Here is a 144,179-nt window from a genome sequence, read left to right as displayed (position 1 = left end):
ACCTCAGCTTATTATATAATTTTTTGACATTTTTTATTTGACATATAATTATTATTTTGACATTACAATTGATATGTGTTTTAATTATCAGGAAAGCGATTAGCTTACGAAAATATTTAAAGTTTAATCGTTTCCCTGTTATGATAATTGTTCGCTGAGTTACTGTTTATTATAGTGTGCGTTACAGTCATAGCAATGGAGCCATTTCGTGATTTTTCTAGAAACATACACATTTCAGAGAAAGGTGGAGGACATTTGTTAGTACATCCTAGCACCACGAACTAGAACACTAATAAACACAAAACAGTTTATTTCCACATGACAAAAATAATTTTTCTAATTTCTACAATTACATTACATAACTACTCTAAAAGGGTAACATCAATCAATTTGACAATAATAGAATTAATTTAAATTTTTAAAAATAATTTTAGACTGTAGTCCAGATAGAAATACATTATTCTTGAGTATTTAATGCATTTAAATTGACGAATTTAATGTAAAGAATGCGTATATTCTACGTAGAAATATATTAAATAACTTTTATTTTATAATATTTAACTTAAAATAAAAGTACTTGACAAAGACAGGAGACAATTGGAATACTTGTCGAATCTAGGTTAGGAAAGTAGTCCCCGGCGTCCGCTGTAACACTAGGAAGAGAGTGAAATGTGATAGTGAGGTCGTCGACCGGCGCCATACAAATGATAATTGTTTCGACACTGCACCTATGTAACATCTCGCGGTGCATCTCTGAAACAAACCGAGTTATGTAACAATGTACATACTAACGAGGGTATTAAGCACAATTACACTCAGTATATCAGATCAAATGCGGGAAGCGGCAAGGCTCTAACGCTAGTTTCGGCGCTATTTACTTACACGTTATGTATTACATCCGTTCAAAACATTGTTTTGGTTTTCGCATTTGAAAGAAGGAGGCATCACGTGTTCCGTAAGTATGGTTGGACGGTCGTAATCTAAACATTATTTGTACGGAACTTGATTTTTTAAACAAAAAAAACATTTTTGAAGTGTAAGTTTTTTTTTCTACATAAATAACCAAAAAAACTAAATTAGAAAAAATAGTAATACATCAAAAAATTTATAAATAAATACATGTGCGACAATGAACCGAGTGAAATAGATCATTCCGCGTACGTGGATATGTGGTATGGCACGATACGCCATAATAATTGTAAGCTGAACGATACTGTTATGCAACCCCATACACAAAATCTATGACAGTAACAAATAGGATTGGAGTAATTTGGTCAGGCTGTGGACTGCGATAGCAGCCTATCAGAGTGAAGTCGTACAAGGTTCAACCAAAAAGAAAAACTTATAAAATAGGTTAATAATGGTAATGATGTAGTCGAATAGTATATAATATAATAGTAAAGAAAAAAAAAGTAGGAAAAAATAATGTTAGTACTCTTCCGCTACACTATTACACTACAAATAAAAAAAATCGGTTTGTGGAAAATTCCACGGATGTATCATAAGTACTCATAAATTCATGCATGGAGAGTCTTAAGCACACACTCAATTTTTTATGCATATTGTTTATTGGTTGTAAAATACGAGTAGGTATATATTTGAGATTTGTGCTTATATATTTGATATATATGTGCTTTAAATGTACTTATTTTTGTTGTGATAAAAGCGCTGTGTAGTTTCCAATTGTTCAAATGTTCATTCATATGTCATCAAATATTTTTGCTACACCCCAGGAGCACAATCGTGGAGTTTTATGATATTATCAAACTTTACGGCAATTTTTCCTGTAACAATAATCAGTCTAAATAATCATTGTAAATTGTCTCAGTCAGTGCGAAATATTATTAAATGATATGTTCTATTTAGAGTGAACTTATTAATACCAACTGTATTCACCTGCAACTGAATTTTTTGTGGCTTTATATCATACACACGTCCACCTTGCCCTAGAAAGAAAACATTGACTGCGCGACGTCGCAAACTTGTAGTTTATAACATAATCAATATTATTTTAAAATTTTAAACAACTTTACTTAAAAAAATTCATTTTGTACAGAGAAGAGATTCATTAATTACACGTTTACGCGCTCTGAAGTGGCCAAATAATATTGTTTTGTCCCTGTAACACACTTGATTTTTTCAGACAGTCTGTAAAGTTCTAAGTTTAACTTTCATCGACACTAAGATAAGAATTATAAAAACATTTCGACCGCAAACCTACAATTTCGTATTGATTCAATTTAACAGTATAACGAACGAAGAATGGTTTCCTTATAAACCTGTGTGAAGCGATCCCACACGCGTTGATGTCTTTTCCTCACACAACGCTACAGCGCCGTTTGAACGACTCTGATAAGATAGGCACACAGTTTGTTGTGCTTATTATAATTAGTGCATATATGTGAGTCAAAAATAAGTAAAATTTTAAAAGAATAGCAAAATGGTAAACTTAAGGAAAAGGTATCACGTGAACAAATCATAAAGTTAGTCTCTGTAAATTTTGATTACAAAATAAATGTCATACAGCATTCACACACGGTCGTCTGTTCCTATGGTAAGTAACTAAATGCTTGTGTTACAGGTAACAGCCGATTGTTATAACTATATATTTTATTTTATAAACATACATAGAAATAATACATATATAAATACAAATATTCTATTACACCCAGACTCAGGTGGGAATCGAACCCGCAACCCGCAGGACAGAAAGCACGGCCACTACAACCTGCGCCAACGGGCTAGTCAAGCACAAAAGAAAGTTTATTTCTGTTTTTTATTACATTTTAATATTATTTCATTCTCCTTTCTCTCTAAATGCCTAATATTTATATTTTAAATTTGCCAATATCACAATGAGCTTCTCCTGCTCATGTAATCCTACTTTGGTTTGTTGGTTTCTTACAGACCGTCCATAAAATATTTTACGAAACTCAACGGTGATTTATTATCTCAGTAAATTTTAATATATTTCTAATGTTGTAACAATTAAATAAAAACCGCGCAGAACAAGCAGCGATTACGTTTATACGTATCTGAAGTAGTCCGAGTGAATTATAAAGTGTGCATACATTATGTTCGACGGCGCGGCTCGAACGAGTGTTAAAAACAATAATTTCCAAGCGTTATTTTGTTCTGAGAATATTGCGCAATTGCACAACCGCGAACCTAATTAGGTACATTATGTTTCGGGTTATAGCGTTTGAATATTCATAGACCGCTTTGGCGCCCTTGTTTTATAATTGTACCTGTTTAGTAAATGATCGTTCATTACTGTGGATTATGGTCGAACGCAGTATTAAAAAATTGTATGGAACATAACAGTGCATTATAAAACTAACCGGAGGTCGCGTTAGAACATAAGCAGCAATCAAAGATATAAATAAGACTGTTAAAAGTAACTTAATTTGCCTTTTCACTCTTCTCATACCTACAATGTGGTAAAAACTTAGCAATTCCTAGACATGCGTTTACTTAAAAAATGTTTGAAATTTTTTGAATCAATTAGATTTTTTTAGTTTCTTCATAACAGTGCGAAATACGCGACCGACGGGTTTTACTGCTTTGTACACATTTTAACTTATTACATAAGTAGCAATAACATTGACCTACTTAGTCCAACCGTACTCGTTTATCTACGATTGAAGCACCGATGTAGGAAGAGTCGAGTAATTAAAATATAGTTGTTTTTACCTATTTTACAAACTTCTAGGCTCGTGTGATGTTGTTTATATATTAATTGTTTATTATTTATTAATTACGGTTTAATATTCGAAAATACTGTTTGATGCTGATAATACAATGGTCGAAAGTATCCGTGAAAGACTTCAGTAACTAGCAGGCACGAGCGTGCGTGCGAGGCGCGAGTGTCAGGCCTTAACCCCTCGTCCTCGACACCGTCAACTGTACAACCAGTGCCAACATTACCTCACACCTGCTTAGCTTATCTATACGTTTACCATTCTTTTTAAAAAATCATTTAAAATACACTGTTACATCCATCTTACGAATGTTATTCGACACGAAATGCGGTTCAAATGAACTTGAGCTACTAATTTGTTAAATATTCAATTACATTTTAGATTCATTTCTTACTCTCCAGTGAACAGAGATATGAGACTCTAAAGACATAGACTCTAGAGACTAAAACTCCGGAGCAACCCGACTGGACAAGTAGCGCAACCTTATAAAAGATTACAGCCAAATAACACTGCTTTTAAGTAATGTCGTGTTCCTTTGGTAAGTAAGGTGGCCAGAATTCCTGAGAACGGTCTGCCGCTTACAATCAGGTGAGATGTAAGCCTGTTTACCATCCCAGTCATTTCAAAAAACTTATTTTCGTTGTTTAGGGTTCCGTACCTCAAAAATAAAAACGGAACCCTTATAGGATCACTTCGCTATCCGTTTGTCTTTGATAGAAATTTCAGCTTAATACCTTCACGCGTTCCTGAGAAAAAGGGTTTTGACAGACAGATGGACCCTTTTTATCAGGAACGCGTGAAGGTATTAAGCTAAAATTTCTATCAAATACTCAGGTATACTCTTCCTTAGAGCTGTGAAAAAATTAAAACTTCTAAGCCAACGCAATCAAAAGATACAGTCGTTTATGCTATAAATTTTCAACACTCGCAAGGGAATCAAAATCTACAGGGTGCTTGCCGTGAACTCAGAATCTTGAAATTTGATTAAAGAAAAAAAGCATAAAGTTTTAGTTACATCATTTAATAAAAATATTTTTTATAATTTTGTTTGTATGGAACCCTCGTTTTTTTTCATTCAACTTACCCAACTATTATGAAATAAAATGACGCCTCAATCACCTAAAACAAAATACAATAACGTAGCAACAATTAACTTAAATATAATAATTATAGAGGAGGCCGTTAGATTTTATTATTATTACTGTTTTCAAATGAAATTAAAAAAATCGTTTCATTTTATTTTGTTGTTCATTATGATATAATTGTTATTTTTATTATAAATCAAATTATTACGCATTCACAAAGGTTGTTGGAGCCATTACTCTTTGTTTTATAATTTAATGTATATTGTAATGTATGCCGGGTTTACCAATGCATGGCGGTGGGTTTTAGTATGTTCATACTTTTCCATGTAACATTTATTTATTTATTTCATACATACCAGCTTACAGAGCTTTGCTCCAGATACAATGATCTCGATGAAATTTAAATGTGACAACATGATAAACATCGGCTTTCGTTTAAATTAAAAATCATCAAAGTCGGTACACTCCATTTCTCTGAGATCCCATCATCATATCCTTGTTTCATTATCATGGTACCACGCTTAGAATATCTCCTTTCCAACAAAAAAAGGTTTATCAAAAGCGGTTCATAAACGACGAAGTTATCTGCAAACATACATTAAAATATATATACATACGGTCGAATTGAGTAACCTCCTCCTTTTTTTAAGTCGGTTAAAAATAATGATAAATGTAGTATTAGAAATATACAATATTATCAAAATACAATAGTTAAAATTTACAATGTCAATAAAAACTCTCAGTGGATAATATTCATAACATAGTTTATTGTTGGGAGTACAGATCAACACGACGGCGTGGTCTCGCAAACGAGAAAGAACCGACTTCAACGACGACAAGTAATACGACGTGGGTTGATAAAATAGTCAATTAGATAGACGTTATTGTCTACTACTAGAACAATCGCTCTAGTAGTAGACAACGATAATTTCTATTAAAAAAAGTATTAGCAAAATCGGTACACCTAGTGAAAAGCTATAAGGCAACACACAAAAAATACAGTCGACTTGAGAACCTCTTCTTTTGTTTCATAAATCCATAATTTAAGTGTCACGAACTAACGAATATAAGTTATACCGGTGCTATCGATATCCATCATATACTGTTGAAATACAAACTTAATTGGTAGGAAAAAAAATTTAATATTAAAATATTATCTAATCTTATATATAAAATTCTCGTGTCACAATGTTAGTTAAAATACTTATCCGAAACGGCTGGACCAATTTTTATAAAATTTTGTGTGCATATTGGGTAGGTCTGAATTAGGGGTCTGGTTAGGTCTATAAGGGGGGAGGGGGTTTAGGGGGTTAATAACATATATGGCAAAACAACGTTTGCGGGGTCAGCTGGTATTAATATAATATTGTTTGAAATAAACATCTTTGACCTGCAATGTGGCTTATCTTGTAAGATATTAGAAGTTCGTGTTAACTCACTCACATTGCTAAATTATGATTTATTAATTGAATCATGTGCTGGTGCGCGTCGTCGCAACGAGAGTTTGCGAGAGGAGGTCATTATGCAAACGCGATCCGAGCTTACTTGCATAACACAACCTTTGGTTAAGACTGTACGTTGAATTCAGCAGCGAGCAGATCTTTATCTATAATTACATAATGAGAGACCTCAGGCTAATGCACGAGCGTTACTGGACCTGCAGCTTACAGTCGAACTAGAAATACAATGTTTTCGTCACACAAAACCTATCATTATATTTATGGTAAGCAATAAGCAATCTATATTTATGTGGTTCAGTGTAAAAGTGTTACAGTAATATTATTATGGCAAACGTCAATATGTGTACTTTAAAAATTTTAACATACACACGCGGTCATCTGTTCCTATTGTAAGCAACTTAATGCTCGTGTTATACGTAACATACATATTTTATTCGATACACATAAACACAAATACTGCATATAGAAATAAATATGTATTCATTCAGGGTCGGGGTGGAAATCGAAACCACAACCCCCTGAGCAGAAAGCACTGCGAATACGCGCTGGTCGACTATCTATTTACAGCTTATCAATAGAATTGTCAAGTGTTTTTCCCATGAGCTAAAATTCTACGCGCGAGTTTATAGTTTATTTAAACATTCTCAACTCAGATCACAATTATCAAAAAATGCCGCATCAGTCTGTAAACAATACACACACTGACTCTATTAAGGCAGAATTGCTAAAGATAGAGAATTTCTTCAGAGGTATACAAGTGTTCTTACATTATTTATCTTTATGTTGAATGAGATAATATATGTCTAAAGAAAGTACTTTAAAGTAAGCGTTATCACCCTCGATTTTAACCTGCATCTTCCTCTATCCTGTGACCATCTCACATACACACACTTCAGCGTTTTGCAATCCAATGCTGGACATAGGCCTCCACAAGTATGCGCCAAAAAAGGCGTGAACTCATGTGTGTTGCCCATAGTCACCACGCTGGGCAGGCGGGTTGGTTACTGCAGGGCTAGCTTTGTTGCACCGAAGACGCTGCTGCCCGTCTTTGACCTGTGTATTTCAAAGCCAGCAGTTGGTTGGTTATCCCACCATCGGTCGGCTTTATAAGTTCCAAGGTGGTAGTGAAACTGTATTATCCCTTAGTCACCTCTTACGACACCCACGAGAAGAGAGGGGGTGGCTATATTCTTTAATGCCGTACCCACCCAGCAGCTCACATAGAAAAGTATACCTATACGAAATTGTAATTAACCGATGTCTTTAGGTGAAAGATATGTATTTAGGATAAACAAATTATTAGAGGCTTTTTGAGAGCAATAGAAGACAAAATAACTATTTTCAGAATTTTTATCTGTTTGTGTATATTTTATATATGTTTAGGCTTTGTTACTGCGTCTCAAAAATGTATTGAACGAAAATAGATAGTTGTACCAAATAGTAAGTTGGTTTCATTTTAATACAGCGTCTATTAGTGGAGTCATCGGCTAACACAGTTACACTACAGTTAGTGAAGTCCTAATGAAGTCGATCTGTCATCTGCGCATACATCAACAAAGAGTACACCAGCGAATCACAGTGTGTAAATAAATAGATATGTGTCGTCACTCCAATGACGTATTTATTATCTAGTTAAATGTAACGCAAACCAGGGCAGGCTGTCATTTCATCCTGTTCTCACTCGCGGGCCGGTGACGCAAAATATAAACAAAGCTCTATTTATATAATATTATTTCAAAACTGGAAGTCCGCTTCCCCGGGCACACGTTGTGATGGACAGCAAATATACTTTTAGAGATTGCGCATCTGAGGTGTCGCAACCACTCACTTGCCAAAAACATACACAAACTGCTTGAGATTGGCTAATCGGTTGACTGAGACAAAGGAAGATCCGCGATCTAAGAATAAAAATAAAAATTTACAAATAATAATTATTCAGTACTGTACATTAATATCGTAAGGTTTATCGCCTCTAACAAAGCAGTAACAAGCTACTGTTTATAATCAAAGATTGACATCGCACAATAAAAACCCCGAAGTTGAACAATACCGATGGACGTGATCACTTGTAATCGATTCGCTTCTTCGCGCGCCTGTGTTCTTGTCATGCTCTAAAAATATTAATTCTAGAAATAATTTTTAAATAAATGTCTATTAGATTTATGTTTCGTATCGTCTAGATAATAATTAGGCGGCTCTGTGGCCTTGCTCGTAGAATGGTCTAAAGTGCTATTCAGGTAATTGCAAGCGAATAAATCTAAGGCCGCCCGCACACCAACGCTAGTCGCAACTTTGTTAAAATTATATTGATTGAAAGTTGTTTTTATTATTGGTATATATATTCGCCATAATATTACTATGGTACAATCATTGCATCATATCATATACCTAGATGTGAAATAGAAAATTTAAATAATTTCGCATACATATCTAATTATAAAAATAAAATTTATGAGAAAAAATTGTTAAATTAATATTATTTGTTGTATTCAGGCTTAGGGTCATCTTTCAATTTTCCATGGTATCAGAACAACTTCGGACAAAACTACAGTTCTCAGCCACTTTCAATTACTAAAACAAAAACGAGTGTGTTTTAGACCACACGACTGAAGTATAACTTTTTTAGTTGCCCGTGCAGTAATATACGAAACGCAACTCTCTCTTTTTCTATCTTCACTAACTTATATCTCCCTCTCAACTTCTCTTCATTTCGCTCGATTACATTTTTCGGAACGCTCTCGTCACGCATTCACCAGTTGACTCCCTAAGTCCAGAGCGCTTGAAGATTTTTTACTTCAAAAATATGCATTACGCATAAAATTACAAAAAAAACGTTAAACGTGTCAAAACATGCAACAAGCCGCGCACAAGAGCACGTGAGTCAGAGCGAGTTATTGTCGGCCGCTTGCAAGTTGAAGTGCGTTTGTTCACGAGTTGCAAATGATCACATAAAGTAACAAGCGTGACCAATGCGGCTGGCTTTTAGATATTATACAATAATAACAATTACATTCACGTTAGATACGATTACTCATGATGATGATATTAATTTTATCAAATAAGAGGCAGAACGTATTTTTTACATCTGGTTACAGAACAAGCAATTACGGATTACATAAAAATGTAGCCTCTCGAGAACACGAAACATATCGAAATATAATAAAACGATGATCATGAACGTTAATAACTTGTAACATTATGTTTTATCGATGTTCTCTGCGAGTTATGTAAAAATTAAGCTTACAACGATTTAACTCGCTGGAAGTGGCACGTAACATAGTATTGAAATTCTTAGATAAGAATATTTGTTAACTTTTTCTTTGTTAAAATGTATGCGCTTAAAGTTTTTTATTTCCTTTTCACTGTCATTACTATTTATTAAAAAGAAATAAAAATAAAATAATAGCTGATATTAATTATTATCATATTCATATAAAATATTTTCTTTATTCTTAGCATTCAGAAATTTAAAAAAAATCGACATAATGCGATATAAATACATACTTTATATGATAAAAGAGACAGTTTATTTGTTGTTAAGTATTTATCGATTTTCGTGGAGTTCTGTATGTAGCTTAGACTTTTGGTTTTGGACTAATTCGTAGTTCCGTAAGAATTACAAAAAAATTTAACATTACGTCAGTTACCCATTTTTTCGAATACAGACTCAAACCTTAATGAAGACCATAAGACAAAGTTTTGTAGCAATAATTATAATTTCTTATTAATTATATAGATGTATAACGAATACGGAAGTATTTCACAAACTCAGACAAATCTGACGCTGACTGAAGTGCGCGGCGCACCTTATTGCGTCAGTAATGAGAATGTTATAAAAAACCCTTTTATTTTGAAGAAAATTAACTTATTATATCTTTAATGTTTAAATAATTGAGTAGTTTTATGTTTTTTTTTTTATATAAAATTAATAATTAAATAATTAAGTGTGTTATTAGCGATCTATGACAGGTTTGCATTGAGCAATACTTGCAACAATGTGTAGATCATATAAGATCAAATTGACGTGATTATTTACTTATTACCATCAAGTAACGTAAGTGATAATATACAATTTGTTACACTTACTTTATGTTTTTTTTTTTCATGATCTGCAATTACCATATAATATTATTTATAACGTTAATGTAAATAATATTGTATGGTAATTGTAGATAACGAAAAAACTTAATGTTTAATTTTTTCAACTAAAACTTAATGCTATGATATTAATTTTCTAAGAAAATATTTTAAAATCTTAATTAAAACTTCAGAAAAGAATAATTTTTTTATTTTTATTTTAATCTTACATCTATACTTTATACAAGAAACAAAATTAGTGTCTGTTTATAATATTAAAATAACCACTTTTAACTAAATTAATATGTATCTATACACGGTATATATATATCTATATAACATTATTTCTAATTTTTGTCTGTCTTTTTGTTCCGGCTAATCTCTGAAACGGCTGGACCGATTTTGACGGGACGTTCACTACTTTTATTTTAGATTTTTTTTTTAAAATTTTATAACTCTGCGAACTTAACAATAATTATTTTGTTAAATTACACGCGGACGATGTCGCGGACACAGCTAGTTTTAACTAGATGACACAAAACATCTAATACTTAACAGATAGTAAATAAATTGTACGAGAATAATAACTGTGTTTACTCGCTAACGAAAACAATCTTGAGTTTACATCAACAAATAATAAAATAAGACGTCAAAGACACTTTATTAGTAACACAAAAACTAAAATGTTAAACGGCACATAAAGCACCAGCCTTGAAATGTAAATACTTAAAAATGTAAAAATAATAATTGAAATGCGCATTATCAGAGTCAACTCACTAACTACCCGTTAGATCTCGTTTACATTGAAATGACGACAAAAGACCGCTGATATACAATGTATTTGTCAGTGAAAATTGAAGATAGTAGAAGACGTCGCGTTGGCGCGACGGTCACAGCACTGGTTTGTGGCTGTTGCGCTGGCGGTTGCGGGTTTGATCCGCGCACATGACAAACATTTGTATTGGCCATATCTAAGCCGTCGGTCCCGTTTGTTATTATGTACACCTGATAGCGATCGTTACTCATACTCGTAGTAGGAAATATATCCACCGACCCGCATTGGAGTAGCGTAGTGAAATAAGCACTGATCCTTCTCCTAGATAAGGAAAGAGTCCTATGCCCAGCAGGATATTGCAGGATATTACAGGCTGAAGCGAAAATAGAAATTGACTGTTATTGTTTGTGAGCAAACACAATTATTTGAAGTCAGTTAAAATAAAATAATCTTTACGTACGTAAGGAGCAATTCCACGCTTGTGTATACAATTACATTCGCTAGCTCTACCTGTTAGCTAACGGCTATCAAGTGTCGCGCAGCCAGCGACTCCACCGCTGAGAAGAAGGAATCTTACTTTTCAACGGACTTCCAAAAAAGGAGGAGGTTCTCAATTCGATTTTATTTTTTAAATGTATGTTATCTCAGAACTTTTGACTGTGAGGACCGATTTCGATGATTTTTTTTTCAATTGAAAGGGGATATCTATCATGTCGTTCCATTTAAATTTAATTGACATTGAACTAGTGCTTTTAGAGTTATATCGAATAATGCGTATTTACTCGAAAATTTTTTCGTCGCCCTACGTTGTATTATAACGCATAACTTTTCACTAGGTGTACCGATTTTGATGGTTCTTATTTTAATCGAAAACTGATGCTTGTAATGCGGTGATATTTAAATTTAATTGAGACCTCATGTCTACTTTTTGAGTAATCTTTGATAGTGCGTATCCACTCGACTATTTTGTCATGTACTTACTTTGTATTACTGTTCGATGTAATTGAAGTCGGTTTATTATTTCATTTACGAGCAAACACAACTATACTATTAGGAGCGCAGCCGCTGTGTCAGTTGAATTAATATTAGGAGATCTCTGAGTTTCATGACACACAGTAGGTCTTGTGATGTGGTATTTGATAATTTCTAAATTTTTCTGATTCCGAAACTGTCAATATGAAAAATATAGAATTTCTTAGCATCAATTTTTAAAGGTCTCTTGATTTAAATACTTCCTTTTTATGTTTTTCGACTAGCCCGTTGGCGCAATTTGTAGTGACCCCGCATTCTACTCCGGAGGTTGTCGGTTCGATTTCCACCCCGAGTCTGGGTGTAATATATATACTTATTTATATATGTATTATTTGTAAGTATGTTTATCGAAAAAAAAGTAGCTATACTAATCGACTTTTACCTATAACACAAGCATTAAGTTGCTTACTTTAGGAACAGACGACCGTGTGTGTATGTTGTAAATATTTATTTATTTTTCGGCGCGCAGCAATGTTTTCGGTGCGACAAAGCCAGCCCTGCGATCACCAACCCTCTTGCCTAGAGTGTTGACTATGGGCAAAATACATGAGTTCACACCATTTTTGGCGCAAACTTAGGGAGGTCTATGTCCAGCAGTGGACTGCGATAGGCTGATATGAGTGATGTTTTGTCGGAATTATCGCGAAAAGCTCATTTTCAATTTTCGACACAACTGTACAACAGTACAGTATCTGCGACGAATATTCTTGTGTTGATACGTGAACCGACACCAACCAGCCACGGGTTAAAACCTAACCCCAGACTGCAACCTATCCCCAGCTGTGGGACGATTACTCATTGATACAGTTAAAGCATCTAAGTGCTCTAAAAACACCGCGATCATCACTGGTACTGATACCACAAATAACAATTTTTACGTATTAAATACATATTTCGCAAAAACTTTTATTAGGAACAATAAAACACGGTTAAATTTAACTTATTTAAATGATCATCATCATCATCATTTCAGCCCATCACAGTCCACTGCTGGACATAGGCCTCCACAAGTTCACCCCAAAAATGGCGTGAACTCATGTGCGTTGCCTATAGTCATCACGCTGGGCAGGCGGGTTGGTGACCGTTGACCATATAAATGTTAAATCGATAAAAATCTCACCGATTCCGGAACGACTCGACGCCCGTGTCTTGTATATGTCTTTAAAACTGCTTGTCTTTTAGAGTTTAGTAGCTCATGGAAATGACGCGAACGGGGATATTCAAAGATCGCGTGTTTGAAATTATAACCAAATTATATTACATACTAAACAAAAAACGTAATGCGGATACAATAAGAATATTTTTTTTTTATAAATAAATCATTAAAATATTTTTTGTTCAATGAACAACTGCGCAAGGTTTATTATTAGCTTTTATATTATTAATTTAAATATATAAAAATATTTAATCTGCATTATGTATATTAGGCGCAGTATTAAACATCTACTAATTTAAGATTCTAACAACAATTCATGAAATAATAAAAGTTAAATTAATGTATTTACCATCTCACAAACTTAAGGCTAATTATGTATGTATATTTAATTAATGCACAAGATTATATTGTTTGACACCTATTATTGTTTAATAAATAAATACTCGAAGGGAATGGTGCTGATAGCCGAAATACAGGCTATGCACAGTTCGGCTTCAGATGCTAAATCACTAAGCTATTGATATTGTTGCCACATTACCATTTTAATATAACTATAATAATGCGCGTGAGGGTAAATTTTTTACGGATGAAACGGGAAATATAAAACTTTAGATTTTTATAAATATAAACGGGACTTAAAAATTAGTTTGCAAAAGAAGTTTCACTTCTGGCATGTGTCACAATTTTTCTACGCACTTCTACAATAATAGTAGGGTGGAGTATTATTTATTTATTTATTTATTTATAAGGGATGGTATACAGCTCAGAAAAAATTATAAAACAAACAAGAATGAAATATAATCAAAAAGGCCAATTACGACCATCCAGTCGCTTAAAATTTAAATTAACAAACGTGAAAAACAAAAAAAAAGGAAAAACAAAACCATTAAACACGGTGAAAAAAAAGGAAAAGAAAAACAAAAAAATATAGGACGTATTACTTCTTGATGTTGAAGTTCGTTAGTAGTTCAGACGTTACAGTTTGTAAAATATATAAAACTAACTGTTATGTAAATTCACATCATTTATTTATATTGCCATAAATACACTACCATTACAGGTTTAATACCTAATGCGATAGTACATACTAAAATATGTTAACCAAAACAATTACTAACCAAAACATATAATAAATAAAGCAACCCTTGTGAATTCATTCAGAGTACAACAGAATATTGTTATTAATTAATATTAAAATTAATAATCATATTGTTAGTAACATTGATTATTTCACGTTATCTTTCGCTATGAGTAACAAGCGTTATAAAGCTTTTCGAGACGAGATGGGGACACACAAGGAATGCATCCACAACGTAGCAGCGTGGAAGTTAAAGTTTTGATCCTATCCTGCATAGCAGAAAGAGGCTTAGTCCCAGCAGAGAGCCGTTACAGATACAGGATGAATCAATTGATAATACGGGTCCATTAATCACATGATGTTTTAGCAACTTTTTAACACCCTACTTGGTGGGGTTTTTAGACTACGGGAACACAGGAATAATCAGATTAAATTTTGGAAAAATTAAGCGTCGTGACACAAATCTGTAGACAAACATTAAGTTTGCAGTGTGCAGGCTGTTTGTTGGTTATTTTTAGTTTAGCAATCGTGTGTTCAACGAAAATTAAATTCAAGCGATGTCTCATACAGCCCACGCGCGTAATGGACGACCCTTAAGCAAGTCTGTCTGTGCGAACAAACAAATTGATTTATTGGTTGAGAAAACTAATCTTTCTAATACTCTATATCACGCTTCAGCCTGTAATATCCCACTACTGGGCATAGGCCTCTTTCCCCATATAGGAGAAGGATCAGAGCTTAATCCACCACGCTGCTCCAATGCGGGTTGGCGGATATATTCCCTACTATAAGTAACGATCGCTATCAGGTGTACATGATAACAACCGGGACCGACGGCTTAACGTGCTCTCCGAGGCACGGTGGGGAGACCCACAAGGACTGCACAAACACCCAGACCACGGCAAACACCTGTATGGCCAATACAAATGTTTGTCATGTGCGGGGATCGAAACCGCAACCGCCAGCGCAACAGGTACAATCAATGGCTGTAACCGTTGCGCCAACGCGGCGTCTCTATATAGTTTAGATTAAATATAAATTATAACAAAACCGCAGAAGCTCGTTTTGATCGTACTTTAAGTTTTTAATAATCGTCCAAGGCACCCTACCTATAGCGTGTTTAGAGTGAATTTTAGTACATCTTAAGTACAGAAAACAATCAGTCGGAGAGCTCTGAAGCGGAGCCCAACGGCCAATATGATTTATCAAGGCAATATAATTATCTTAATGTATAAAATAAATAACGTTTATAATATTATGTGTATATATGTTTATATGTGTATGTATGTTTGAATGTGTATATGTTATATGTACTTATGTGTGTAGTGTATTTATATATTTTTATGTAATACGTTCTGTAATTTTTAGTATAGTTAATATTGTTTGTAGTATGTGTATATATGTATGCGTGTGTGTGTATATTTGATTTTCTTCCTGTTTTCTTTTATTATAAGTCTGTACACTCTTTCCGCTTTTTTCACATTATCTTCTCGAAGCTGGTTGTCTGGAAGAGATCGCTGGTTAGCGATAAGACCGTCTGTTCAACGTTTCTTTTTGTTAATAATTTAATAAATTGTAAAGTTCTTTTTATGTGTACAATAAAGAGTCATTTATTATTATTATTATTAGTATAATGTTTGAGAAAACAGTTTAATAACTAAATTATGTTGCAACAGACATTTATAAAATTAAGATGTAAAAGTTTTAAAATTCAAAACTGTTTACTTAATTTCATAATCTCAGTTAAAGACAACCTCAAACACATAAAATAAAAAAATTTCAAACGATCGAGTAAGTTTTATGGCCGTCTCTTTACTTATTGCAATAAACGTTGACACGTTGAGTAAGAGACATAATTATGACAAAGCCCGCATAAACCTGCAACAGCGTTGAAACCGCGGCCGCTGTAAGCTCTGTAACGAGGCGCTGAATTAACTCTCTTTATAAATGAGCCATGTCGCAATTCGTCCTTAAACGATATTAAAAGAGCGCTCATAATCGACAACCGGACTTATACCACCAACAATTACAAAAACTTTTTCTACGCAACAACTATTAACTGAGGTAGGGCATAACAGGAAATATCCCGCTCAAATGGAGCAGCCCGACTGGGGAAGTACCTCGACCTTACAGAAGACCACGGCTAAATTATACTGCTTTCAAGCAGTGTTGTGTTCCTATGGTGAGTAAGGTGAGCAGAGCTCCTGGGGTGGATCGCGGGTAGGGTCGGCGACAATCTTGCGATGCTTCTGGTGTTTTAGGCGACTATAAGCTAGGGAAGCCATACACTCGTTTGCCGACCTAGTTATACAAAAAAATTCAACAAAGCGTAGTAAATAGTTACAGCGAAGCGGCTTTATTCCGACGCAACTGAAAGTGTGACCGCGCATCGAGCACCGCTAATAGCTATACGGAAAATTACAGAAGCCGTAATTATGTGCAGAAATACACGACATTAATAATAAAATGGTAATTTGTAACCGTCTCCGAGCTTAGAGCCGCTGTAACGTTATGTAAAGCTTGTGCAAGTGAGTGTCGGCGCAATTACCATCATTAAAAGGTTTTATTTCGCCAGCAGATGAAGCTGTTGTGTCCGAATCTGATATTTATCGTAACACGTCCTCTCATCAAATTGTTTCTCTCACAAGTTTCAGAATCACTGACCTCGATCAGATTGTTTTTTATTTTATAGCGATTACCGTAGGCTATAGACGCCTGCAACACCATAAGAATCGCAAGCGCGTTGCGAACCCTATCCCGGATCCTCTTCCAGAGCTCTAGCTACCTTACTCACTAGAACATAACGCTGCTTGATAACAGTGTTATTTAGCTGTGATCTTCTGTAAGACTGAGGTACTTCCCCAGACGGGCTGCTCCAGATTTTGAGCAGGATAATTATATCCTACTATGTGCTAGTTATCATATATATAATATCTCGTATCACAATGTTAGTTACAATACTCCTCCGAAACGGCTGGACCGATTTTTATGAAATTTTGTGTGCACATCTAGTAGGTCTGAGAATAAGCCAACATCTATTTTTCGAGCCCCTAAGTTATAAAGGACATTAAGGGGTTAACAACATATATGGCAAAACAACGTTTGCGGGGTCAGCTAGTGGTAACTATAAAAGTATTAAAATAAATGATTGGTTACGCAATAAATCCTTTCACATAAAAGTCGTCAAGGGCACTTTCATTAACCTCAGCGGCTTAAAATAATAAACTGAACGCGACATTGACACGCTCGCAGCGAACAGGTGCTAAGTGCGTGAGATATGTTGCGGTACCGCGCTTAGCTGACAACGGTACATTAAGATTAATTCATTCGATACACAAATCATATAAATTTCATAAAAAATATCTATTGTACGAGCCGCGCAATTAACGCTGGGTTTTGTCATAAATTTAAATAAAATAACAATCATTCCATCGACAAACTCCATATAACAAGATAAGAATAAAATTTCCACCGTAATGAAAGTCTAAAATATAATAAATAATAATAGCAATCGTAAAATGTATTCATATTTTTTTCCTTATATTTCGAAGATGTTAAGAAATATTAACATTCTCTTAGTGAGATAAACAACGCTAACATAGAACTTATACAAACGATTTCCTGGCGCAGTTACATCAAAACATTGCAACACAGTAATAGTATACATTAATTTCATAGCTGAGCTTTTGACCGACCGTGTCTCATACCTGGAAAACCACCGGTCATGGTCTAGACTCTTACAAAATCTTAACTTTGGTAAAACCAAATCCAAATCCGTGTCGTGAGAAAGCAATTGGGAATTTACAAGTAAATTCGAATTGATACTGTACTAACATATCAAAACAAAACGCAGGGCTTGTTTATATGTTCGTTAACGTAAATATATGTACATTCATATACACATATGCCGATGCTTTGACTTGATTGTCACAAAAACTAATCGCCCGAGCGATTGTATGTTCGATCTTCGTACAGAACAAAAGTTTTTATGGCTTTACAGATGTTTATCGAAGTCTGAGCATTTGTATCTTGGTTTTGTGAATATTTTTGGACCCACGGCACAGATTTCTTATCCTACTAGTAGCTTTTGATTGTAAAGCATACATATCATGTATATGAGATAGATAAAGCGGACTTGAGAAATCATACATTCGTCAACAATTTGTAAGGACGTAACTGGACTGCAAAATATACAACTAATTATAGGCGTGAGTCAAACGACTCTATACCAGGTAGAGACGCGGTGCGTGTTTAGTTCGACACATGAAACTTATACTTAACCTAGAAAAAGTTCATCTTATGCGGGTTTCGAATGTCGGTCATCGCTCGCTTTATTCGCCTCATTGATCGATTATGTAAAATTATTTTCATCAATGCACATTAAGATATTTTCGTAGCTTCGTATTGAGTTACATCATTAAGTTATTCCATAGATCACATAATAAGACTCGTTTAGAGTGTTCTTCTCTCTTTGAGTAGAATTTAGTGCTCATTAAAAATCCAAGATTAAGTCTACTAACAGCTTGTGCTCAGGATATGGAGAGGAAATCTGATCACCAGCCCGGCACTACTTTTTAAACGGTTTTATTTAGCTCACCCCGTTTGTTTTATTTTTTATTCTTGGGTCAAATTTAGTAATTCAAATTTCACCCTCTTCCTGTCAACCGATTAATCTGAAATTTTGTATACACTTTGGATTTTGGTGACAATACAATTATGTTTATTCATTATCATTATAAATTCAAGATGGCCGCCGCTACAAAATGGCGGATAATTTATGTTTTATTAATCCCATCAATATGGGTATCAAATGAAAGGGCTCAACAAGCAGAATACAATATACTATAAAAAATTGAAATACAAGATGGCGGCCGCTACAAAATGGCGGATAACGTAGGTTTTATCGATCCCATCAATATGGGTATCAAATGAAAGTGCTCAACCAGTATAATCAATGTACTATATAAAATTAAAATCCAAGATGGCGGCCTCTACAAAATGGCGGATAACTTAGGTTTTATCAATCCCATCAACATGGGTATCAAATGAAAGGTCTCAACAAGTAGAATACAATTTACTATGCAAAATTGAAATCTAAGCTGGCCGCCGCTACCAAATGTCTGATAACAATTTTTTATCAATCCCACCAATATGGGCATCAAATAAAAGGGCTTGACAAGAAGAATACAGTGCACTATACAACCTCAATATTTAAGATGGGCCTTGCAATAATGAAGCACTAAATGAATTAAACAGAATGCGAAATAAAAACTAAAAACTAGAAAATAAAAATAGGTAAAAAAACTTTTTAAGTTAAACGGTTTTATGTTAAACATACATTGCAATGTTTAAGATAAATGTACTAAAAACCAAAAAATAATAAAATAGATACAGTCGTGGGAATTATAAACATATGCATAGACTAGACTAAAATAAAACCGTGGGGCACGTCAATTGTCTACAAATTATCGACTTAATGTGCGATAGAAGAATCGTTTAATTCGTCGTTAAAATAGGCAGTTGGCCCGCAGACGGTGAGGAAATTACTTACTATTTTCTTGCTCATGGAAATTCCAATAGTTATACACTCCATGTAAATAAAAGAGATGTTTCAACTAGTTTATCGTTGGACATTCACACTGCTGGCTGGCGAGGAATCGTTTCACTGCTCGTAGTTTGTCTTTGATAGACAAAACATATGATAAAAGTACTACTCGCTCACCACTATGAAACCCTAAAACTCGCTTATAATCGAGCTTGCTAGCTTGTTTCCACATTCTAGCCCTACTTATCACACGTCCATCGTTGTCGGTTGAACAACTGCCTAATTATAGTGTAACATTACAAAACAAACATTTTAATCAACGATTGTAGACAATTGACGTGCCCCACGGTTTTATTTTAGTCTAGTCTATGCATATGTTTATAATTCCCACGACTGTATCTATTTTATTATTTTTTGGTTTTTAGTACATTTATCTTAAACATTGCAATGTATGTTTAACATAAAACCGTTTAACTTAAAAAGTTTTTTTACCTATTTTTTTACGAGATTTTTTTTCAATGCGGGTACACATTTTCCCGGGATGGGACGGGGTAACTTTATTAATTTTCTGCTTTAAAAAAAATGTAAAATTGTCCACAGGGCTTTTTTGTTACTTTACCCCTCCCATGGTCTACTAACCATTGTCAGACATACTCGTACCTATCTGAATGTAGCTTTCTGGGACTTACTCGTAGTTATTTTTAAGTAATTTAACAAGTAAGAAGATTAATACCACACTTTCTGGTTAAGAACGTAGCTAGACTGGAGTCAATTTATGATTAACTGTACTAGTACGTGAAAAGTGCAAAAGTGTCTCATCTCAGTGGACGATAATCGGTAATATAAATAAACATCGATCAATACTTGTGTCAACGTATTTTATGCAACAGCAGAGAGGTCGGCGCGCCGCTCGCCGCTCGCGCCTGCGTACTAATTAACGATAAAATAGGTGGCAAAATAAATTTTATTTAATTTCGTCATTGTTTGCTAACGAAGATACTACGTACTTGTCCAAACACTTTTGAGTTATCTTATTGAGCATATAATTCATATTCACAAACAGTAATAATGTCCTGTAATATTTTTTTGTTTATTTGTAGCGGCTCACACCAAATTTGATATTCATTTAAAACTGATATTAACATATGGATCAAGCTCCGCCACTTCTGCTACAAAGAGAAATATGGAGGCTTGCGCCCAGCAGTATCATGTTACAGGCTGAATCAGTTAATTAAATTTAATTTGTTAAAGTAAAACTTCTTTACGCACGCTTGACTTGGGAAGTAACATGGTGAATGTGTAACAAGCGTTACGAAAAGTGTGATTAGGCGTGGCGAACACAGCAAGAGGGGTGCGAGCACATATTTTCTCTCTCTTTTTATCTCATAGTCAGTTACGTTTCGTATACCTAGCATAATAATAATAATAATAATACGCTTTATTGTACACCAAAAACAGAAATGATACATAGCAAAGAAAGAAAAAAATATTAACAATATATTCATTAGGTTTTTGAAATACACAGGCCGAAGACGGGCAGCAGCGTCTTCGGTGCGACAAAGCCAGTACTGCGGTCACCAACCCGCCTGCCCAGCGTGGTGACTATGGGCAAAACACATGAGTTCACGTTATTTTTGGCGTAAACTTGTGGAGGCCTATGTCCAGCAGTGGACTGTTTAGGCTGTAATGATGATTCATTAGGTACAAAGGGCAGTCTTATCGCTAAAAAGCGATCTCTTCCAGGCAACCTTAGGGCAAAGGAAATGGTCTAGCGTCAGCATAGGTGTAGCTAGCATAGTGCAGGCCTATTGCTAAGGAAGTTGTACTTTAGTCGTATCTCAAGCACAGTCGTTTTTTTTTTTTAATTTTACCTGTTTACTATCACAATTCTAATATTAATTACTTTTCTTTCCATTTGTTCGAGTTTTAGCCGTGCTCAACGTCACAAATAAAAACCAACACCCTTTCAATATTTTACTGTATTCGTCTAAAATCGGCAAGACATTTTAATGTGGTTCTATAGAAATAAATAAAAATAAACCCAAAAAAGAAAAATAATAAATATGTTATATGGATTGCAAAATTTGTTTTGATAGTAAAATTAATGTAACAAGAGTCTAGATGACTAAATAACATAACTTGCATTCAAAAACAAAAATATTAGCACACACCATGTAACACGTAACGCGTAACGTTACCCCCGGAACTACTCCGCTGCACATTCAGTCCAGCTGGCGAGCAACGACGAGCTTTCTCATAACCACTGTTACTTGGTACATGACTTATATTGATTATGACTTATATCTATAAATTTGCAAAAGTTATTGATCGCCAAAAGATAGTTTCTTAACCGACTTCCAAAAAAGGAGGAGGTTCTCAATTCGACAGTATTTTTTTTATGTGTGTTACTTCAGAACTTTTGACTGGGTGGAGCGATTTCGACAATTTTTTTTTTAATGGAAAGGTGGTGTGTTTTATTTGCTCCCATATAAATTTATTTGAGATCTAACAATAACTTTTCGAGTTATATCTAATAATGCGTTTTTACTTGACGCTTTTTCGTCGATCTATTTTGTATTATACCACATAACTTTCTACTGGATGTACCGATTTTGATAATTCTTTTCTTGTTGGAGAGGAGATATCCCTAGTTTGGTACCATGATAAGGAAACTAGGATCTGATGATGGGATCCCAGAGAAATCGAGGGAAACTCTCAAAAATCCGCAATAACTTTTTACAGGATGTTTCGATTTTGATAATTTTTAATTTAGTCGAAAGCTGATGTTTATCATGTGGTCACATATAAATTTTGTCGAGATCTGATATCTACTTTTTGAGTAATCTTTGATAACGCGTAGCTACTTGACTATTTTTTCGTCGATCTACGTTGTATTACTCGTCGATGTAATTGAAGTCGGTTTTTTTTTCGTTTGTAAGCAAACACAATTATTTTATTCGGAAAAGAAATCAACGCCCTCGTGGGGACATACATAAAATAATGATTGTCTGTCGTGGTGTGCATCTCGGAAATATGATGCCTTTGCTTAGAAAATTTTGCCTTTTTAAACGGTTTTATTTAGCTCAGCCCGTTTGTTTTATTTATTTTTTATTATTTATTCTTGGGTCAAATTTAGTAATTCAAATTTCACCCTCTTCCTGTCAACCGATTAATCTGAAATTTTGTATACACTTTGGATTTTGGTGACAATACAATTATGTTTATTCATTATCATTATAAATTCAAGATGGCCGCCGCTACAAAATTGCGGATAATTTATGTTTTATTAATCCCATCAATATGGGTATCAAATGAAAAGGCTCAACAAGCAGAATACAATATACTATAAAAAATTGAAATCCAAGATGGCGGCCGCTACAAAATGGCGGATAACGTAGGTTTTATCAATCCCATCAATATGAGTATCAAATGAAAGGGCTCAACAAGCAGAATACAATATACTATAAAAAATTGAAATACAAGATGGCGGCCGCTACAAAATGGCGGATAACGTAGGTTTTATCGATCCCATCAATATGGGTATCAAATGAAAGTGCTCAACCAGTATAATCAATGTACTATATAAAATTAAAATCCAAGATGGCGGCCTCTACAAAATGGCGGATAACTTAGGTTTTATCAATCCCATCAACATGGGTATCAAATGAAAGGTCTCAACAAGTAGAATACAATTTACTATGCAAAATTGAAATCTAAGCTGGCCGCCGCTACCAAATGTCTGATAACAATTTTTTGTCAATCTCACCAATATGGGTATCAAATAAAAGGGCTTGACAAGAAGAATACAGTGCACTATACAACCTCAATATTTAAGATGGGCCTTGCAATAATGAAGCACTAAATGAATTAAACAGAATGCGAAATAAAAACTAAAAACTAGAAAATAAAAATAGGTAAAAAAACTTTTTAAGTTAAACGGTTTTATGTTAAACATACATTGCAATGTTTAAGATAAATGTACTAAAAACCAAAAAATAATAAAATAGATACAGTCGTGGGAATTATAAACATATGCATAGACTAGACTAAAATAAAACCGTGGGGCACGTCAATTGTCTACAAATTATCGACTTAATGTGCGATAGAAGAATCGTTTAATTCGTCGTTAAAATAGGCAGTTGGCCCGCAGACGGTGAGGAAATTACTTACTATTTTCTTGCTCATGGAAATTCCAATAGTTATACACTCCATGTAAATAAAAGAGATGTTTCAACTAGTTTATCGTTGGACATTCACACTGCTGGCTGGCGAGGAATCGTTTCACTGCTCGTAGTTTGTCTTTAATCGACAAAACATATGATAAAAGTACTACTCGCTCACCACTATGAAACCCTAAAACTCGCTTATAATCGAGCTTGCTAGCTTGTTTCTACATTCTAGCCCTACTTATCACACGTCCATCTTTGTCGGTTGAACAACTGCCTAATTATAGTGTAACATTACAAAACAAACATTTTAATCAACGATTGTAGACAATTGACGTGCCCCACGGTTTTATTTTAGTCTAGTCTATGCATATGTTTATAATTCCCACGACTGTATCTATTTTATTATTTTTTGGTTTTTAGTACATTTATCTTAAACATTGCAATGTATGTTTAACATAAAACCGTTTAACTTAAAAAGTTTTTTTACCTATTTTTATTTATATTAAATACTAGCTGACTCCGCTAACCTATTATATATTTGTTTATATTTGCTTTAGAAAAAAGTTTACCCTTTTTGGAAGAAAAACTTCTTTACGCACGATGCTTGATTTGGAGAGTAACCTGCTGAATGCATAATGAGAGCGTTACTAAAAGTGTGATCGGGTGAGGCCAACGGAAGTCGAGAGGGAGATATAAGTTAGTGAAGATAGAAAGAGAAAGATTTACGTTTCGTAAATTTTACTTTAATCGTGTGGTCTAAAGCACACGTGTTATTTATTACAATATATTATATCTTATAACATACACACACGGTCGTCAATAAACACTACAAAGTAAGATTTGATAGGTAAGATTACGACAGATACGCCTTAACTTGCCGTGGGCTGGGATTGCAGATAAAATACATTTCCAAGATAAAAAAGGCAAAGATCCAAAACTAACCATCAATTCGATTCAACGTCCAAATATAGCGATTTGCCTAAAAAAGTTTGTTACAAAATGCATTAGATATTACAAAATTATAAATAACATCTTCGACTGAAACCCGCGCGTCGGTGAGGCGACCGACCGGCGCTTTGTTATATCATATTGTTTGTTGTACCTATATAAAAAAAAAAAAAACAAATATAGGCGCTACGTTACATAGCGCTCAGAATAGTATAAAATGTTTAAATACATCAAAATTAATAGAAAAATAATCCTTTGTATTATGTTAATGTTGGCCGATTCTCAGACCTACCCGATATGCATACAAAATTTCTTAATATTTTATTAACCCTTTTAACCCCCCCCCCCTCATAACTTAGGGGTATGAAAATAGATGTTGTTCGATTCTCAGACCTACCCGATATGCACACAAAATTTCATGAGAATTGGTCCAACCGTTTCGGAGGAGTTTAACTACAAACACCGCGACACGAGAATTTTATATATTAGATTTTTCTAATTTTTAACATTTTTGGTTCGATGTTTAAAATATTAAATATTGTGTAATATTCAGAACCCCTCGAGGGCGAGTGTTGTAAAAATCGTAATGTTTTATTGACAAAATTAAAATACTATATTAGCACTTAAAATTTAATACATGTATTAAGTAAGTGTTAGCACATTAACACGTACGAGTGTAAATTGTAATTCACATCTCAATACAGAAATTCGTAATAGTTACTAGTGGTCAGCGTCTCCCATTTCTACCATTTGTCCCACTACTTACATTAGGCAAAGAAATCAATGGTCACGAGGCTATTGCACTAATGGTCTGGTACTAGACCTCGGACACAGGATTCTCTACTAGACATGCACTATTCTCTACTATTCTACTATTACCGGAGACTATTTATCTTCCATGGTCTTACATCAAACTTCCATCTCTAGTAATCATTACAGCCTATACAGTCCACTGCTGGACATAGGCCTCCACGAGTTTACGCCAAAAATAACGTTAACTCATGTGTTTTGCTCATAGTCACCACGCTGGGCAGGCGGGTTGGTGACCGCAGTACTGGCTTTGTCGCGCCGAAGACGCTGCTGCCCATCTCTAGTAAGCAAAACCAGAAATAATTATTGAAACAGGGCGTTAGTGTGAAGCGTTTAACATTACGGCTCACAACAATGTTTGTAGTAACCAGGGCTTGTGTTGTAATGTTTAGTGTTTCCAAAGACCCGGTGTATCATGCTACAGGGGAGAGTGTACGTAAGAGTCAATGAGAGAGTTTATCGATGGAAATATCGACACAAGCTTGGTCCAGCTGTCGAAGCGCCATGCCGTGTCGCAACCGTCTACATCCTAATTACCCAAGCGCATGTAGCGCGACTATGACCAATCTGATTAATAGTTTTTACGAGTGAGAAAACGAAGCCAAGGCTCGGTGAGAGAAACGCGTAAACAATAATATTGATTGCAATTAGTGTCGGCGTCGGCCTTCACCCTGCGCGACCCCCGGCAACCGACCCCCGCGCGACCCCAAACACACACCCACCCACCCATAGCGCTGACCCCAAACGTAACCATAATTACTTGACAATGACCTAATCTAATATTTGAACAGCACCGTATTTCAAACATCGCTTTTAATTTTACTATTATTTTATCGAAAGATTCAAGTTATAACTTACTAGCTGTCAACGCGAGCTTCGTGCTGTCAACATTATGAAAATCGTGAAACTCGCGATTTTCATACCCTGTCATAACAATAAATAGCACAAAAAAGTATTGTCCATTTCGGTGCAATTGCTTCGAAGTTATGAACGTACATACATATTGGTTCACTTTTAATTTATACTAGCAGACCCCGCAAACGTTGTTTTGTCATATATGTTGTTAACCAACCCTTAATCCCCCCCCCCTTATAATTTAAGCCCCCCTTACTACTTACCCAATGTACACACAATATTTCATAAAAATCAGTCCAGCCGTTTCGGAGGAGTATTGTAATTAACATTGTGACACGAGATATTATATATAAGATTTATCACTGATTTTTTATTCAATCACAATAAAATATAGCCTATGTCGCTTCTGAATAGTGTAGCTTTCTGTTAATGAAAGAATTTTAGTGATCGGATCAGTACTTGCGAAGATTACCCCCTACATACAAACAAAGTTAGAAAGTTTACCTCTTTATAATATTTATATAGATAGACGGGTAGATTATTTAAAATACAAGTACTTAGCAAATGAAATTATATAAGTATTAGGACGATTATTGTATATAATTATCGTATTTGTAATACCTTTTACACAGATATAAACGGCACTCGGTCGCTCCGGGCGCAGGGGTCAACTGCGGGCGCGGCCTCTGACCGCCGCCACACTTGTCTTCTAACTGTGACTCTCATACAACAGAAAATGTTAATTTCACCTCAATTTTCATCCAAATTTCAAATTTATGATAGATAGAAAGGTTTTAAAATATTAAAATGTAAACATTATTGTACTTTCTATATAAAAAGGGATAAGTAGAACTATTATTTATAGAAATGTCTGTAGTTTATCTTGAATGTTTGTTTGCTTCTAAGTTTAATCTAAAATATACATTTCATCGTATTATCAAATTTGTATGAAAACACACTATATATTTTTTAAAATAGTAACAGCGGAGTTTCTTGTCGGTTCTTCTCTGCAGAATGTGCTTCTGAACCGGTGGTAGCTTCACTTTTAAAAATGATCAAAATTTTAATTTGTAAAATGACGATTCGAAAGTGCTTTTAAAGCCTATTTGAATATCTTTATTCAAATAGGCTTTAAAAGCACTTTTTTATTTCATTACTTATTTTTGATTTTGATTTTGACAAAAAGTAAGTAGCATGTACTTCATTTTTTAGTTATTATTTTTCTTGAGTGTGGAAGAGTTGGATTATTACGCATTCGCGCAGCAGTCACAACATTGGCTTTCGCGCTTACGGTTGCGGGTTCGATACCCATTCACGACAGACATTTTTATTGGCCATATAGATGTTTGCTGTGGTCTGGGCGTTTGTGTTTGTGTATTGTGTGTTAGGACCCCCGACACAGGAGAAATTACTGGGGCCGTTGAGTGTGAAGCGTTTATTAAAAAATGTATCTATAGTATAAAAAAATTCAGGTCAATTCACTTCAGCTCACTCAGTGCTTATTTTTTACGAACGTGTTTAACTAAAATACAAGTGACGCCGCGGTCTCAAGTTGTACTTTACTAAGATTACGACAAGTTAGGTATTTTATTTCATTACTTATTTTTTTGACCGCCGGATGACCCGACCTCGTTTGATATTTGCTTTGTCTTTGTAATTCTATTTTACTATTTAAATATGATATTTTTAAGAATTACGTAACACATTGAGAAGATTCCACAATCGTGTAAAGCGGAAAGATTTATTCAATCATAAACGAAAAATTTAATAAACGAAACCCAACAACAACGTTAAGATGACATTAACATTGCACTTGAATCTAATCGTGGCTTTGTATTGTTTATATTCCTTTTCGTGGGTTATATTATTGTTGCTCTCATCTTTATCAAGTATTTATATTACACCCAGAACTTAATTCTATATAACATAAAAAGCACTACAATTTCCAAACATTTTACTTTTATTCACATCCAAATGATATACAATAATTTCAGAAAATCACGATAGGTTTAACAGATTCGAATAATCAGAAACATTAGGTGCACATTTTGACTAGCTCGTTGGCGCAGTTTGTAGTTACCCTGCTTTTTGCTCCGAGGGTTGTGTGTTCGATTCCCACCCCGAGTCTGGGTGTAATATAAATATTTATTTGTGTATTTATATTTGTATTATTTATAAGTAACTTTATCGAAAAAAAATGTAGCTATACCAGTCGGCTGTTACCTATAACAAAAGCATTAAGTTGCTTACTTTAGGAACAGACGACCGTGTTGACCGTACATGACCCATTACGACTTAAGTGAGGTAGGGATAGCAGGAATTTGCTCAAAATCTGGACCAGCCCGACTTGGGTAGTACCTCGACCTTACAGAAGATCACAGCTAGATAATACTGCTTTCAAGCAATGTTGTGTTCCTGTTGATGAATAAGGGGACCAAAGCTCTTAGGGGGAATTGGGGATAGGGTCCGCAACGCGTTTGCGATATTTCTGTAGTTAGTAGTTATATACGACATATCGAAGACTTTTTAAATCCAAATTCAAAAAAATATATATATATATATATAAGATCTCAAGATTCTCCTCCTCTTTTTGAAGTCAGTTAAAAGTCCACAGATTCATAGTACTATCATTCATAGTATTATCTAAACATTTTATATACAACTAGGTCGGCAAACAAGCGTACGGCTCACCTGATGGTAAGCGATTACCGTAGCTTATAAGCTACGATAATATCTATAGACCTGCTTGCAACACCAGACGCAACGCAAGTGCAAGAGCGCTGGCCACCTCACCAACACAGGAACACAACATCATTAAAGCAGTATTATTTAGCCGTGTCTTAGACGTAATTAGGTAAAACTGAATATTAAATATTACTGTTGCGCAAGTCGCTCAACGCTAGCGTGTAAGCATCTGAGCAGCAGGATGTCAGATAAGTCCTGATTAGCGAGAGAGATCTCCTTCCTCTCGCAACCCGGCCACTGAACCAGATAGGCCAATCGAGCGATCGTTGCATGTTCTAAGGCTAATAACTAGTTGCGAAATGTTTCCCGTCGTTACAATACATAACAACTACGCGTTACTCCTAACATCGGTCATGTGCAATTGGATAGTGTTTAATTCTGATGAAATAATTATATTGTAATTTTATATTAAGTAACGTGTTTCGTATGTCATAAGAAAACTAAAAAAGAAATTAAATCAATGAAAACTTTCGTATCCATAGCTGTCGCTTCAGCCTGTAATATCCCACTACTGGGCAAAGGCCTCTTTCCCCATATAGGAGAAGGATCAGAGCTTAATCCACCACACTGCTCCAATGCGGGTTGGCGGATATATTCTCTACTATGAGTAACGATCGCTATATTCCATAGCTTTACATGAATTGAATTGGATAAGTTTCATAGCTGTAGCACAATGTCACAGTCTCTTTACAGATCGAGAAAAGACAGACAGTGGAACAAAAATTGTTTCAGATTAAGTTGCAAAACGGCAAACAATTATAAGCTACGTATGTTTATGTTACAATAATAACGATTGACATTTCTTTTTATAGTTGCAAGAAAATATCTTTGTATAAACTAAGCTTACGCTTCAGTTATATCCCACTGCTGGGCTTAGCCCTCTTTCCCCATGTAGGGGAAGGATCTCAGACCCGCTGCTCTAATGCGGGTTAGCGGATATATCCACTACTGCGAGTAACGATCGCTATCAGGTGTAAATGATAACAACCGGGACCGACGGCTTAACGTGCTCTCCGAGGCACGCTTGGGAGAGCCACACGGACTACACAAAAACCCAGACCACGGCAAACATCTGTATGGCCAATATAAATGTTTGTCATGTGCGGGGATCAAACTCGCAACCGGCAGCGCAACAGAAAGTGCTGTGACCGCTGCGCCAACACGTGTTTGTATACAGCTAGTACAAGTGTAATTGATATTCTTGTCCTAGTAAATACATTTCTAAACTAGTGATTTTAATTGGACTCGGAGACGACGATGTGTCGCCCTGCAGCGAGGTATTATTTAACATTCTTATTAGGAGTCGGGACCAATCTGAAATTTGAACTCGGGCAGTTTTCTTCTTATTAAGAAAATAGCTAAATTAATGTTTTGTAATTGATTGACCTTAAAATTTTTTTTACTAGAAAACATTCATACGGGCCGCATCCGACAGATAATATCAATAAAGATGCGGACGGAAACATAGTTTTAGAAGGCTGTTTTTATGATAAATAACACCTTCATTAATGTGGAAAATTACCAAAGTGTTAGACATACAAGCTACATGATCGAATACAGAAAACGAAATGGTAGAATAAAGAAATCTTATTTCTTTGATAGAAATATTGTACTAGTGAAGGCACGGAAACCATTCGCCTAAACTTCTATGTGGCGGTAAAATGTTCAGAATGAGCAAAACACAGTGTAAGAGAGGTGCAACGATCTTCAGCCATCGATCCGAAAGATCAGAGATCGTAATGAAGCAACTACTAGCGTCCGGCGAGCGAGCGCGGAACTTGGCTCAGTTTTCAGGCAGCGGAAGAGGGTATCGAGAGCGCTACGAGAGGGGCGCGGGTAAAGGGCGCGGAGCGGGGCGGCGGGGAGGGGGTAGTGAGGGTGGTAGGTGTCGGCGGCGCGTACGGCGTCACTCCGCGACTCGCGCCCGACACGCCCGCACGCGCCCGCGCCGCTCCAGCTGCACGCGCACACCCGGTACGTACCCGCGCAGCGCGCTTGCGTAACCGCCGATGCTCTAGAGCCGATCAAAGCCGTTGCTCCACATCACGTTTCGACACGAGTTTCGATATTTTAATTTGCCGGATTTTCAGCGGCCAGAGCCTCGGCGGAATTACGCCAATAATCCATATATTGTGAATTTTATTTGTGATTACGAACTAATTTGGCGATCGGTGCCGGTGAAGTGTTTCCGAGGGAACAAACTGAAGGTCACCCGAACCCTTCACGTGAGCATAACACTGCCTACATGTCTGCCATAGTTGTCGTTTTATCTCGTACCAATATAGAGCCTAACTGCAGATCATTTATTTATTATCATATTAACTGTATTATTATAATAAGTCATAATATCTCCATCATTTTATCTTTCATAAATATTCAGGTATCATGTAAAATTGTAAAATAAGATATTGTAGCCGATTAAAACTATCAATACTGACGGTAAATCTCGTGGTTTTTAAAGAGTCATTGTCATTGTATTGTGGTGTGGCACTGTGTCCACCATGACATACACTTAAAAGTAATGGTGTCATTGCAAGACGTAAAAACCCAATGATCATATGATAGGCAACAATAATCAATTAATTTACACCGTGCTATTTTTTCTAATTATTTTCCGTGGAATTGACGACAACCAAAGGAGTGATACCGGAGCGACTAATTAGAACAATTAAGACGAGCTTGGTCAAGGACGCGACATGAAACTAATGATCTACGAAACATTCGATTATGTGGTTCTGATGGAAGCAGCGCCGGCGCAGGCGAGGCTCGAGCGCTCGGTGTTACGTATCGACTATCGGCACACATTCGCCGTTTACTTTCCACTGCCTCCTGGATTCGAACGTGACGACGAATTGAGAATCGGTTACTTAACCGGCCGCCTGACCGACTGACTGACGTTGCGATGCGCCGGACCAAGCGACCAAAACAAAACAACGTGCATGAACAACTCGAACTCTTAACGACCATAACAAGACCATCGTAGCGAGCTAATGTCCATACGAGGTGATTTATAAAACAAACGAATGACGTCGACTTGAGGAAAACAAGAAGCTACTTATGTGATGGTAAACAGAGTAATTGAGCCCTGAAGTAAAGCAAATATTGTATACATTCGTTAGCCTCGTACAGATTTAGTTCCAACTTATATAACTGCACCTTTCTATGCGAGTTTGATATTCAATTACACTTCTATTAAAGAAACAAACGCGATGCCTCTTACGCAAACAACGAGCGAGCGACTATCAAAGAATGCGTGTTGCAACTTGTGGAACTGTATCACACATTGCAGTCACCAATTCAACAATCCGGGAAGTCAAATTGTTGTATCAGTCCGTCATCTAATTAGAATATTCAAAAAATTGTAAGTCTCAAATTATCTCAAGGTTGTCCTCCTTGTTAATGAGTGCAGGGACTCTAAGTTCATATACAAAAGGTCCCGTTAGTGATTCATGGAAGCTATTTGTAAGCAAGATAGTCGACGGCGGTGAGGCCTCCTCGCGAACGAATTATGTAAAAATACGCGTCGAGCATCGCGAGCGGTTTGCGACATACGCTGTAATTAGGACATTATTAACCTTCTGACGTGACCATATTCTTATGGTAATGTGTCCTAAAGATTCAGATAACGATAGACAAAGATATCATAGAGTCAAGGAAAATTTTTAGAAAACACAAAAGCTGTACGACTTCGCTAGATAAGCTATTACGCTCCGAAATCTAAGTTGAAAATCATTTAATTAAGATGTAAACGCGATTAAAAAGCCATTACAAATGTTTCTTTTCTTTATTTCTATCTCGCAAGAGATCGTCAGTTTTTAGTGCATTAGAGCAGCGTCTGTCGTTTAGTTTAATAGGAAATGGCGATAGTTGTTTCACATTGTTTTTCGTGACATAACAGTTGGAGCGAACTCAGAGCCATCGCCAGTCTTACGTCCCGCAGCTTTTTTTTTATTGTCTACTAGCTGTGCCCGTGACTTCCTTCGCGTGGAATTTAACAAAGAAGTCTCTGGCACAGCTAGTAAAATAAATAAATTTCTAAAATAACATAGCCTAAATTACTCCTTACTGTATCAGCTATCTGCCAGTGAAAGTCCCGTCAAAATCTGTTTCAGAGAGTAACCGGAACAAACAGACAGACAGACTGATAGACAGATACCAAAAATTGTAAAAAATATTATTTTGGTATATGTATCGTGTATACCACACACCGTATATCCATATGCATTTAGTAAAAAGCGGTTATTCTAATATTACAAACAGACACTCCAATTTTATTTATTTGTATAGATATAGCTGGTATAACTCGTCAATATGTAGCGATATTCAGGTATAACATTAACAGTCCTATTTTATCCAGTGCATATCGTTGTGCGTCGGACTCCATTATTTTCTTTTAGCGAAAACAAAAATATTACATAGGCATAGGCCTCATTCTCCATGTACTTCATTACTTCACATTGGTGTTTCATTTAAATGAAGCAGTAATTTTGAGCTAATGAAAGTTAAATTTTCAAGTGCTAGATTTGTCTTGAAATTTTATTTTTTTGACTTTAACCAACAGTAAAACAGTGGAGTGTAGAGAATTGTTCTTTGGAGAGGTTTTTCCTTTACCGGAGTAGAGTCCTGGGCCCACCAATGCGACGTGGACAGACTGTTATTGTTAAATTATGTTTATACGTTTAATGTTCAATACTTAAAATCTGAGATGGAATATCAACCAAGTAAAAAGTTACCGGGTAGGGCACGTAAGTGGCGGCCAAAAGATCGCTAAAATAAATCATTACAAAAATTACTGAGTTTTGATACAGTGAATTTACTTAAAATATAATTTCATACGATGATAATACCCAGCGAAGCAGCCTGATAGTTTTACTTGAACACTCTGCATTTCACTAGAACATTCTTCGTAATAGCTAAACCATTTCCATCCACTTATCGTTCAAATTGTTGTTTTGCCTCTTACTGATCTCCAAATTATAATTTAAAGTCCACAGTTTTGTCTCTGAATGCAAACGCATGAACTGCGCTCAGAACGCACGCTGTACGCGACCGATGTGCTAACGAGACTCCCACAACAAATGGGGCACAGTTACGTAACAATCGATACCATCAATTAGTTGAGAACATTGTACTGATCAGGATATAATCTTATCTCTTAGCATCTTAATCGACAGATTAACGCATATTAGGTAAATTGTTGATGGTAAACTCTATTCTTATGTCGTCTTTGTGTCACTTAACAGTGATTACACTCACATACAAAATGTAACAGAAACTAAAGAATTAATCAAAGTTATTTTCTTCCACATATTTCGTTTTATCAATATTAGGTAATATTTAAAAACTTGCCTTTTGTAATGACTATGACACTTACACAGGTATATTTAACAGACTTTTTTGTTCTCATAATTTTTTACTGGGTTTAATGATTCCTTTTTTATTCATAAGGACGTTCGTGTTGTCTTCTGTTTGAATGTGATCGAGGTCTAGTAAGTAGTTATTATTAATAATAATGATAATAATAACTTAATTGTAAAAATAAAGTTGAGCCATACCTAAAAATGTGTTTTAAGCCCGGTAGTTGTGAGTTGTAGTAGATGTTCATAAGTATGTGTAAAGTTCAATTAAATATCAGTAAAAGCACGTTTGAAACGATTACGTGAGTTCCACGGTTCGCACTGAGATATGTTACTAAACGTGCGAACAAGGGAATAAATAATTGTGAAATGTTGATATAAACAATCCATCTAAACTGTTAAGCTTATTATGATACTGAATAAGAATAAAATTCAAATCAATATTTTGATTTAAGCCTCTGTCGAGTAGGTGACATCGATAAATGTTTAAATCCCGATTCGATACAGTTTTTCGCGATCGATGTTTATTTCGCAAGCGAGGACGCGCTCTTGACCCCGCCCGTACTGCGCCCTGAAGCCTTCAGCGGCGGGGCCTTATGCTAAATATCTTGAACTAGACTACCGGCGCGGTGTCACCCGCATTCACACCTACTACACAGCTCCTATACACTGTAGAGTCATTTTTTATCCTAATTACGGTAAAGTTTTAATTGTTTTTAATAAAAATAATTATTAGTAGAGCGAATGTATTTTTTTAAATTATAATATTTAATGTTAAAAGACCACCAGATATTTCAGGCTTTCGAAAGAATTACAGTGTTTTAAGTAAGACCGTGACTATTTACAGAAATTCACAAAACCTGACCCGCCTGAACTTTAGCGTCCATTTTTTATGCTCGACGGAATTAAAAAAAAAAACTTCAAGAGATTTTGTAAATTATAATCAACTATTACAGTTTGTGTTGCAAAATAAGACGTGGAATATTTGAATTAACAAAATAACAGTAATTAAGTTAAACATAACAACCTGATATATGTATGTACTTTTACTTTTAATAATTTTAACCTTCGCAATAAAAGATAGGATTAATCGTTACGAAAAACAGTGCTTAGTAGCAAAGTGTTTTTGATTTATAAACACAGATCAGACAGACCCATCTACTCGTCGCGTCGTTCTCATCTCGCGGTGAGACAAGGCGCGAACGCAGTGAACAGTGGGAAAATTTATTTATTTATTGACTAGCCGTGACCCGCGATTCCACGCGTGTTAATTTGAGGAAAAAATGGTCTATAGCCTTCCTCGGTAAATGGGCTATCAAACAAAAAATAATATTTTTGCAACCGAACGAGTAGTTCCTGAGATTAGCGCGCTTATACAAACAAACTCTTCAGCTTTATAATGATTATAGGTTCACAAGTTGCGTCAAGTATGTCCCAACAGCCGGCAGCGCGTCGTCAGTGTTGTGTCGCGTGTCGCGCCGACCTCTGACCCCCGCTCCGAACTTACCCAACGCAACGTTTCGAGCTGACGAGATTTCACGTACTCACTAAATGTACATTGTTATTTTTGTTTTCGCTAAACGACACGTGACTAGATAAAGAACAAAAGCTTAGTCAGAAATACTTCATCGCAGACGCAGGAATATTTCTTCCTATAACACTAACATAATTGCGATGTCTTTTATAATTTTTAATTTACTTTTAAATCATAATAATCTTTAGAGAACTATCCTATATAGCCACTAAAGTAATGTACTATATATATATTGGTTTCATTTAGGATTATATATATATAATCCTAAATTAAACCAATTATTAATTAAACAAACAGTTCTGTGACCCCCGAAAATAAAACAATGACGTTGTTACGCACATACAATATTATTATTTCAATTGATCCAGTTAAGCTCCGTTACACTTGAACTTGCGAGACAATGGCCGAAGATACGAACAAACGAACAGCATAAGTCGCGAGAGATGAACAAGCACGTGGCGCGGTCGCGACCTTGCCCCGCGATCATCTCTCATCTGAGGCGCGCTGCAAACAGACAGCACTCTGATTTGCAAATATAATTACTATAACAAACTATGACATCAATTCACGGCTGTGAAACGTATGGTGTGGACCTTTCTTGTGTATGTTTTAAATCACAATCGCAAACAGATTAGAATCGCATAAATATTCTTTAGGAATTGTAAATTCTTATCGCTGTGTTCTGATTTATCTTTTTTTATCTGCGTTGTTATCTCAATCTACATTTATTATTTTGTGAAAATAAACTGTTATAATAGTTACAAATTATAGTTATCTGTGTAATGTTTTTGTAACTTTTAGAGTCGTTTTTAATATTTACAATTGGGTAATAACTCGCTTACAAATAATGTATTGAATAGCCAAGTACCGCAATTACTTTCTCTCATTCAATGCGAACATACAACCTCATTCGAAATATAAATAGCTATATTCACGTTCACATTATGACATAATATTTAAAATATAAAACTTATAAAGGACGATGACTCGACGTGAGCAATTTCGTCTTTTTTACTTGTCGAGTAAAGTTGACGTAACATTTGTTTCCGTGTTCGAGTTACGGTGATATCTAATAGTATGCCATTCCGTTGTTGCACGTAATGCTAACATTAATATCGTCAATTATGTATTACTGAAGTCGGTCACATCTAAACGTTTAACCATTATAAAATGGTCCTGAGTTCGGTGGTAATACTATCGAGGAGGAGATCGCGCCTCGACTCAGTGAGATCAGCTGATTGTGACGCAACGCGTCTGATCTGTTGCATAAAGTACTGACACACGAGTATCGAAGAGCCTTCGATACGAACCGGGAATTACACGTTGCATGTACTTACAACTTTGTCGTGAACATATATTTATAAGTTTGACGGACGTGGAGACCTGTTGCGCAAACATGTGACGGAATAGCTAGAGTAGTGGCCAATGAATCTAGCTTCAAATTGTGACAATAAATCAGTTTGCAAAGACGTGTTAAATAACATTTCTTTAGTATTTCATTTCATTAATATTGCAACTTCAGCCGAGTTGATTTCTGTGATTTTTTTTTCACGGGGAATTTCGCGAGACTATTCGTACAGCACAAAAGTAATAAATTAGGTTTTTATACATTTTTAACTACCTCATATCGTAGCTAATTAACTTTATAATTTTTTTTATTTCAAATAAATAATATATAATTAATTATTGTTGCTTAATATTTTTTGCAAATAAATTCTTAGAAGTGATGTTACTTCTAAGTTACTTAAGTTTATGCTGATTATAATTAAGATAACGACGCGAATAATAAATGACCGAATCCACCGACCGCTGGGTGAGGAATTATCACATTATAGAACACTTTATGTTGTCGGCTTGGATTAATTAAAATAGTTTTCATATAATCTCGGTATTCTCGTCCTTCTTGTAATTAATAGGAAGACTGATAGTTTAAATTATTTTTAAGAAAAAAATAAAAAATAGATTACAATTGTATTCGAATTTGAAAAATATCACATTCAGGTAGAATAAATAGTAATTAGATCAATTTTTTTTTATTTCGTTTATAAATAATAGAGCTAATAATAAATAATAGAACCTTTTTGCGATAAAAAGCCAATTATAAAACACCTAAGGTTTTTAATTTTTATTTTTAAATTATTTTAAACATTGTAAAAAAATGCAGCAAAACTATTTTAACTTTTAAAAGTCTGATATGACTTTGTATTGCATATTTTTAAATAATAATTAAATTTTTTTTTGCAAATTATATCGATAACGTACCAAAAACAAAATCAGTGCAGGGTCGCCGCTCCAAACAAGTACAGAATGACGTACATTTTGTTCACTTTTACTCGTTCTAAAAGCTATTATAACATAAGCCCGCAAATTTACATTTCTTAATTATAACTGGTTTTCACAACCGCGCCGTTACAAAACAAATCGAGCCGTTAAGCGTTTCATAAAGATTTTATCGTTTATATGAAAAATACATATTTCCGGTGGCGAAATAAATATTGAACTTAATAGTTATTTATGTATTGCACGCTTTAAAAAGTAATTAATTGAATCAAGAATAACTATCGTAAATACTCACTTAGACACTGAAAACAATGAAATCAAATTAGAGTAATAATCTAATGGATGACCTGTCTGGTGATTGATGGTCGGTCAATGGTCGGTCGGTGGTCGTACGGTGGTCGATGGGTGGTCGGTCGGTTACGTCAGGCCCGTTGCGTCACAGCGACCACTTTCCCGCACGCACACAGTCGCCCGCCGCTAGCACACTGACACACAAACACCGATGCATTAATGAATCTAATATTATAATAGGAAAATATATATATACATATCCTTATTAAATAATATTACTTAACTAATGTTTTTATTATTGATTGGCATTTACATAGACAAAAGGAAAAATATTAAAAACAAAACTAAAATTTTGTTAATTTTTATCGATAAAGTAAGGTTTACAAAATATAAAAATTCTATAGCCGACAAATATTATAATATCAGTAAGTGCGATAAGTATATTAAAAAACTAGTTCTGCGTGTATTGGTCGATAATTTCATGTACTCATATGCATCCGACACGTCAATATAAATGCAAACACATTATACATTACACATATTCTGACGTCACTTGACATCCTCGTATGTCCCAGACTGTTAACCAAATATGAGCTGCTCATTCTTAAAGTTTATTCAACATTTGTCTTCCGCGTAAAATACATCTTAAAATATTCACAGTAAAAAATCTGACTGACTGATATATAAAAAGTAGTTCATGTAATAATGTAGGAACAACCTCAGCTGGGAACTGGTTGCGGCTCTTAGATCGAGTCTCTCACCGGAGCCTTGCGACATGCAGTTTAAACTCGTCAATAACTCTTAAAATGCGTACCTGTAAAAATATATTAAACTAGCCGTGCCCCGCGGCTTCACCCGCGTTATATTGAGGAAAAAATGTACTAAATATTATATACCCTATAGCCTTTCTTGGTAAATGAACTGACACAATAATAATTTTTCAATTTGAACCAGAAGTCTTTACAATAATAGTGTAGACTAGCTTTTGCTCGCGACTCGGTCTACGTGGATTAGTTACTTTGGGCTAGCTGAGGAAGTTTTCAAAAGGAAAAAAATCCCGATTTTGAAATATTCTTCATTAGTGCTCCTCTCCTAGTAGTCTTAGCGTGATGATATATAGCCTAGAGCCTTCCTGGATAAATGTTATGTTAGATAACAAACTCTTCAGATTTATAATATTAGTACAGTAACACTGCGCTGTGACTATTGCTAAGGCTTGTATGGAAGTTATTGACATAATAAATAAATACTTTGTTGCTATGCGACTTACCTCCATCGTCTTAGTGAAGCTTGTAAAATAAAATATCATATAATTATATACAAACAAAAATAGATACATTTTAATGTATACACATACGGTCGTATTTGATACACATAGCGAAGGAATTCATTTCATTTTTGAAATGTCTGGTCGACCTTGGTGTGTCAGAAAAATAATTGAAATAAGTATTACGATATTATATTTAATGAAATAGTAATCATGGGTAATTTAATTACGTAATTGAAGCTCATTGAATATAATTTAAAGAAATATAGTTCACTGGTGGTTAATATCGGTGAAATAAAGTCACCTAGTTGCGAGTTATAGAGGTCAAAGACTTTGAGTTGACCTCTCATTTCACTCTCAAAGTTCACTCCGATAATGACGTCACTGCCTCTCACCGTACTCTTAAGACATTTCGCATAACCCTTAAAATGTCTCTACATCAAGGTCGGACCACCATTAGCACGAAATTAATTTACTTTCAATAACGAAATATAATTTGAATTCAAATGAAGCCTGAAGCGCTTGCTTTCTATCAGAATTAGCCTCGAGTACAACACGAAACAAGAACTAATAAAAATATCGTTGCACAATCACACTCGCCGCTGCTTAGAACACCAATGAAAAATACATTTAAACGTTCAGAACACAATAATTGTGTTTGCTCGCAAACAAAAATAGACGACTTCAATTTACTTCCACAAGTAATACAACGTAGTGGTCGAAAATATAATCAATTGATATGCATTATTCAGGTTTGCTGAAAAGTAACTGGCAGATCTCAATTAAATTTAAATGAACCAAGAATAATCAAAATAAAAAAAAAACAGCGAAAAGTTATGAGGTCAAACGTGTAAAAAATTAAACCTCTCCCTTTTTTGAAGTTGGCAAAAAAATACAAAAGTGTTCCACGTGAGAAAAATTTATTACGACTAAATGTTGCCATTTAATTAAAATGTCACACGGTCGTATGAATGAACCTTCACCTTCCAGTGCGAGGCGTTTAAGAAATAACTCACGAAACTGTAGTACAATAACTTGGGCAGTGTAGTTACGTGTAATTAATTACAATAATGCGGTGCATGTGAATGAGTTTAATATCAATATAAATGAGCTCTCTCCTATTAATATTGCAGTCGTTTGCGGTGACAGTCGACGTGTCAATCTAGTTTCTAAACCATGAATCTAAATCCGATATAACGAGGTTGTTAATACTTCCGTCCTGAAACTAAAGGGCCATCGTGTTTAAAAATTTGTATTACTACTAAACTATTATACCAATATCTATGACAGTAGAATATAATATTTAATATATTTTATGGCGTACCTAACATGTGTATATTTTAAGCGACAAAATCAGAAATAAACCATTAACTAGCCGTAGTCAAACAATCAGCAACTAGCGGCTGATTAGTTGTTGAGTCAGTGGAAGCAGAACGCTCGAAGCGCCGTGCACACGCTCCTTTAATAGTCGTGAGAATTTCTCTTGAAGTGCACGCCTCATTGATATTCATAATGCGCGGTGTATTATAATAGTGTGATGCAATGGAGGTATTCTCTAGTGGTGACGAGGATGTCCGCAAAAAGTCTTCTTATAGATCCCGCGCTACTGATAGCTAAACAAACACGCCTATTCTTATTGACACGCTGACTCTACCTATTCTTGTTTTTCCATCATTATTCTTTGTTTAATATAAAAATACACTTTTAACACATGTTATATTGAATCAATGACTGCTTACAATACATGACATCTTTTAGTCGTTATTTTGTATGCATACATTATGAAAGGGCTCTATATCGATCGATTTCATTTATCGAAATATCAACAATAAAGTTACAGACATTTTGAAAATATTCCATCATTAGAGATACTTATAACTTACCGTATAATAAGTATTTACCTTATTTATCTCCCAAATCTGTTACATTTTTCAGTTTGACGGTACTTTATTACAAATAAATTGTAACCCGAAAAGAGTCTATCACACATCGTTACTTAATATCATTAAACAACCGGTTTATAAGTGGTCATTCTAAGAGTTTAATTATTTAAATTTATTCGAACATAATTGTGTCAGTTTTTCTCTAATATTTTGTTCTCACGACCTCAACCCATATAACCTTAATGCGTCACAACAGCTGACATAACGGCGCTCGTCCACAATGCTCCCGCGAGTAAACCTTTAAGACCCCAACAACTGACCGAGCTGGCATTGACGGTTTTGCGAAACCAGTGCAGTGTTAAATTGTCAATAATATTGTAATATAAAATTAAAGTCGGTAATAAGCGTGAAACAATAATTTGAAAAAGTTCAATTATTCAAGGCGAGCGAACGCCGCGGTCTCGTTTTCAATGCCCTTTTGTGCGCTATTTTGATTATTACGAAATACTATCGTCAAATAATAATTATTGTTTAACGAATGTAAATAACGCGTTTATAAATAATCATTCTTCCTCGTTGTTTTGCGATTTTGAAACTGACGTAAGACAGAACCCACACTCTATTCTATTTTAAAGTAATTTGTAAATCTTATCAAACTAAAGTGCATAATAATAGTAAAAGATTTGAAGATAACTGTCAACGCGGTGACGTCGCCGCGCGAGAGGGAAAGGAGTTACTCGTAAGGAACTGAGACGGCCAACTGTCGCCGGTCGCCGCTGTCTGGTCGCCGGTCGCCACGCGCGTGTGATGTGATCGAGAACACTTTTCATTTCGTTTGCCACACTTCGTACTTCGAGCGTCGTTCAAAGTGGAGCGGTCGGTTTCGGTCGAACCTTATTTGGAATTCATATAACTGTTTCTGTTGCGCAATCTTTATAATTTTACATATAAATAAATGTTACCAGATACTTTAGTTACAAATTAAAAATTATTACATTAATAGTGTTTTAAATGATAGACGTATTTATAGAACTAACTAGCTGACCCCGCAAACGTTGTTTTGCCATATATGTTATTAACCCCTCAATCACCCCCCCCCTCTTATAACTTAGGGATATGAAAAATAGATGTTGGCCGATTCTCAGAGCGACCCGATATGCACACAAAATTTCTTAAAAATCGGTCCAGCCGTTTCAGAGGAGTATTTTAACTAACATTGTGACACGAGAATTTTAGATATGAAATTTCAAGTCGAGAGATAAAAGCGAGAGGAAATAAAAGTAATCCTAATCAGATAATAAAAGAAATTTAGTATTAATTTTAGCCCTATGTTTTTTTATACAACTAGGTCAATAAACAAGCGTACGGCTCCCTCATGGTAAGCGATTACCAACAGAAACATCGCAAGCGCGTTGCTGACGCTACCCCTAATTCCCCCTAGGAGCTCTGCAGGCCTAGCATGCGCGCCACGACAAAATTTTGTCTACCCCTTTTCTCGTATTATCTCTCTATGTCTACAGTAGCTAACATGCGTGCACGCGATACTCTTCTCGTTACGTCAATAGAAGAGATAATCATTAAATTTTAGTGATCTGTGATATTTATCTCTACGGAAGCTAACATGACATCGTAATTTTGTCGAATTTTGTCGTTTTAGGAAGAGAAACTTCTCGTTTTCAATATTATCGACGAGAAAGACGATAAATAAAAAATAAATAAAACCGGGTGCCTATTTTTTGTATACCATGGCGTTTCCTTATTATAATTATATAATTTCGGTATACGAAGAGCGGGAAATGCGAAAAGTCGAGTGAAGTGTGCCATATAATGACACAAAAAACGTATTTGCGCCCTGTTGCTTCTTATTCTAAATAATAATAATAATAATACTTTATTTCAGACCAAAGTATAAGTCCATATTGGGTTAGTACAACAAGACAAGACAACATTCAGAATAAAAAACAAAACAAAATTATATTAAAAAAATCAATAAGTAAAAATAAAATTAAATAGAATAAAAGTAAAATCAATAATCAAAAAAAAAATTTCAATAATTCAAAAAATTTTAAAAATTAAAAAAAATAAATAAATAAAACAATGCGTGATAGAATTACAATTATCTAATGTGCGACAAGATATAAAGCACAACACGAGCATATTGTTTTGCATATATAATTAAATTCATTTACTTACGCCGTTTTATTATCCATATTAGATTTTTTAAATTAGATATACACTTTTTATCTTAACCAAAAGGCCGAGAACATTGTTAAATAAAACACTCGTTTGAAATTATACAAACGTTGGCTCATCCCGGTTTGGCACGATTGGTCAATAACCTTGTAAATTCAACTTTACGACATAAGAAATAAGAATGATATTCAGTTGTGATTATGGTTGATAATGTTTCTCTACTCGACAAGGCGAAGTCTTCGGAAGAGAATTTTGTCTCTCGTAGTGCGCATGTTAGGGTAATCGAGAAAATACTCGATGTAGACATTATCTCTCTCTCTCGTCAAGAGATATCTCGTTGTATGCATGCTAGGCCGACTGGTCACCTTACTCACCACAGGAACACAACACTGGTGGAAAGCAATATTATGTAGCTGTGATCTTCTGTAAGGTCGAGGCACTTCCCCAGTCGGGCTGCTCCAGGGTTTGAGCAGGAAATATCCTGCTGTGCCCAAACTCAAATACACTTCATAACTTTATCCTACTGTTTAAAGACAATAGTATACTAATTAAATCTGCATTACTTTGATTTTCACTATTCACCTTAATATTTACAACGAATCACGAGAAGCGCAAGAACTTTAACTACAACATATTGTAATTAATTGATCACTCAGCTCACGTGATCCGTCGAGGCCGACGGGACGCAATCATTGTATTAAATTGAGTGCAAATGTTAAATTTAAAAGTCAAAGTCAAATTAAAACCCAATTTATATTTATTAATATACTTACACATAATATGTTTAAAATTGATATTCTTATATAACTGCGCCTCGCGTTTTTATTTGTTTTTTTGTTGTTAATCTTCCGATAATTCTTTTCCAAATCGAGTTTTGGGTGAAAGATTTACAGATATATATTCAAACGTTTGCATTTATTTTTATGGGGATATAATTATATTTAAACAACAATAGTTTTATAAACATTAAACTGATGTTATATGCAGAGCGCTCGCGCACTCCGCGAGAGAGTGCATTCACCCTGCTTGTGCGTTTCTGTGTGTGTGCGTAATTATTATGTATGTATGTTACCAACTGGAGCCTGACGGCAGTGGTTTTACAAGAGGTCTATTTAAATATTTCGAAGTGTCTCGAATAAAACTACACTATCACTAGACGCCTTATAATTATAGCAATCATAATAAAATTAATGATTTTATAACTATTTAAATGACAAATAATTAAAACCGTGTTAAAAAAATTATTGATTAATTTATATAATTAATTTTGTTAAAAATAAATATGGCCCACATTTTATTTTAGTTTATCAAAGAAGCCCACAGACGAATTATGTCATAATAGATAAATTAACATAAATATGCAATAAAAAGTGCGACACTCGTTCATTTTCGAAGCCGTCAACAATTGAAGACAGTAAATACTACATCCATCGATGCATCGCACATAGATCACTGTGACATCATCACTCATCTCTGTGATATGACAGCCGTGATGATGACGTCACTCGTCAGAGGTGGTCGGTCCTCAGACTAATTAAGTTTTTATGTCGCTCGAATTGAAACTAAATTTACTTTGTCGGTTAAAAAGACACAATGTTTCGAAAGTAATGTCATTGTACCGGATTGGGGAAAACCACTTTTTACTTTATTCGTCTTATCCGGTGCGTTGTGCAAGCCTGATCTGCCTGAGTGTGTGATTCCCGATCGGAATGTCACACTACTCGGTCAAGGTAAATATCCAAATTAAAACATTTAAAAAGTTGCTTAATCTCAAAAAAGCGTAATAAATTAATTAAATTACTTAATAAATGCCGTTATATCTAGAAATAAATAAATAATTATGTTAATTTTGTACATTTTATAAAACGTATTTTAAAGTCGTAGCGAAGCGCTACAAGTGATGTGTTAGCATCATTTGATGCTACGCGTTGATGTCTAATGTATGGAGCGTTCGATACGGAAATAATTTCGAAACGCTTAGTCGAAGTTTTAATTATAGCAATTAATTTTTCAATATTCACCTATTTTCAGTTATTTTTTTTTCTTTTTTATGTCACTATGTCGGCAAACAAGCGTACGGCTCACCTGATGGTAAGCGATTACCGTAGCTTATAGACGCCTGCAACACCAGAAGCATCGCAAGCGCGTTGCCGACCCAATCCCCAATCCCCCCCAGGAGCTCTGGTTACCTTACTCACCAACAGGAACACAATACTGTTTGAAAACAGTATTATTTATCTGTGATCTTCTGTAAGGTCGAGATACTACCCCAGTCAGGCTGCTCCATATTTTGAGCAGGGAATTCCTGCTGTGCCCTACCTCATGTAAAAAATGTTTTAATATGTGACGTAAAAACAATATTTATGGAACATAAAATAAAACTACCATTTAATTTTAATAAAACTATCTACTACCGCACCACTGCTGATGCCGTGAATCATATGAAATATAGAACTGGAGTATGTCTGGAGTGTGCCAACGCCAAGCGGAGTTCCCAGGCGGTCACCCATCTAAGTACTGACTGCGCCCGACGTTGCTTAACTTCGGTGATCGGACGAGAACCAGTGTATTCAACGTGGTATGGACGTTTAAAATTCGTGACTTCGTGACGCCGTGACGCGCTGATCCGTAACAAATGTTACCCCTCATACGCCTAAAGAAGTTGGACTTCAATAAGTAAAATTAATAAAAGTTTAAAGTATTATTTACGAAACTCGACCTCAATCTTGCTCGATTTGTGTTCAATTAATTATTGTACTGCATTACAATATTGTGATCGCTAACCCTACATACGTGAACGACCCGATCTGAACATCTCAAACGCCTCAACTGGAGCGAGGCTGGTCGAGGCGAGGCCGTGGCAACACTATCCGGTCTGCGCCCTAAATCACATTTAATATAACTACGTAAACTATATGAACATAAAAATAATCATAAACCAATTTTTAATATTGTTGAATTTCCATGTGTTTTTTTTTATTCTTTATCAAAATTTTATCAGTTTCTTAACCACGATAGACATTTTTTTACATTGAAATAGTTCGAGTAAATTTAATTAACGCCTTTATTAGAATCTGATTGAACTGTTCGAATACTTGTACGCTTTGATGAAAGTCACCGTAAATTAAAACGAATCAATACTAACACCACCTGGAGGTTTACCCGCGTAGTTTACGATCTCGTGGAAACGTCGTGGTAAAATGTAGCCTCTAAGCCGGGTTGGATCCCCAGCTATCTAAAGGTTTTATGACAATTACTTCAGTAGTTGTGATTTAAAGAGTGATAAACATACATACATTCATCCATCCTCATAAATTTTTGCATTTAAAATGTTAATAGAACTTTTCAATACTTAAATCAAGTAAGCAATTTAGTTAGTCAATAATATTATGACATTACGGTTACCGTGAAACGAAAGCTTAATCTTAATAGGCCACAGCGCTGCATTCAACGCGGGCGTGGTCCTTGCAAACAAGTTCCCGGTCCGCTCACCGCTCGAACGTTTCACACTCCGGCGTAAACGAAACTCACTCAATATCATAATATCGGTGACAGTTAGGTAATTGTTGATGTATTTTTAAATTAAAATTGACAATAAATACATAATTCTGCACATTACGCTAATACGAATTATCATAAATTAAGTGTTTGACTTCTTTACATAGAAATAAAAATTTCGTGAGCTACTCGAACACAGTCTGAGCCCCTCAGAACACACCCAGCGTTACATCAACACTTCCCGCTGTCCGTTACATCAGGTCTCGCCGCGACACACATACATTGACCTAGAGTCATCGGTAAACAAACGCCGCACTATCCAAGGCATCCGTGGTATTCGTGTGTTCGAACGGCTGTCGTGCGTCGTTGTGTTTCTGTAATTCGGGAAGCGAGCTCTCGTTTATTACTCCACTGAGCAATGGTTAGGTTTCTAACTACAATTTTACTGAAAGTATTATGACATATTGATTCATCTTCATAAATAATAATTAATCGCAAATTGTGCTGCTAAGCGCAGAACTCGAGAACGGCGGGATCTATTGTAGCTGATATTTTTCTATGGTTTTTGCTTAAGGTTCTTATGGATGGAAAAATTAATAAAAGTGTAAAAAAAAACTCATGTTTGACAATTCGCAAACAGGACAGCGTCTATCAGTCAGTCAGTCAGTAATAATATTAAAATTGACATGTCAATATAACCGTCATACATTCATACATATGTTTACGAAGTAAAATCGAATGTCTTACATGTTAGTTCACTCACGTGAAAGGTAACTCGTGTATTTTTCCGTATACGTTAATGTAATAACATTCTAATAAGTTTTGTTTTATTTTCGTTTCAACAAAATAAATTGAAACATGACCCTGACTCACCGATCCGTTTTATTTGGTGTTGTTAAGTGCACGAGCTGTGTTATTATCATTTCAATCGCAGCTATTTTATAATGAAAATTTTATGTCAATATTTATTTGACCTTCACTGAGATTTATATTCAAATTACTTAAGGATTTGTGATTGGCCGAATTTTAACATTTAGATTTTTTTTATACCACTAGGTCGACAAACAAGTGTACGGCTCACCTGATGGTAAGAGATTACTGTAGCTTATAGACGCCTGCAACACCAGAAGCATCGCAAGTGCGTTGCCGACCCAATCCTCAATCCCTCCAGGCGCTCTGGTCACCTTACTTACCAACAGGAACACAATACTGCTTGAAAACAGTATTATTTTGCTGTGATCTTCTGTAAGGTCGAGGTACTACCCCAGTCGGGCTGCTCCATATTTTGAGCATGAAATTCCTGCTGTGCCCTACCTCAGTTAATAGATATAGTAAAATTACTGCATCGGCAAGAAGTACGACCGCAACTCCATTATGGTATTAAGACTAGATATTCTGTACGTTTACACTTGCATTGATAGCAATGGTCACTTGACGTGATGTTTATAAATAAAAAATTATGTGTAAACTTATGTAGGCACATAAGAAGTTATACTTCGTTGGCTAGCTAACTTCACGCTGCTAACTTCTTCGTTGACTAGCTAACTTCAGGGCGTCGGTTCCTTTTCGTGACGGTGTGCGCGCGCATCGTATAAATTTCCTCTCACAATTTTCCCTAACGTGCTAAAAGAAGTATAACTTCAATAATTGTGTTTGCTCGCAAACGAAAAAAAAACCGACTTCAATTACATCAACAAGTAATACAACGTAGATCGACAAAAATAGTCAAGTAACTACGCGTTATCAAAGATTACTCAAAAAGTAGTTATCAGATCTCAATAAAATTTATATGTGACCACATGACAATAATCAGCTATCGATTAAATTAAAAATTATTAAAATCGGTACACCCAGTAAAAAGTTATTGCGGATTTTTAAGAAGTTCCCTCGGTTTCTCTGGGATTCCATCATCAAATCCTGGTTTCCTTATCATGGTACTAAATTTGGGATATCTCCTTTCCAACAAAAAAAGAATTATCAAAATCGATACATCCAGTAGAAAATTATGCGGTATAATACAACGTAGGTCGACGAAAAAAGCGTCAAGTAAAAACGCATTATTAGATATAACTCGAAAAGTGGTAGATAGATCTCAAATAAATTTAAATGGGACCAATTGGCACACACCTACACACAGGCCGAAGACGGGCAGCAGCGTCTTCGGTGCGACAAAGCCAGTACTGCGGTCACCAACCCGCCTGCCCAGCGTGGTGACTATGGGCAAAACACATGAGTTTACGCTATTTTTGGCACGGACTTGTGGAGGCCTATGTCCAGCAGTGGACTGTATAGGCTGTAATGATGGCACACACCATCTTTCGATTAAAATAAAATTTGTCGAAATCGGTCCACACGGTCAAAAGTTCTGATGTAACATACATAAAAAAAAACATACAGTCGAATTGAGAACCTCCTCCTTTTTTGGAAGTCGGTTAAAAATTAAAAAATTCTTCTTAACAAATAAACATAATCTAATCTGTGTTCATATTATAAGTTACTTAACCGCGTGTTATGATCGCGGTCAAATCGCTAGCCCTAGTCTTGTCTCTCTATTGATATTAACCAACAGACCACAGAGAATCAAATAAAGCAATCTATTATAACCAATATTTCATAGATAATATATAAAATAATATTTAAGACCTGTCTCACTAGCTGTGGATAACGCTATTTGACGGATGACAGCGTATCCGACACTAAAAAAGTCTTTGATTTATTATTTTTTTACCTTCGAATTCTACGATATTTATGAGATATTTCTAATTACATATCATCACATCAGCCTATCGTAGTCCACTACTGAACCTATGTCTAGACCTAAAGATAAAGTAAGAATTTCTTCAGAGGTATACAAGTGTTCTTACATTATTTATCTTTATGTTGATGTGCTGTGTGGCTACGGCACTAAAGAATTTAGCCACCCCCTCTCTTCCCGTGGGTGTCGTAAGAGGCGACTAAGGGATAACAAGGTTCCACAACCACCTTGGAACTTAAGAAGCCGACCGATGGCGGGATAACCATCCAACTGCTGGCTTTGAAATACACAGGCCGAAGACGGGCAGCAGCGTCTTCGGTGCGACAAAGCCAGTACTGCGGTCACCAACCCGCCTGCCCAGCGTGGTGACTATGGGCAAAACACATGAGTTTACGCTATTTTTGGCACGAACTTGTGGAGGCCTGTGTCCAGCAGTGTACCTCGACCTTACAGAAGGTCACAGCAAAATAATACTGTTTTCAAGTAGTATTGTGATCCTGTTGGTGAATAAGGTGACCAGAGCTCCTGGGGGGATTGGGGATTGGGTCGGCAACGCGCTTGCGATGCTACTGGTGTTGCAGGTGTCTATAAGCTACGGTAATCGCTTACCATCAGGTGAGCCGTACGCTTGTTTGTCGACCTAGTGACATAAAAAAAAAGATTACTAATTGAGGTGAAACAGGTCCTGCAGGGTTATTTACTTCCCGCTGTCAAAGTCTATTTGTATCGTCAACCTTCAAATAGCGGTATCTTATACTGCTGAAACTTGACCTTAAAGTAATGCAAACTCCGTTTACTGCGGATCACTAACTCACTTATTTAGTATTACTATGATAACTTTTTTGTATGATAAATACTCGTACGAGTATATATAAAATTTCAGTAACAGTGAACTCGACTTTAATTGAAAATTTTGACAAATCGTTGTTCACTAAAATTTTATTATCTGTTTCTTTTGTGAATAACTTGAAAATAGAATATTTCCCTAGCCCTAGCCCTGCGGTCACCAACCCGCCGGCCCAGCGTGGTGACTATGGGCAAAACACATGAGTTCACGCCATTTTTGGCTCGAACTTGTGGTGACCTTTGTCCAGTAGTGGACTGCAATAGGCTGATGTGATGATGTGATGATGATAATGGTGATGAGAATATTTCAAGTATAACAAGGGTTCGGTTCCTAATGATCTCCATCTGTTGTTATTACACATGTATCATTCTTATATGGTTATCTCTCTGTCACATATAAGTTTCAAATGAACCCAACCAGTATTACAGTAGTGCGTTGTCTGTGTTTCCTAAAGTTTGGAAATAAATAAATATATTTAGTATACACACACGATCATCATTCCCAAGATAAGGGAATCGACCTCACAACCTATACATCAAAAATCAGGGTCACTTGAAACCGCGCCAATGGGCTAGTAGACTGTAGAATAGTAGAATAGTTGCTTCATTTGGTCCATCCGTTGCTCATAGTAGTTGCCCCTAGGTGTGAGAATTCCAATTTCATCTCATTTCATGTTGAACGAATTTCCCGATAGTCGCAGACCGGGCGAGCAGTCGTCGCAAAGCGCCGCTCACTCGCGGCCTTGTCGCTAATCAAATAGCTTTCAATTAGTTCTTACTACACACATCAATAATCGTTTAACGTGTTAAAATCGTGTTCGCCAGTGATTGATACTCACTGACTTGATTTATAAATCATATAATTATGTGTAATATCTTTTGTATGCCGAATAAAGTTAATTCATCATTACAGCCTATACAGTCCACTGCCTGACATAGGCCTCCACAAGTTTACGCCAAAAATAACGTGAACTCACGTGTTTTGCCCATAGTCACCACGCTGGGCAGGCGGGTCGGTGACCGCAGTACTGGCTTTGTCGCACCGAAGACGCTGCTGCCCCTCTGCGGTCTGTGTATTTCAAAGCCAGCAGTTGGATGGTTATCCCGCCATCGATCGGCTTCTTAAGTTCCAAGGTGGTTGTGGAACCTTGTTATCCCTTAGTCGCCTCTTACGACACCCACGGGAAGAGAGGGGGTGGCTAAATTCTTTAGTGCCGTAGCCACACAGCACGATAAAGTTAATTATTATATCAAAATATTTTTTTTTAACTTTTTATATTTGAATAATATAGTTTAGTAACAAATGAATTATTACTAAAAAATACTAATATTATAAAGCCGAAAAGTTTGTTTGTTTAAGCGCGCTAATCTCAGGGACTACTCGTTCGTATTTAAAAATTATTTTTTATAAATATTATATATTTTTGGCACAGCTAGCTAAAAAATAAATTTATACGGTTATGTGACATATTTAAGTTTTGTTTAATATACGATCAATAAATATTAAATCACTTTTCGGGCATAAAGTAAGCAGCATGATTACGTAAAGACATGTCCGTTATATAAATACATAGGAGTTCAAATGTGATAGTTCGCTGGTGTCGTAAGTGCGAGTTGTTTCGGAGACATTACGTTACTTCTAATAGACGTGTTGTAACAAGATTGATAAAATATAATTTACTTCGATAATATTGCATGGGTGTTAAAAACTTTCATTTCGTTCACGTTGAAAAACTTAGCAATATTCTTTAAGATGAAGTAAAAACAAAGTTACATGAAATGTATTAACGAGGTCGGTCTATCGGCTGATACAAGTAATGATATTGATATTATTATATTTCAATCTTACATACTAATTCAATAACAAAAAAGTGTTTCCAAATGCCGCCTCAGTGAAATTATGTCTATACAATGTCTAAAACCTTATTTCGTTTGTCGGAAATTTCGATTTTAGCTTGAACTGACGCCGACTTGACAATGTTGATAACTAGGTGCCGCTGTCGATACCGCCGCCGCCGGTTACATTCACTAACATTGTAAACAAATTTATTGACGTTGTGTAAAATATGTTAGAATTAAACTCAAGAAGATAAATTTTAATAGAGCTTTTCAAAACAGCGTAATACTTACGATTTTTTTGAACGATTCACTCTCAACGGCCCCGTAGGATCTTCTCCTGTGTCGGGGTCCGGAACACACACAATACACAAACACAAACGCCCAGTTCAAGACAAAAATCTATATGGCCTATACAAATGTTTGTTATGTGCGAAAATCAAAGCCAGTGCTGAGACCGCTGCGCCAAGGAGTCGTCAAATTTAGATTAATTAACCTATGAAATGACATGTTTATAATTCATAGCCCTAAAAATGTACAACGTAAAATCATTACCTATTTTCCTGTGCGCACCGTCAGTTAAACGTGTTTGCTAATAAATATACAAGTGATTTATATCTAAGACTAGCGCAATTTTCATGTAGTATTCTTAGTAGCAGTAAAAATACACATCTACGTTTGTAACGTCCAAGATATATCCTCCTCGCAAACCGTAAATTTATAAACAATTATAACCCGTCCATAATTATATGTTAACAATAATAACCACTTTAATGAAATAATTGTGGTATGATTGTAAATTATTCTTAAATTATATATAATTGTTACGGTACGTAATGCGTGTGTCCCCAATGCTGGGCGATTGATTCCTTATTATTTTTGACGCGAAAAATAACTTAATTATTAACATAATAAATTAAATTCAACAAAAATTAATGTTTGCGAGTTCAGCGGTTACTCCGTGTTTGATATTTATTATAAACAAGAACACTAGCTTATTTCGTTTGTCTGGCTGTTTGTCCCTGACGAAGACTGTCACCTCAAGTATAAATATACTTATTAATAGTAGTCGACTTGACCTCCTGATCTCTACGCATTTCAAAATTAGAACATACCATGAAAGAAAAAACTAAAATAATTCTTTGAATGAGGTTTTATATCTATTTAATCGAAGATGATTTAGACACAAACATTTGTACTTGCAATAAGGTAAAGCGATCGCGAGAGGATGCGGTTCGGAGATCCGATTGTGGTCACATTTGTATGGCAGTTGTTTTCGACATTGCATCAGTTTTACGATCAGCTTTATTGCTGAACTACACCGAGACATAACCGAGAGCTTACAGTATACTGCTTAATAATATCTAAACTGCAATTAGCTTATTATGCAACGAAAAGACTGTATTACACATTTAACGTAATAATAGTTTAGGCGAGTTTATAAATATCTACAAAGTATGCAATTAAAATTAAAATAAAAGTAAACCTCAAAATAAAATTACAACATATTAAAAACCAGGTAAAACTGCGACCCAAACCAATAGATTGCAAATTAAATACTCGATAATTATGATATAGTGTCATACTTCTACGAAAAGCACATTATGGAATACAGATAAAGCGATATGCCAAGCGGGTCGAGCTAGATACCTCGGGAGCGCAAGGCTGAACAACTTACAAAATACGCCTTACTTGTTACAAGACAAACAGGATACACGGGCTAGTGAGTCAGAGGTACGCGCTGGGCTTTACCGATTAGTATTACCGAGCAGTTAAACCCAGTTGGGACTGAATTAATAATTAAAAAATCGTCAGATATCTAATTATGATAATATTCGTCCGATAACTAATTACGCCTACTACGTTACGTGAACTCTCTCATGACCATTGGTTGACTGGAAGAGATCTTCTAGGTTCACCTTTGCCATCAACCATACATATATAATAAATAATAATGAATTTATAATTAAAAAAAAAAACATTAAAAAAGCAATTTATCACGTCTTAAAATATTTAAAAAAATTCTTTAAATAGATATTTGAGGTCATATTAAAAATATATTTTTTAAATTTTATATAGATTTAATTATGTTTAACCTTTATTGTAATAAGTCTTTTGCAGAAATATACATTTGCTACCTGTGATCAATCATCCTGAATGAGTGATCTTTTTTGAAATCTATGTAATTAACAGAAGAAGGTTATTATTAATGATACTATGATAGAACAAAAAACATTAAAGGCATGTTATAAATATTTAATGATTATAATTTACAAGGTGAAATAAAAAAAAAAAATAATTTATGTCGTAAAGATAAAATATTAGAGTTATTTATTAATTTATTCAAACGAAAAACGTGTTTATTATTTCATTTAAATGAATAACGTCTTAACACTTTTAATGTATGCACAGCACGTCAATCACACAACAACAAATACAACTTGACATTAGGTTCCAAACAAAAAATTTAGACATGTCAATGAAAAATATAAAGTTTTTTTATTTGAAAGTACGTTTCAAATTATTTATTCAAAATTTTATTATAAAAATATATATCATGCTTCGAATATGAAAAATATACTTTTATATATTTAAATAATATTGCAAATAAAACCAAAAGTACACTTCTCCAATAAAGTTAAACGAGAAAGTGAAATTCATGTATTTCGTAACTGCACGTAACACAGCAACGTCCTTCAATTCGTCCGAAATCTTGTTCTGTCAATCAGGAAACTTTAGTTCGGAAAAATTTGTTACGAGACGAGATGAATAATTTCGTGTATAATGATGACAAGACGAACAATTTCGCGAAATAATCCCAAACACGCGGACAGTGTAATTCGTTGCTTCAGTGTAATATAATTTGACAAGTCGAGATAACCAGCTATCGTCCTTCGTTACGCGCTGCACACAAGGCGACAGGTTTAATTGTACAGAGGCAGTAAGGTATATGTTTTATTTGACGGCACATGCACCGGTAACTTAATAAATAACGTTATTAGTGTCGCCAAGTGTAGTCAGGGCGCCCCCTCAGAACAATGGCGGTATAATTCGCGACGTAATGGACGGCGTCTGCGCGTCGCTTCCGGCGGGCGGAACCGCGGGCCGGGCGTAAAGTCGCAACTATTACCGTGACTCTAAGGGTCGTTGCTAAACATCATCTTTGTTCACATAATTATGGAAATATTTTTAAAATTCTATATGAAACGTAATTGCGCATCGAGGTTGAACTGTGACGAGTACTTCACAATTATTTTGACGTAAATCGAAATAATCTCGTAATCCTCATTCTTTACATGCGATGCTCAACTTTACATTTATCAAACAACACACGATGTCGTATATCTTTATTGCGTAATTTTCTATTATTAATAATTAGAAACAAATCATTCGTCAGATAATCTTATCCAATTAAATCCTCGTTACTCCCGTTTATTATCACTACTAATTATAAGGAATACTATATTAATTGTAAACACTTGTCTGCTTGAGTTACATCTTGAGTACACGTTATATCAATAAAGCAATAATGAAAAATAATGAAAGTAATATATATATATATATATATATATATATATATAGTATCGTATAGTGTGTAATATAAAGTGGTCGAGATGAGTACTTTATCAGCGTGCGCTGACTAAACGGTTTAGTATAATAAAATAAAACTAAATAAATTTCTAAACAATGGACCTTATGAACTGATAAAACTTAGTACTAAAAAGTACACAACATAATTGCATCACAAAAATAATGAACGCAAAACGAAGTGAGCACGGGTCGGCTAGTTCATAATAAGCCATAATACGAGACTACAATATATGAGAACCGCGGTAAATTTATATCTTCCGTAAAACCACGCGCATCTTAATGTGGATATATTCTCTTTAAAGTCATGCTGCTGAAGAAGTAAAACAGAAGCTAAATCTCGAGAGCCACTTATTGGTGCTGGAACTGCTGGAGAAGTTCAAATACGAAGCAGGAAAGACTTGCAGAAGATTGTTTAACCAGCGTAAACACCATCATGGTCAAAATTTAGAATTCCTTGAACCAGCACCACTTCGAAACATACTTGAGTACAGGTCGCGGAAACGTAATAAAAATAATAAAAACATTATTTCCAACGCACGGCATTCCAACTTACATATTGTTACAATAATTGTATTGAATAATTAACATATATGTATATGTGTTTGGCAAATTGGCATAATTTATAGTAACACTATTTCTGTTGTAAAATATGCTTTATATGATAACAAAATTGCATTCGTTACTTAAAAAGTAATGTTATTATGCAATATTTTATTTTATTTACTTCATCAACATACAATTATAATATCGTTACAGCTTACATTAATGCAATTCTACAAGGAATTATATTTTTTTAGCTTGAGTTGAAATATTAATTTATTAAAATTGAAATTAATATTCAAACTCAGGATTGTGTACATATTGCGATAATGAGACTAGTCAAATAATCCTGAAGTGAAGCTATGAAATTATTATCGAGATTTTCGAGTTTCAAGCATTGAATGATAATGTTAACGTTGTCGTTATCCTCTTGTTATATTACTTTGTTGGATATAAATATAGCTATGACATTACTTATTGAAACTATTAAAGGAGACAGTACGAAGAAAAACAATCCAACAAGAAATATACGCTTCAGCCTGTAACATTCCACTGTTGGGCATAGGCCTCTTTCCCCATGTAGGAGAAGGATCCGAGCTTTATCCATCACGCTGCTCCAATGCGGGTTGGCAGATATATTCCCTACTATGAGTAATGATAGCTATCAGGTGTACATGATAATGGAAAGATAAGAAGAAGTAGAAAGAATTAGTGCCATAAAAACATTGTATATAGGATTAAATTAACTCATTTCGTGAACTACTTAAATACATCTGTAGATGAATCATCATCATCATCATCGTCATCATTTCAGCCTAATAGAGTCCACTGCTGGACATAGGTCTCCATAAGTTCGCGCCAAAAATGGCGTGACTCATGTGTTTTGCTCATAGTCACCACGCTGGGCAGGCGCGTTGGCAGTAGATGAATGATTAATATTAAAATAATATTGAACACGCTTTCAAGTGTTAGGGGTTATTTGTTTATCGAGGCCGAGGTTAGCGCCGCGTTTCGACAACCTGCCCGCGTTTTGATCGACGTACTTTTGAAACTTTTAATTGCTGTTTAAATTACCAAACTTATTTATCATAACACAGTGAGCTGCAGTGGAAAAATATAGAGTTGGTAATATATCGTACTGGTATTTTGTTACATAAAGTTATAAACGTATATTTTTATTTTATTTTTATTGGGAAAAAAACAAAATCATTAGTACATTCATACAAAACATAACACTAACACATTTTTTAATAAATTTCCACTGATAATTACAACAATAATACAGCTTGCAAAACAATTTAGAGATAAATAACAAAAAATTTAAGGACAATACAAAATATATATTATTATTAATATTAAAATATAAAAAATATAAATTTTGTTGTATATGACAACATAATATTAATAATTTCTTTTAACTCGACCAAAATTTAAAAAAAGGCTAGTATGTAAATATAAGAGACAAAAAAAATTATAGTATCTTCATCAACTTCTGTCGTACACTACTCTTATAGACACTTATTGAGCAGCTGAAAGGGTGATTTTAAAAATGGCGCGATCTATGTATGAAAGTGTGTTTTTTGTAATTTCGTTTAACAACAAGAGAATAAAAAGAGTATATACACCATTTGTATTTCTTGCTCATAAATATTATTTAAATAATTGTGTTTGCTCGCAAACGAAAAAAAAACCGACTTCAATTACATCGACGAGTAATACAACGTAGATCGACGAAAAATGGGACCAATTGGCACACACCACCTTTCGATTAAAACAAAATTCGTCGAAATCGGTCTACCCGGTCAAAAGTTCTGATGAACATACATAAAAAAAAAAAAAAAAAAAAAATACAGTCGAATTGAGAACCTCCTCCTTTTTTGGAAGTCGGTTAAAAAATAGTCAAGTAACTACGCGTTATCAAAGATTACTCAAAAAGTAGTTATCAGATCTCGATAAAATTTATATGTGACCACATGATAAACATCAGCTTTCGATTAAATTAAAAATTATCAAAATCGGTACAACCAGTAAAAAGTTATTACGGATTTTCGAGAGTTTCCCTCGATTTCTCTGGGATTCCATCATCAGATCCTGGTTTCCTTATCACGGTACCAAACTAGGGATATCCCCTTTCCAACAAAAAAAGAATTATCAAAATCGGTACCTCGAGTAAAAAGTTATGCGGTATAATACAACGTAGGTCGACGAAAAAAGCGTCAAGTAAAAACGCATTATTAGATATAACTCGAAAAGTAGTTGTTAGATCTCAAATAAATTTAAATGGGACCAATTGGCACACACCACCTTTCGATTAAAATAAAATTCGTCGAAATCGGTCTACCCGGTCAAAAGTTCTGATGTAACATACATAAAAAAAAAAAAAAAAAAAAAAAAATACAGTCGAATTGAGAACCTCCTCCTTTTTTGGAAGTCGGTTAAAAATGTCTTGTTTCATAATTTTTTTGTTCTGTGATGGTGTTTCGTACCACTACAAATGTGTCATTATAGCAAGTATAACAATTAAAAAGCTTTCATTATATAATTATATTGTAAAATAAATGTACTGATAAATGTTATTACTTCATGAATTTGAGGTAAATTGACTGCGGTTGTCGGTCAGTTAAAAAAGACAATTGAACTAAAGTGATTTAAATAGATTTTACGAGGTATGTCAGTCAGTCAGAACTCTTTTATTTCAACTCAATTTAACTAATCTATGTTTGACTAACTGTGATTGTGAAAAGTTTTATTATTAAAAAATCATCTGAATTGACTAACAACAACTTAAAAGCCGCTCTGCGTAAAAGCTCCACGTACCCCTACACCTAAAACTCAAAAGCAACATTCAAATTCATATTTCAACTGAATATCATTTCATGGTAATTGTCACATAATTATGAGCGATAATTTTACAGCACTGCGCTTAACACAGCGCTTTAAAACATAACATAAAACGATACTAAAAAAGCAGTTGTTAAAATATGAACACAAGCACATCTTACGAAAGTAAAGTCATTTAGAGTCTGCAGTTAAATAAGCAATAGGTCATTTTGTTAAACGGCTATTAACCGCCGCCGTGTTCGTTTAAACAATAATTACAGATGCTTTTAAGGAAAAATTGAAGTGGTTGTGTACACGGAAAGCATCGTTATTCCTTAAATGTCGAAATCAGTAAATGCTGTGATAAATCGTGCAGATAGTACTGAGGCAGCGGTGAGGCAACTCCGTGTGTAACGTCCATCTGCCTGCTTATTTATTGTTGTTTTATTGTTGCTTAATTGTTAATAATAAACACAAAACAAACACATTAAAGTTAATTCCTGCGAGCGATTTATATGTTTTAAGATTTGCAAGAGAGCTTTCTAACCTTCGTTGATTATAACATGTTTTGCTTAGGTACCTAAGTGCAAGCTTTGCCCGGAAACTTCGTGGAATTTCCTTTAATAATATTTTATAACTATTTTTTATGGAATAATAAATTAAATTTTCTAAGGATTTTTATGATCCTGGGATCATAACAAAGTGCATTAAATTGTATTCGTACAGCAGATTTAAGCAAACAGATACAGACAAATACTATTAAAATAATCATTTTGGAATTTATTAGCTTTCATAGAGACCAATACTCGTTCTTCCAAAACATCCCTCACAAGCACAAATCGATTGGCAACAATTTAATTATATGTAAGTTACGACCAGTAAATCCGTGACAATTAAGTGTTTCAAACACATCTCTAAACCTCAACCTATAAATATAAAATCTATTATATTTATTCGTATCGCAAATTCTATTGTCATCAATTACCTGGAACCTGAAACATGATGGCCACCATTTTCCTCGAGCGCCGCGTCGACGTCACTGATGCAAATGTCATTATTCATAACCGTATCACATAACACGCGGTTTTGTAACTCGAAAATAATCCTTCGCTAGGCGATGTAGAAACTGACACACGATTTTGTCCGTGTCGTTTGTACTAGGTTTTAACAGCTCGTATGGAAATATACCTAATGAAGTTAAGTATAGAGCTCAAAATGGCTTGCACTTGTAAGATTAAAACATTGCAATTTTGTCGCATTTCCACATAATGGATCGCATGGTTCATAAGTCGTTACAATTATTGCTTGGAGTAGGTATCGTAAACGAACCACTGTCAGAATAACTTTATAGACATATCATACACACGATTTTAATTCGTTTGTAATTTTCGAACAGTATAATTTTTTATCTGATTTTAAAATAATAATTTTTTTCCACATGTATTTTTCCTCAATGTTATATATCATTTTTCATTATTAATCATTACAATTGTTAAATTTTAAAAATTAGTCATTTCTTATAAAAATATGTCATTCAAATTAGCTAGTTAAAAAGTTTTTTTTTACACTACAATTTCTATTTAATAATCATTACTTGTTGTATTTACATCATGTTCTCAAAATTTCTTCTATTATCGTGTCTCACATGTAGTAGAATCAATACATCTTGTATATCTTTATTAGTTACTATTAAATTACACCCTCTAATTAGTTTTAAATTTTATCTTTTGTTAACGGCCGAAAACACGTCACTCTACACGGATGTCAAAACTCCGTGGAGTTTTGACATCAAAAAAATTAAAATAGGAAGAAAGAAATTATAAATAAAAAAAATATATGTAAAGATGCAGTTCAATAGTCAAGTTCTGAGAATTTGATGCCTTGAAATTGTACAAACCAAAAAAACTTAATAACTTAAAATTGTGCATATTGTTACCTATTTAAATTTAAATGTTTTAGTATAAATTTTCTAAATTCATATAATAAAGCTTTAAACGTAACTTAAAAATAATATATAATGCATTTAGATTTGGAATCTTACAAAATGAAAGAACTTTAATGAAGAGATGTCAATTGACTGCTACATGTAAAGATGCCTAATGATGGCCCAATAAAGGATCGAAACGTCGCATGAATTTGCAATTAGTGGTTTGATTGGCACCTTATGTCCACTTTCCTGCGAACCGTCATAGAATACTTATAACAAATGGACACAACGATAAATAATATCATAATAATTTTTTGAAAGAAAATTAATAAGTTTTAGTTGTGTGAATATAATATTCTCCACTGCGTGGTATTTTAAAGAGTTCAAATTTAAAAAGTGGCAACACTAATTGATTATAGCTACTTATGAAATACTAATTTTAAATATATAAACCCTCCATTTTTCGGACATACATTTTATCAACAAAACCAACGAGTTATTCAAGTTCATTCCTACAGATAGTTCAATAATTGAACACAAGAAATAAAACCAAAATGGCAAGGTTCCGCGCCGGCTCCCGGAAGCATTAAGTTTACAATATTTGCCCAACATTCAAGGCAAGGTTGCGTTATTATTTTAATTTCACTTCACGTTCTGAGAGAACCTCAATGTTTCTCTATCATTTGTACTGCTAACGCCATCTGTTGGAATTTTCACCAAACTGATGGGTAATGATTTAGGAGGCAAGTAGTAAGTTACTATTGAAAAGAATCAGTTGTTACTAAGGAAAAAATACTATTTTTTTGCACAATAAAGCTCAAAAACAAATATGAATTATCTTATTTTATATGACAAAGAAAACAAGTTTTTTTTAATGTTATTATTTTGTTTTGCACGTCGCTAATATAAATGTACTGTCACTTTTTTAGTTGTCTGCCTAACTAGTGAATCTTGCTATCTAGGTACATCGTATACCATACGACGAACAACAAATATTAAATTTCCTAGTTCTAGTACCTACTTTGTGATTTTTTTATGTACTAGGTCGGCAAACAATCATACGGCTCACTTGATGGTAAGCGATTACCGTAGCTTATAGGCCCGCAACACCAAGAGCATCGCAAGCGTGTTGCCGACCCTAGTCCCATTCGCCCAGGAGCTCTGGTCACCTTACTCACCAAAAGAACACAACACTGCTTAAAAGCAGTATTATTTAGCTGTGTATCATCTCTAAGGTCGAGGTACATAATATAAAGATTTATATAAATGTATCTATTGTAAGCCTTAAACGATGTACTATTATTACATTCAAATGTAATTCGCATCCAATGCTTAATGCACTGCAAGTTGCAAGTACTTCGGCCGACAATAACATCGATTGCAAAAATAGTTGTAATAAAAACCCGTCGCTAACAATGGATCGTACTCCACATTCACAATTGTTAATTATTAATTACCCTACAAATCACACCGAACACTATTATTAGTTCTGATTATAGAAACTATGTTATTTAAAAATATCACAATGTTAGAGCTTAAGTACAGAAGCATTGAAACAAACTTATTGAAATCAATTTAAAGTTTGGCATGATTTTTCAAAAATAAGTAAACCACTGAGGCTACCATAAATAATAAAATACATTTGTGATTTTATTTTAGATTATGAGATCACAAGGTAAAATTTTAAGTCTACTGTAAACGTGCCGGTAATAAATTATATAATTAAAAATGTAATATAAAAGAACAAAAATATATATATCTAGTTTGAGGGTCTAAGTTTAAATAGACTTGATAACTAATCTTTGATATGAATCATTAATCACCGCGCAGCTTATCTCGCGGTGTAAGGTCGGAGGAGGTCGGAGCGATGGTAATCAGTGACATTAGCATGCTTATTAACTAAATTTGAGCAATTCTGTGTCGAAATTTATCAACTCGGTATGACACGAGCCAATGAAATTTAAGGAGTTCTAAAGTTATAAACAAATAAACAGTGTTACGAATAACGACTTCTTAGAACTAGAGGTGGTTGAGTCCCCGTAAGACTTTAGTTCCACTGTATTGTAATAATAATAATCATTAGATTGTCTGCCAACTAATCCTTAAAACAAATAATCCTGGGGATAAACATGGGGAAAGAGGCTCCGCAGCAGGTTATTACTGGCTGAATCGTGATATTATGATACATTTCAATATATACGTGTGTACGTATTCAACAATGATTAAGCTCGAAAAGCGCTTAGCATAATAAGTCTCCAGTCAAACATTTGAGAACATTATTGCGATCCATTTTATCCAAAAACTGATTAAATATAAGTATGATATAAAAATTATGTAACGAGTTCAGTTATTAACAAAATTATTAATAAATAAATAAATAAAAATAAATATCTTTAAAACACAAACACAGTCGTCTATTCCTAAAGTAAGCAACTTAATACTTGTGTTATAGGTAACAGTCGACTGCTATAGCTATTTTTTTTTCTTTTATAAGTATACATGGAAATAATCTATAATATATATAAAAGCGAAAGGTCACTCACTCATCACGAAATATCCGAAACTATAACACCTACAAACTTGAAATTTGGCAGGTAAGTTCCTTATAAGACGTAGGCATCCGCTAAGAACGGATTTTACGAAACTCGACCCCTAAGGGGGTAAAACGGGGGTTGGAAGTTTGTATGAAAGTCCTATGTTTTTGAAGTATGAGACTTGAAATTTAAAATTTAAGCTCTATAGATGGTGAAAAGGTGTCCAAATAATGTATCTTTAGAAATTAACTCCCTTTTGGGGTTAAAACGGGGGATGGTAGGCTGACTCACTCATCGCGAAATCTCCGAAACTATAATAGCTACAAACTTGAAATTTGGTAGGTAGGCTCTTCTATAGAACATAAACATCCAGTACGAACGGATTTTACGAAACTCGACCCCTAAGGTGGTAAAACGGGGGTTGCAAGTTTGTATGAAAGTCCTATATTATTGAAGTAAGAGACTTGAAATTTAAAACGTATGCTCTATAGATGGTGAGAAGGTGTCCGAATAATGTATCTTTAGAAATCAACTCTCTTTTGGGGTTAAAACGGGGGATGGTACGCTGACTCATTCATCGCGAAATCTCCAAAACTATAACACCTACAAACTTGAAATTTGGCAGGTAGGTTCCTTATAAGACGTAGGCATCCGCTAAGAACGGATTTTACGAAACTCGACCCCTAAGGGGGTAAAACGGGGGGTTGGAAGTTTGTATGAAAGTCCTATGTTTTAGGAGTAAAAGAAATTTAAAATGTATGCTCTATAGATAGCGAGAAGGTGTCCAAATAATGCATCGTAATCTATATATATAAAAGAGAAAGGTCACTGACTCACTCATCACGAGAACTTAATAACCGCTGGATGGTCCATCCATCCAGGATGGACAAAGATGAGGCAGGAAGGTAGATTATAGTTAGTTGACGTCCCCTAAGAACGAATTTTGCGATACTCCGCCGCTAAGAGGGTTTAATTAGGGTTGATAGTTTGTATGAAACATATACAGCCTGAAAATAAAACTAAAAATGTGGTGTATAGAGAGGTTTTATAAAAATAACTATTAAATTATACTAAATTGTGCCTTTTAAAAAGTTACTCAGTTTGATAAGCATTTCAAGTGACTGAAATAAAAAAATAATTTGCGTTAAACTTCTTAATAGTAATGCATATCTTCATAACCACGCGGACGTAGTCGCAGGCGACAGTTAGTGTATTATAAAACAAAGTCCCCAAAAGTATATGTGAAAGATTCCTTCAAAATCTACTGAACGGATTTTCATGCGATTTCACCAATGGAGAGAGGGCTTGGAGAGAAAGGTTTACGGAACGGCTAAGCCAATTTCGATAGTAGTTTCACTGGAAGTTTGCCGGGAAAACTTTGTGACACACTGATTTCTACGCGGGCGAAGCCGCGGGCACAGCTAGTAAATATATAAATACAAATATTATACTCAGAATCCGGCGGGAAGCAATTCTAAACCCGTGGAGCAGACTGACTGCGCTAACGAGTCAACTCCACAACAATGTTACAGCATATCTTGAAAATCATAAACTCGATCTAGTTGTATTACCGGTTATTTATTAATTTCAAAGATAACACTTTTAGTTTGGAATCATCGAGAATATAGTTAAGTATGTAAGTCCTTCAGATGAGATGCCGTCAGTAAAAAACACAGCAATAGGTCAACGAGCGAGTGAAGCTAGCGTTGCGTAGCGCGCCGCGAGATGAATACCCAATAAAACATATTTTATTATACGACTATACGACATCGAACGACTGGACGCTCTCGCTGTTCACGCGTTAACTCACAATACTACAGCTAGTATAACAAAGAATCAAATTAAATAAGTAAATAAAAACATCGAATTATTATACACACACGCCACATCCAGTTCAGCAAGCAAGCAACCTTTTTAAGATATATAACTATTTTATCATAACTGCAGGATGGCTGGACGTAAGCGTCCCCAAGTTTACCCTAAACATTCCGATTTTCCGCAATCCTCATCCAGTCCAGTGGCCATTATTACTACCAACTTTTTATGTAGAACTAGCACTAATTTTCTTTAATTTTTCAACCGTACGTACTACCCCTTTTGAGCTTATTTAAGTGAAATATGTTATTTTTATTGAGAAATACAGAATTCTTATAAACAGTTAATTAATATACTAAACAAAAACAACCCTTTAACAATCTTGTATTTAGTTCAGATTTGACACGAAGAGATAAGAAACACGGCTACCAACACTTTTACTTTTCAATCTGTCACAAATTTCCAAACTCACGGTTACTATCTTTTTATTCTACGGGACCGTCCGAAATTTTTATATATATTTTTTTCGCGATATTTTCGAAGGATATTAAGAAAAAGGGTATATCGCTAAAGCTCTTACTGCATCCGTAACCTGACCCCTGCAACTATGCCGAAATATTGACAGTTTTTAATCCGTTCCAATATTTTAACTCATGTACCAGATAATAATTACAGTTATGTGTGGGTTTAGTTACGCTGGCTATACGATGGATATTATTGAGAGAATATATAATTAATAAAAGGATATAATTAAGGTAAACTAATGTCATGTTTTTATTTTGTCGCTGAACCGTCGCTACAGATTTTAAATTTCGAATCGGTTTCATACTCGTAATATCTACAATTGAAAATAATTAAGCAATTAATATGTAAGTAATACGATGATGATATAAGAGTGCCGATGATATCTACTCGAATGTAAACAATTTTGATCTGGGTACATCAATATTATAGACTATGTAGATTTTATCGTGTTTTGTGTGAAGGAAGTTTTAATTGAGTTATTAATCAAATGTATACTTAAATAGTTCCTATTTATATTTGTTATGGTATGTTCAGTTCACTTTTTGTTGTATATCCTGAACAGATAAGATCAATGGCGTGGCTGCAGAGAGCCGCCGCACCGACGTTCACCGCTTTATAACAGTTTTTTTAACAATAAAAATAAAAATGGTCAATAAAGAAACTCGAAGGTTATCCGCTTTACTTTCAGTTTAAATCAGTTCAAAGTCATATCAACATACCGACCGCGCAGCGCCAACCTTCGTAAAAATTGAATATTTTTTTAGTAATAATAATTAATTATTTAAGTCAATCTGTTGGATCGGAAATTAAAATTATTTAAAAAAAGCTCACCACTAATATCACACACTTCTTAAAAAACTGGCGTTCATTTTCTGTGTGTGTTTAACAACACAAAAATAACAAAAAAATAAATAAATAAATAACTTATTAATGTCCTTTGCAGATTTATTCAAACGCGAGAAAATAAGAGACTCTGAAGAGAAGTGTAGACATAGAAAACAAACATGAAGAGTGCAATATATTTCCTGGCTCTCCTGGCGCTGGCGGCCGCAGCGCCCGCGGCTCAGCCCGAGCCCGCAGCGGCGCCCGAGCCCGCAGCGCAGCCCGACCCCGCGCCCGCTGACGACAACAGACCGGAAATCATCGAGATCATCGCCCCTGCCGCTAGTGCACATGTATGCCTAAAAAATTATAGTAACCAATAACCTAGCTAAGGTTTTTCTTACTCCTTGACTTAATTACAGACCCATTAGACAGTTTTCCTTGCAACAGAATCGAAAACGAAATGTAGGAATAAATGAAAATATTAATTAATAATGTGTATAAGTAATAGAATGCATTAAATATGTTCAAATTTTGAGACATCTCAACGAGCGGTCATTAAAGACGGCCTAGCTATTAGATGCAATGTCGCTTCAGCCTGTAATATGCCACTACTGGGCACAGTAAAGATGCAATATAATCTAATCTTATTTATTATATCCGCCAACCCACATTGGAACAGCGTGGTGGATTAAACTCTGATCCTTTTCCTATATGGGGCAAGAGGCAGTGAAGCACGAATTTAACCTTATTTTATTATCATTGCTCATTAGAAAACGCACTGTCATAAATAATATCATCCATGTCATAAATGACATAGTAATCGCATCGCTAATTTTCCTCGTGTTACAATATAAAAGCGAGTGCTCGCGGAACTGCAAGTAATTCGTATTAATCTTAAGCAAATCACGTATAATGTAATTAGCTGTTGCGGCCGCACACGGCGCGCCCTCGTTGTTCACACAGCGAGAACGCAACAATGCGCTGACAGCATCACGAATAACCCGACTCCGACATTTACATACATTTTTTATCTCTTCTAGTGCTTTTTGTACTTTTCTATACTCTCTTGCAGTTACACCGAAATGACCTTTTACTTATATACTACACTTTATATTTAAACATGGGGCCCATTTGCGTTGACATCATTTGTTTTATGACTTATATTTCATTAAAAGTGTTAGTCCAAAAAAATTAACAAACGCTTTTAAACTACTTTTACTCATAACTGAAGTGCCTAAACAGTTGTATTAGACCTCTACAAGCGGTCACCAACCCGCCTGCCCAGCGTGGTGACTATGGGCAAAACCCATGAGTTCACACCATTTTTGGCGCGAACTTGGGGAAGCCTATGTCCAGCAGTGGACTGCGATAGGCTGAAGTGAAGTGAGTGAAGTGAAGCGACATAGGTTCCTTAACTTCGCTCTGCGTATATTTAATAAGTTTGTTATATTATGTTAATCCTATGAGTCCGAGTGCATGCTAATGTAACGATAGTGTTACACAATAAAGACGTCATTTGTTACTAAAATGTTGCTTTAACATTGCGAATTTATAATTTTCTTTGAGATAATAACTCTTTATTTAGAAATGGCAACATTTTCCTAAGAAATGAAATAGGGTATTTTTAATCTCTTTATTTAAAAACTTTCAGAAAAGGAGGATGTTACTCAATTCGAACGTATATGTATATATATTTTTTATGTATGTTTGGGGATAACATCGTCGTTGATGAACCGATTTTGATAATTCTTTTTTGTTGGAAAGATGATATTCTAACAGTGGTACCATGATAAAGGAACCAGGATCTGTTGATCTCAGAGAAATCGAGGGGAACCTTCGAAAATCGTAGTGACAACTAGTGCGTTTATTAATCTTTTTCGTGTACTTACGTTGTAATACTTGTCGATGTAATTGAAGTCGGTTTTTTCTTTTTACTAGCAACCAAAATTATAGATTTTTCTCTTTATGAAGAATCCTCAAGTTTGAAGCTAGTTACGCGGGAGGTCGCGCGGGTCAGCGCTAACTAACGACTGTTTTGCGTGTCTCCCGAGGACAATACCCTTCATTTATAAATAGATAAATTTGCATAATTAGATAATCTTAAATGTATGCACATCATTGAATAATTATTTTTGTGGTTTAGTCAAACAGTCTTAACGTATTCCAATTCGTAGGTATTACAATAGTTTCCGCTGTCCCTCACTCTCTCCGTGGAATGAAGTTTTCATTTTAAGAGTTATGTTTTAAATGTATTTAGCTACTAATTAAATAATAAAAGATAAAAAAAAAATTAAAAACTTTATAATACGAAGTCGTTTGTGTAAGTCCAACTTCCATTTGATCAGGTTTTTTTGTGTACCCCCTTCAAAACACCAATTAAAATGTATGTTATTTATTTAGTTTATTAATAATTTTTAAAGTTACATATAATGATGATATAATGATGAATAATGATGATTTATAAAACAGCTCAAAAAAACAATTTCAATCTTGATAAGGAAAACCACATATTTATAATTTAAGAAGGTTATTTGAAAAACAACTTACAAAAAGTAAGTTCATTAATATCTATGAATTTATTTGTAAGAAAATAAAACTACAATTCTCTCGCGGTTCTAGCCGCGTTTTTGTAGAAAAAGTAGCTATTTCATGAAGTATGTAAATGAATGATGAAATTACTATTGTTGTTTGTTAAGGGGTAAAGCTTAAGAGTCGGTTGATTTTAAGTAACAACTATATAATAATAGTTAATTGAAAAAGTCATCTGTAATTCTATTCCAACTGAACTAAACTGAGGTAGGGCACAGCAGGAACTTCCTGCTCAAAATATGGAGCAGCCCGACTGGGGTAGTACCTCGACCTTACAGAAGATCACAGCAAAATAATACTGTTTTCAAGCAGTATTGTGTTCCTGTTGGGGAGTAAGGTGACCAGAGCTCCTGGGGGATTGGGGATTGGGTCGGCAACGCGCTTGCGATGCTTCTGGTGTTGCAGGTGTCTATAAGCTACGGTAATCGCTTACCATCAGGTGAGCCGTACGCTTGTTTGTCGACCTAGTGACATAAAAAAAAAAAAACTAAAAGAGTTTCTTGTCGATTCTTCTCTGCAGAATCTATATTCCGAATCGGTGGTAGCTTTACTTCTACAAATATAATAATTTATTTTGAAAGTTTTAATTTATTAAATGATGATTCGAAAGTGCTCTTGGAGCCTATTTCAATAAAGCTGTTTTTGATTTTGATTTTGATACAATAATTCGGAAAAAGACCCCGTCATCACTATGCCAAGAATGCGCGGCAACGGTCACAGTGTGCTTGAATGAAATTGCCGAAAAAACAGATCAGCCAAGTGATCACGAAAACAATGTCCTGCCCTATAACCCTGCTTAGTTATATGTATAAACATTATTAAGAAATAAACCATTTAATAACATAGATATACGTTTTTGTACTAACAATGTTGTAGATTTAAGTTATAATAAGCAACTTTTGTGTTTTATTTATTTTTTAATGGGTTTGTTGTATGTAGGAGACGCTCGCGACGCTGAACCTCGGCGCGCCAGGCTCCGAGCTCAGCGAACGCAACAAGCGCACTATCGGCATCCTGCGACAACTGTTCCCCACCCTCACGCAGGTAACACATCGTCTGCTATTATATAGTGCCCTATCTACTGTTCCCACTAGTGTTTGATCTGAATATTGATAAAACAATAAACGTTTCACACTCAATGGCCCCAGTAAGATTTTCTCCTGTGTCGGGGGTCCGGACACACAATACACAAGCACAAACGCTCAGACCACGGCAAACATTTATATGGCCAATACAAATGTCTGTCGTGAGTGTATGTGCAACCAGAGCTATGACCGCTACGCCAACGCATCGTCAAAATATTCCATGTCAAATAATAAAATGTATTGCTTAGCGAATAAGACGTGTTGGATGCGGTTTTAATTAGTTATTAATGAGACTACGTCGAAAAAGGTAGGCAAGTAATACATGCACACATTGTTGTTGTTATACATTTTATAACAAAGGCTGAGCTCTGTTTGAGTATTTAAATGAAAGTAAGTAATGCAACCTTGGATTAATTTTTATTTTACGACGTTTCATAAGTGCCTGTACGCGTGTAGCATTATTAGCCTTTTGTATATTTTTTATTGTTTTCGACAGCCGGTCGTTATGTGCGCTTATACTACTAACATAATTACAACTACACCCGCCAGGCTTCACTGTAAACGCTTCTGCACTATATAATCTGTAGAGCGGCGGTAATGGTTCGCTAAGGGTGGCGTATGTTCTAGATTATCGAACAGAAGGTACAGCAAATCACCAGCATGGTGCTGAAGATATTTGGACCCATCGTGCTCCGCGCTTTCCTCGGCAACAGCGGTGGCGCCACCAAAACCAACGGCGGCGGCGGCACCATCGAGCTGGAGGATGACGATGATGATGACGACGATGACGACGACAAAGTGGTGTCCTCGACTTCCACCACCGCAGAGCCCGCCAGGCGCAAGCGCGCGCTTTTCTTCCTGCCGGTATGAGCGACGCACTTTCGCGCACTATCAGCCTGCCAGGAAGACGGCAGAGCGGGCGCGCGCAGACCGCACGCCTCCATCGTCATCGTCACGTCATCCCATCCAAAGCCACCGCCATTCATGATCACTATCGAACAGTTTGGAACAGAGCGCTAATCTCTCTTTGCGTCTTGCAGAACGCGATTGCTGATGAGAACCAGCTACTGTCGGGAGCCGAGTCCCAGCAGGCCGAGGTCCGAGTTGCCTTCGGCGAGGGCCAGCAGGCCGCGGCGGCTAGCGACGACCAGCAGACCGCGGCTCAGACCAACTCGGCTACCATCGACGAGATCACGTTAGACGATGCTGACGACAGCGAAGAAAACCGAAATAAGAGGTAGGTGAAATACTGCCATGTACTGTGAAAATCTGTAAACTCTACAGATGGTTACAGTGGCTTCTTTTCCAACGACGACTACAAATTTTTAAAAGTATATTATAGGTATTTTTTTACGTTGAAAAATTTTAATTTTATTCCGTGGGTATTGTTGACTATTTAAAAATACCAAATAACATATTCTAAATTTAAAATCAATTTTTAAAAATTCTCACAAATATAAATGCATAATAAATTGACAAATGTTTCCGAGTAATCTGTTACAAGTCGCCCCTTCACTGATATTGCAACGACATTGGCAAACAATGCATCGAGAGAACAGATCGTTTTTGCAAACTTTTCAATTCACACGAAATTATTATTTTCATCGACAAAAGAATAACGTACTCGCTAACGTAACTTCTATTGTAATTAGCTGATATGCGATAAATCGATATCTGATCTCATTGAAACTACTCGCAGATCGTATGTGTGTGAGGATACTGTACCAATTTTATTATATTTCAAAGAGCTTGTTATTTTATTAGTCAATTTGTTTGAATTTGTATCTTTTATTTGTTAGTAGTTTAGTGTATTTCTCACATAAAGTAGTTCATTAAAAATTTCAAAATCTCTAAAAAATTATTGATAGCTATGACAAGATATACAGACGGAGTAAAGTAACAAAAAATCAACAATATTCACAGATTCCTCAACTTCGGCGGATCAAGCTCTGCCTCAGGCGGCGGCGGCGGCTCCGGAAACTTCCTTTTTGACATCGTGAGAGTATGTATCGAAGAGTTCGCGCAGTTCTCTCTCACTCTGTCTTCTGCTCTTCTTTAACCGTCCCCTTATCTAATTCTCTTGCTCATACACTACCCCCTTATTGTGATGACAACGCTAGGTTATGCAAAATTGCTAATTTTTAAACAATATAATCTATCGTCGTACTCCTAGCGTCCGAAGGATGACAAAGTGATTAGGTAGTGAGAGGATGAAGGTAGGTAGAGAAGAGTTTAGCAAGCGTGGAAGCTTGGTATTGCAGCGTCCGGCGGAGATGGTGGCGCGCGCGGCGGGCTCCGCGCTGCGCCTGTTCGCGGGCACCGACTCGCTCAGCGTGGGCCTCAGCGCCTCGCACTCCGCCACGCTGGACCCCAACGACGCGTCCCAAGTACCGGAACCTAGCTCGCAGCTCAGTAGACTAGACGTACTGTAGATGGCGCTGTTGCCGACATGAACGAGGACGACGCTTTTCGTAGATCGTTTTGTAGTGTCGAACGTAGCTCGTGTATTCGTTCCTTAGTTCCCGCCCTGTTCCTTCTTTTTCTCTTTCTACTTTGTCTGCTTACCCCTAACACCACTATCGCAATTATTATTGCACTGTTGTTTATAATATGTAGGTAATAACTTAGATTTCATAACTTTCATAGTTTTGTGTAAAGTATGTTACCAAAAAATATTTAATATTAGTTTTAAAAAAAATTAACATTTGTGTTAGTTTAGATCCGAGTATAGTAGTTTGAATAAATATTAACAGAATATAAACGTTGTGCGGCTACAATTCTAACAGAAACATCAAAACTTCCAGCTAGTGGCGGGCTCCTCGTCCAGCTCATCGTCCGGCGACGCCGGGGCGACAGACGGCGACGACCACGGCGGCGCCAAGGGAGACAACCTCACGGAGGGCGTGCCCGGCCCCATCACGCGTCTGTTCATCATCGCCAACAGAGGCATCGCGAACCTCATCCAGGATCTTATTCTTCGTATCGCGCAAACCTCCGAGAGGATAGTCAACTTCAAGGCGCGATTGATCACCTCTATCATTTAACGCGTTTGCGTTTAGTATAATATTGAGAGGCCTCGGTCATCGCGCCTCGTATCGCGGCTCGGACGGGCTCGTCGGGGTCGATCAGACCCCCGCCACCACCGTCTCGGTCGCGATACGAGCCGAAGTCGACCCCGGAGTGTTACCGCGGCGAACACTCTCGCTACTTGACTGAACACGAAAATAATGTACCCTCCAGGGTAACCAGGCCCTTTCTATCGTTACGATTGTATCGATTGAAAGACATAAATTAATCGTAATTCAGCCGCATTCGTAGCCACAGACTCTGAAGGACGTGGAACATAAACCTCGCTAGTATCCCGACAATGTTTAACTTGTTTCAATTGACATTGTCGCTCGTTGTTCCTTCCAAAATTTCCACTAGTGCTGTTTATGTTCCACTTTCCTTAAACAGTAGTGAAAAAATTACAAAAATACCAAACGAATATTTATTCGATAAAAATAATTCAATAATTTTTTATTTGTTATTGTTGTCTCACTTTATAATAAAGAAACATTTTCATAATCATTTTCGTGCACGTTTTTTACCATTTGTTACTTAAGATAAGTCGTTACTTTGTAGTTACCGTAGATCAGGCAATGGCGATGTTTTTATATTAGATTGCGGTAAAGGGTAGTTAATCACTGGTAGTTTTAGTGTCTGAGAAGATTCGCCACTCACCGGCGTCGATGTGAATTGAACTGTATTTATTTATAAAGCTCGAATCCGAAGTAGCGAAAGGTTCCTAGACCCGCTACCGTTTAAATAAGTGCTGAACATTCGGATCTGTCTGCCCGATTGATAATATTGGACATTGAAGTGAGTATGAGTCGTCGGTCCAACCAACAATAAGTTTGGCAGTCGCCCCGGCAGACTGGATGTTTGCTCTTAGCCCTTGTCATGTCTGCGGTGTTCGCGAAGTGTTGATAATGGTTTTTGTGTGCACTTAAGTGGAGAGTGTGCCGCGGCCGAGTCTCAACTAAACTAGTGTAGGTAGATTTGAGGCGGCAGAGCCGTCTTGCTCAAGCTTTTTTATACTATGTGACAATCTCGATTCGTTTTTACGTTTGTAAATATGTATTATAGCGGAATTTATGTAAAATAAATGATTAGTAAATAGTTACTCTTGTTTTTATATGTGTTTATTTATTTATTTATCACCTGTACATTATATATATGTGAAATGCTTTATAAAAACGATTTGGTACAAAAAATTTTACTTAAAATATAACAATCTAGAAAGAGAAATGGTTTCGGGAACTTGATTTCAAATTATACAACGTTGAAACTGTTAAAAATCGTTTTATTTCATCAGTTGCTTATTTCCAACAGTTGCGAAGTAGATGAAAGTTTGAGGTGTGGAAAATTTCAAGGTTATTTTGAATACCGTCAATTGTGGTATAAAAAAAAAATAACTTATTTTTTAGACTCAAAATCTAATATATAAAATTATCGTGTCACAATGATAGTTACCATACTCCTCCGAAACGGCTGGAACGATTTTTATAAAATTTTGTGTGCATATCGTGTAGGTCTGAGAATCGGCCAACATCTATTTTTCATACCTCTAAGTTGTTAAGAAGGTTAATAACATATCGCACCTTTAGAATTGAAGTGGCTTAACTAAAAATTTTAAGAAAATGACTTTTATACATTAAACGACTTATAAACATGTATTCTATCAGTTTATTAAATATACACAGAGTGTTTTAGCCCAGAAAAGGACAAACGTATTATTTCGGTCTCTTTTAAATCACGCGTCTACAGCGCGTCCCTCGTTATTAAAGGACCCCGTTCAATGTTGCGTCGATAGTGCTAAACGATGGGTGCCGCGCGGTTGCTCCGTAAGCGACGTAAACTGTAATTCGCTGTTTTAATACTAAATGTAAGGTAAGTTATTCATTCGACATCTGTTTTTGTAATGACTCTTTTTGGTTTTGGGTGTTTCAATACTAAATAATAATAATATTGTGGTGTCGTATTTTTAGTGCCGTCATTTTATTACTAAATATTGCTTGTTGGATGGAGACCTATTGTATACTATGGCTTTATTTTACTAACCGATTTTGTAACTACGAAGACACATACGTAAATATGTTTTTTCTTTACTGAATGCTGTGTGACTTAGAGAGCTTTATTGTAATTGAGCCGTTTTATGTTTGTTTCAGTTGAAGTTTAAAATTAATTTTGAAAAGAAAAGTAGATCTTATTTTATGATCTTCTATTATGCCGGAATGAAAATAAAATGGAAGAACAGTGTGTAGCGATGAGAACAGCAAGTTCCGAAGGTTATACTAGTGTTCAAAATAAATCCAAAGAGTGTGATAAGGAAAACTTTTCGAAACTACCTTTGGATAATGCGATAGATGGAAGTTCTAGTATGAATCCTAAAATTTTACCGCAAGCAAAGCAACGGATTCTAAAAAATGTTAACAATACGTCGAAAATCAGTTGTGGGTATAACGTTGTTTGAACTATCGAAGAACAATCATTACAAAACATAAGAGATAGGTCCAATAGTACATCATCATCCAGTTCTTCTACGTCATCATCTTCAAGTTCCAGCATATCGTCGTCATCATCAAAGTCTTCTTCATCAGCAGAAAAAAACGGAGGCGAAATGAACATTAACAGCTCACCTTCAACCATACCAGGCACTTCAACAGATTGCTCAAATATAATTTATACCCGGCCTTTAATTCGCAAAAGACGTTCAAATAAAGACATTAACTACCGTCAATAGCAGTGCAATCAGAATGCATAGGTATACACGAGGAATCAGACGTTGATTTGTGTGACGCTGATTCGACTTATAACGATTCATCACTACGACGCTCTTTAAGTTGATCAACCACCACGTCTGACATTGAATTATTTTCACAGAATAAAAAATCTAGGAAGCGCGTGCGCAATTCATCTCAATGGAAACAAATCGCTTCGGAATTACGGAAAAGCTTACCAATCACTTTCAAAATCTAATAAGGAGGCACCTGCAAAAAAACTAAGAGGAAGTTGCGCTTGTACTCTTCGTTGTTCTGATGATATAACCCCTGAGAAGAGATTCGAAATATTCAACTCTTATTGGCAGTTAAGTAATTTGGACTTGAAGCGATCATTTATCAAGGCATGCATGATGGAGTTGAAACCAAAACATAAGTACACAAATGCTGCCAATCCTCGTAAACCAAACACAGCCTTTTATTTTACAGCCGATTGCCAAAGAATTTGCGTATATAAAACCTTTTTTATTAATACATTAGATATAACAGAGAGACAAATAAGAACTATGAAAATGAAAACAAATTCCAATGGTTTCGTAGAAGAAGATCTTAGAGGGCGTTCTATAAGCCGAACACCGATTGACCCAAGTCTTGTACAAGATATTAAAAACCATATTAATAGTATACTGCGCATAGAGTCCCACTATCTAAGATCTTCTACTACAAGAGAATATATTGATAATAGCAAGAGTATACAAGAACTATGTAGGGATTTTAATAATAATCAAACCAAAGAAAAAACCTCACGCCCCACAGGGTTAGTGAAAAAAATGCAGGAAAAACATTAAATGTCATATTTTATTCAGATATTTTAATGGTCAAAACAAAAATAAATGGCAATAGCCTGTTTATACTCTTATGCAATGGCGCATTTTGAAAAAATTCAATCAATAACGATAAACATTTGATTAAGGGACATAAACAGAACGAGGGGGACAATGCACATACTCGTAGTTTAATAGAAAAATAAATAAAGAAAACCCTAAGATACCCTCTATATATAACCTAAGAGTTGCTAGAAAAATTAGCACTCAATTTAGAGTAAAAGAGTTAGATTACAATTTTTTATAGACTTCAAAGTGTTGCAGAATGAATAGGGGTATAACTTTAGACGAGATGTTGATAAAAATGCAGTGGGTTGGAGGGACTATGATAGCGAGATAAAAGTGTTAAAATTTGTTAAGAACGATTTTTTTTACTATAAAAATTCATACACTGAAAAAGATTTTAAGGAAGTAAATATGGCAATAAAAGAAACAAAATGAAAGAAGTTGGTGAAATCACACTACCGAAGGCTTATAGTAACAAAGTAGAGATTGCAGAAAAAAAATAAAGGTCTGAGTTATCTTATAAGAACTAAAGCAATCCCTAGTACATACGAATTGTTTTATGACACGGTTTTGTAATTATTGACGACGTTAGTCATAATTTTGATCTCATTTTAGTTTTGAAGCAATTTATGTTTTTTGCCACTGTTTTGATTTCATAAATGTGTTTTTATTTTGTTAATTCTTACTTAGATATGTTTATAAACATTTTATAGCTAGTTATTCCAATTTAACTAAATAACTTTTGGTTTATTAGTGTTTAATAAGTGTTTTAATTGTTTTATATTCTTTTATAAAAAGTTTACTATTTGCAGATTATTTAAAACTATTGATTGTTTTATAAATTGAAACTAATGTATAACAAATATTGCGTTAAACTATTTGTTGGGAAATAATACTCAGTTGGGTATACTCCACGTGTGATATGACTGATCCCAGTATTAAATATTATAAACATCTATTAAGGCATTTTCATGTCTGATTTTCTTATAGGTATTAATAAAACCAATATATATTTTGCTAAGTGACCTACCGAAGCGTTGATTAGTGTTTAAGGATGATTAGTTAGGCAAAATTTCAAAATAAACAATTATGAAAGCAGACTCTGTGTTTCATTTTCCTTTAATTTAGCGAGTCATTTATAATTAAACTAGCATATTCCAAAATTAGTCGCCAAACAAAAATATATCATCAGAAATTAATCGCCTCTTTTTTAAATAGTCACAATTATTTTTTATGTTGTAAAGTAAATAAAAGACACAAAGTCAAATAAGCCAATATTATTAAATTGTTTTTCGGAAAATAAGTAACTTCTTTTTTTCAATAATTAATTAATTAATGTTCTAATTAGTTATACCTATAGGTTTAGTATACAATCATTAAAATAATTCCTAGTCTACGGTTAATGACTAAAATTGTGACATAAACCATTTAACTTAAAGTATTATAATCAAAAAACTAAAAAATAGTCAATTCTTCAGTTACATTTTTGGCGTTTACCAAAAAACAAGAATTTTGGATTAAGCCACTTCAATTCTAAAGGTGCGATATATGACAAAACAACGTTTGCGGGGCGGGGGGGGGGGGGTCTAGTAAATTCTATAGTATTAAACAAGCCACTCTAGTACATGTGTCACAATATTATTGAGATAGATAATCTTATCTGTCTGCTATCTTATTTATAGTAATAAATGTAGAGCAGTTTTTTTTTGAACTGAACCAATCGGAAACAAAACTTATACCATAAGTGTTATATGTTTATTAATTAAACATCCTTAGTGTCTTCAAGAGATTTATTAATTTTATTAAACTTACATTACAAGCTTAATCAGACAGTGAGTGCTCCCTCTGTAGTTCTACCGAAGTCTCTAGATTAATGTCATACCACAAACTATAAACTGTAGACAATATTTTACCATCGACTAGCATGTATATAACAATAAGATGCAGTGTATTTCGCAGGTTTCAGTATATGATATAGTGGTGAATATTTCTATGCTTTTAATTTGAAATACATTCGAATTTATTATATCATTTTACCAGAAAAGATATCTAAGTAATGGCGACGGAAAAGTACGAAAGTAATTAAAAAGAATAATTTACAGATTTATATTATTCTTTTTGATTTCTTTGGCCTGAGAGTTATTTAACTACTAGCGACCCGCTCCGGCTTCGCACAGGTATAAAATATAATTATAATCTATGTCATTCACTGAAGAAATGATTAAAATCAATCCAGTAGTTTTGATTTATTCATTGCTGCCCGTGGCCCGTACGCGTTAACTTTAGAGTAAAAGCCGGCCGGAACCGCCGCAAACGCTACGTACCGCAATTTTTTAATCTGTAATAAGCAATAAGCACAATTTTTTAATCTAACATCAGCAATAAGTACATTGTGATTCATGATATCAAATAAAAATTACAGGCGTACCCAGAATTTTGTAATGGTGGGTCAAAAACAAATAATATATTTAGAAAATCCTAAATTGCACGCCTCCACGCACTCCTTTTAAACTATTTAGCGACCTCTCGTAGCTTGTTTAGGAACTAATGATCGACCATAATATAACGATTATAAATTCGGTAAGTGTATTTGGTTCTTGCAAATAATCACAGATGGCTCTGATTCATTCATATCACATGATATTTATATAGAATTTAGCCCCCCCCCCCCCCATCTTCCCGTAGGTGTCATAAGACTAAGGAATATCAAAGTTCCACTACCACCTTGGAATTATTAGAGCCGACCGATGGCGGGATAACCATCCTACAGCTGACTTTTTAAATACACAAACCAGAGATGTTCAACAGGGTCTTCGGTGCGATAAAGCTAGCCCTGCGATCTCTAGCCCGCCTGCTCAGCTTAATGACTATGGGCAAAACCCTCAAAAGTTCGCGGCAGAAATTTCAGCCCTCAGTTCCCAGCAGCCCCACTATTTCCGGCTACGGCTACGTTATATTGCCGGTGTAGGTTGGATGAGGATTGCGAAAAACCGGATGTCTGGCATGAACTTGAGAATGCCTATGTCCAGCTGTGGACTGCATCACCGTGCACTACGTCCATGATTAAAGCTAGAAAAACTATTGTTGTTTTATAGGTATTACGGATGTTAAGATGCGCCGTAACAGTAACAAAAACAACGAGATATCTGAAATATAAATATATTGTAAGCCGAACGAATTGTGAAAACTTTCGGATAGGAAACGAGTCTAAATAAAATATAATATGCTATGTAAAAATATGTTTGCCCGGTCAAACAATATCACAAGCTTTGTGAATCCTTTATTTTGTTACGAGTTACAGCTTGAAAGTCAAATTTGTAATAATTTTTTTTGTAGAATTTCATCCCAATTTTACATAAAGTAGATACTCTGATTAACTACCAGTAACTATTAGAATTATTACCGATAAATAAAAATGAACTGAAATAATTATGTTTTTATATTTTACTTTGATTGTATGGATTTTTTTTAAGCTCTAATATCTATAACCGAAACTAGAGGATAATTCGACCAAAAAGACACATTAATATTTTAATAAATCTTATATTTTTAACAAAAATTTATTGTTGTAACCTTTAGGAATAATTATTTAAAAAAGAATCAACAAGTTTCGCCATGCATCCTATGCAGCAATGTCGCTTAGAGTATTTGGTAGCTACACGTGGAAAGCTGGTCTTTTGCGGAGGGTTTGTTTGTATATTACTTTTAACCGCTATTTTCTTTATGTCCAAAGTATCCAGTTTTTGAGAATGTGCTAGTTGAAAAGCTTTTTGTGATAATTTCATTCTGAGCAAACTGATCACTGTAAAGTTATATTAAATTTATAATAGTAACTCACAATTCTAAATTATCATCTACTAAATAAATTTGTACATTCCAAAATAACAAACATATTTTTAAATAATACCTTTGAAGTCTTATTTCTCTTATACATTTAAAGGCCAAGAAGTGTTATAAATATCAGTAAATATATAATGAAGAAATGAATATTAATTTTACAAATAACTAAAAATTTTGACAAATGCAATCATTTGATTTTTTTAATGAAATTTGTGTACCAAATACTTAATTTCTTAATTTGTATCTTTGTTATAAGATTGAAAAAAAAATGTAAGAAAGAAATCAGGTTGTATAATTACAGAATAACATAAGATACAAATAAATTTTATTTATAACCACATTTTATTTATTGCTTAAGCCTCTCTAATATATATAAAAATCTCAGTAACGACTTCACCGATTTTCATAAAATGGTTGTGTATATTTGGAGGTTTGAGAGTAGGTAGTGGGCTACTTTTATACCCTTAAAAACAATGTATGGCGGTACAAGGATTTTTATAATACTCAACCTAGATTTTAAGCATTGTAACTTGCAACATTACCTTATTGTTATTGAATTGGACTGTTTACGGTTTACGCAAGGTTTACGCTTCACAATTTTATGACATCATTGCATTGACTTTGACAAGTCTAACAAAATATAAAAAGATATCTTTAAAATAAAATATAGTGAAACTATGAAATTAAAATTATATTTATTTCTATCAGTAACACTATACTGTAGTTGAGAAAATAATTAGAAGTTTTAAATCACAATATAAGTGAAAACTCATAGATATGTATTATAGTTTATAAATATAAAATGACATTATACGAAGGAATCGCCCTAATTCAGGAAAAGCAGGCGGTAGTCTTAGATCTAGGAACTGACTACACCAAGTAAGCAATTATTTCATGCCAGGTGCTTAATTCATACAAGAATGATTTAGGTATGGCACAACTTAAAGCCATCAAACCCAAGATTTAATAAATTCATTTTTATTTACGTAAAGTTGGGGTAACTCACATCTTATGTTTATTTATTTTTTTAGCTGCTCATAACTTTGTTAATTTCCTACATTTAATACATTTATATATATTTATTTATTCAGGTTTGGATTCACGGGCGAGGCTGCTCCACGCTGTATCATTCCATCGGAGTACTGGTGCCCGTCTGAGAGAAGGTACAAGAGAGTGCACGACTACAAGAATGAAGAAGAACTATACGATAACCTGGTTCACATGCTGCATTTGTTGTACTTCAGGTGTTTAATATTTTGTGTTACTCGGCTTAACCCACATAATATAGCTTATGTGACAATCTAGAACTTTTATTACTTGTTAAAAAGAGTATTAAATATTTAACTATTACAAATTTTTGTATTTATAATTATTTCAATTGATTGCATTAAAGTTATTGCTTTATTTGAAATGAAATAATACTTATTAATTAATTAATTATTTAATCTAATTTTATATAATTTACAATCAAATACAATTACAATTGTAGCACATGAATTAATAAAATGGAAAAATAAAACACATTTTAATTATTTTGTTTACCTTTAACAATATTGTAGCATTGGTAAATTTAATATTATTTCATATATATATTTCATCTTTAAACTACATAACACACAAAATGAAAATACTATTTCAGACATGTACTGGTAAACCCAAAGGAGAGAAAAGTCGTAGTGGTGGAGTCCTTACTCACACCGACGTTGTTCAGGGAGACTCTCGCTAAAGTACTCTTCCTGCATTATGAGGTATGAACTTTAAACAAAAATTTAACTATTTAACTTATTCATTGAGGCTTTTGACCAATACTTAAGTGGTCATATTTTACAAATTGCTTTTGCAAGAACATACTGTAGTTAATAGTAACCTACCAACTCAATGGAATATAGTGCTTACGTGCTCTCAAAAGTCAAATCTAAAAAATATGCTAGGATTTTTTATACGTGGAACTTGATCTATTACACTTACAGAACCGTTGTTGTTACCGTTTGAAGTAACGCATGTAAGAATCCAACACCTTATACATCTTGCAAGTTGGGTATAGTTCTGAAAAAGTTTGGGAATCTGTGCTCTTACAATGTATGTCAACTTTTTATTTTGTATCATAAGCGTAAATTAAGGTTTGTTTCGTAAATTGCAAAACTGACTACAAATTTAGGTAAGATGTAGTCTACATATTGATTTGAGCTAAATAAAAGTTTATAACTATATAGTAAAACAGTTTCGTCAGTAAATCATCATAATGTAGCTTCTTAAAGAAGTGAGAAGAAGAATAATTTATTTACTATTTCTAAATCAATGCAATTTGGAAATATCTAGTAATTGTTTGATAAAAGTAAAATCACATATTTGTATACCAACACTTACCTATATAGTATAATTTAAGTGTTATGGTGAGGTTACACATAACGAACGTCAAAAAAAATTTTCTATGTCATATTTTAAAATTAGTGATATGATGATGGATATAAGGCAGTACCGTCTGGGGCAGGTGTCGGGGGTGATGTGGGCGGACAGCGCGCGGCTGTGCGCGCTGACGCTGGGCGCGCCCGTCGTGCTCGTCGTGGCGCTGGGCGCGCGGGATGCGGAGGTGGTGGCGGGTGAGGCCTAGCCGCGTGCAAACTTCCTTTTAATCGAATTTAAAATAAGCTTTTCAATTCTACTGTATTTTGAATATATTTTTTGTTACCTGTGCTATTTTTTAGTCTACTTTCTTTATATGTTACCACATAGTTGTTTTTACTAAGTTTTGATGATTCTTTTTTATCTATACATATAATAAAATGGTAGGAAACTCAAAACTGTACATTGAATATTTTTTTAAAGAATACTTGGGGTGTGATCTACAATCGATACCGAAGCCAAAAATATAGTTTTTAGAATTTTTGTCTGTCTGTTTCTCTGTATGTAGGTCCGGGATAAACTCAAAAAGTACTGCATGGATTTACTTCAAATTTGGCACGAATATTATTAAGAAGTCGGGTCAACATATAGGCTACATATTATCACGTTATCACCTACCGGGAACGAGCAGTGAACGTTTATTTCCTCGACGCATTCCGTAACAACGTGTAATCTAACGACGCATATTTGAATGAAAAACCATGCCATAAGCTAGCTTCAAACTATAAATAAAGACATTTTGTAGTATATTTAGTATCAGCATTGCACGCGTGCGAAGCCGGGGCGGGTCGCTAGGAAACAAATAAGACATAGCGCTGCCCGCAGTGGTGCACGGCTGCCCAGTGCTGCAGGCGATGCAGTCGCAGCCGCTGGGCGCGCGCGCGCTGCACGGCGAGCTGGCGCGGCTGCTGGACCGCGACAACGGCGCCGAGCTGCGGCTGCCCGAGCCAGTGCTGGAGGACATTAAGGGTGAGCGTTGTGCACTGGCGCGATCGCTGGACTTTGTCTTAGAAATATTTTTTCGTAAGAATCAACTGTATACTTTAATATATTATGTGAAATTTTAATATTATATTGTACATACATACATATAATCACGCCTCTTTCCCGTAGGGATAGGCAGAGACCACTTCTTTCCACTTGCTACGATCCTTACATACTTCTTTCGCTTCGTCCACTTTCATTATTCCCTTCATACATGCTCTTCGGTTTAGGGTACTCTTTACCTGGCCTTTTTTCAAGACGTCCCTTATTTGGTCTCGGAACGTCCGCCTAGTTCTACCCCTTCCAACCCTTCCATCCACACTCGCCTTATACACTTTTTTCGTCAATCGTTCTTCACTCATTTTCTCGACATGACCAAACCATCTGAGCATACATTTCTCAATTTTTGTCACTACATTTTACATTTGTCTGATATTTTAATACGTATTTATATTTTTGTAAGTTCTTCAACTTTGACAGTCACTATGAACACTTTCGACTCTATGGGACTAACGCGATTGTTATTGGACTTGACGTCAAGTCCAGTGACAATCGCGATCAACGAGTTTGACGTAATTTTGCGGATTGACCGCATTGTTAGGTCTACCCTCTTTTTGCATTTTTCGTTGAGCCGTTTCGTCGCCTTGTGTAATGGCGGGATAACTATCCAACTGCTGGCTTTCAAATACACAGGCCGAAGACAGGCAGCAGTGTCTTCGATGCGAGAAAGCCAGTCCTGCGGTCAACAACCCACATGCTCAGCATGGTGACTATGGGCAAAACACATGAGTTCGCGCATTTTTGGCGCGAACTTGTAGAGGCCTATGTCCAGCAGTGGACTGCAATAGGCTGGAATGATGAACAACCACTCTGGTGTAGCGGTGCGAGTTAGCATCAAAACACGGATGGTTTGCGGATTTGATTCCCGCTTGGGCTGGATATATGTATTTGTTTAAATATTTGGTTTCGCTTTGGATGTCCGTTCATGTGGGTCTCCTCACCGTGCCTCGGAGAGCTCGTTAAGCTGTCGGTCCCGGTTTTTATCATAAATACCTAATAGCAATCGATACTCATAGTAGGAAATATATCCGTCAACTCGCAGTGGAGCAGCGTGGTAGATTAAGCTCCAAACCTTCTACGTGGAGAAAGAAGCCTATGCCCAGCAGTGAGAGTAACAGGCTGAATCATCTGAAGTCTTAAGTAATAAATCGCCTAAAGAGTAATATAACGCTTAACCAAGGGTTCTGACAATGTTGACGACTGATGTTACAATGTGGTCTCGTCTCCAGCGCGAGCCTGCTTCGTCCCATCCCGACAGCGCGTACTGGCGCTAGAAGAGGGCGCGGCTCCGGCCCGCAGTACCCAGTACACACTCGCCGAGCGCTCGCTACTCATCAGCGGCGCGGCGCGAGAACTCTCCGCAGAGCCACTATTCGCACGTGACAACGAGCTGGCTTCACTGCCCGACATTATCCTACAGTGTATCTCCCAGAGCCCCATAGACGCGCGTCGCGAACTGGCCGAGAACATCTTGGTGACGGGCGGCGGCGCGGCGCTGCCGGGCCTCAAGGCGCGCCTCGCGCAGGAGTTGCGCCACCTCGTCACCCTGCCGCCCTACAGGTGACCGAGCTACTCTGTTCGATATGCGGAACTTCGACTTGAGTCATTTATGAATAACGAGTTTTTCGTTGAGCTATTATGTAAAATAAACTTAATAATCAGGGAGGTTCTTATATCATAACAGACCATGTAAACAAATTTTAAGACTAGTCTTTTATACTTATTTTCTGCTATCAAAGTTGAGTAGGGAACAGTGGTGTTCTTTTTTAACGCTTCATACTCAACGGCCCCCAGTAGGATTTTCTCCTGTGTGGGGCGTCCGAAAACACACAATACACATACACAAACGCCCAGACCACGACAAACATCTATATGACCAATACAAATATCTGTCGTGAGCGGGGATCGAACCCGCGACCGCTAGCGGAACGGTCAGTACTGTGACCGCTTGCCAACACGTCGTCAAATTATATTTAACTAGCCCGTGCCCACTTCGTTGGGCGTTAATTATTATTATATTAACCAAATAACATACTTTAAAGAACAAATTTTATATCACTTAAATAAATAATATGTTGCTCCAACGCCATCTATCAAAAATCGAGAAAACGTCGTCGATAGAATAAAATAAGACTAAATTAATAACGTCGAATGACTAATAAATTGTTTTCTAATAGTGATAGATGGCGCTAGTTTATTTACCATTTTCATATTATATTTTAATATTTTTCTTATTTACTGAATTTTTTGTTCAATTACAATAAAATATAGCCCATGTCACTCCTGAATAGCGTAACTTTCTGTTAGTGAAAGAATTTTCATGATCGGATCAGTATTTGCGAAGATTACCCCCTACATACAAACAAAGTTATAAACTTTACCTCTTTATAATATTAGTATAGATATTTTTTTATACAACTGGTTCAGCAACCGCGTGGCGTGAGCCTTGGTGATAAGCGCTGGATGCGTGATGGTGAGCGATTACCGCAGATGGACGCCTGCAATACCAGAAGCATCACAAGCGTGTTACCGACAAGGAGCTCTGGCTGACAGTCGGTATTATCCAATAACATACCGGCCGTCCGCAGCGAGCGCCTGCACGTGCGCTCGTTCAAGTTCCACAGCGCGCCGGCGCACGAGTCGTGCGCGGCGTGGCTGGGCGGCGCGCTGCTGGGCGCGGCGGACGGCGGCGCGCGCGCGCTGCCGCGGGACGTGTTCGCGCGCGCGCGCCGCCTCGCCGACTGGCCCTCGCTGCTGCACTGCACGCCGCGCCACCACCCGCACTGGGCCGAGCTGGCCGACTGACTGCACACCGGCGACAACCTCGTGCTCACTTCAAGCGAAAGACCTCTACTCTAAGGCTTTATCGCTGTTAAAATACGGTCCCACAATAACAATATGGGACCTCTTCAGTCTAGCTATATTTCTTAGCTGCATACATACTCTTTTGCACATCTTATGCTATAAGGATCATAGAAACAACTGCATGTTAAATCAATTTTAATAATATAATTTTCTATGTTAATAAACTATTTATACAAGTTTTTTTTTTATTTTGCATAAAGTGATGATAAGCTGCAACGCTTCACACGTAGTCTCGCGATCATGGTTACGATTCACGATTATGATGTTATGAAAATAAAAAATAAAAACAGCTGAAATACACATAAAAATATTATTTTTTAATGGTTAGTAATGTTAAACCCTCTTAAAATAAATACCTTTTATTTTACCTTGTAACTTTACAAGCAAAATGAAAAGGTTACATAAAAATAAAAATACACACTTTTAAGTACATTGAATACGTTATCACACTACTCACTTATACGCCACTTATCGAGTAGGTAACAACATTAGCGGCATAATAATTAAACAATAACTGCATCTTCACTTATATACAAATTATGATATTTATAGGACACCAATCCCGCCAATACATGACAAATATAGCGAATGACCAATCAGAAAATAAGTATTATCTATTGGTAAGATGGCGTCTCCATCTTTATGCTCTTCCGGTACTTCATAAATAATAATCACTGTAAGAACAATACAATCTTAAAAATTATTAGAAGCATAAATTTAAATAATAACAGCATTTATTGTGTAACTACCAACAAAGACAGCGACTGACTAATCGTAAATGAATATTAACTATTTGGAAGATGGTGTCACCATCTGTTCCGGTATTAAACGAGTAAACAATAGAAGTACCTAATATCGACACAAATCCAATATTTTAAATTTGTCAGAATTACAAATTTAAACGCTAACAATAATAATCAGTAACTAGCTATGGACGTGAAAAAATACCATAAAGCCTCACGGCTACTTAAAACTATAGATTGTGTGATATTATACGGTCGATCGTCGCATGTATTGTCGCGCTCAATGACCGCGTCAGTCGTAAATAAACTGTGTCACCAACAACCAGCTGTCTTTTTATTTAAACATCTCAGATTGTGTGTCGCTCTAATCTAATTACATGTACTTACCGTTAATGATTGGTTAACAACAATTTTATTTATGTACCAGCGTTGCCAATTTTGTTCAAGTGGGTTATTATTTTGAGAAAGTTTAGGAGCTTGGGGAACTCAAAAAAAGTTTTGACTTCGAAGGAATGACAATAGGTACATTAGAGTTATTTAAAATTATGTCGTCACTATCTTTTGTATTTATTTTAAGTAAGGACAGTGTTATCTATATTAAGCTGGTATTTTAGACCTCATTTTTATTTTAAATTTATATAAATTGCAAAGTACGAAAATTCGAATAGTTATCGAAAGAACTAAAATTTTAAGATAATTTGTGTTTGGTAATAGATAGACAGAATTATATTAATTTTAATTATGATATCTTTCTAAACTCCAGTACAAGTCATTAATCTTAATTAATAATAATAGTTTTTGAAAAAATCGAAATTTTCAATTGTAATCGAGAATAAAAATTTTACGTAACAAATTGTTGAATACGAAGAGTATATAATAATTGAACATAAGTACTAGATTAAAATTCAACTGTGCAAATTAATCCAGATAAATGGAGCTGAATAGAGAAGGAATGAATCAATATAAAAGCTACTCTAGCGCGTAGTAAAGGCATAGACAAATTATCAATATTCGTAATTTAGTAATCTGTCATTCTGTCAATGATTTGTCAATTTGTCAGAGCGATAGTCAAAAATATTAAGTGAATTATTGTATTATTGTTCGTATAAAAACCATTCTAGCTGTTGAGAATATCAACAATGTCGGAAATAAAAATAGTAGCGGCGAGTATAGTTAATTTTCTGAAGCGACAGCTGGACAGTGATACCCTCAGTTCCGACTCGCGAGAGAGTGTGGAAGTCGGAGTGCAATGTATTGAGACGGCATTTGATTTAACTCCTGAAGAACTAACGAAAGGTGTGGATCTGCTCCAGCTGGTGAGGCAGCAGCGCAGCGGCGGGCCGCGAGACGACCGCGCCGAGGCTGAGAAGCTAAAGAACGAAGGCAACGAGCTTATGAAGTCCGAACACTTTCGCGAGGCTCTTGAGAAATATTCGCGTGCGATCCAACTGGACCCACAGAACTCCGTCTTCTTCTGTAATCGAGCTGCTGCACACTTCAAGTTGGGAGAGCACGAGTCCGCTGTCGCAGATTGCATGGCGGCCCTCGCTTTGCAACCGACCTACGGAAAAGCTCACGGACGCCTCGGCATCGCTCTGACCGCTCTTAATCGCCATGAAGAAGCTCGCACTGCCTTCGCCCGAGCCGTCCAACTGGAACCTGATAATGAATCATATAAACAAAACTTAAGACTTGCAGAGGAACAACTGGCTCAGCGTGGAGATCGTCGGCAGATGGACCTCGGTGGGCTCCTACAGAATACTGCACTGTTAAATATGGCAACCGAAATGCTAGCGGATCCAAATATGCAGAATCTTATCTCTGGCTTGATGAACACTACAACTCCTAATGCTGCGAACGGTGGAGGTGGTATGAATGCCCTGTTAGAAGCCGGCCAAGCACTTGCCCAGCACATGCAGTCAGCTAACCCTGATCTAGTGGAGCAGCTCCGACGTCAAATGCGTCCACCCGGCCCCGGGGACAACCAGCCTCAACCGCCTCAACCTCCTCAACCCCCTCAACCCCCTCAACCCCCACAACCCCCTCAGTGAAATGTTTATAACTAACTTCTCAATCCTGTCTACATCGTGGTCGCTACCTACAATTGTAGCTGCTATTGAAACCTTTTGTTTGAAAGTAAATTGAAGATTGATGTAAAATTAAACCTTGTGCTGTGACAAACTATATTCTTGCTATCACCTAATATTTTTATATTGTTTCTTTATTCTATATATCGGTTTAATTTATAATAAAATAAATTTAAAGCCAAGCGAAATGTATGTGCTGGTCGAGTCTGTTATATTTTGAATTAGGTTCGTGGGGTATTTTTCTTTGTTTACATTGCATAATATGTATCACTAGTTAGGTAAAATTGTAAATTAATGGAATATGCAGGAGAGCACTGATTCTGCTGCAATATATTTAGCCAATAAAATATCTATGGATGTTAAATTAGAGAGAGACTCATCTTCATCTCTGTATAACTGGTATTAGCTATTATTTTAAGATTAAAACTATTGGTTTTAATAATAAATGTTGTCAAAAATTATTATTTTATTATAACCTTCTTGAGTTGTCAGAGCATTCAGAGTATAAAATATTACATATTTTATTAGGATAGCTTTTTAACTGAGTTGGGTCACAGTAGATTTCCTGCTCAAAATAGTTGCCAAAAATAGGAGTAACCCGACTGAGGTATAGGAGTAACCTCGACCCTACAGAAGATCACAGCTATATAATACCATTTGCCATGTTGGTGAGAAAGGTGCCTAGAGCTCCTGGGGGTATTAGGTTTAGGATCGGCAACGCACTTGGGATGCTTCAGGTGTTGCAGGTGTCTATAAGCTACGGTAATTGCTTACCATCAGGTGAACTGTATCACCGTATGCTTGTTTGTCGACCTAGTTATATAAATAAAACGCTTAGTTAGTTGTGGGCTCAATTTTCCGCATTTAGACTTAATGCCGGTCCATTATGCGTGAAAAGAGGGCTGACTAGTTTAGCCAGCCTAGCTCTTTCCAGAAGCTCAGAAGCCTCCTGGGACATTCACGGGCTTCTCGGAGCGTCCTTATTTCCCTAAGGATGGTTGTCCGGTGTGTGGCCACTCACTCGCATTCTAGGATCGCGTGGGCGGCTGTTTCTTCAGCAGCCAGACATCCCCTACAAAGAGGACTGTCTGGTTGTTTTTTGACTGATGGTTTTGTAAAGCCATAAAGTAATTTTAGGTGATATGCCCTGGATAGCTTTTGCCGAGGAACCGTTTGCATTGGCAGAGGATTATGCTGGCTTTGTTAATTTTTGAGTCTAAATGCCTGTTCCAAAGAAGTTTGCCATATAGGATTACTCAGAGATATTTGACCTTCTTGGTAAGGGCATCACTTCGAAGATTCCGCAATACCTGAAGACAAAAGTTTTCGAGCAATGCGTCCTGCCTGTGTTAACATACGGAGCCGAGACGTGGACACTGACGAAGGGACGGGTCGACAAGTTTAAAGTCGCTCAACGTGTAATGGAACGGGCTATGCTTGGGGTCTCTCTTAAAGATAGGATTAGAAATGAGACTATCCGCGAGAGAACGAAAGTAACCGACATAGCCCACAGAATTAGCAAGTTGAAGTGGCAGTGGGCTGGTCATCTGTGTCGCAAGACCGATGGCCGTTGGAGTAGACGGGTCCTAGAGTGGAGACCGCGTCTTGGCAAACGCAGTGTGGGGCGTCCTCTGGCCCGTTGGTCCGACGATTTACGTAAGATTGCCGGTGTAGGCTGGATGAAGATTGCGGAAGACCGGGATGTCTGGCGCGAACTTGGGGAGGCTTATGTCCAGCAGTGGACTGCGATAGGGCAAGACTGGTACCAAATAATTTAGAGAGTTTAAGTTTCCCTAAATTTCGTTTATTTGTGAACATCACAAGTTCCGTCTTTGCGGGGACCACTGTTAGTTCATGGTCCGTACACCACTGTTCGACGAATTTCAATGCGGCCCTCATTTGGTCGCAAACTGTTCTCTCAGAAGGTCCACTGATGAGCATAGTTAAGTCGTCTTCATAGCCTACTGTGAGAAATCTGTGGTCGCTGAGCAAGGTGATCAGTTCATCGATCACTATGTTCCACAGGAGTGGGGATAAGATCCCCCCTGCAGGCATCCTCTCGCTACAACGCTTCAGGTTGTTCCATTCACAGTGAATTGGATGGCCCTGTACTTCAGCATACTGTCAATCCAAACGGCAATTGTGTTATTGACTCCATGCTTAGACACGGCCCGGCTTATGCTGGTAAACTTAGTTTTGTCAAAGGCCCCTTCGATATCAATAAAGGCACCTAGTGTTGGTGTTTTGTGGTGGAGATTGCCCGAAGAAAGCGATTTAATATCAGATGCAAACCTTTTTATTGCTTCACTTGTACCCATTAGACTCATAGATGAGACAACTAATACTGTTGTTTGGAAGAATGAAACTTGCTCATCTGTAAGATATTGCAGACCTATAAGTATTGTTAGAATTTTCCAAAGAAACTCCTAGAAAAACCGCGTCTGTTGTGGCTAATATCAACAATCAAAAACAAAATCTGTCTCCTTCCCTGATAAATAAGTATGGTGAGGTAATCGAAATTACTCATGACCTATTTATAACCATGATTGATGGTAAAGTGGCACAAGTTTTAACTGAGACTCGTTCGAGCGCTTCTTGTACAGTTTGTGGTGCTAATCCTCGGCAAATGAATAACTTAGAGGCAGTTAGGACACGAGATGTGAACGAAAGTTCATTTCAATACGGACTCTCAACACTACATGCTTGGATTAGGAGTATGGAGATGATCTTACACATTTCTTATAACTTAACTTTTGAAAAGTGGTCAGCTACTACACCTGCAAATAAAAAAACAAAGACGAAAAGAAAAAACTGGTACAAAAGCGAGGTAGGGAGGAAATGGACTGCATGTCGATAAATCTCGATAAGGCACTGGAAATAGTAATGACGGAAACACAGCTCGGAGATTTTTTCAGAATTACTCTTGCTCTGCAGACATTACAGGTGTAGACGTAGAATTTATAAGACGAATGTACATAATACTACAAACTATGTCATCTGGAATGGCTATTAATTCAAAAAAGTTCGGTGAATACGCATATAGTACAGCCCAACTGTACGTAAATATTTATAATGGTATTATATGCCTTCGTCCGTGCATAAAATACTTATTAACGGAGAAAAAAATCATTGAGTACTACGCTATTTTACCTATCGGACAATTGTCCGAAGACGCGCAAGAATCCCGAAATAAAGATTACAAAAAGTTGAGATTTCATCATTCTAGAGAGTGTTCAAGAGTGGCTACCAATGAAGACGTGTTCCATACCTTATTGTACACTTCTGATCCATACATATCAAGTTTGAGAAACACCTCAGAAACAATATCGAAAGAACTTTTAGATGAAGCCAAGGCCCTTCTTGCTATCAACGAAAATCTGTAGGAGCTCCCTGAATTTTGTACATATTTTTTTTCTCGTTTGATACTATTATTCCATTTTATGTAAATTACAAAAAAAGACAAATTTTGTTTATTTTTCAATATGAATGAATGAATATGATATGAATGCATGTATTTTTTTAAGTTTTATTTCTTAAATTAATTAATAAACAGAATTTTCAAAATCAAAATTATTTCCATTAAACTTTGTACATACAAGAATATGTGTGCAAAATTACAGCTCATTTAGTTTTGAAACGACTGCGATACAGAGTTTTGAGACAAAACATACGCGATTTTCCTATAGTGCGTCGGTCCCGGTTGTTATCATGTACACCTAATAGCGATCGTTACTCATAGTAAGGTATATATCCGCCAACCCGCATTGGAGCAGCGGAGCAGCATCCACCAGGATTAAGCTCTGATGCTTCTCCTGCATGAGGAAAGAGGCCTATGCCCCGTAGTGGGATATTACAGGCTGAAGCGATAACAGAGATTGAGGGAAAATAATAACTGTTCAGGTATACAACAGTTACTTTATTTAAATTAAATAAAATTCAAAGCAAAAACTTAAACTTTAATAGTCATGAGATTTATTTTAGCGGGCATAATAAACACTCAAAATATATTTGTTTTATCTGTAATCTTTTATATTTTTTTGAAGTTGAGGAAGATTTTCGATTATTCCCCCCTCGGTTTAAATGAGATTTGGTGAGATATCATTGGACCCCTCCCCCCGATTGTGAGCACACGTATATGTCCCCTAAATATGTTACGAAATATACGTGATGGTATTATATACTTTATGGGATATATTATTTTTCGCGTGTTCTGTATCTGACACTGATTATATTTATCAACTAGCTGTGCCCGCGACTTCGCGTTCGCTGTGTTATAAAACATATAAATTTCTTAAATAAAAGTAGCCCAAGTTACCCTTACTACATCAGCTATCTAGACCTTTCAGAGATTAGTCGGAACAACAGACAGACAGACAAAAATTGTAAAAAATGATATTTTGGTATAGGTACCGTGTATGCATCCATATGCATTTAGTGAAAAGCGGTTATTTTAATATTACAAACAGACACTTCAATTTTATTTGTGTAGATAATATCGATAAATGTTAGATAAAAAAGGTTGAATTAAACACGAAATGCTGAAATTTCTTAACTATTTATTACACTCTGTGTATAATTTATGATAAATACATTTACATTATATATTCTTGTTTATTTTATGTACACAAAGTAGCAAATGTAAAACTACCCCGCTCCACATCCAGTGCTGGCTGCTTACATTAATATGCCAGGACTGGACGTGGGACAGTAAAGTACATTCCAAAAACTGTAACACTTCCAAAATTCCATATTTACATACATTTTTCCTGAAATAGTGAACCTCCAGCGTAATAACTCATTCAGATTACAAGGACCTGCGTCGAAGCTTGGAGACCGAACATTTCTTAATTATAGCGAAGGCACTGCACAATGAACTATAAGTTTTTAAATAAATGCTAGAAATGCCAGAAAATTTTAACTGTTTCTGGTGACAGGCCTACGTGACTAAGTACACAGAGATGTGGAATTAAAACTAAGAGTTTTTATCGGTGAATTTAGCAACATTTATTGTATAAATTTATCTACAATGTAAAATTAATGATCATTATTGTTAAGCCAGAAAATCACTAATAGGAACAACTCGTGGTAAGTATAATTTTTAAAATTAAATGTCAATGAAGAAGCATGCATAACATACGTGACCTTAAATAAATTTATATTAAAAATAATTTAAAAATGTACTTAAATATATGAAGAAAAATATATTTTTTTTGATACAACGCGTATAAAAAAAAAAAAAAACAAATTGAAGCACCAAACGAGTCTCGCCTCAACAATAAATTAAGTCATAAAGCTAAAATATTAAAAACGTTATAACAATTTAAGATTTATTACTATAATGTATACAATTATAGATATCTCATAAGATTTTCTCTTTGATAATTTAATACAAACTGCAGCAGTGTGTCACTGGTATTTTGCACATCGGCTTCCATCGAGCGCCAGAATACGAATTCATTTGATTCTGTTGCAAATATTCGCAACTGACTGAAAGCTACTGCTCCGCCCTCGTACACATATCGCAAAGCGAAATGAAATCACATCCAAAATAAAATATAACGGGAAGCTAAAACTATCTTAAAACTAAATAAAGCACACAATGATGGATGGGTCCCACACGAATACCAAATCTAACTAATGTCTTTTAGCTATTACGTGGAAATGTTTGTATTAAAGGTTAAGGGTCTGATAGAAAAATGACACCAAAACAACAAAATAAAATATCAATAAATTATTATTTACTTTCAATACAAACGGTAGGACGAAGCTGTAGCTCGGGAAACATTGGAACATCATATTTGCGCGTTTTCATTTATATATAAAAAATTATGGATCCGTTTAACATAATTTACGTACAATTGAGACGCCTTGAAGAAACTTCTCAAAACAAATAGTGAAGCTGCATTTAAACTGTTGCCTGACGATTAGTGACGGAGCTTGTCTGTGACGAGCTCCAAATTCATCGGGGCCAAAAATCTGGTTTTATATATATGTGGAAAAATTTAATACAAGTGTCTTTTAATAATCAAGAGGCCCTTCACCCCATGAACAAAATATATACGTAATTAGGTTGATAATAACGTTTTCAACGAAGGGGGCTCTGTGGTGGAGACACTCAACAATTAGTGTAAGCCTCATCAAAATTCGTCAGGAACAAAAACCCAAGACTACGAGTAGTCTTTTACCCTTTATTGTTTTGGAAAAATCCAATACGGGTGTTGTCTTTTACAAATGAAACAGAGCCCCGTGACCAAAATATATGTACGTGATTAGGTCGCGAATAACGTTTCCAAGAGTTTCAAGGGTTTTCAAGGCTCAGTTGCGCTTGGAGGGCGGTACCAAGTGCGGAGGTAGCTCCGCGGGGAGGTCGTGTCCGTCGATCTTGACGCGGATGAGATGCATGGCGAGGGCGAACTCCTCGTCGTCCAGGAACCCGTCCTTGTCGATATCGGACAGCTTCCAGATCTTACCGAGCACGGAGTTCGGTAGCTTCGACTTCACCATCTCCGTCTTTGCCGCTGTTGGACAAAATTTTTAACTGAATTCGCCGATATTCTCCGATAATTTTCCTCTAACTAGGTGGTCGTCCATTATTCACGTGTGTTTTTAGCAACTTTCTAACCAACCCTCGGTGATATGTGGTGATGTTTTAGATTAAATACCCAAAAATTACTGTATCGTGTATATTTATAAGTATATAGAAATTTCCAGAATATTGTCTTCAAATACAAGTTATAATCTGATTAAATGGAAAATTAAGCACCGTGATACAAATTTACATCCCCACCCCCTCCTTGAGATATTTTTTTTTCTGAATCCCTCTCCCCTTTTGCGATTAACGTAATAAATGGACGAGCACCTAGTAAAAGAAAAATTGGGTTATGGAAAGTTATATAATTGTAAAAATCTGCGGTTTGAAAATTCCCAGTACAGCACGATTACAAGTAATCGGTTTTATTTTGTTTTCGTTATTATTAAGAGGAATATATTGGTGGCATTTTTTGTTATAGCAAGACTGGTTAGAGCTTAGAAAAATTAAATAAATGTTAAACAATTACATCGATCTCTACCATTATACCAAACCAAAAATAATACAGTCGATTGCCGACTCATCACCAAGCCCGAACATATTCATAGCATGCAAACGCTCGAGAAGAATAAATGTACCATAAAGCCAAAGTCCAAGACCTCAAACATAATCTTCAAAAATTTTCCTTTTTCGCGTTGGTCTCGAGGTACCTCAATATGTCGAGAACGTTTTGTCGACGAAACAATTGAAAAATTGAACGAATCTGTACAATATCCTCATCGAGACCAAAAGTTAGTTCTCGAGCTTTTTCCATCCAAGTCTCCGGTGATTTAGGCACTCTAAACTCGATATAATATTTACCGGTAAATATATAAACCAAGCAGATAAACATACATTCAGCTGTTATCGTTATCGTTATCACATTTAGCAACATCAAGGATATAAATTTAATAGAAAATTGTAACGATTGCAAAACCCCACCTTCCTTTTCCTTAGTATCGATTATTTTAATAATAGGGACCGATTCTCCGAAATCACTATCTGAATCGCTACTATCATTAGTTATCACATTTGTAGAGTGAGGTCTAATCGAAGCCGAGTCACCGATCTCATTTCTAGAATCGTGAGATACTGAATCGTGCAAACTGTGGATGGAAACAGCTTGGGACAAATTTGAAGTATTTGAGGATTCGTTAATCAGAAACTGTGTTATGTTACTGTTGTTTTGAGTCGCCACCGCCAGAGCTTCGGCGATCTTATCAAAGTTTTTATCGTCATCATTTTGATTTTTTTGGTTTTTGAACAGCATGCAGAGTTCTGTTAGTTGGGAACAATTCTGTGTGGAGGAGAGCAGAGCCTGTAGCGCGGAGTCTATGGTCATAGTGTGTGTGAGCTGTGGGTGTGTGGCGAGAATGCGTGCGAGTGTTTGTGTGCGTGCGAGCTGCATACCGGCGCCGGTGACCTTCCCGTCGATAGGGTTGAGGCTCTGGAAGATCTGGTCGTACTGAGGCTTCTCCTTGCTGCATATCCACTCCGGGTCCCCGTGGCCGGCGTCCACGCCCTCGCCGCGTCCGTAGCCAAACGGCGATACTTGGTCTTCTACGCCTTCGAACGCGCCACCTGGAATGTACGAGTAAAAATGAATTAATTGTTGTTTTTACTAACTCATTAGGTACTATTAAAAATCTTTACATACATAAGAATAACTAATCATATTTTTTTTTTATTTGATAGTTTATTACAAGAATATATATATATATATATATCGAGAGGATTGCAGAATGCAATCAGCCGCACAATACTTTGTGTACGGCACAATGGGTGATAGAAGTGCACGCTAAAGTAATTAGCGGTGATTAGTGACCCGCGCCAATGCCAAGTTCACACATCCTTAGACCTAGCGTATTAGTCTAGATTATAATCCTACATAGCGATATAAGGATGACTAATTTGGTTGCATGTAGTTTATACTTTAGGCTAATTCACTAAAATATTCACACAAATAACTTTGTTATCATAACATCAGTTTTTTAAGGACTTAGGTATAAAATATTTAGCTGTAAAGTCAGATCATTCTTTGCATATAATTTACACGTAGCGAAGAATCTGATTTATTATGAATCGGCCGAACTGTTTACATTCATTATCTTCATACATACAGTAGGTCTAAATATTTGTATATGATACACAGTTCGCGTCCTCTAATTCGGAGGTGAAGCGACCACAGCACAGATAAACGGTCGCACTCTTATCTGGGATCAGCGCAAGGTCGCCCCATTCAGCGCACCGCCTCCGTCCCTTACCAATTGTTGCATTTAAAGGAATCGTTTTATTTTTTTAAATTTAAATATGTTATTAGACAGATTGTGCTGTGTGGCTACGGCACTAAAGAATTTAGCCACCCCCTCTCTTCCCGTGGGTGTCGTAAGAGGCGACTAAGGGATAACAAGGTTCCACAACCACCTTGGAACTTAAGAAACCGACCGATGGCGGGATAACCATCCAATTGCTGGCTTTGAAATACACAGGCCAAAGACGGGCAGCAGCGTCTTCGGTGCGACAAAGCCAGTAAGTACTGCGGTCACCAACCCGCCTGCTCAGCGTGGTGACTACGGGCAAAACACATGAGTTCACGCTATTTTTGGCGTAAACTTGTGGAGGCCTATGTCCAGCAGTGGACTGTATAGGCTGTAATGATGATGATATTAGACAATCTTTATCAAGGTTTTGTTCCTCAAATCTATACATCTTTACTTGATCTATGATCTATACAAATAAATAATATTGAAGTGTCTGTTTTTAATATTAAAATAACTACTATTTACTAAATGCATATGAATGTATACACGGTACATATACCAAAATAACATTTTTTTTTAATTTTGTCTATCTGTCTGTTTGCTCCGGCTTTCTCTGAAACGGCTGGACCGATTTTGACGGGACTTTCACTGGCAGATAGCTAATGTAATAAAGAGTTACTTAGGCTACTTTTATTTCAGAATTTATTTGAGATTTAGATGAAGTCGCGGGTGCAGCTAGTGATGTAAATAAAGTTCGACAATTTTAAGGTTCGCTTGAACTAATATCATTTTTCAATACATCGATAGTTGTTTTTATAGAAAAGGAAACTGTTTCTATTTATTTGTCAATAGGACATTTAGGTCAGTGGGTTTCGCTCCATGAATCGAAGTAAAAACAGAAGGCCGTCGTCGGTCACGGTGTTTCACTAAATAATTATTAGCATTTTTAATGGTACAGTTCACAGTGGCTATCATTAACAATATCTACCGGTACCGACTAATCTAGAGGTTATTATATTTAGTTTTTTGTTAATGTACTAATTTTTATCACTTTTGAACTATTTTAAATTTATTGTCTTTTTTTTATGTCACTAGGTCGGCAAACAAGCATACGGCTCACCTGATGGTAAGCGATTACCGTAGCTTATAGACGCCTGCAACACCAGAAGCATCGCAAGCGCGTTGCCGACCCAATCCCCAATCCCCCCAGGAGCTCTGGTCACCTTACTCACCAACAGGAACACAATACTGCTTGAAAACAGTATTATTTTGCTGTGATCTTCTGTAAGGTCGAGGTACTACCCTAGTCGGGCTGCTCCATATTTTGAGCAAGAAATTCCTGCTGTACCCTATCTCAGTTAAAATTATATTATTGTCTGTTATTGTACTAACACTAGGTTATAAGAAACATTGTTACTAACACTATATAGGCTAGTCCCGAAATAAATGTCATTATTATTATTATTATTATCTTATGTTCATCGTGTTGTATTGTATGTTTCGTAAATAAAGCGCTTATTATCATTATTAGTATCACAGATCTCTAAAAGGCCTCTGAAATCAAATTATGATATTTGTTACAAAGAGCGACAGCTATTTGCTACTAAATCTTTTATTTGAATTAAGATAAACAACTAGTACTCGTATACTACTGCGCATGTGGTCTGAGACTTACATACAACAAGGAAGTGGCGATTCGATATCTATTATTGTAACAATAATCAATGAACGGTACGACACGCGTCATTCTGTCGTTGTGGTGATCTTACCACACTGACAGTATAATTCATCGACTGAGATGAGATGTCAAAGACAAGACGCCTAATAAAACTAGCTTAAACGAAGAATTTAACTTTTTTCACTGCAAATTTTGTAAAAGTTATAAAACTCTTCAAACTCCAAATCTCGTCATATCATCAATCTTTCAATACAGTTAGAAATTTATCATCTTCGATTAGGGACGTGAAAAACCAATCGATTTATATAATAAATGATTATTTTTAATTAAGTCGAAAAAAAAATGAGCCGAAATTTTTCTAAGTAAATCGATTATTTTTCGAAATTTCACATCCCTACCTTCGATTTCTCTTATACCACATTAAAAATATTAGAGTGATGAACAAAATGTCCTAAAACAATATTGGTACGTGCGAAACTAATATCTTGAATGTACTGTACCTACTAATTTTATCAATTTTTGCCAACAAATCCAGAACAGTTTGTATAGAATTATCAGTTACAACTGTTTTAAGCGTTGGTGATTTAGCAGTAGTAAACGTGTTTTCAAAACCTACTTGAATATAGACATTTTTTATTTTGAATACGTCCACAGTCTATAGTTATTCACAGTTCCCAGAAGTTCAGACAACTACTTATTTATTTATATTTATCGTCCGTTGTGTAACAGTATAATATGTGATACAGATAAGGAACTGGTTGAATTGTGCATATCACATCTCGCCCGTTGCGCTGCGTTTCAGGCGTCAACGAGATGATTGTTGACTATCATAGTAAATTTAAATTCCTATTTATACCGTGTCAAGATGAATTTTATTAAATAAAAAATTAGCACACTTTTTTTCTGTTATCTTCTACGTATTTAATCTTATAGTTTCGCGGTGTATTTTTATCGAAACAAAAGATTTAGATAAAAATAGCTGCAGCTTAATATAAATTCTATAACATTATAATTTATCGCTATATAATAAGACTGTATTATGCAATACAAGATTATTCGTCAAAATAAAGAGAAATATATTACAATACTTTTTTCTTTAGCTGAGGTCCGCTGTTACTGATATCAAAAGAAAATAAAATACATATTTATTTGAGAATACAGAGCAGTACAAAATAAAACAGACACTAAGTACTCAGTTATCGTCCGAAATTATCAGAAACAATTGTTTCGGATCGGTTACGGATATGTATTCGATAACATCTAACGAACATTCCGCCGGTCACAATTTGTTCAACGCGTAATTTTAATACAAAAGAGAAAATGACCGCTAGCGTAAGAGCTTACAAATTTACAATTGTCATTGTATCAACTACCTTTTCGGACTAAGCGTATAGCTACTGAAATTCCTTAAATTTTATGTTATATGACCCAGATTTTTTGTTCTGCGATGTTAGTAAACTCGCGTTGTAAGAGCAACGTGCCGGAGGGAGGTCAGCGCACTCGATACGAAACAGGTATGAAGTATGGTTGGGTGCGAGTGTGGTTAAGTCGGTAATTAAGAGGATAGTACACCTAATGAGGCAAGTATTGCACACACTTCAGCCTATCGCAGTCCACTGCTGGACATAGGCCTCCCCCAGTTCGCGCCACACATCCCGGTCTTCCGCAATCCTCATCCAGCCTACACCGGCAATTTTACGTAGATCGTCGGTCCAACGGCTCGGAGGACGTCCCACACTGCGTTTGCCAAGACGCGGTCTCCACTCTAGGACCCGTCTACTCCAACGGCCATCGGTCCTGCGACACAGATGACCAGCCCACTGCCACTTCAACTTGCTAATTCTGTGGGCTATGTCGGTTACCTTCGTTCTCTCGCGGATAGTCTCATTTCTAATCCTGTCTTTGAGAGAGACCCCAAGCATAGCCCGTTCCATTGCACGTTGAGCGACTTTAAACTTGTGGACCAGTCCCTTGGTCAGTGTCCACGTCTCGGCTCCGTATGTTAACACAGGCAGGACGCATTGCTCGAAAACTTTTGTCTTCAAGCATTGCGGAATCTTCGAAGTGAAGACTCGACGAAGTCTGCCAAACGCCGCCCAGCCCAACCGAATCCTCCTATCGGCCTCCTTCTCGAAGTTGTTGCGGCCTAGTTGGATAGTATGGCCTAGGTAAATATAATCCTGAACAACTTCGAGAAGGGTACCATCGACCGATACCGGTATCGGTATGACTTGGTTGTTAAACATAACTTTCGTCTTATCCAAGTTCATACAGAGACCGACACGTCGGGAGGACTCGTTTAGGCCGGCCAGCATTTGGCCTAACTCATCCAGCGTCTCCGCAAAGATGACAATATCGTCGGCGAAACGAAGGTGAGAGATGAATTCACCGTTGACGTTGATGCCCCGTTCCCCCCAATCCAAGGTCTTAAAAACATCCTCTAGCGCAGTGGTAAACAGTTTCGGTGATATTACATCACCCTGTCTTACCCCGCGCCGGAGGGAAATAGGTCTTGTTCTTTGGTCATTGACATGAACGGTCATCGTCGCCGCGTCGTACATAGATTTTAGTACTTCGATATATCGCCAGTCGATATGACATCTCTGCAGAGAGTCCAGGACAGCCCAGGTCTCGACGGAGTCGAAGGCTTTCTCGTAGTCCACAAATGCCATACACAGCGGTTGATTATATTCTTCCGTCTTTTGGATAATCTGCCGAACAGTATGGATGTGGTCCACGGTGCTGTAGCCATTTCGAAACCCAGCCTGCTCTGGTGGTTGGAATTCGTCGAGTCCTCTGGCGAGACGATTCGTAACAACCCTCGAAAACAGCTTATAGACGTGGCTCAGAAGTGAGATCGGTCTGTAATTCTTTAACAGAGACTTATCGCCTCTCTTAAAGAACAGCACCACCACACTCCTGGACCACGCCTCCGGCGTGGTACCTCGGTGGATGACGGCGTTAAATAGTCTTGCCAAGGCTTTCAGGACAGGTCGCCCTGCGGCTTTAAGGAGTTCAGTGGTAACTCCGTCATCCCCCGGGGCCCTTCCGTTTTTAAGCTGCCCGAGCGCTGCACCAATCTCATCCTCTTCGAAGTCCGGGATACACTCCGAATAATGGCGCAACAATGGTGCCCGTGGATCTTCGGTGTCCCAAGTCGCAGGCTTGCGTGCGCTCGACGAGTACAGCTGTCCATAAAAATTCTCAACCTCTTCTCGGACCTGAGGGCGAGAGCAGACGGTTCTGCCATCTGCTGTTTTAAGCTTCGCAAGAAGGCTTCTCCCCAATGGTCTTTGGAAAACTTTGGACCCCCTATTCTGCTCAATCAGAGTAGCAACCTCTCTCGTATTTGAGCAGCGGAGGTCTCGGCGAATAATTTTCCGTACCCTCTTGGAAAGAGCCCTCTGTTCTGGCGAAGCAGCCGGCAACTCGCGCCTCTGCCGCATCAGATCCAAGGCTTCGGGAGAAAGTTTGGACTGCTTCGTTGGCTTTGTTGGTGGAAAGTGCCTGCGACCCAGTGTACACACCGTCTTCACCACGTTGTCGGTTATCTCGTCCACGTCGCTAGTAGTTTCCAGCGAATCGAATCGGTTTTGGAGTTCCAACTGAAACTGCTCGGAGCCACATAGTATTGCACATCGCATGCAAATTGCAATAATGGTATCGAATGCATCGCGACTGTCACGCGTTGCAATCGATGGTGAAAATGTGGTGATTGAGACTACAAAACATAGAGAACAAACTGACTTCTATGAGTACTGAATTACTGAAGATGATTTTTTCTTTAGCAAAATATACAAAAAGTACTATGGCTCTTTGAGTTTGTTACCCTTAAGCCTTTCTTTTACTTAAGTTTGAAAATTATTAGTTTTACTTTCACTATTCATCATATTACAATTACGTCTTTCAGTTCTTTTCGTTACGACGTAATCATTTTTCTTAGACTTCATACAGAGTTACAATCCTATCTTGGACTTAATACAGATTGTTAAAGATATGACGTTAATAATGAAGTTAGTAACCGTGGTCCTCGCGTGACCACAGTGTGACTGTCTGTGAGTACAGTGTAAAACTGTAAAGTATTCGAAAGGTCAGGCATCTAAAAAACTTAATAAACCGCGATAAAATCCGAAAAAATCGTTTCATTATAATGATACGACTTGTAACGATTATATTTAAAAATGAATTCAGACCCATCGTTAAACGAATATTTTGATTTCTTTATACCTTATTTTTGTCAGCAAATCAAGCTGTTAGTAATATAACATTAAGTAAAATACGTAGTAGCAGTTGTTAATGATAATAACACGTCGAGAGCCGCCGCCGGTCTCTCGGACGTTAGTCACGTAATCGCAATGAGAGAGTGAGTAATGTAGATCGCAGCGAGGCGGCGCAGTGAAAGTGTAGGAAGCCGCGCTCCGCCCGACGAGCCGACAACTAGCGTTTAGTGCACACATTCGCCTGGACTGCACTCTTGCGCTTAGAACCTAGAACCTCAAACTAAAGCATTTGAAGCGTATAAACTTAGTTATTACTCCTTATGTCTGCATCAACACAATTTACTAATTAACTCATTAAAACAAAAAAAAAAATTACTAATTATCTCACTGAAAAATTAAAAAAGAAAAAATAGTTCTAATAAAAATTTTGTTACTGTCATGTATGGAGCGTCATAATTAATGTAAACATGACTCACTTATGATAATTAAAGTAACGATAATAACCTTTTATAATTTTTCTACTTTCCATGAATAAAATAAGTAGCTTACGCACGGCGTAACAATTATGCGTTATATAAATAGCAATTAAACGTATGTTGCGTTTGTATACATAACAGGGGTAATGTATATTTAATCATACATCTAATACAAGTACAACATTAAATAAATTTACTTAAATATAAAAACATATCGAAGGCGAAGCCCTTTCACAGACCGTTTCTATTGTAACATTGATATATACCGTAAATTGGGTTATGTCGATAAAGCGGTCATAAAACAAAAAAGTCAACCTCAAACCTTTGCCACTTGTTCGGTATTCAAAATACATGATTTATACATGTTAGCAAAATACAGAAACGAAAAAAAATTACCGTTAGTTGATATAAACAGACCATGAAGGTCCTCCATTTTAGAGATTTATCTTGAACAGAGTATTCGAACTAGAATGCGCAAAAGATCAGGTTGTAATGGCAGAAGTGGCTGCAGTTTGCCAGGATATAATGGAGGTGCAATTTTCTCCGCAGCAAAATTGAGAACGGTCAGCCAAGGTCCGCAGGATACAGGTATCTCGCGCTAAGGAGGATGTGCGTCCTGTGTCACCCACGCGCCGCGGCCACGCGACAAGACACCGCGGCCTTGGAGCGGTCGCAAGGACACGGTCGTTGTTATCATAAATTTAGAGTAGAAATTATCTCAATAAGATTGATGCAATTCATTTTTTTAAAGGCGATGAATACTGCAGAATCAGCACAGATGATTGTATCCATGTATCAGATGGAAAATATACGGAGGTCGATTGGTTTCATCGACTGTAAATAACTGCTAAACGTGTTAGTTGATATGCAAGCGTGTGTAAACAATAAACACGAATTTATATTGAAAATATCCGTACAATAACAAAATCGCAAACAATTAAATTCTTAGAAGTCGAACAAAAATATGGAGGTACCAAGATACAGCACCTCAGCGCTTTACGAAAGAAAATTGACATGGAATGAGTTGGATTTTATTAAATTACTAGCTGTCCCCGCGACTTCGTCCGCGTGGAATTAAAACAAAAAATATTGTTCAGCTCGCAGAGTTACAAAATAAAAATATTTCTAAAATAAGAGTAGACCAAGTTACTCCTTACTACATAAACTATCTGCAAGTGAAAATCCCATCAAAATCGGTCCAGCCGTTTCAGAGATTAGCCGGAACAAACAGACAGACAGCCAAAAATTGTAAAAAAACATCATTTTTGGTATATGTACCGTGTATCCATGTATATGCATTTAGTAAAAAGCAGTAATTTTAATATTACAAACAGACACTCTAATTTTATTTATTTGTATAAATAAAAATTACTAGCTGATCGTTGAATTATTTTTAATGTTATCTTACACATTCTAGTTAATAACGAACGCAATTAATTATTATGTTGCAATTTAATGCAGTCGTTTGGACGGTATGCGTGTACGTACATAGGTACATAAGTTTCTCATTAATTTTTATGTACCGATAATTATAACAAATAGCATCTTCAATACAAACACAGTGAATTTTGCATCTTTATTGTATCTAACAGTAGTAATAAAAACAACGTCTGGGTGGTACTTGATAAGCCAAGCACGTGGCGAGTGAAATGGGCGTTCGCGGAAGTGACACACGGCGAGGTTTTTTAGCCTGCGCATTAAAAAGAAAATGATTCGAAAGTAACCGACGGACGAGGATAAACTCCAACTATAATGTTTACTAATTAACACTTCGGATTCGACGGGACTCCTGCGAACTTCTACGTCTAGTTAGACAGAGTGTAATTAGACGAAAACGTTTCGGAGGATACAAAACGAACAAATGCATCTTAAATTGGGAATACTAAGTCATATACAATGTAGTGTGTGTAGTCTAAGACAATGAGTTTCTTCCTCTAGCACTGCTCTTGTTGACGATCTATCATCTAGCAACGCGCTGGATTAAAGACAAATTACCTTGTTGATTTAGCTGATTGGCTAATCGAAAATAACAAAACAAGCAATGATGGGTCGATGCAGACAATAAGTCAAACCCCGAAATGAATGCATTATTCAAATTTAACTTTTTTTTTTATTCTACTTAGATTGTAATCTCGACCACACTGACCAATTTTATTAGTGTCTTCTCAATCCCACGCGGGTCAAATCATCTATAGTGCTTTGACGCTATCGAAAACCAATAATCCAAATGAATGAATATTTTATCGACATAAGAAATGTGAAACATTCCTTTGTGTATTAATGTCATTCTTATGCAAGACACGGAGCAGTGTACAGTACGAGAACGCGTCGAAGGACCGGTCCTTAGCCGCGGTGTCGTTTGTGGTCGATCGTACTCGTAGAGGGCATTCATTCACAAACACGGGCATTCCCTGACGTCGACACAATAGAGCAGTTTATTTATGGCTGTTTTTGTAAAATGCAATACTAGAGGAACATTTTATTCTTATAATACCAAATAATAGTACATTTAGAATAAATGCATGTGAGCAGCATTTGTGTCACTGCATCTTCACATCTATCTATCTATTTGCCTTTACATCTATTACAGATGTTTTAGGCAGTGTAAATCCATGTTGGTTTCACCGCTCTCGAGATTGCGATGGCGCAGTGTCCTCTCCACCGATGTTATGTGCTTTGCCTGGGTTTGACAGAATTTAGGAAGTGCAGGTTTTCCCACTGCCTACACCACCCTCTCGACCTCGCCAGCGGGACCCACCGGAACGACAAGTCGCTACGTGTGGAGCTGGTTCGGTTGCAGGACCTGACTCGTCGGCGGGGATTCGCTCCGAGTACCTTAGTCGCCACTTACGACACTTGGTACTTAAGAGGGGCACTATTCCATTCTGCCGATGCCCCACGACATACATTAGATCTAGGGATTGTTTTATCAGTTACAATATAGGTGATAACACATGTAACAGTACTGAAAATTTAATATCATAAAAAAGACATGAATATCCATAGAATAATTAACACGAATATGTTTGTAGATAACAAATGAACGACGCCCGCATTTAAACGAAGTAGCGACATTGGCTCTTACAGATAATGCGAGGTCTTTGATCCACTAACACTGGGGGTTATGTGCTTGTTATATACATATTTATGTGTTTTGCAACTATAACAGAAACCTTTACCTTCATCAACAATGTTTCATTATATAATCGTACTAAATATTAGACGTAAGTTCTTTTTTTTTTTTTTTTTTTTTTTTTTTTTTTTTTTTTTTTTTTTTTTTTTTTTTTCATCAACAATGTTTCATTATATAATCGTACTAAATATTAGACGTAAGTTCGATCTTTGTAAATGAAAACTTGTATATAGGCTATAATTATAAAAATAGATATTCAGGTGTTATGCAGTGGTCTGGATATTTGTGTGTGTGTTTGTGGCTAACAACATAGAACTCTCATCCTTAGCAGTCGATGATTATGACTCATTAATATATAACCATGTAACACTGCTACGTGTATGTACCGTATGTACGTAGCTACTATCAAATATGTATTTAAGCCGAGTATTTACATAGTGAAAGATACGAAGTCTATTTTATCTTCGTCGAAACGAGATATGTTTGAATTGATAATGTTGCGTGAAACAATAAATCAAATTGTATTTTTATATTGCTCTTGTGTACCGCTCAATAATTGTATTTATTATTACTTGACGCATCAATTGAGCCGGTACGCTTATTATTTTCGATTCGTTCTCTCAATTTGTCTCGTATTGGTAAATGAAAAAAACTAGGATTATATTTATAATTGTATTTTTAACTAGCTGTGCCCGCGACTTCGTCCGCGTGGAATTGAACAAAATAATTATTGTTCAGTTCGCAGTAATAAAATAAAAATAAAAAAAATCTAAAATAAAAGTAGCCTAAGTTACTCCATATTACATCAGCTATCTGTCAGTGAAAGTCCCGTTAAAATCGATCTAGCCGTTTCAGAGATTAGCCGGAACAAACAAACAAACAGACAGACAGCCAAAAATTAAAAAAATATATATTAGTTTGGTAAATGTATCGTGTATACATCCAAATGAATTTAGTAAAAAGCGGTCATTTTAATATTATAAACAGACACTTCAATTTTATTTATTTGTATAGATAATTTTTGATATTAATTGACGGATACGGTAACTGTTTTCCTGCTTTCTAAGACAAAAAGAAATAATGAATTCGAACCGACACATCCTAGCATTGATGCTTTAAAAAGAACGACTTATTTTGTACTTCAAAAACAACCAAAATTGAATAAACAAATCTCGAAAATAACTTCAATCTGTAACATCCCACTGCTGGGCTTATGCCTCTTTCTCCGTGTAGAGGGATAGGGACTTAGTCTACCACGCCGCTCCACTGCGGGTCGGTGTTTGAGGCGAATACACGCACCACTACACCAGAGCGGTTGATATGAATTTACAAATGTGATTATTATTTATTACAATATTTACCTATATTTTTATGTTATCCTAGATCTGCTGCTATCTACGTATTAAGTTTCATTAAAATCGGTCCAGTAGCTTTTGCGTAAAAGAGTAACATAGATCCACACAAACTTTAGCATTTATTGTATAACAATATTATAAGTAGGACTTCTTCACACCACATTGTTATAATGTTTATGTCACTTGATTCCTATAAATATTCCTATGTTTGAAAGAGATCGCTATAAAATTTAAATAACACTACTGGACAGATTATATTATTTAAGTATGTTTATTTTAATTGGAGTTGTAAATTTTAATGTGGCGAATAATAATAATAAAAAATATTTTATTTTTTTATAGAAGAGGGGGCAAACGGTCTGTTGTCTCACCTGGTGGTAAGTGAAAACAACATCCACAGACACCCGCTACATCAGATCAGATCAGATGAGATATCGCTACATCAGATTAGATCAGATCGTTATAATGAAACAATTTTTTTTGGATTTTATCGCGGTTTGTCAGGTTTTTTTACACGCCCGACGTTTCGGATACTTTAGCGACCATGGTCACGGGAGGTCTGACATTAGAAAATAATAATAATAAATTTATTCATGAAATCTGATTACAATATAAGTGAGACTGAGTCTTCCCAATATATAAGTCGTTGGATATACTTGTGGGAATAAATCGCAACTTCCCAAGTCTTTAAAGTAAGATTTCATACAAACGGTAACAATATGACACAAAATCATATGCAAATTGCGCTTTATATGTGTGTGAATGTGATCATGAATGTGTTTATGTGTGTCTCTCTGTGTATGTGTGTATGTGTGTGTGTCTACGTACATTTTTTTAGCGGTGATTAAAATAACTTGTGTAACCGACAAAGTGCTAACACATGAACAAAAATGTTACAACATACGATGTTCGCTCGGAATCTAGGAATCTAGTTTACAGTTATGTGCAATGTGCGGCAAACAATCAAACAATCACACATCGGCATGTGGAGCACACGGCGCGGGTGACTCATTTGAGTTATTCGTTTTACTGTGATTAATATGCACCTTGACACGGTACACTATTGTTGGACATTGAGTCCATTTTGAAAATTAAATACGCCTCATTGGTTTGAGGAAATTAATTTTTAAAAACTTTCATCTCATTATTGTGTCCTATCAAACGAGTAATACTGTTATTTCTTAATTTAAAAGCTACGTGTAATACAGTAGGGGATTATGGGACGATTGATTTTAACTACCTATTTTAACCTGAGCAGTTTAAGTTGCTAATAGGTAGTTAATTTTTTAAAAGAACAAATATTTAGTTTCTTGCTGCTTATACTCAACAGAATCTAAATTCAGAAACGATGAGAGCTTCATATAAACAAATTATTCATTAAAAATCAAAGAATTATTTTGCTTTTGAAATCTCGACTTAGATTTGATATTTTGCCTGGCGTATGCAACCAAACTATTTTATTCCCATCAATTTAAACGATACAGTATAAAGAAACAATATGAAACCAAGTCACAAAACTAGTACATCGAACAGCCTTAATGTGCAAAACGTCGAAACAGAAGAGGCACCGTTTGCAGCGATAATCGCCGCTGTAAATGGTGATCCAGCGCCCGATGAATTCAGCGCGCGCGCGCCCCACATCGCACTTCCGACCAACTATCACGCTCTATGGGTTTATCGCTAGCTACTTTTTTATTTCAGATTTCCGCGCCAGGTGAAACTGTAGTTGTAAGTGTTACTACAATTATTTCTCATTATATGAAACTTTTTATACTAACGATCGAGTTCAATTAAAGTTAACAGCACAGGGAAGGAACATTTGATGACAAGATAGAAGTGCCGAAGTCATAAAAGCAAAATTGATACAGAGAGATCGGTCACAGAATTACTTTCGACAAAAATGAACGTTGTTAACGATCGCATCGTAATATGTTAATAATCTCGTGATACAAAGAGAAACAAACGATATCAGCGGCGGGTGCACCGCAACGGCACAATGCGAGTCATTGAGAACAAGTGGGTCGGTAACAATGGCCGTCGAGATGAGACTCAATGACGTCACGCAGCGTGACCGCTCAGCGGACACGGGACAATGGGCCAGCGCAAAGTTAATTGTAGCATATCCTCCGTAAACAAGCACATAATAGACCAATCGGGAATTCGTTCGACAATTTTAAATACCAATGGATGTATGTCACTCACTCATCGATACAATATACTCCAGGGTTATATAACAAGTCGTGATATGTAGCGATTCAAAGCATTGTCTCGTTAATGGGCTATAAAACCTTCGAGTAAACGTAGAGGTAAATATCTGGATCAATCATTAACGCCGTGACATTTGTGAGAGCAATCAAGAGAAACTTAAAACCATCGACATTCGAATTAAGCTGATATTAATTGGCGCACGTATCCTCGAAGACAAGATACTATTGACATTAAACATTATTATCAATAATTAGTAATAATACGATACTTCCAAAAAGATTCCCTGCAGGTTGAAAGTTCCGTGTCGTAGTCAGGAAACACAGACACAGACAAACACAACCTAGACAAACTTCCGTATGTTCTATACAATAGCCACTGCCAACGCATCAGCTAGTTGCTTAACAACTACAGCAAAATGTCTGGCAACCGAAACGAAACAACATGTAACTACCTCACTGCAGAGCGAATTCTTCATTTCTAAGTATATAGTAGCAGATCCGAACAAGAGAAGAACTTCACCCATCTACTTAATGAATGATAATCATTTTATATTTATTTTAGTATATTAGAATAATTTAGTTTTACTCGTAAACTAAAAAAACCGACTTCAATTACATCGACAAGTAATGCAACGTAGGTCGACGAAAAAGTTGTTAAGTAAATACGCATTATTAGATATAACTCGAAAAGTACTAGTCCGATATTAATTGAATGACACGTGCCACCTTTCAATTAAAAAAAAAAATCATCAAAATCGGTCCACCCAGTCAAAAATTCTGAAGTAACATACATAAAGAAATACAACCGAATTGAGGATCTTCTTCTTTTCTGGAAGTCGGTTATAAAAATCGCGTAGGGATTGACTGAAAAAATCGTGGCTATAGCCAATTTTAATTCAATATAGAAAAAATATTTTTATTTAAAAATGCACCTACGAGTTTAAATATTAAATATAATACCTACCTACCGACAGTATGAGGTCTGTACAAAATGCAAAAGTTGATTATTATGATGAACAGTATAAGTGAAAAAACACGCAAGACTGTTGGAACTGTTTTTTTTTTTTTTAATGTGAGTAGGCCAGCAAACAAGCGTGCGGCCCTGATCGTAAGCGATTACCGGCTATAGACGCCTGCAACACCAGAAGCATCGCAAACGTGTCGCCGACCCTACCAATCCTCCCCAGGAGCTCAGAAAACCTTACTCATCACACGAACAATAATTTACTTGAAAGCGAGAGAAATAATAACATATTTAGTTGTGATCTTCTGTAATGCTTATGGCGCTTCCCCAGTCAGACTGTTACAGATTTTGAGCAGAATATTTCCTGCTGTACCCTACTACAGTAAAACCCTGTTTTAATATAGGTACAGTTAGTAGTGTGTTGGATACATTAACAACAACTACACACTGACAGAAGGCACTCGACTCGCACGCGATAATTTTACGTAAGCTACTGTTTGATATTCGCACATTTCTTCCGGCAATTTAATAGCATCAGCTATGTGTATCATTAGTTTTGAATTAGCGAGATTATCATTACAAACTATTGGTAGGGGAGCCCAGCGGAGAATTTTTGGATTGACTGGAGCATGTCAGTATAACATAATGGAGTTAGCCTTGCACCTTGTGCTGTATGCCAACCATTTTTTTTTACGTGGGGAAAATCCATCATGGATACCCTCCGGCGCGCTTAGCGCCAGAGGGTTATGTCAGAGTCCTACTGGCTAAAAAAACCACCACGTGTGAACAGTCGTCCTTCTGGGTGGGGCGAGATGGGGTCGCGCTAGTATTCGCCACTTCGTCGCCCCGGGCAGTAGTTCAACCATACTTTAGCTCTTTATATAGTGTCGAACGTCTAAGGCAACTAATCAAAGCAGTAAAAAATAGTTTGTTAGAAAAACTCGCGAGCGTCAGATTATTATGATACACAGGGGTCTTGATGTTTTTCGTACTAATGCAAAATCTGACATTTATGTGGAGGAATTTCCTTAATCTGATGACTAATCTTATAAGAAAAACATCGAGGCAGGAACTGGAAACCTGCTCTCAAGCTGTGACCGTTACATATTCTGCTTCGAATAATAATTCAATTTGAGTAATGTGTACGAATAATGCCGGTCCCGACGACGCGGCGAAAGTATCGGTCGTGCTCCCATTATTGTCGGCGAACTCGAACGACACAGTTACACCATATTTAGTTCTATGCCACTGCTGCACTCCACGTGTACATGTATACTTATAACAATTTCTTATCCATTGGATACCGTCATCTATCAATAAGCGTTAACGTATATTTAGGCTAATGTTGTAATTTAAAATATCTTATTATAAAGTAAATTTTAATTTTGTATATTATAAAAATCGACACCTTAAAAAAAGTCATAATTACTTAGATATTTTTGTAATTAATTATATAACAGTAGATACTAATGTAGCGAAAGGTAATAAAATATATATTTTCGTGTTTTTAATTATGCAACACTACACAGAGACACGATAAAACTGCTAGCGATGCTTTAAATTTCATTCTTCAATTATCGAGGTCAACGTCGAATTGCAATTTTGAATACTAATAAACAATTTCTTAACTAAAAATTAAAAAAAAAAAAACGTCAAGTAAAAAAGATAATTATTTCAAAGCAAAAATGTTTACTTAATCACACTTTTTACTTCGTTACCAATGTATATTCCAAGAAATAGATTTATATTTTTAATTTATAATTTATTTATTTTGAAAGATAGTGAAAGGCGTTACGAATCAGTCCAGTTGTAACGTTTATGTAAAGGAAGCAGTTACCGTCGTCGTCATAAATAAATTAACTTCCAGAATTTTTGTGTACAATTAAGAATTTAGTAATATTTTTGTTAAATATCATAACGAGTTTACTCTCTATGTAAATAAAAAAATAATCAGCGGAATGTTGCACACTTGAGAACAATTGCACCAAATCGAATAATTCTTTTTGAAGTAATACCTACTTCTTTACGCACGCTTGGGCGAACGCGACTTGGGGAGTAAAAGATTTGGGAAGTAACTGATGAATTCGTGACGAGAGCGTTACGAAAAGTGTGTGAAGAAGTTGAGGGGAGATATAAGTTAGTGAAGATAGAAAGAGAGAGAGTTACTTTTCCTAAGTTGTACTTCAATCGTGTGGTCTAAAGCACACTCGTTTACTATTTTTTGTGTTTATTATTATCAGCATAAAGTTTTTTTATAAAATGATATCAAAATAAATCGATACATTCACGAAATAAAAAGAGTGTGTGTACTTATGTGCGTACGTAAGAAGTTATACTTCATTGGCTAGCTAACTTAATGTTGCTAACTTCTTCTTCGTTGACTCTTCATGGTGTCGGTTTTTTGTGACGGTCACATCATTTTTCCTTAACGCGCCAATATAAGTATAACTTAAAAAATTAAATTTATGGACAAAAATGTTTATAACACATATATTAGACAAACCAAACGCGCACGGACATCTTTTAATCAAATAAATATATAAGATAATAAATTTTTTATATTTATCAATCAACTATAGCGACCCGCCCCGGCTTCGCACGGTTGCAACAACTATCAGCGTTCCTCTACTATATTATATATGTATTATACATATAAACCTTCCTCTGGAATCACTCTATTTACTAAAGAAAACCGCATCAAAATCGGTTGCGTAGTTTTAAAGATCTAAGCATACAGAAAGCGGGAAGCGACTTTGTTTTATACTATGTAATGTTTAAACATGCCGTGATTATTATAATAGCAATAAATAAACATTAATATCATTCATATGCGTATTAACATGTATTAATGTGTCAGTTCTCGCTCCTTGACATGCAGTAATATAAGGCCACTGTCGACAAGTGTATTGCTGTGTACTCGTATTGTTGCGTCAAACTGAGTGCCTAGTGCGAGTTTTATTCACAGAAACATTACAGAAACCCGTTTATACGTGAAGATTATTTTGCATGGGAATTTAAACAGTGCAGCCTAGACGATAAAGAATAGTATACGATACAATCGATACAGAGTCATCTAGCGGCAAGCGCGAGAACTAGGTTGAAATGCCGAATTTCCCATACAAAATGAAGTTAAAATTTACGCCCGTTATTGCGAGACGGATTACACAAAACTCGCACTAGGCACTCTGTTGAGTCGGCACACGATAAGATTGTCGCGTAGTCGCCAGTTCGGTAACTATCGATTACTACTTGTAATGTGTCTCGAGTGATTCGTGGAAGATATCAAGTTTGAAGTACTTTCAATTACTTTTATTCGGAATTTATGAGTAATAAAAAGTAAACATCAACTGTTTACGCAGGCTCCGCAGTTGAGCAAAACGTTGCTTCATTACAAATTGGCGAGTAATTTTCCTACCATGAGTAATAATTGTATTTAAACATTTACGATAGCAATGGAGACTGATGGCTTTCCGTATTCCAAAAACAACGGTGGAGAGACCCGGGTTTACCAGAACAGAAACAAATATTTATATTTATTAGTATCTGCTCTGTAACGCTTCAGCCTGTAATATCCCACTGCTGGGCATAGGCCTCTTTCCTTATGTAGGAGAAGTCAGAGCCTAATCCACCACACTGCTCCAATGCGGGTTGGCGGATATATTCCCTACTATGAGTAACGATCGCTATCAGGTGAAAAAGATAACAACCGGGACCGACGGCTTAACGTGCTCTCCGAGGCACGGTGGGGAGACCCACAAGGACTGCACGAATACCCAGACCACGGCAAACACCTGTATGGCCAATACAAATGTTTGTCTGCTTTGTTGCTATAACCGTTGCGCCAACGCGGCATCATCTGCTCTGTGCGGGAATCGAACTCATGACTATCCGCGTTATTTATTACTTTCGCACAAGTACACATGAAGGAATTGTAGCCAACAGTGTCGTTGTCGGTAGCACGAGAACAGTACAGGCGGTGAGAGAAATTTTTTTTTTGTATATGTTACCCACCAAATGGTTAACGATTAACATAGCAAGCCCGCAACACCAGAAGCATTGCAAACTCGTCGCCGAGTCCCCGGGAGCTCTGGTAGCCTTACTCACCAAAGAAACACAACACTGCTTGACAGCAGTATTATTTAGATGTGTGTGTGTGTGTGTGTGTGTGCTTTCAAACAGTATTTCATTAAATAACAAGACAATTCGGAGTCCGGTAGAACCGTTACAACAATCACAAATGATAAATAGTATGTGAAGTTGAAGTAAAAAAAAACACCGCATTACATACAGTTGAGAATTAAACAATAGATACAATTGTACGTGTTAGCTTTTAACGTTACGAAAATACTACGAAACGGTGTACAATGGTACGGAGTGTGATGGTTCTAGTTACAGTAGTGAGACGAATGTAGGTAAGTTCACAGTGCAAACTGAAACGTGTCCCTAATTACGTTTCCGCATTAACCGTCGATAGCAACGTGCGCCGGCGGCCGGCGCTTAGGACGCTTACGAAACAATACAAACACACATACACACGTGAGACACATACATACATGTGATTCAGTGTTAGACACGGACGAATATTCGAACATGTATTCATTATGAGTTAATAAATAAAAATCTTATAACATACACACAGGATCGTCTGTTCCTATAGTAAACGTACTGTTAATACTTTTATTTAAAATTAAAGCAATTTTTTTTTATTCACTAACTTATATCTGCCTTTCAACTTCCGTTCGCTTCGCCCGATCACACTTTTCGTAACGCTCTCGTCACGCATTCAGTAGCTTACTTTTCAAGTCAAGTGTCCGTACACAAGTTTTACATCAAAAACGATGAAAGGTAGCTAATAGTATATTAAGTCCTCAACTAAAATGTCTGTGCTGCCAAATAAATTACAAAACTATCAGTTAAAGAAGTTTCTATATATCTTTGCAACATGTCATTAATACTCTGTTTAAGACTGACACCACTAGATGAGGTAAAACTATTGTAACGTTATAATGTAATTAATACCTTCAAATGTTACAATACGTTACGCAATATGCACCAAAAGATATAAGATATAAGATAAGAGGCTTAGCGTTTGATTGATACAGCTTACATATTCTATCCTTTGCGTTGTGACTGGCGAAATTTAAATAAATAAATATCTTAAACCCACACGACACGGTCTGTTCCTATGCTTGTGTTATAGGTAAGCCAGCTGATATAGCAAAATACTTTTTTTTTATAAATATACATCGAAATATTACATAGAATCGAACCCGCAACCCGCGGAGCAGAAAGCAGGGCCACTACAAACTGCGCCAGCGAGCTACAGTCACGCACGGTCATTTGTATCCTATTCCTAGTTGACATCCCTATTTAATAAATGAAACACTTATGATTTAAAAACGCGAAGCCTAGGCCTATATTATTAAATTAGATACACGAATAAGAGAGTTTTAATAAAGAGTAGATATCGGTCTAAATAAACCATCATTTAACTGGGGTAGGGCACAGCAGGAAATTTCCTGCTCAAAATATGGAGCAGCGCGACTGGGGTAGTACCTCGACCTTACAGAAGATCACAGCTAAATAATACAATTTTCAAGCAGTGTTGTGTTCCTGTTGGTGCGTAAGGTAACCAGAGCTCGGGGGGGGGGGGGGGGATTGGGGGATAGGGTCCACAACACACTTTTGGTGTTGCAGACGTATGTATATTAAGTACTACTGTAATCGCTAACCATCAGGTGAGCCGTACGCTTGTTCGCCGACCTAGTTATATATATAAAAAAACACAAGATAAGTACATAAAGCTACCTAATTTTTGAAGTCAGTTAAATAACAGGATAGTATAATCGTATTAAATATTAAAAAATGTTATAACGCACGTTGCTTTTATGGATAATTTTGATTAATATAAATCCTCGGATAATATAATTACTCGGATTCTGACGTAGATAACGCTAAAAAGGACCGACAAAACTCAAGAGACACTTATAATGACACACACCACCTTTCGATTAAAAAAAAAAAAATAATAGTCGAAATCGGTCCAAACGGTCAAAAGTTCTGATGTAACATACATAAAAAAAATACAGTCGAATTCAGAACCTCCTCCTTTTTTGGAAGTCGGTTAAAAACCGCCATTACGTTACCCAACCATTTCAAATTCTGAGATAGGTCCTCTATGAAAGCTAGCACTAAGTTCCCACTTATTTTGTTTTTATATTACATTGAGTAGTGTATATGTACTCAGCATTTACACACGAACCTGATTGGCATATTAATTCATCCAGTAGGTTACCACGAACGAGTATTATGGTGTTCGACTGTCGTAAAGGTAAGACGATGACGATGATAATTATAATATTGTTAGTTTAAGATAGCCTATATAAATGTGCGTCAGTAAGAATTTATCTGTGTAAACGTAAGCCTGGGTACCTTTGGTAGAGATAATATCTGCGCCTCCTGAGATAAAAGGTAGTGGCGGTCATTACGAGAAAAAAATAACGATTTTTTTTTGTCTATTTCACGATTTTCTACAGATACGGAAATCATTTTTGTGCAAAGTGATATCACTTAGCCCAGCTGTGTGAATAAATTCGTGAATATCGGATGTTTGTCACGTTGTACCAGCTCATTAGTAATCACACGTTTGAAGTGTTCAAAGTTATTTTTTGTGCTTTGTGATATAAATGCTATTGTATTTAATTTCACATTTATTTTTCAATATATTTTTCGTATGTATGTACTTGGTAAAATTCCGTGAAATTATGTGAGTATTCGAGTGATAAGAAAGAATAATAAATGGTTATATCTTTATCTATTATTTGAAACACTGCGCTAGAATCATTTATTCGATACTTTGTACAAAGACAAGTTTTAGGTGTAAAGAAATATTACAGTACAAGTATCAATTATCACAATTTTAGAACTTAATAAATGTGAAGAAAAGGTACAACTCAAGTTTGTTTTCGTAAATTACCTTCGAAATTAAATATATACCAATAAAAACTAAAATGTGTGTATATTGAGAGTGAATACTTTATTCTACAAAAGAAGACACTCCAGTTGACCTGCAAACTTTTTTAAATCTTGTTTTTATTCTCCAGTAAAATGATGATTTTCGACTTGTATCATTTGATATCATTCTGTCATATCTTATATATATATATATATATATATATATATATATATGTGTGTGTGTGTATAAATGGCTGGACTACTTTTCGTACAAATGACTAATTAAAATTTTAGCTAACAGATGGCGTTCAACGCGATTTTTAGGATATTTTTAGACAATTGCTATCTCACGATAGATAATTCAAAACTTTGGATATTTTCTTCTCAATTATGCGTCGACAGTCACCATTGTTTATATTATTTCAGAAAAGTTAGAGTTATATTAAGGCAGAAAAGAAAAAACTTCAAAAGTGAAGACTTACTATGGTGTGGGTAGTTAATACAACTTCATTCGCTTCAATGTGTGTGTGTGTGTGTGTGTGTGTTTGTGTGTGCGTGTGCGTGTGTGTGTGTGTGTGTGTGTGTGTGTGTGTGTGTTTGTGTGTGTGTGTGCGTGTGCGTGTGTGTGTGTGTGTGTGTGTGTGTGTGTGTGTGTGTGTGTGTGTGTGTGTGTGTGTGTGAGTGTTCTTACAATTATTCAACTTTGATTTGTGTGACAGTAGTGCAGTAACCATCGTCCGAGCAACACACTGTTTTATTGCTTCCTTGTGCTAAATACAGTTATTGCAAGAATTTAATTTCATTTTAAAGTTATAAAAATTAAGAATGTGACAAATTTAAAATGAATTTTTATTTAAAAACCTCGTGTTTTAGTATACATAAAAGCTTGACCCACACATAGAAGTACATAGACATCAAGATGATAATTATGAAGTATTTATAACGTATACGGAACATGCATTAAGAGTACATATACACACATATAAAAACATGCTAAACATTATTGTAAAAATGCCTTAAAGGAAAATTAATATTTCGTATGATTTTCCTCGTATCAATAACTGCAGGAAGGCTCTATCTCGTACGATTCTTAATTTTCATGATTCATAAACAATCAAAATAAAATCGGAGTAAGTTTCTTTTACTTAAATCGTCATCTGAGCTGAGTCAGATACGGGTCACGTGCACTAAAGCTGTCGTGCCACCATTTCAAAAATGTCTAAAAAATTTTAAAATGCATTTTCTTTATTACAATTTAGTGTTATTTAATAATATTTGTCGCTACAGTCGGGTACAGTTATACATAGAATATAAAATTCTAAATTTCGATAGTCTATTGGTTCTAAAAACAAGCCCAGACCTGGACCTGGACTAAACATAATAGTCTCCCTTCGATAAACCTTCTGTAAAAAACTTTACAAAGAAGGAAGGTCCTGAATTCGGACGATTTGTTACATTCGACCTTGGCGATTCATTTATATTAGCTTTTAAACTGACTTCTAAGAAGGTTCTCAATTCGACTGCATCTTTCTACTTTTTGCACTAACTTAGGATTTATAATCTGAATGGATTTCAATATAATAGGGTTATGTTTAGCATGTTTCCTTTCAAGTTACGAGCAACGAGCACAGTACCCGGCGCCCAATCTTACCTCCGAGACCGGCCCGGGTGGCTTGCAGGTGCTCCGCCCCCGCCGCCGGCGTCCCGGGCGCTCCTTGAGGACAGACCAGCTTTACTATGCATGCATACAACCCACGTGCGGTTACTTAGAATACCCTCTAGCGCAGTGGTTCTTAACCAGTGATCGGCAGACCACTGGTGGTGTCTGGCACCCGAAGTGGTCCTCGAAAGGGGGTGTAGTGAGTGCCTCAGTAGGCCATAACTAAGTATTCTAAGTACTACTTATTAGGAGTAGCCGAGTGCTCCATATTTTTCCCAAAAACAGTTGGTGGTCCATGGCAGAACACGCATTTTGACAAATGACCCCTCATTACTATGAGGTTAAGAACCACTGCTCTAGCGCTGTTAGTGATGTGACATCGACCGACTTGTTAGGACACTCCACGAGCAATGTATATGTACATACCTACTGTAAATTTAATTAATACTATGCTAAATACATGCTACTAGACATTAATGTTTGTTTACAACAATTCGCCAATATAAAGCAGGAAAAAACAATCAATCAGTTAATTCGTTATATGACTGCTTTGGCTACCGCCTCATGATTTAGCGTTGTTGACGGAAAAAGAGGGATTTTATTCACATAAGTTGTTGTACCAGCGTCACATAAATTTATGTACTTTATTCACATAAAGTACATAAATTTATGTGACGCTGGTAAACAACAGTAAAACTGACAATGTCAACTGAAAACAAATTGACGGGTTGTCTATAGGAAATCACTATCAGACTGATAAATCAGTGATAAGACCGCCTTTGCACTTTATGTTATTTATTTTATTTTAGTATTTTTTGTTTCTTTTTAATGTACTTGTAAGTGTGCAATAAGGTGTAAATAAATAAAATAAATAAAACAGGGATTTTAATAACAGCCGGCCGAACGGGTAACGTTACTGATGATATTAAGAGGTTTTAACTTTTTTTTATTACTTCATATAATGAACTAATAAAATTATAACTTTGTTTAAATTTGTATAGTTAACAACATTTCTGTTATTTAAGCTTTATAAAGCTAAATAAAGCAGCTAAGAGGAGGACCTATCTCATCGTAATTATATTTAATTTAACATGCATAGGCTGTATAAAAACCTAACCTTTATAAATACAGTGATATAACGACAAATAGGCATAAAATTTTTAGAATTTATCATTTGACGGTCACAATAAGTTACGTTCAGCGATCAAGTACAATATCCAAGGCCGAGGGTGCGCCCGCGCCGCGCCGATGACCCAATCATTTATTCAGCGGTTTTACACAAAATTCACTATCTGTAGCACTCACGTGACGTCTCTGATAACAAGCTGAACGTTTATAATCTCATGGTAAACACTTTATATTAGAGAATTAGGTCTGTGTGGACACAGTTAACAATTTATCTTTTAGTGTTACTAGCTAGGTGCTGGGTACGGGACGCGATTTTACACGTGTAACTTCAGATTTCTCAAGAGTCAGGATAACACGTAACTTGTACGATATTCTGGAACTCAACATCCATATATTCGTTTGGTAGTGTAGCTGTGTTGTCTGGATATTTAGCTATCGACGTACCTACGTAATCATTACAATTGATTAAACAGTTATTGCTTGCGTGTAACAAACATCGATCCAAATTTTGCATTTGTAATACCAATTATAGTATCAACAATGACTATAGCCAATTGTAACTTTTCTGGTTCAAAACCACGCTAGTCTGTTTCTAAGGGCTTAAATTTAATTTCTATGTTTTAGGTAGAAGCTGACTGACATTTAAACGTACCTTAGTGAAGGGAATCGAACACGAACACACACACACACACACACACACACACATATATATATATATATATATATAACCCTGGAACGGAAACAGAGCCGCCAACGGAATAGTTAGGTATAACTATAATATAATATAATTAATTTTAATATAATTTAAAATATTTTCTCAAAGTAACATCAACGTACTCGTAATACGTCGCTGTACCGCGCTAGTTCACACGACGTTACGTGCAACTTTAAGTAATGTTTGGTAACATTAAAACTTATTACACATTGACCCATTGTATGCAAAAAATTTCTCAGCATAGCTCAGCTCAGCTATCAAGTGCACATGATAACAACCGGGACCGACGGCTTAACGTGCTCTCCGAGGCACGGTGGGGAGACCCACAAGGACTGCACAAACACCCAGACCACGGCAAACACCTGTATAGGGCCAATACAAATATTTGTCGAATGCGGGGCTTATTTGCTAATAAACGGTTAAACGTGTCTTGTCATGTGCGGGGATCGAACCCGCAACCGCCAGCGCAACCGGCACAATCCATGACTGTGACCGTTGCGCCAGCGCGGCGTCTATCGTTAATCGTTGCAGGAAAATTATTCGCAACCCAATACTACATACATCAACATGACGGATTAAGCTCTAATCATTATTCTATATAAATGTAGATTTTCTATTATGTTCGTTAAATGCGTATTATCATCTTATGACGAAATAGACGTTTTTTTAGACGATAAAGATGTGTGAACTTAGTGACGCTGTATTTCATGCATGATACTACCAAATTTTATGAGTAACTGCAGTTTCTTGCCGGTTCTTCTTTGCAAATTCCGAACCAGTGTTAGCTTCACTTTTAAAAATGATTAAAATTTTAATTTGTGACGACGTTTCGAAGGTGATTTTGAAGTCTATTTAAAAAAATATTCATTTCGATTTTATTTCGTTACATATGGAAAAATATTGTGTATCCTGCTTAGCTAATATTCCGCTTAAAATCTGGAGCAGCCTGACTGGGCTATTAGTACCTCAACCTTGCAGAAGGTCACAGCTAAATAATACTGCTTTCAAGCAGTGTTGCGTTCCTGTGGTGAGTAAGGTGACTAGAGCTCTTGGAGGGTCTTGGCGGTCGGCAACGCGTTTGCCATGCTTCTGGTGTTACAGGCGTCTAGAGATTACGGTAACAGCTTACCATCAGGTGAGCTGCTCACTTGTTTACCGATCTAGTTGTTTAAAAAAGACCCTCACTACAAATCCTACTGATGTTGCTACTGAGGTTAGAGTTTGAGGCGTTTATTCATTTATTGATAAATATAAAGCTTAACTTTGAATAAATAGTAAACACGTTTAATGTAAGTGTTGACTAATGAAATAAAACGGCAGTAAATTACAACTAGACCATGTGAGTTTTACGAGCTGTGGAAAATAACACCGACAGATGACAGACCCGCGCGTGCATGTCTTAACTGCAAGTCAACGTAAAATGTATTAAGAGTGTATGTTACCTCAAATTGCTTATTTTCCACTCGGCAAGATGTCCATATCTTCCAAACTACTGAATATTTAAATTTGAAATTTATGTATGGTAAATTTCAGGACATAAACTATCTTTCATATGTTTCGAAAACACGATTCCATAAAATTTTCTCGATACAAAAAAATCGCAAAGTTACCTCAATTTTTGTATTAAAACCTTAATATCTCAGTAAATATAGAAGTTATGGACTTGAGATTAAGCATGGTAATTGAAATAAGTATGAAGAACATTTTATATGTTGCGTTTTTTAAAAAATAACTATTGATAATGTTTGTGGGGAGAAAATACATATAATTCGCGCGATGAACAACCAAGCGCTCTCAATTCTCATGTGTATTTAGTACGGGTGAAATCTGAATTCGAGCTGAACTAGTGTAGCCCCTTAATTAGGTTTGCTCGTCACCGAAAAACAATCCGACTTCATATTACATCGACAAGTCATATAACGAAGGTAGACGAAAAATTTTAACTTGAATATGTAGGTATTTATATTAGGTATAACTCAAAAATTACTTTAAATGGGACCGCATGACCAGCACCAGCTTTTGATATAAATAGCGCCTCCTTCTTTGAGTCGGTTAAAAATTGTATAAAATTTATAACAACCGTTCTGGTGTAGCGGTGCGTGTGCCTATATATAGATATATAACGTCGGCGCGGGTTTGACTCCCGCTGGGGATAGATATTTGTATTTCCGGTCTACGTTTTTCTATGTCGGAAATATGTCTGCCAGCCGGCAATGGAGCAGCATCGTTTAGCAAGGGTTAATCAAAACATGTAATTAAATACTATCAATTAGCTACTGATTAATCAGATACCAATTACATCAATCTAGACATGAGCAAATTATTTATGTCGTAAAATTATCATATAAATGTTATTAAAGTGTTCAAAGATATTAATTTATAATAAATACTTTAAATTTAATTTAGGTAGGTAATTACTTCGATTACAGATTGTTTATACTAACATCCAAATTCAATGAATATTTTAATGATATTTTTAACGAATTAAATTTTATAATAAAAAAATATAACAAATATTTATAAAGTCAATAAACTAATTGTATCCGTTAACGATACCTATACATTAATATCGTCAATAGAATGGTTTAGTGTCTGGACACGAATGAAAAAAGCCCAGTAATCAATGAGGTTCCTAGTTCCTGCTGGACCGGCAAACTGTAGCTGATATCATGATACCGTGTTCATGTGTCTATTTTGCGAAAATCAAACTAAATATACATATTTTAAGTAAAACTTATACGTATTGCCAAATTTTTTTCCCTAAATATATCGAATTTTTTGCACATTATCTAGATATAAAACTTGCACATTATCTAGATATAAATAACTCGGCAGCGGAAAGCAGCGATTATTTCAATCACAATTACTTACATTATGGACTTTTTACGTATTTTAATAGAAATTTAACTTTCGTAATGTTTCACAAAATTCGATAAATATTCAGCAGATACAATTATTTTGTTAAATATAATTTCGCGACTTTTACTTTTGCAAACAAAATTTTAATTATTCCAAAACAATCAATTCATTTAAATTCTAAGCTAGTGGTAGGTATTTTTAACCGACTTCCAAAAAAGGAGGAGGTTCTCAATTCGACTGTATTTTTTTTTTTTTTTTATGTATGTTACATCAGAACTTTTGACCGGGTGGACCGATTTCGACAAATTTTGTTTTAATCGAAAGGTGGTGTGTGCCAATTGGTCCCATTTTAATTTATTTGAGATCTAACAACTACTTTTCGAGTTATATCTAATAATGCGTTTTTACTTGACGCTTTTTTCGTCGACCTACGTTGTATTATACCGCATAACTTTCTACTAGATGTACCGATTTTGATAATTCTTTTTTTGTTGGAAAGAGGATATCCCTAGTTTGGTACCATAAAAAGGAAACCAGGATCTGATGATGGGATCCCAGAGAAATCTAGGGAAACTCTCGAAAATCCGCAATAACTTTTTACTGGGTATACCGATTTTGATAATTTTTGATTTAATCGAAAGCTGATGTTTATCATATGGTCACATATAAATTTTATCGAGATCTGATAACTACTTTTTGATTAATCTTTGATTACGCGTAGTTACTTGACTATTTTTTCGTCGATCTACGTTGTATTACTCGTCGATGTAATTGAAGTCGGTTTTTTTTTCGTTTGCGAGCAAACACAATTATAACAATGATAGTCATGCACTCCAACGATTATATCGCGAACCCATATCGAGAACTTTAACAATAACATCTTCAAGATTTATTGTTCAGTAGCTGCCGGTTCATAGTAAATTGAATTCACGTATGGTCATATTAGTTCTGCTGGCTTTGTATTATAAACTAGCTGTGCCCGCGACTTCGTCCACGTGGAATTTAACAAAAAGTTATTGTTTAGTTCGCAGAGTTATAAAATTAAAGTAACCTAAGTTACTCCTTATTACATCAGCTGCCAGTGAAAGTCAAGTCAAAATCGGTCCAGCCGTTTCAGAGATTAGCCGGAACAAACAGACAGATGAACAAAAATTGCAAAAAAATATTATATTAGTATATTATTATGTATTGTGTATACATCCATATGCATTTAGTAAAAAGTGGTTATTTTAATATTACAAACAGACACTGCAATTTTATTTATTTGTATAGATGTTTAGATAAAGCTTTTTATTACATTATTAAAAGTACCCACTGTATAAAATTAGGACAAAGTTAATGAACTAGGAATATACGTTTAATGGTTTAGTTTTATCAGAAAATTGTTTCAGAAGCACATTAAACTAATTCATACTGTACATAAATACTAAACACATACATACTCGTATATAAAAGACAATAAAAGACTTTCTTTTCTGACAGTCAGAAAAAATGTAGATTAATTTGTGCAAAAACTGTCTGACAATCATTACGTAGATGCATTCCTGTAATAATTTATATTCATTCTCATTCATTCAGAGATATATCAATTAATTTGCAGAGAAACACATTGGTTTGATAATTTTTATTTGGTATATTTATGAGGTTATGACTCATTTACTTTTTTATTTTATTATATTGATTTTAAAAATATGTTAAAAATGTTAGTAAAAGTATTTTTTTCCCTTCCTTTAGATTTGCCACATTCGGGTAAACATATTGTATACACACTATTGCTAAGATATAATTACTATAAAAACTTTTAACTATTCTTCTGTGTAAAATTTTTAAAAACGTGTGCTTTAGACCACATGCCTGAAGTAAAACTAACGAAACGCAACTCTCTCTCTTTCTATCTTCACTAACTTATATCTCCCTCTCAACTTTCGTTCGCCTCGCCCGATTAAACTTTTCGTAACGCTCTCGTCACGCATTCACCAGCTTACTCCCCAAGTCAAACGTTTTTTGATTAAATCCTAATTACTATTAATAAAATTAACAAGTTTTTAGTTAGTAAAGTACAACGATTACGTAGTAATGTAAACATTTGAATAAACATTTATATATAATTAAAGTGAAAACCCCAATCAAGAACAATGTGCACAACCAAATGGTCAATAAAATTATAAAATTTACCACGTCATATTTTTAGATGTAAAACAATGTGTTAATCGAATTGTGGTACATATTAGTTTAACTTTGTGTTATTATTTCTTCTTCTCACTAAATAAAACAAATGTATTCAAAATTTGAGTACAGTATCTGTTACAAATCTATCATCAAAGTCATCTGACAACCAGGTAGATAGACAGACTAATAGCGGTCTTGATAGAAGGGTTCCATAAGAACTCAAACCCAAACCAAAGATTAACAAACTTGAAATAGAAAATAAATAATTATTTACATCTAGTAACCTAAACATTTGTATCAATAATAAGTCATTAATTTGTATTAGACAGAAAGAATGTGTGTTATATAATAATAACTTTGTGGCTGATACAATCTTATTATATATCTTAAAGGATGTCATAAAATCTAACATTCTTTATACATGTCTTATCTGAGTGTATCTTTACAATTTGATTGACACACGACGACAAACGTACAAATATGTTCAGAGTATTCGTTGAAGTAATTTCTTTTATCCGTATTTATTACACTGTATTCAATTTTTATGTATTTAATTTAGTTATTAAAATTTTAAAATAAGACATTAATATTTTGAAAGAGAAACCTAAATAATAAATTTTTGATGTTAAACCTTCTTTAGCCGCATTGGGTACTCAGGAGAAAATCTTATGGGTTCGTGTTACCGACATGCTCATGACTTACACACACTGGCTGTGTGCTGTGCGCATTAGACGCTTTTTGGATGTGTGAAATCTCATGCATCGTCACCGACATGATTGACGTTGATAGTTTTAATTCAAACATTATGAAATTTCAAATATTAATACTAAGTTTTCACTTCTATCGGCAGAATCTATAAGTGCCTTGTATAAATAAATTAATAAAGTAGGTATTCTGTAACTGTCATAGTAACTGATGATTTCATGCAGTTATCAAGTGATAAGTGCACTTATTCAGGTCAATATCTGTTGATAAGAGACGTCTACTTCTTACGTTACATACAAACACTTTTAGTTACAAGGATATAATAAATGTAGCCTTGTACAAATGGTGCTAAATTTCACACACATGAATCATTGTAAATTATTATCATTTATGTTTCCTGTTCTAGGGATGTGTGAATTTTATTTATTTTTACAGAATCAATGTCTACAAATAAACAATTAATGGAAAATAAATATGATTTATAGTGGTTTGCTTACCTTTGATGAGAGGCTCGGCGACGATGTTGATGTCCTCCTGTGGGATCATGTCCATGAGACGAGCGATGTCTGTAGCCAGCATGTGGTCCACTACTTCTAGTAATTTTGGTTTCAATGGATGGAATTTGGTAAAGTCATGATTAGCTAAGGTCTCCTGCATTTTCTTAATATCAGGGAAGTCACCTGGAGAAATCTGTTGTTCTCTCTGAATTCTGTCGTAAATTTGACCTAAGTTCTTAATTAAATCCTTTTTTTTACCTTCTTTACCGAACATCGAGGGCATCTCTTTCCTTAACTCGCTAACAATGTATGCATGGACTTTAGCGAGGCGTGCCCTCTTGATTAAATCGTTTAACTTACGTAGTGCAGCATTTCGTGGTAGTGACTGCATATCTTTAAAGAGGTCCTGCTCCTCGTCCTCGAAAAGCCTCCTATTGACATCGTAGCGGAGAGGCTGGTCCCAGAAGGAACCAATATAAACGCGGGCCACCTCAGGTGTTTGCAGCACTTTGCCCAGGGACCACATCAGAGCACCGTACACACGCATCAGTTGCTGATGGTCGATCATATCAGCCTTGTTCAGAACGATACGGATTTTGTCATCGTGGCCCCTCAGAGCTTCGATACTGCGCCTGAACTCGTCTGAAATGTCGAGTTTGTGGGCGTCGAACAACAATATGATACGGTCGACGCGCTCCGCGAACCATTCGAGAACGCCGGTAAAGTCATATCCTCTGTCGACGCGCTGCTTCTCTCCCGATAGGATACCGGGCGTGTCGACGATGGAGATACCGCGCAGGACCGGCGAGTTCACTGTCGAGCATTGAAACCTATTGAGGAAGGCGTTTCCGAATTTACTCAGTGGGCGAAACTGTTTCTTAGGGTCTACGACGAGAGCATTTCCGGGAATCATTCCTTCTTTTTCATCAAACATTACCGCGATAAATCTGTCCGTCGTAGGCTCGGGTCCAATGCGGATCCCGGGAAAATCTCTCTCTAGAAGATATTTGATGAACGTAGTTTTACCGGTCGAATATTGACCTACGAGCAGTATCATCGGTTTCGCATCGAAGTCCGGGTCCTCAAGCTGTGGAGAGTGGAAGTCGTGGAACTGATAGTGCAGCTCAAGCGGTAAAAGTTTCGTTTTGTAAATTCTTTTGAGACCCTCCACGACATTTTCGATACTTTCCGTTTTTTCGCCCTCTTTCTTTAGCCAGCTAAACATGATTACGATTTTAACCTTTTATAGCTGCGACAACGATATATACACTAGATCACTCACTGCACCACTTAAATAAGAAATATTATAAAATTTCTAGCAAGACCACCGCGATCATCCTCTTTCGTAAAAATGCAATGAATGACGTGTTTGACATAATCGTTTTGATGTTGTCAGCTTGACGTAAAAGTATGACTCACACACAAAAAAATTTAATGATATTGCCCCTATCAATAATATTAGCTTGAGACTGAGTTAAGTGAGTAAAATCACTAAGTTCGAGTAACATAAAAAATCAATTAAGGTATAAGAATAACTTAGGAAAAATGAATATTTTATGTACACTAATACATTAAAAATTTTATACAGGAGAAAGTTGAATATAAGATGTCTTTCTACACAACTTTTTCATGGCAACATTAAAACTTTGTGTGATCTCTTCTCACTCATTGATAAATGACAATTGTGTTGTGGTATTGGAGAAGTAAACACGCGACCGGTAGTACCGAAGTTTGTTATTAACTACGCTTATGATTTATTACTCAATAATTTAAAGGAATTTATTAAGATGACGATATTCCACGACGAAATAGAAATCGAAGACTTCGAGTACGACGAAGATTCCGAAATGTATTACTATCCCTGTCCATGTGGGGATAGATTCCAAATAAGTAAGGTTAGTGGATTTTTGTTTATTTTTATAATTATTTTATTACAACATATTTAGTGTTCTAACTCCTATAATTGTATTATCATAGTCACGTTAATAAAGATGCCGTTGAATAATATTTAATCATCGTTAAAATAGTGTTTCTTTTGTGTATCTCGACATTGTAGTTGGACAATAGCACTGTAGTGTCGTGAATGCTGTTTGTGTGTGCACGTGGATGCAATAATTTCCTGTTGATTTTAGATTTGCTCTAATGTGAGCAGCGCATACTTCGTAGTGTATCATAATTGTTGTAGTAGTTTTCTATTTTATACAAACAACTATTATATAAATAAGTGATTCAAAATTTTTATATAATTTTTCAAATTTTACAGGAGGAGCTGTTGGCTGGTGAAGAAGTAGCGACATGCCCCAGCTGTTCTCTTGTTGTTAAAGTTATATATGAACTGGTAAGTTCTTGATAGCTCTTATTTACACTTCTACTATTATACATGGCAGCAGGCTGGCACGGCAACTCACTATTCCACCAGCAGTTACAGGTTCTATTCTTGTATACAACCAATGTTTGTATATGCTATACAGGCGTATTGTGGTCTGGGTATTGTTTGTGTTTTATTTCTAGCACAGAATTTCTACACATTCTATAGACAAATTATATTATTCTACTTGTATCCTTTGTGTTTGAAGTGTATATTCATGCATTGTAACTACTGAACTGATTTTAAGAAACTTATTAAAAATTATTATTTTTTCCCATTGATTCAGTGTGTAAGAATCCACTGCTGCCCTAAGCGTTTCCCAAATGCAGACGAAGATCGAAGATTTATCCTTCAAGCTGCTACACCTCGAGTTACTATAAATTATCATATAAAAAAATTGATAATTTTTCAGGAAAAATTCAAGGCTGAAGCTGAAGAATTACAAAGGAATCCTAATGAAAAAGAAGCTTTGAAAGTGTAAACAATTTGAAACTATTGTCTTTCAAGATATGAAAGATTGCATGAAATGTTCTAAGCCGTGATGCTTCAAGCAGCCATCGGCACTGTGGTGGATATGTGATATAGTAAACAAATAGCGCTTATATCTGATAGATACTTTATTTTACACTTTATAAATATATTTTACAACACACATTCATTTAGGGCCCGTTTGACCAGTTGTGGGTAATGTTTGTATAAGTTACTAGCTGACCCGGCGAACTTCGTATCGCCTAACAGTGACTTTTAAGTATTATCACAAATCTTTTGTATGGAATAGAAAAGTGTTGTTTTAGACTTTTTCAGGAAATTTAAATTTTTTTTTTAAATTTTTCTCCATAAGAACCATCCTCGTAATTCAAGGAATATTTAAAAAAAAGAATTAGCGAAATCGGTCCAACCGTTCTCAAGTTTTGCGCTTAGCAACACATTCAGCGACTCATTTTTATATTATAGATAAACAGACTCACACAGCAAGAGATAGAACAGGCCGTTAACGCCTGTCTCCATTCAGTTAATAAACTACTACTTTTAAATTTACATTTGCAAACAGAAATAGCTCATAAGCACAGTGGAATTTGATGAAAAAAAAATTAACATATAAATTTTTATCTGTTAGATCTCTCAAATATCATTATCCACAACTGATGAAACACAACCTTAGACTTACCAAATAAAGCATTAGAGATAATACAAGTTTTAATTCTTTTACAATGTGCATCATGTAAATAATAACCTCTTATAAGATTGATTATAACAGGAATATAATGTTATAATTAAAACAATGCAGTTTTGACTAGCTATTCAGAACTCCTCCTAAGCCTCTATCAATGGCATTTAAGCTATCTTCCACATACATAATTGTATTGTCATTTATTATAATTAGTTCAAGACCTATTCATAAAAGCTTTTGTTAAAATTGTGTTGATATCTGTGGCATTTCATAATATAAATAAACTTGATAGACATATGATCTCAGACTACATTTTTTTATTTATTATTTCTTTAATATGTCAAAATATTAAAATATTTGTGAGCTCTGTCCGTTCAAATTTTTTTCCACGTAAGTAATCACCAACATAATTATCATAAACTAAAACCTTCGAAACACACTGAATCTTATGGTACAAGTATTATTCCGATCAGTTCAGTAGTTTTCACAGTATAACCAAACGAAAAAACTGGCTCTCCATTATTAGTATAGATTGAGAGTACACACATACACAAACATTGTAAGTACATAATTAAATACTGACCATATTATCAGTAACATTATTTAGTATAAATATATATCTGCTCTAATAAAGCATTTAAGCAATTTATAATAACTACAATTTTATATAGTAAAAAAGCTATTATGTACAGGTCTTATATGTATTTATTATACATAATACAATACTCAATTGAGATCTCACACGAATACATTATTTTGATAATTTTAAACTACTTTATGGAGATATTACAAAAATAATTTCAGTAAACTGGAAACAATGTACAGAGCTTCACTGGAAGGGTATATTTGAGCTAATTAAGATAGAACAGCGTACAAACATTGACCATTTTTGAGTATAGATAAGCTACAAAACAATTACAACATACAAAAGCAATTGACAGCCCTTGCCGATTAGACTATTTACCATTCTGTAATTATTACAGTCAATTTAAATATGTTTACTATCATTTAGGTGACAATTAAGTACATTTATGACACAGCCCATCAAACTAATGAATTTGTCAATATTTATTTCAAATTAAAATGTTTGTGATAACATTATCATATAAATTAATGACTCTTAAACTATCAATAGAAAGTCTAAACCACAAGAGCTATTGGAATGATATCACTATGTAATGTTATTAAACAAATTTAAGATACAATAATAATACTATTTGGTCATATATACTTAACTAAATAATATCTATGTATTCAAATACTACGGACAAGGTTTATAGGGCTAGTACACGGGTTGTGAATAAAGTTTATCCTGCAAATAAGTTACGAATAGGCCATTAAGACCCTTTTCGGCTCAATTAAGAAACTAAAACTTTTAGATTCACAATTGGGAATAGAAGTATGCCATAAATATTTTTTTTCTGTTGGATATCTTCATCTGTCAAATAGCAAAAGGCAGCCAGTGATACAGGCTCTAAGTATTAACTATTTAAATAGTATATTCACAAATAAAATACACAATATATTAATATATTATTCGTGCTTTATATTTGCATTAGAAAGTGTCATTGACTAGAAAGAACTTGTGATGATAACATTCACAGATTGTCACTTATTTTCGAACATTCGAGAACACTAGAATAATGGTGTTATGCAATAATTTCTTTACAAGCAATGGGATATAAACAGATATACTTTTTACATAATCTAAGCTATTAAATATATTCTGCGAAAGTAGTAAAATAATAGCACAAAGTCAATATCTATTTAAAAAAATAAAAGGTCTAAGAAGATTCTCTATTAACTATACATTAGGTTATGGTTAACTATTGCATAACACGGCGCAATATACGATAGACACAGATATACAGTGATTATATTTTTTGACAATAGTTGAGTTTTAATAGTCTGACAAACAAAATGTGACCCAACAATAAAAATGGCAGAAAAGTGTGATTGCGTACATTCAAATTAAATTAACACGTTGAACGTCATGGGGGACACCAGTCGGGCCTCACTTGTTTAGTCCATGGGCCAGTTTAAAAGTCCTTATTTACAAAAATTTTACGATAAGTTTTTATTGCAGTACCATACCCATTCTTAAAGATCTTACTTATTTTTCTTTACACTATATTACATATTTTTCTAAGTCATATTTTTTAAGTTAACTATGGCTCGCGGTCATGTGGTGTCCACCGCGGCACCAACGGAAAAATTGTGTGTCGACTACATGGTGTTCGCCATGGCCCAAACAGAATAACTAAAAAAATCAAGGCGGCGTTTAACGTGTTAATAAAAACATTTTTACAACAACTCACACCCATATTAAAAATCAGTATTTCTTAGATAAGTCAACATTCTAAAAATAATTTACATCCTTATAACAAAAATTTTCAAAACATTTTTGAATATCATATCAAAAATTGACCGTTCCAGCGGGGATCGAACCTGCGTCTCCGACTGATATTCAAAAATGTTTAGAATTCCTAATGTGTGAGTAACACAAAAATAAAATCGTACATATTAGAAATAGCATGGTGTCGTCTCCTGTCAAAGATTTTCATTGTAATATGAAACTTTGAATAGTTACGGGTTTCTGTAAACAACTCACTATAGACGGCGCCACGGTTCGCTTAAACCGAAAATAAAATCATCATATCAAAAATTTCGATCTAATGGGTACATCGTTCCATAGCTTTATTGGCTGGAACGGTCAATTTTGGATATGATAGTCAAAAATGTTTAGAATTCCTAATGTGTGGGTAACACAAAAATAAAATCGTACATATAAAAAATTTTCAAGTATCAAACTGAGTCTGAGTACACTACACTAGTGACTTAAGCTACTTTCTCGAGACTTCACATTCGTATGTCAGACTATAAATCTATACATTTGCCACGACTGATCCTTACTTACTTATGTTGAACCCTGTCATGTTCAACACGTGGAGGGGGCGAAATCCTACGCGGTCCGGGGTGGGCTCGTGGAGGGGAGGGTGGTTTGGGTGGAAGGGAGGGGGGTATGTGTGGTAGGAAGAGGGGTTTGTATGGAAGGGAGGGGTGTATGTGCGGTTGGAAGGGAAGGGTGGCTGGTCTGATGAGACGGTACTCCCGGAACACTAAAGTGACGTACGGCCGCTTCAAGGGCTACGTTGTTGCCACTAAAGTACGCTGATACAGCGTTGTGAAACAGTAGAAGCTGCTTATTCATAACTTTTACCTGTTGACAAATAGTTTTTATTAGTAGATGACAATTTTTATGTTAGTCTATAACCTTACTCCACATCCACATAGGGATGGGCAAATGCAAAAAATATATCGATATATATCGTATCGATATTTTTAAAAAATAAATTTGAAATAAATTTGAAAATAAATTTTGAAATTTTTTAAAAAATATCGATATATACTGAATAAATAATATCGATATTTCGATATATCGATATTTTTACTACAAATTGAAAATTAATACATATTTGGCAAGTATATTAATTTTATTACATATTATTACAATGAAGGAATGTGCTGTGTGGCTACGGCACTAAAGAATTTAGCCACCCCTTCTCTTCCCGTGGGTGTCGTAAGAGGCGACTAAGGGATAACAAGGTTCCACAACCACCTTGGAACTTAAGAAGCCGACCGATGGCGGGATAACCATCCAACTGCTGGCTTTGAAATACACAGGCCGAAGACGGGCAGCAGCGTCTTCGGTGCGACAAAGCCAGTACTGCGGTCACCAACCCGCCTGCCCAGCGTGGTGACTATGGCAAAACACATGAGTTCACGTTATTTTTGGCGTAAACTTGTGGAGGCCTATGTCCAGCAGTGGACCGTATAGGCTGTAATGTATGTATGTATGTATTACAATGAAGACTTAAGTATTATGATAACAATGAAGAATATATATATATATTATTGTATATATGAATTACATATTATTACTAGATCACACTCAAATTTAGTCTAAAGAAACTACCCATAGACATGTTTTTTGGTTGCGTTCACAAACTACAGAGGGATATAGACTAACTACACTAATACCAAAACTCGCAAACTCTCGCGCGCTCTGTTTTATATTCATTTACAGATAAAACGGACCATATGTTGCAATAAAAGTAGAATACATAATTCATTTAAAATATAATATAGTTTAAAAAAAATATCGATTTCGATATTCAAAAATAAATATCGATTATCGATATTTTGAAATTAAAAATATCGCCGATATTTATCGATATTTTTTTGAAAAAAAATATCGATATTTCGATATATCGATATTTGGTGCCCTTCTCTACATCCACAAGGGTAGGAAAGTAAGCAGTTGCGATAAACATCACTTGTTTCAATAAACAACAATGATAACCCCCTATTTACAGCAATATTACCACATAGAAAGTTGGATCATTTGTATGTATCAAGTTGATGTGTGAGCACGCACCCGGTTCTCGTGCAGCAGCTTAAGCTTGACGGCCGAGTCGTCCCGCAGGCGCTCGTAGTGCCGGCGGTGTCGCTCGATGTTCGCCAGCAGCAGTTCGGGTGGATTGCCGCCGCTCGCCTCCAGTTCGCTTCGGTACGCGTCGTACTCCACTCTGCATATACAAACAATCTAATGCCCAACCGAACTACACTGGTGAATAATTGTTTGCAGGCAAACGAAGAAAAACCGACAAAACCGACTTCAATTATATCGACAAGTAATACAATGTACGTAGACGAAAAAATAGTCAAGTAAATACGCTGTATCAAAGATTACTCCAAAAGTTGTACATAATAAACATCAGCTTTCGTTTAAATTAAAAATTAAAATCGGTACACCCGGAAAAGTTATGAATTTCCCTCGATCTCTCTGAGATCCCATCATCAGATTCTGGTTTCCTTATCATGGTACCAAACTAGGGATATCTCCTTTCCAACAACAAAAGAATTATCAAAATCGGTTCATAAACGACCCGTACATTAAAAAAAAAAATATATACACATATAGTCGGTCAAATTGAGTAACCTCCTCCTCTTTTTTAAGGCGGTTAAAAAAAATTTATGGTTGTTGTATTTCTGAAGATATGGAATTAGAGAAATCGGAGTTCTAAAATAAGCCGTTAATAGTCACTCTCCGACAACTCGATATTGTTCTCTTTGGCCTCAAGTAGTACCGCCAGGTTCTGCTGTACTAGTAGCAAGCGAGAGCCTCACCGCGCCGCCTCGTACTGGCGGATCGTGAGCAGCGTGTCCTCCATGGTCTTGTTGGTGAGCGTGTTGAGCGCGTTGTTGAAGAAGTGCAGCGCCGCCAGCAGCGTCTCGCCGTTGCGCGTCAGGGAGCGCTGCGTGTCGGCGTTGTACAGGAACCTGCGGGTGACGTCACTTTATGGTATAGCGGTCGGTGTGCGCGTGTGAATGTGTCATGTACGTGTGGAGCGTGCTCTCACTGGTTCTGCGTGTGTGAATGTGTCATGTACGTGTGGAGCGTGCTCTCACTGGTTCTGCGTGTGTGAATGTGTCATGTACGTGTGGAGCGTCCGCTCACTGGTTCTGCGTGTGTGAATGTGTCACGTATGTGTGGATGGTGTGGAGCGTCCTCTCACTGGTTCTGCAGCTCGGGCGACTTCTGCGCCAGCTCGGCGAAGGCCTCGCCCAGCGCCCGCTGCGTGTGCGCGGCGGCGGCCAGCTGCGCCGTGAGCGCGGCGCTGAGCCGCAGCACGCCCGCGTACTTGCGCTGCGTCTCGCGCAGCATCGAGATCTGCGCCTCCAGCTCTGGGGGACACCGCGGACGTTACTACTCGATCACGCTTCTCATACCTTACGCGTGAAGACGTTGCGTTGGCGCAACTGTCACAGCGCTACATTGCAGCTGTTGCGATAGCGGTTGCTGGTTGATTCAGCACCAGGTCTATATAGGGTTACTAGCTGACCCGGCAATCGTTGTCTTGCCGCTAAACGCTATTAAAAATAGGGGTTGATGGTAGAGGGTTGAAAATTTAGGGTTGTATGTATTTTTTAATGTTGTATCATAAAAATATAGAAATTAAAAATTTTGTCTAAAAAATAAAAAAAAAATTTAGGGGTGGACTACCCCTAACATTTAGGGGGATGAAAAATAGATGTTGGCCGATTCTCATAGATACCGGATAAGCACAAAAAATTTCATCAAAATCGGTCAAGCTGTTTCGGAGGAGTATGGCAACAAGAACTGTGACATGAGAATTTTATATATAGGGTTATAGGCCATTATTTATATGATTAGGATCGCAAAAAGAAAACGTAGGGTTCGTCTAATGGTAAGTGTGCTGTAGTGTAAGAAAGCCTGCAACACATTGCACTGTTGCAAGCGCATTACCGACTCTACCTTCGACCTTCCTTTGGAACTCTGGCTACCTTACACACCGCAGGAACACAACACTACTTCAATTTAATTCAACACTTGTTTATTAATTGGTTGTGGTCTTGTATAATGTTGAAGTACTTCACCAGGTTGGACTGCTCCAAATTTTGTGCAAGATATTTTTAGCTATGTTAGGGCACACCTCACTAAAATGTGCCCCAAAAGAGGGTATGAGACCCTTGCTTCTTTTATACATAATGTTGGACCATCTGTTTGAGGCACCTACCTACCTACTAGATTTTATATCTACAGATTTTTTTTTGTACTGTAATTTTTAAGACAAAATATCTTAAATAATCTATTGCTTTGGTCATAAATGACATCACATGAATTTTACGATTTTTTGAGCCCTCTTTCTTGTCACAGATGGTCACATTTATAAGACTATTCAGTGTGACATCACATATTTTACAATTTTAACCATATAAATTCTTATTTATTAAATTAAATAATCAGTTTCGACATTATTTTTATTTCCTTTTAACTAACAATTTATTTGACACATAATTTTTTTTTTTGCTTAAAATTATCATCCACAGGCTCTAAATTGCTTATGCATAAGACTGCAGTCAACAGTCCTGTGACTGCCTTGTAAAACTATGACGTAGTCTGATGCTGATGGTAATAACTCTAAATAAACAAATTCAAAGATTACCAGTGTCCACAGTCCTCGAACTCTTCCCCAGCTTTTCATACAAGAGTTGCTTGGTGCACTTGTACGTAGAGACACTCCAGTTCTTGATGGACTCTATCTTAGTAGAGCCAGCTCGTAGTAGAGTGCTGTTCCCCGCTGCTCCGTTCTGTGATACATCTGGAGGGGCTGAAATATTGATATAACAACATGTTACATTTGTGTGTATAAAATTATGAGTTTTATCTTCTGATAAAAGTTTTATTATTTAGTTTTATCTTCTGTTTAAAAGCTAATAAATACAAAACTAATTTCAGCTTTGTATGATAATTATTTTATTATTATGATGTGTATAGTAAAAAAAAAATAGAAAAAATATTTTTGTCACGTTTATACAACATAAATATGTGTACACAGTTTGTGTTAGGTGATCTATTTGTTGCACAAATGATAAAAAATACACAACTTATCATATAATTGTAAATATTGAATATGATCATGTTAAAAAGACTTTTGTGATTCTTATTAAGATTTATTTATTTATTTATTTAGATATATGATTAACAAGATATAAGATTAACGCCAAATCTTGCTAAATTCTTCGTCTACAATCAAAGGATAAGATTAAAGAACGATCTTAGATCATCGACGATATTACTCTTACCGTAAGCCGGTGGGAAGGGCATGGAACGAGACGATGGAAACTTGGCCTCCGTTCCCGATGTTATGGAATCACTGGATTCGCGTAGCGGCGGTGTGTCCTTAAGCATTTCGTGAATACTTCTCTCAGATTGCCTAAGAATATACCAATAAATAACCTAAATAAGGCTATCACTTGTAACAGCGAAGTTTAAAATTCAACAAAGGTTTTAATAAACTCAAAACTGTCGATAACATTTATTTTGTACAATACAAAAAACAATGATTTAAAACGCAACATACCACTTAGACATTTCGTCGGAAAAGTCTATTCGCCTTATTGGATACGGGGTTTGATAATAACGTACAGCTTATAACTATATATATTATAACTAAATATAAATTTATAATAACATTTTTTTGTCGGCTAGGAATAAATAAACTATAGCTATTTTAAACAATTATTACGATTAGATGACAGTCGTTTGTCAGACTTGTCACTGAAATACTGAACACAGAGTACACTGTAATTTACTGAATGACTGAACTTAAAAGCATAGATAATTATGATGCTTGCGCTTATTAATTGTCTTTTCGACTTCAAAAGTTCAAATCCCTACTTTACAACAGTAAAAACAAATTAAACAGAAATATAGTTCTATAACATTAATTACATTTGTATGTCTTTTTTTTTGGTATCGCAGGGAAACCCATTTACGGGTGATATCCAGGATGCCAAGGTAGGCATTCCTAGACTGTGTGTCGGCTTCAGCGCTTGGGGGTGCACTACCGACCAAAACCCGTGCGGGAGCCTTCAGTCGCTTTAATTAGAGGGTCCCGGATCTGCAGGCAACAGGATCCCTCCAGCGACAGGCTGGCCTCGGCGAAAAGACCAGACTTCTCCTCCATGGGGACTGTCCGGGTCACCTCTGAACAATCCCGACGACGCTATGTCTAGCAAGACTGGGTTCACATCCTGGCCCGACACGGGCACAAGGGCGTTACTGGAAGCGCATTAAGTAGCGTCTCCTACGCTCCTCCGTTCGTCGCCTGCGGACGGAGGCCTCGTCGGCGGCCCCCTCTCTCATCCGCTCGTCGTTCTCCTTCTGGGACATTACTGTCACGCAGAAGGAGATCATCGCCTTTCAGGACTCATCGTCACTGAGCATCGCGGTCATAATAACGCTCGGCAAAATGACAAGTCCTCTCCGACATTTGTGTGTCTACGTAATAGTAGGTAACTAAATTGTAGTTGAATAATAAGTAGTAAGAGTAGTTTGAAAAATAACCATTATAATAATAATAAAAAAAAAATACTTCATTAGCTATAAAATAAAATTATAATCATCGAAGAGTAAATTTATAAAGGTTTCCATTGAGAATAACACGTTGTAACATCGTTGATGATGGTGATCATAGTCTATGAAATAAACCTAGTTCTCCCTCTAGTAAGTAGGATAGGTAATCACGTCACGTTTATTTCTGTATTAGTTGTATTTATATATTCTTTATTACGTAGTATTGTCTTTTTCTGTATCTATTACTGGTAGTTGGTTGAAATAATCGTCACTTGCACAACAGTATCCTTTTTTTTTTTGTTATCACAGGGGAACCCATTTATGGGTGAGATCCAGGATGCCCAGGTAGGCATTCCTAGACAGCTATCAGGTATACATAATAACAGCCGGGACCGACGGCTTAACGTGCTCTCTGAGGCTCGGAAGGGAGACCCGCAAGCACTGCACAAACACCCAGACCACGGCAAAGATCTGCATGACCAATACAAATGTTTGTCATATGCGGGGATCGAACCCGCAACCGCCAGCGCAACATCCACACACCACTTCTTTGATCGTTGCGCCAAAGCATCGCCTAAAGCGTAGAAGTAACAAAATCAATTTAAGATCATTTAATCGCCGCTTCCTACATTCATAATTCCAGCCTATTGCAGTCCACTGCTGGACATAGGCCTCCACAAGTTCTTGCCAAAAATGGCGCGACTTCATTTGTGTTGCCCATAGTGACCACGCTGGGTAGGCGGGTTGGCGACCGCAGGGCTGGCTTTGTCACACCGAAGACGCTGCTGCCCGTCTTCAGCCTGTGTATTTCAAAGCCAGCAGTTGAATGGTTATCTCGCCCCGGTTCCAAGGTGGTAGTGGAACTGTGTTATCCCTTAGACACCTCTTACGAAACCCACGGGAAGAGAGGGGGTGGCTATATAAATATTTTGATGACACAGTTTTATTTGGTTTTACAAGATTAGCAGATCATAGAAAACGTGAGTATCTTACATTAGAAGTTCCGATCTAAACATGAATCTCCCAAAAATGAATGTATACTTGCGTTTAATCTACAATAATGTTACAATATCGACCAGAAGACCA

The 144,179-nt window shown here is 35.9% G+C and overlaps 6 protein-coding genes and 1 pseudogene across 6 annotated transcripts; 4 read left to right on the top strand and 3 right to left on the bottom strand.

Annotated features, from left to right (window-relative positions):
• Positions 1-46,714: 46,714 nt before the first annotated feature.
• Positions 46,715-46,833, bottom strand: LOC123664322 (annotated as a pseudogene).
• Positions 46,834-67,932: 21,099 nt separating this feature from the next.
• LOC123663981 lies at positions 67,933-75,767 on the top strand. The gene is made up of 7 exons (XM_045598616.1): positions 67,933-68,103; positions 71,282-71,386; positions 72,055-72,291; positions 72,468-72,664; positions 73,351-73,429; positions 73,689-73,814; positions 74,232-75,767. Exons 1-7 carry the CDS (start codon positions 67,933-67,935, stop codon positions 74,469-74,471), a joined length of 1,155 nt encoding a protein of 384 aa, XP_045454572.1. The 3' UTR covers positions 74,472-75,767.
• A 6,745-nt stretch (positions 75,768-82,512) lies between these two features.
• LOC123663873 (actin-related protein 10) lies at positions 82,513-88,407 on the top strand. Its single transcript, XM_045598520.1, has 7 exons — positions 82,513-82,798; positions 83,011-83,163; positions 83,559-83,667; positions 84,411-84,519; positions 85,148-85,291; positions 86,596-86,926; positions 87,955-88,407. Exons 1-7 carry the CDS (start codon positions 82,722-82,724, stop codon positions 88,169-88,171), a joined length of 1,140 nt encoding a protein of 379 aa, XP_045454476.1. The 5' UTR covers positions 82,513-82,721; the 3' UTR covers positions 88,172-88,407.
• Positions 88,408-90,022: 1,615 nt separating this feature from the next.
• On the top strand, positions 90,023-91,519 carry LOC123664153 (small glutamine-rich tetratricopeptide repeat-containing protein beta-like). The gene has a single exon (XM_045598756.1). It carries the CDS (start codon positions 90,114-90,116, stop codon positions 91,023-91,025), a length of 912 nt encoding a protein of 303 aa, XP_045454712.1. The 5' UTR covers positions 90,023-90,113; the 3' UTR covers positions 91,026-91,519.
• Positions 91,520-95,600: 4,081 nt separating this feature from the next.
• Positions 95,601-131,969, bottom strand: LOC123663843 (EH domain-containing protein 1). The gene is made up of 3 exons (XM_045598478.1): positions 130,611-131,969; positions 99,040-99,210; positions 95,601-97,579 (listed from the first exon to the last, which is right to left on the bottom strand). Exons 1-3 carry the CDS (start codon positions 131,833-131,835, stop codon positions 97,377-97,379), a joined length of 1,599 nt encoding a protein of 532 aa, XP_045454434.1. The 5' UTR covers positions 131,836-131,969; the 3' UTR covers positions 95,601-97,376.
• A 326-nt stretch (positions 131,970-132,295) lies between these two features.
• LOC123663890 (DPH3 homolog) lies at positions 132,296-133,587 on the top strand. Its single transcript, XM_045598537.1, has 3 exons — positions 132,296-132,505; positions 132,874-132,948; positions 133,391-133,587. Exons 1-3 carry the CDS (start codon positions 132,398-132,400, stop codon positions 133,457-133,459), a joined length of 252 nt encoding a protein of 83 aa, XP_045454493.1. The 5' UTR covers positions 132,296-132,397; the 3' UTR covers positions 133,460-133,587.
• A 3,458-nt stretch (positions 133,588-137,045) lies between these two features.
• Positions 137,046-142,494, bottom strand: LOC123664102 (arfaptin-2). The gene is made up of 7 exons (XM_045598714.1): positions 142,099-142,494; positions 141,821-141,951; positions 141,181-141,345; positions 139,729-139,897; positions 139,340-139,492; positions 138,588-138,738; positions 137,046-137,369 (listed from the first exon to the last, which is right to left on the bottom strand). Exons 1-7 carry the CDS (start codon positions 142,107-142,109, stop codon positions 137,112-137,114), a joined length of 1,038 nt encoding a protein of 345 aa, XP_045454670.1. The 5' UTR covers positions 142,110-142,494; the 3' UTR covers positions 137,046-137,111.
• Between the last annotated feature and the right edge of the window lie 1,685 nt (positions 142,495-144,179).

Source organism: Melitaea cinxia, chromosome 21 (genome assembly GCF_905220565.1).
Source record: "Melitaea cinxia chromosome 21, ilMelCinx1.1, whole genome shotgun sequence".
NCBI lineage: Eukaryota > Metazoa > Arthropoda > Insecta > Lepidoptera > Nymphalidae > Melitaea > Melitaea cinxia.
The sequence above is the reverse complement of the archived record's forward strand: the minus strand, read 5'-3'. Positions and strand labels throughout refer to the sequence as shown.

Excerpts from the sequence above, each read along its gene's own strand:
- LOC123663981 (XM_045598616.1), top strand. The coding sequence starts at position 67,933 with ATGAAGAGTGCAATATATTTCCTGGCTCTCCTGGCGCTGGCGGCCGCA. Across the intron at positions 71,387-72,054 it reads TGTTCCCCACCCTCACGCAG|ATTATCGAACAGAAGGTACA; the intron begins GTAACACATCGT and ends CGTATGTTCTAG. Across the intron at positions 72,292-72,467 it reads GCGCGCTTTTCTTCCTGCCG|AACGCGATTGCTGATGAGAA; the intron begins GTATGAGCGACG and ends TGCGTCTTGCAG.
- LOC123663873 (XM_045598520.1), top strand. The coding sequence starts at position 82,722 with ATGACATTATACGAAGGAATCGCCCTAATTCAGGAAAAGCAGGCGGTA. Across the intron at positions 82,799-83,010 it reads CTAGGAACTGACTACACCAA|GTTTGGATTCACGGGCGAGG; the intron begins GTAAGCAATTAT and ends TTATTTATTCAG. Across the intron at positions 83,164-83,558 it reads CTGCATTTGTTGTACTTCAG|ACATGTACTGGTAAACCCAA; the intron begins GTGTTTAATATT and ends ATACTATTTCAG.
- LOC123664153 (XM_045598756.1), top strand. The coding sequence starts at position 90,114 with ATGTCGGAAATAAAAATAGTAGCGGCGAGTATAGTTAATTTTCTGAAG.
- LOC123663843 (XM_045598478.1), bottom strand. The coding sequence starts at position 131,835 with ATGTTTAGCTGGCTAAAGAAAGAGGGCGAAAAAACGGAAAGTATCGAA. Across the intron at positions 99,211-130,610 it reads CGCCGAGCCTCTCATCAAAG|GTGGCGCGTTCGAAGGCGTA; the intron begins GTAAGCAAACCA and ends CGTACATTCCAG. Across the intron at positions 97,580-99,039 it reads CGGGAAGGTCACCGGCGCCG|CGGCAAAGACGGAGATGGTG; the intron begins GTATGCAGCTCG and ends TTTGTCCAACAG.
- LOC123663890 (XM_045598537.1), top strand. The coding sequence starts at position 132,398 with ATGACGATATTCCACGACGAAATAGAAATCGAAGACTTCGAGTACGAC. Across the intron at positions 132,506-132,873 it reads ATAGATTCCAAATAAGTAAG|GAGGAGCTGTTGGCTGGTGA; the intron begins GTTAGTGGATTT and ends CAAATTTTACAG. Across the intron at positions 132,949-133,390 it reads TTAAAGTTATATATGAACTG|GAAAAATTCAAGGCTGAAGC; the intron begins GTAAGTTCTTGA and ends ATAATTTTTCAG.
- LOC123664102 (XM_045598714.1), bottom strand. Across the intron at positions 138,739-139,339 it reads CGCCAGTACGAGGCGGCGCG|AGTGGAGTACGACGCGTACC; the intron begins GTGAGGCTCTCG and ends TTGTATATGCAG. Across the intron at positions 137,370-138,587 it reads AGCTGCTGCACGAGAACCGG|GTAAAAGTTATGAATAAGCA; the intron begins GTGCGTGCTCAC and ends ATTTGTCAACAG.